General features: G+C 42.7%; 1 protein-coding gene across 16 annotated transcripts; it reads right to left on the bottom strand.

Moving 5' to 3' along the window:
• Window positions 1–19,847: 19,847 nt before the first annotated feature.
• On the bottom strand, window positions 19,848–104,932 carry CD44 (CD44 molecule (IN blood group)). 16 transcript variants are annotated; one of them, XM_019738545.3, is made up of 17 exons: window positions 104,473–104,716; window positions 69,334–69,499; window positions 65,598–65,731; window positions 59,738–59,809; window positions 57,303–57,539; window positions 49,512–49,631; window positions 46,840–46,953; window positions 46,260–46,376; window positions 43,091–43,219; window positions 41,433–41,561; window positions 38,425–38,526; window positions 36,612–36,701; window positions 35,580–35,774; window positions 32,350–32,415; window positions 28,579–28,647; window positions 26,414–26,492; window positions 19,848–20,758 (listed from the first exon to the last, which is right to left on the bottom strand). In XM_019738545.3, exons 1-17 carry the CDS (start codon window positions 104,537–104,539, stop codon window positions 20,554–20,556), a joined length of 2,091 nt encoding a protein of 696 aa, XP_019594104.3. In that variant the 5' UTR covers window positions 104,540–104,716; the 3' UTR covers window positions 19,848–20,553. The 16 variants fall into 16 exon arrangements, with proteins under 16 accessions (XP_019594104.3, XP_019594105.3, XP_019594106.3 ...); XM_019738546.3 differs by having other exon boundaries at window positions 49,512–49,607; XM_019738547.3 differs by having other exon boundaries at window positions 49,512–49,604.
• Window positions 104,933–127,898: the final 22,966 nt, after the last annotated feature.

Here is a 127,898-nt window from a genome sequence, read left to right as displayed (position 1 = left end):
ATTTGACTGTAAGCGTAGTTTGAGGACTCAACATAGGAAAGATGGCGCCAGCCGGCTGACTGCTCGAGAAAAGGACACCTCACAGGGCAAACGCCGACTGTCCTCCAGCTCTAGTGAAGCCATACAACTCAGTCTACCCTCACGTGTCTCCAACAACCCCAACTTACTGTCCCTCTGCTGGAGCCCAAGTTGAATGCCTGGAAGTGAGAGGGTCTGCATGAGGGCCCTTTAAGAGGTCACCTGGGTTTCTCACCACCTTCTGTCCTACCTGGATGGTCAGAATCCCCACTGGTTTTCACAGGCGGATGCTGTAGGGGTTCCTCTTCCTGGCACCAGTACTGAGGGCTGGGGAGGCCATGTGGGGGCTGGGGTCCCTTGCTCCTCTGGGGGGAACCTACATGGCCAAGATAAACCTCCTGATTCTCATCCACCACATGGAGGTTTGGGGTTAGCCAGTTCTGTATCTCTGCCCCTCTTACCAGTCTGGACATAGCTTCTTCTTTATGTCTTCAGTTATAAAACTTCTGTTCAACCACTTTTCAGATGGTTCTCCAGGTTGGTTGTTCTATAACTTAGTTGTCATTTTAATGTGTTCATGGAAGGAAGCAGGCACAGTGTTTATCTATTCCGCCATCTTGGATCTCCCTCCAGATAGTTTATTTTTTTTAAACTTATTATTGTAACATAATTCTCAAACATCCAATAGGATATATGTAATGTATATCTAAGTTATAATAGCAGATGATATAGAAGCACACAAGCCCATTACCCAAGGCGAGAACTAGAGCATCACTAATAAGTTCCCTTGACCCTTGTTCTCCTCTCTTATCCCATTTATCTGCTTTACTCCCCAGAGGAAGCTGCTACTAGGAATGTTGTGTTTATCATTCCCCTGCTTTCAAAAAATAGTTTTATCTCATACGTATGCATGCCGAAACAAGTTCTGCTTATTTTTTAACTTTATAAAAAGGGTATCAGGATGCGTGTAGCCTTCTTGAACATGTCTCTTCTATTTAGCATTATGTTTCTCAGTTCATCCATGTTGTTACAAGTAGCTGTGGTTCATTCCTTTTCACTGCTGTATAATAATATAGTATGTAAAATATGCCACATTTTGGTTATTAATTTTCCTGCCAATGGACATTTGCCTCATTTCCAGTTGTTTTTCTATGTCAAATGGTGCTGCTATGAATGTCCTTGTATATGTCTCCTGGTATATAACCTAGGGAGGCTTTGATACATGTACTCCTAGATACAGTATTTTTTTTTTTAAAGTGTGTGTTTGCACATTAGTGTAACCAGAAAATTTCTATTCAAATTTTTTATTTATTTGTCCATTGCTCCCTCAGTGGGCCCACTTGTGGACCACCATTGGAACCCCTGGGAATCCACACACTGCTGGCTGTTTAATGGAGTCCATCTCTCTAATGGGGATACTGAGGCAGGCAAAAGCCGAGCATTTTTAGGAAGGAAATTTAAGTTTAAAGCTGAAGACTTATTTCCTTAGGCTCACATGGTAAGGCCATTGAGCACAGCTCTGATGGCAGCTAGACAGGGTATATGAAGTCTTTAATCTCTTCTTGAACAATAATGTGTTAGGCCTGGCAAGCTCCACCCAACTTCAGTGGGTTGCTTGACAGAGGACGTTACAGGAAGTCACCAGAAATCTCTCCATCTACCCCAAGAATCATGGAGTATCCCCTTCAATTGTACCCCTTTGCCCCACAATGGAAAATTGGAGAATCGTAAAGAGCAGTATCTCTGAAAATGATGATCTGTGTGGCTGCCACCAAAGGCACTGAACCTTCTGGGCACCTTCCAGGTACAGCGACATAAACAGGAAGCCAGGATTCTGTACTTCAAAGAACCACAGGTGAAAAAAGTTCAGGGACGCTTTCATGAGGTTCTCTCCACTTGTCACTTCTCAGCCCAGACAGGAAGGCATGGGTGGAGATGCCCACACATTTGACACGAACCATGCAAGACTAGAACACTGGAGTCCCTGGCAAAAATGCAAATGTTTTTAGAATAACACTTTACTGCCTGGTAGTTTTTTAAGTTCAGGTAATTCCTCCACCCACTGAGAGGCCATATTTAATTTCCGTGTATTTTTTTAAGAATAGCTGAGCCACAGAGTCGGGCTTCAATTCAGGAGTTTTGGTTGGGTCCATGCTGCTTGTCCCAAAAGAGTATAAAGACGATAAAGCCATCCAATGTAAATACTGTTCTTACTCTCAAACATTTAAAAGCAACGACTTTAGACTCTTACAAATTCCATAAAGCAGACAAATGAAATGTTATTGTGTTCCCCCCCTGCCCCTCCACACTCTTTGCTGGGTCAGAATGAATATATAAAACCCCAAGATCTATTTTTGTCCATGGTTTGGGGCAATCAGATTTTAGCCTTCCAAATATTGTCTGGAAAATATCTAACGTCCTCCAGTTAAGGGAAAAAGGCAACTATAGAACGGCAGTCTTTAGTGGTACACTCCTTTTATTGCATGACTTGTCTCTCCTGGAATTCTCCAACGGCTTCTGTCATTTCTCAGATGTTTTCCAGGCTTGAATAACATACTGCTCACAGAGGGAGGGGCCAGAGAATTTCCAAATTGCCTTCATCTGAATGAAAAGTTTAGTTGGAACAGAGTCTCCCTTCTCAGTTTCTTACCCTCCTGATCCCAAACTTTCCTCCCATCTTGGTGAAGAGTACAGAGATCACTCAGAGATCTGTGAGTCCAAAAGAACCTCAAAGGGTGAATACTGTGTTTCCCCGAAAATAAAACCCAGCTGGACAATCAGCTCTGAGTCTTTTGGCACAAAAATTAATATAAGACCCTATGGGAACAGAGTCCCAGAGAGCAGTTTCCAGGCTCTCGGCCTCACGTGGAAAGGTGCTGACTCAGGTAGTAGACGGCCATCAGCTGTGACTGGTTGGTCATCAGCTGTTACCAGTTAGCCATTAGCCACGAATATAACTGCTGTGGCTACGCTAGCAAGAGCAGATTGCAGTTAGCAAGTGAGGTTCGTTGGCAGAGAAGCAGACGGCAGATTATGGATCGTGTGGCTCCTGCTTCCTGTGTCTCCAATGCAGCCACCAGTGAGAATATAGTGGTATGACTCCCCTATTTATGGCTCCATTGGTGTTCCTTTTGGCCTCACCATATCCTGTGTTCTTGTGTGCAGAGCAGGACCAGAGACCCTGCATGACAGATCCAGTCTTATTTTAATATAAGACCAGGTCATAATATAATATAGTATAATATGATAGGATAGGATATAATATAATGTTATAATATAATATGATACCAGGTCTTATATAATATAATGTAATGTAATATAAGGTGGGTCTCATATTACTTTTTGCTCCAAAAGACGCATTAGAGCTGATGGTCTGGCTAGGTCTTATTTTCAGGGCAACACAGTATTTGAAGTTTAGCCATGCCTTTTTGCAGATGAGGACATAGATACCTGAATTTAAAATGAATTAGAGATGATGTAATGTCAAACCAAGGTTAAATCCTGGTTCTCTCCGTTTCCTAGTAACGGGCCATTGGATTGTACCCGTAGGTTCACTTTCCTCATCTGTGGAAGGAGGCTAGTCATGACTGTGATATAGAGGACTTGATGAGAGAACATCCAACAAGTACTGAGCACAGTACTTGGCACATAATAAGGGCCCAATCGAAGAGAGTTACTATCTTCATTGGTGCCATCATCATCATCATCAACATCGCTGTTATCAGCCTTAGCATTATCAATCAACTTCTTCATGACGAAGCTAGAAAAAGCCATGCTTCCTCTTTCTCACTTCAGCCTATTTCCCAACCATATCACATGGACACCAGCATGTAACCCAGAGCTCAGCTGACCTCACAAAAATCTAACCCATGACCTCTCCTGACCCAGCCTGGGATGGCCCTGCCTTTACTCTAGAGAAGCTTCCTGGACATAATGAGCCTGTACTATCTGATGTTCCAGATGCCCGTCTACACTTTCTTCTGTTATTTGCCAAGGCTCTGATTCTTGGCATCGAAGGAAAACACTGGATTTCTTCAAGAAAAGGAAGTGAATCTCTGTCTTGCCTAAGTGGACTCTCACCAGGATGGGAGCCTGTGCTGGCTCTTCCAATGAGAAACAGGACATCCAGAAATGAAGCAATTCTTTTCTTCACTGGAGAAGTCCCTCAGGGAGTCCCCAGCTCACAGCCTTGCCTGTACTAAGAGATAAATGTCATGAGAAAGGCTATTTCTGTGGAATGTGCCCAACCCAGCAGGACCCAGCAGAACTCCCTTGGCTGGGTCTATTTCCAGCAGCTTCCCTTTCTCCTCTGGCCTGTCTTCTTTCACAGATGATACTTGTTTTCTCCCTCAACAGTTTCAAGAACAGAAGTTGGAAGAAAATTTTTGGAGTGTTTTTTTGGGGAGAGCTCATCCATTGCTATGCTAGTGGTGCCCCTCTAGAGTTTTCAGCAGCTTCAGGGCATGACCACAATCTCTAATGTTTATGATTAATAGTAGCTATTGCCTTACATGTGATTCCTAGAAGCAGAACCTGAGACAGGATTCAAGTTCACATGATTTCTTTGAGGGAGTACTTTTCAGGAAACCCCATACGGACATGAGGGAAGCCGGATAGGGAAGGGAAAGAGCTGAACAAGAAGAGAGTCTCAAGGAAAGTCTAACTTTGTGTTGTCCTTGCTTAAGGAAAGACTTGTCTTTGAGCACCCATACCAGTCAGTCATTAGATGTGGGCTACTTATGGGTGGGGGCCATAACTTCCAGGGTAAGGCAGGTCCCATCTGCAGAGAGCAATTCTCTAGAGAAAAGAGGGAGCTGAGTTGTTAGTTGTCAATACATCACTTAGGGGATGGGTGCACCAACCTGAGAAGGGGATCTGGGCAGAGTACCAACCGCATCTACTAAAACTTTCATTCCACACATGCCTACCATGTGGCAAGCTCTTGTGTATATTAGATCATTTAGTTTTCACAATTCTGTGAAGTAGGTGTTATCACCCTCACTATTTTACAGACAATGAAATTGAGATTCAAAAAATATACTCACCTAAGAAGAAGCTGGCCTGGAGGTCTTTCTAGTTTCAATGACTCCTACTATATTGGCTCTGTTTTTCCAAATAACCCAGCAGAATATATTGCCATGTTATCAATTTTTTTGTGGTGTTTGAACCTCTATGCTGAGTGCAACACTCTTTGATGTCTAATCTTGAAACCCAATTATGCATGAGACTTTAGGGCATTCAAAGAGATTTGGTCATACTTGTCATCCCATAAGGTCCTGCATCACTAGCAGCCCTTGGAGTCATGAAACTCGTGTTTGGTAAAGAGGAGACCTCAAAGAATATCTGGAGTCCCAAAGTGCATACCTGGCACAGCCACTCATAACAGATTATTCTCTTCCCTAAAACATTTGCTAAGTCAACAGGCCAATGAGTGTCATCTTGAATGTCAACTTTGATCACCCGTGAGGGAGATTCTCAGGCACTATCTGGGCTCACTAGGAAAGAATCACAGCTGATTACCAATGACTGCAAAGGAAAGGGGAAGAGGGAATGATTCATGTTGGTCTTATATCTGCCATCTTTCATTGTATCAGTCAGGATGAGTTATAGTGGACTGACAAATAACACCCTAGTCTCGGTGGCCTCAGCAAGATAAGTTTATTATTGGCTCACACCATATGAGTAGTTCTGTCTCAGGTGTGCAGAGGTTATTCTGCTCATTGTAGTTACTCAGGGACCCTAGATGATAAACCAGCTACTATCTTAAACAGATGTGTTGCCATGCCAGAGGGGAAAGAGCTCTAGGAAGGTCCTTGTGGGAGGAGTTAAATGTCACCTCAGCTCACAACTCATTGACCGTAACTGGCCACATGGTCCCACCCAGCTTCAAGGGAGAATGGAATGCAATCGTACCATATTCTCAGAATGGAGAAGACCCAGAAACATTTGTTGAACAGGGCTAATAAATTACCCAATCCACTTCTCTGGTCACCTAATATTCAGTGCACTCCATTTTCCACACGCAAAATGTACTCAGCTCCTTCCCAAGGGAGAGCACATCAAGGTGTCATCCAATCATGGCATCAAGCTCGAAGTCCAGGATCTCAAGGTGATGCATGGAAGTTCCTACATATCGTACAGATGTGGCTCCCGTTGGCCCAGAAATCAATGGACTGGAAATACAAGTTTTCTGCAGCCTCTCCCTTCTCCTCCACCATCCACACACATGCTCCAAAGGTGAAATAGGACAATTTAGTCACCATAAATACTCCCATCTGGAAAGGAGACAAATGGAAGACTTAAAAGCCACTGAGCCACAGCATTTCAGACATCCTGGTGGGCAGATATTAGAGGGCCCCTTACCCACAGCTAAGGGAAATCTCTCTCTGTCTCTCTCTCTCTTTATTTTTATTAGTTTCAGGTGTACAAAACAACATAATAGTTAGACATTTCACCCCTCACAAAGTGATACCCCCCTTCCCCAAATCTATTGCCTCTCTGACATCGTATATATCGATTAAAATTCCATTGACTCTATTCCTTATGCTGTACTCCATATCCCATGACTATGTATATTAAATTATAGTTGATATACAACATTATTCAGCTTCAGCTTCAGGTGTACAGTGCAGTAGTCAGGCATCTATACCATCCACGAAGTGGTCTCCCTAATAAGACATGTGCCCATCGGACACCCTACAAGATGTTTACAGCATTAGTGATTATATTCCCCACACTGTCTTTCATATCCCCATGGCAGCATTGTAGTTACCAATGTGTGCTTTCTAATCCCCTCCCCTTCTCCCTCATCCCCACCCCCGCCCATCTAGCACCCCAGGAAGGCTTCCTCCGTCCATCCTGCCATGGTCCTTTATTCCACCTCCGAGAAGGTCATTCCTTTCCCGTTATACTCCATTGCTGCGTAGCTGAAGAGCGCATTCAGGCATAAGCTCTCCTACAGCAACATCTTCTGCTTTAGAAAGTTAGGCTTCAGGACTCCCTTTGAGTCTTAATCAGTCACAGAGTTTTCTGTTTCCATGGTTTCTTTGTCATCACAGCTCTTAAATCGCTGCTAGCTTTTATCTGTTTGACTCTAATCATCCTCATATGCCAATAACCACACCCACAGCCCTTCAAGAAACACATTCCTTTCTCTTAATTGCGGGAACCTTGAGCCCATCAGGCGGAAGGCAGAGAGCCATGTCCTTAGGTATTTTTCCCCCTCAACCATTTTTTAAAAAAATGAAAGAATATGATGGATGCCACATTAGTTCCTGCAGAGGTTTTAACAACACATATCATGACCAAGTACTTGAATTGATTTTGTTTCTGAGGCTGAGCTGGCTTTTAGTGCATAAAGCATCTATTTTATGTTTTAGTGTTGGGGTTGAGAAGTACTTGCCTCTTCCACCTCTACAAGTGTTCCCATTTCTAGAATCTCTCTTTTCTTCTGGCAGATAATGAAAACATTTGCGATGGCAACTATACCATTCATTAGTCAGGAGCTCTGCACGGCTATGATGACAGAGTCTGCCTGAGATCCTGTGACGGGCATGTAGCATGAATGAGCAATAAACCGTTGTTATTTTGGGTCCTGGAGAATTTGTAGCTTGTCCTGCAAACAACCCCTTGATATATTAGGCAAATTTATCTCCTGCTCTGGGTGTTTTAGCTTAAACGTTCCCTCTCTGTTGTAGCCTCATTTGGAAACAAAATTAAACACTGATGAGCCAGTAACTATCCGATGACGCTGATGGAAATGATACATGTTTAACTGTCCTGGAAGAAAGGGGAAACTCAATCACCAAAGACCTCCAAAGGCCGGGTGAAGGCAAAGACAGCAGAGATCAAGGCAGTGGCGGCTGACAGAATGTAAGAGTTGTTTTTCTAAGATTGAGGCTAGAGAGTTTCAGAATCACAAAATAATGGTTTTTCTTCTGCACCAATTTCAAATTAGAAGTGAAAAATTTTACAATAGCTGTGTTGTTGGAAGCTGAAATGAATTGGTTGATTTAAAAAAAAAATCCCTAACTAATATTACACCTTTCTTTCTTCCCACACGGAATGGGTCTCTAGCTGTTGTCTGAAGAGAAGGAAGTCAGGAGGATGGCCTTTTTTCTTTCTCCAGCAGGATTCTTTCTGTGGGGAAACGCTCATGCTGCTTAATGGGGTACATAGAGAGGGCTAGTGTTTAACATTCCCTGAGCATTTATTAGGTGCCAGACATTAATCTATGTATATCTTTATCCATATCCTCACTCTATGGCATAGGTGCATTTTATTAACCCCATTCCTTGGGTGAAGAAGTTGAAGCCCAAATACAAGGAAGATGTCGCTGGGCATAATGTCCATTCAGTAAGTAATAACCAGAGTGGAAAACATACCCCTCCTTTATTTTTCTCTTGGCTATTGGAGGCTGGGAGGCAGATTAATTTTGCAAGGATGCTGCCATCACAGCTTCCATACACAAGCTCTGTCACTGGACACAGCTACTCTGTCCCTATAGCCGTGAAACTCTCTTCCCTTGTGGCTTGTCTGTGTGTCATTTGCTCCAGATTCATAACCCTGGGCAGGAGGGTCCTTTTGGCCAATTTTGTCCAGCTCCAGCTCAAGCCATGCTTTTATATTCCTCACTGCCAGTCTCTGTCCAGTTCTTGCCTCTGTCATAGGAATCCCCAGGGTTCTGCTGGACCTCTTCTCAGAGACTCATTCTGTACACACTTTGGATTCTATCTTCCTACACCAGCTAAAACAGGAAAACTCTACCATTTACTTCCTGTCTTCCAAAATTTGTTGAAATCTCTTTGTCTGCTAAAGTGCCTTCTTCCATTCCTTTTTGTATTTTGGGTCTACACTCATTCAGTATGTTTACTATCGTTTGAGTAAGTCCTAGGAAGGAATACATATAAATATGCAAACTGTTGACTTTAACGGAAAGTCTAAGAGGGAATTCCCATTCTCAAATGGAGCAATGGTGAGTGTTGTACCCTTTTCCAACTGGCAGTGCCCAGCCAATATTTAGCTGCCCCCACACAGCCTTTGCTTATGTGCACCACAGTAAAAGAAGTTCTTATATACACCATTGCTCCGCTAGCTGGCTAGGTCCACTTTGACATCTTGGTGACATTCTCCTGTTTAGCGTCTAGCCTGGGGAATATGTTCCTAGCTTTATTCTAGGTTATGACTTGGATGAGAAGTAACCAGACATCATACCGGTATTCAAATACCCTGGAAAAACCTCCAAATTACAACCAGTGAATTAGGTTTCTCCTTTTCTGCCACATAAGGCGTGTTGCTTGCTATGCATTTGTGCATTTCACCTATGCATTTGTGCATTTATCTGTGCATTTATTCAATATATGTGATTGATCACCTTTTGTGTGCCAGGTATTCTTCTAGGTGCAGAAGACACTGCAGGGAACATGAAACTTATTAGGTATGTTGTATGGCCAGCTACCGATTCTTTGAAAGCCTTACACAATTCTAAGAATGGAGTGGGGAGAGGGACACCAGACTTAGTAGACCTGATCTAACTTCCTTATACCCAAACCATACAAGCTGGTGTGTGGGTGTGTGGTGTTTCCTCCTGGAGTGGACAATGTGAGATGTACCTTTGCAAGATTTGCTTTTCATTTCCTTTTAATTCCCATCCCTCATCTCTTCTCCATTAACCGCATCTGCCTCTGGTGTCCCCACACCTTTCCTTTTAGTATCTATAAACCCTTCCCACAGAAATAATCAAATCTCTGCCTATTTGTGCTCTTTCTGCTTCCCTCAGCTTTTCCAGTCTTCCATGTTGGATGTCAATTGCTTTTCTCCTCTTTCAAGTTATAATTGCTCCACAGAGAATAGTGGCTCTGTCTCTGTGTCCTCTGGAGTCCCAGGGATAAGACCTTGTCTCTGGGAATTGGAGATGTGGGGGGAAAAACTTGGGGAGAGATTGCCACGTTGGTGGTGGCTGGGTTTCCCCTGGATTACCTAAAATCAAACATATCTCATCACCTCCAGGATTAATTTCTTTCAGAAACCTCCTGTCCTGACCTCAAAAACAAATACCATTTTCTTCCACTCACCTTGACGCTTGTCCTCGCAGAATTAATACCATAGACTTAATATGGCAAAGGAGCACTCACACCCATCTTTCTCCTGGGGTAATTTATCAGATACCTTACTCTCATTGGATAATAAAGAACATCACATCCACGTCACATTTCCCTAAACCCTGGAAACAGCAGGAATTCTTGGTTCATCCAGTCACACTGATATTATTTGAAATTTAACTCATTTGTGTAACTTGCTCATAAACTGAAAGGGTACTTTTTGGAACAGAAAACATGTCCAGCATAAAACTGGGACTAAAATGACAGTAATAATAAGGCACTTTCTCTCGCACAGTTGTTCGGAGTCTGATTTCTGTTTTCTTATTTTAGCACACACTCGCGTAGTGGGCTGTGCCACGCGTCTTCCAAGACCTTCACGATATTCATGTGTTGGGTTCTGATAACTCGATAGGGTCTATGATCTATTTAACCAGAGGTTAAGTAAGTTAATTGAGTTAATACATTTTAAGCAGTGTCAGGTAGATGGCAAACACCCAGTACCTCCCTCTGTCACGACAGGTACTTGCTGCACTCCTCTGGGTCCCTCGGACAAGGACGTGTAGCCTAGCACACAGCACAGTGCCCGCTACATAGGAGGTCTTCAACATTATGATTAAGTGGCAACTAATTAATACTTCCTTCTCCTCAAGATTTTTTAATCCGTTTTAAAACACAAGATACCGATTTAAAAAAAATGTGCACCATCAGTTGTCCCCTGACCCTTTATCCCACCATACAGGCAACCCAGTTCCACACCCACTCCACACTAAGCTTTTGGTACAAGGTCACCCACCTTTATCCTCTTCTTTCCGTTTTCACTGTGAGGATTCAAGGACTGAAGTCAGGGGGCCAGACTCCATTTCCATAGGGACCAGGGGAAATTTTGAAGTGGCCACTAGGGGGCGCATTATCGACAGGCCAGAGAAGGCCGACAGGATGGTTGAAATAAGCAGGGAAAGGAATGATTTCTGAAAGAATATGAATTTAGATGAGGAAATTCCCCATTGATCTCATCCTCCGCGAGCCAGATGAGCACAGGAGACTTTTCTCAGTTAGCTTTTACACAAAGCTCTAGATTTTGCTGAAGGGGAAATGGATCTAAAACAGTCAAGGAGTCTTTGCCTGTTGAGAGAGGTCCCCGCCTGGTGCTGCCCTAAGACACGGAGAGCCCAGCGTCACCAATGACTGTAGTTCAGGCCACAGCTTGTGCTTCTGAAGGTGCTGTGCTCCAGGGCCCAGTGAAAGTGGCTTCAGAGGGTGGGAGAGAAGAGAGGCCAAGTGTGGCCAGCCCTGCCTTGGAAGAGCAGCCAGCATCACTGAGAATTAGAGGAGAGATGCAGTCCTTTTTGAGACTCTTTTGGGGATTACTTTACACATATTGTGATTTATATACCTGCTATATGCAGAAGGTCCTTAATGAATAAGTACTAACTTAATTTCTTTCAGAACAGCTGTTCAAGTCTTGCTCTTCTTTGCGTTCCTCTGATTCTAGTTTTATCTGTCTGACAGCTTTTCCTGACCTTTTTTTTCTTCATTTCTTAATGAGATTTAAAGAATCCTGGGAGGAGGAGCAAATAGAAAGTCAAGTTCTTCCTGAACTCCAGTAACCTCGCCTGGAGTTTGAATTACCCTTAGGCCTTTGGTGCTGAAAACCTGTCTCGCCACTTCTACATGAAGGAGTTCCCAAGGTGTGGGTCCAGGATCTCTGGAGCTACACTGCTGGAATTCCCACCCCATCTCCTCTCTCTCCCCACCTGGGAGCCACCCTGAAGCTTGGCTCTGGCTGGACCTTTGTGTAGTAAGACGTTGGCAATAATAAGCCAGCATATTCCACCTTTGCCCAGAAAAGAGAGGTGAAACTCTTTTCCTTTCTGATGGCTATTTGAACCTCTCAGGGTAGGAAAGGGGGTAGATTTTTGGGACCCCGATTCTTAGAAGGGGCTAATTCTTTGGGAGGGGCTCAGAAATTCTTGGAATAGCCCTGACTTCCTCTACATCATGGCTCATAGTCTATCTAGGTCCCTACTATGTATTCACACAAGAAAAATATTGAAGATTGGCAGGAAGGAGGAGAGAAACATGTGTACATCTACCATAATCCATGCATTTTACATACACGGTCTTATTTAATCCACCAGCAGTCTTTCTGGTAGTAATTACTATTCCCATTTCATAGATGAGGCAACTGAGGCACAGAATCATTTAATCACTTCTTTAAGGTCATATAGGGAGTAAGCGGCAGGGATTGAATGTGAACTCAGAGTCTTATTTTAAAGGCCACCATTGTCTCACTGAACTTTAGCTGCCTTTCTTGAGGTTCCTGCCATTCCTCTTTAGGGAGTGAGGAAGAAGGAAGGGGTTTGGATAGACTACTGGAAAACAGTAGTCATCACATGATGAACAAGCAGTCTGGAAGCCTAAGGGGGTGGGAGTGAGGAGGCGAGTTATGGGGAGCCCTGGCAGGCCAACTGCTAGTGTTGAAGGCCAGATGTTGACAGAGGCAAGGAATAGGGCTGGAGTTTGGGGTGCTGGTAATTGGGAAAGAAGTATGGTTGAGCCAGACTTTCTGCTCCCCTGAACCTTTGCCTGAAGCATCATAGCAAAGATCATATTTACACATGGCCTGTGTCTTCTCTTTCCAATAAGCACAGCATCTATGAGGTTGTTTACAGTTTCCTAAATTAATTATATGACCAATATGGCTTTCATGGTAAGTGTATCTTTGCTTACTCATCCCCAAACCCTTCCTGTGGTTTCTGGAAGCCTCCTTTGGCCCCAACGGGCACAGAGAACCAGGACATGCTGACCTGGTTTGCAGCATTTAGAGACAGCGCTTAACTTCAACCACTTCCATTTATCAAACTTCTGACAACAGGCAATAAAGCACTGTGGGGATGGAGTCCCAGCGAGCAGTTTCCAGGCTCTTGACCTCACGTGGAAAGGTGCTGGCTCAGGTAGTAGTGGGCCATCAGCTGTGACTAGTTGGCCATCAGCTGTAACCAGTTAGCCCTTAGCCACTAATATAACTGCTGTGGCTAAGCTAGTAAGCACGGATTGTAGCTAGCTAGTGGGGTTGGTTGGTTGGTTGGTGGACGGCAGATTGCGGGTCGTGTGGCTCCTGTTTCCTGTGTCTCCAACCCAGCCACCAGCAAGAATATACGGGAATGACTCCCCTATCTATGGCTCCGTTGGTGTTCCTTTTTGGCCTCACCATGTCCTGTGGTCTTGTGCGGGAAGCGGGAGCTGACACCCCGCATGACAAGCACATTAAGTCAGAGACTTTGGACAGAGCTGAGCACCATCCCAGGTTCCATCACTTTCTACTGTGTAGCTTGGGGACCATAATTAACTTCTTTGTGCCCCCAGGCGCCTCACCTGTTTAAAATGGGATAAGAATTCTCCTTCCCTCCAAAGAAAAAAGGCTCAAAGGTATGTAAATGCAGGCATCCACCGAATTCAGTAGATGGCCGTCAGCCAATAACTTTTGAAGCTATTATTGATGTTGAATTGTGTGTTGGAGATACAGAACCAAATCTTGCCCTCAAGAGGCTCACTTATGTCCTGGAAGAGACAGGCTCGTGGGCAAATTAATGAAATGGCAGAGTAAGACTGGCTTCACTAACACCTGGACAAGGCAAAGAGGGGGCACTGAGAGGGAAATGGGCTCAGCATGGGTTGGGATGGAGCGGGACAATGGCCTTGAGGTTATGGTCAAAGAAAGCATGGGTGGAGCCGCAACTGTGGGTAAACTGCAGCTGCAGCTTATACAGCCAAGATTTCATCAAGGGACGCCAGCCAATCTGCTTCCTGGGCTCCTTGCTCTTTCCTCTTGCTTTGAAAGCAAAACACATTTCTGTTAAAATCAAAGGGCTTCCTCACAAGGAGCCTTGGATTCTGAAATATCCTGGTTCCAGGCACCTTACATCAATAGCAACACACACTGAAAAGCTGGTTGGAGTTCAGGAAATTGGAAGGGATGGTGAAGGGAGAAGTTTGGTACCTATTGTGTGTATGGGGGAGATAAATTCACATTCAGGTAGGAATTAATCTTTTTGAGGACCTGATATATGCCAGACACTGCCGTATACTTATTACCTCATTTAGTCCTCATAGCGAGCCTATGAAGGTTTCATTGTCCCTGTTTTACAGACGAGAGAACTAGGGTTCCAGGTATTTCAGATGCGTGAGCAGGGTTGCTCAGTTCAGTGGTAGCATCAGTATTAAAAGCCAGGTTTGTCTGTTTCCAAAACCCGTGCTCTTTCCACTATACCAGATAATCTCCAAAACATATATTTACACAAGGTGCCAATCCTTCCTTTTCCAATAAACATGGCACTTACGAAGTTATTTATGGTTTTCTAAACTAATGCTATTGCTGATGTGGCCAAGTGGTGTGTTTATCTTAAGCATAAACATGAGCAGTGTCCTGGAGCACAAGAATCTTTCAACACGTCTGATGTAGATTGAATAATGGCCCTGATCGTTGGACTCCTTGCAGTCATACTTTTTGCAATGTGACTTTGCAGCATCTCCCATTAAGGGGTAGAATATATTTCCCATCCTTTAAATCTGGGCTGCTCTTCAGACTTTGACCAACAGTAAATGGTGGAATGACAGAGGGCTTAATTCTGGGCCTATGCCTCAAGAAGCCTTGTGGGCTTTGCTGTCGCTTGGATTCCTGCCAGGCCTGGACTGGGCAGCCTGAGGCATGTGAGGGACACACAGAAAGAGACTCCAGTCATCCCAGTGATCCCAGAGGAAGCCATCGTAGATGCTAGTTAAACTGTTTGTTAACCGCAGACACTTGAGTGAGTCTAGTCATGCTCAATCGAGCTCTGCTCAGATCAGCAGAAGCCCCCAGCCAATGGGTAGACTCATGAGAAAGAATAAATGTATTTTGGTTTTTTGTTGTTTTTATTTTTTTATTTTTATTGGGGAATATTGGGAACAGTGTGTTTCTCCAGGGCCCCTCAGCTCCAAGTTGTTGTCCTTCAATCTAGTTGTGGAGGGCACAGCTCAGCTCCAAGTCCAGTACCATCTTCAATCTTAGTTGCAGGGGGAACAGCCCACCATTCCATGAGGGAATTGAACCAACAACCTTGTTGTTGCGAGCTCGCGCTCTAACCAACTGAGCCATTTGGCCGCCCCGAATGTGTTTTGTTTTAAGCTATTATATTTTGGTGTGTGTTTTTTTTTTAAACACATCAACAGTTAATTGATATAACCAAAATGTAATTTTCTTTTTAATTAGAGGTCTATGAAGCCAAGACGTTCATTGTTTCATTTATTAGTCAGTACCTCAATTTGGACTGATCGTTTCCTCTATCTGCCGTACAACTGTCATCTTGGGATCTCCCTTTATCATCGTTTTAGGAATTCCCTTTGCTTTGCTTTCTGAATCTCATGTCTTCCCCTTTCTTGGTAACTCCCTTGTTTTGATGGAGGACATCCTTTGGGAGTTGCCTGAGAATAGATGAATGGGTTTGGAGAAAATGCATGTTTGAAATGCCTTCATTTTACTCTTTCACCTAATTTGTAGTTTAGCCAAATTAGAGCTCTAGCTTGGAATATTTCCCTTAGAATTTTGAAGGCACTGTTTCCGGATCTTCTATGTGGCTGTTGAAAAGTCTGATTCTATTCTGATTCTTGATCTTCTACATTATCAATTTTGTTCTCTCTAGAAGTTTATAGAATAATTTCTTTGACCCAATTGTTACTAATTTTTAAAATGATGTACTTTAGTGTGGATCTGTTTTCATCCATGGTGCTAAGCACTCACTTGGTTCTTTTAGTCTGGATATTCATGTTCTTCAATTCTGGGAAATTGTTTTGGATTTATTTCTTGGGTGATTTCTTCCTCTTCATTTTCTCTGTTTTCTTTTTCTGTAACTCCTGTTATTTGCACGTTGGATTTCCAAGAATGATTCTCTACTTTTCTTTTCTCCTCTGTTTCTGTTGCTTTGACTTTGCTCCTCTATTTTCTGGATATTTCTTCAACTTTATTTTCCAAACCTTCTATGGAGTTTATTTTTAACTATGTGTTTTCACATTTAAATTTTAAAGAGCTCCCCTTTTTAAGGTGTTTTCTGAATGTTCCTTTTTTACTCTAGCATTATGTTCTTGTTTCATAGATACATTATTTCCTCTAAACTTACTGAGGTTATTAATGGTATTATTATTATTATCATCATCATCATTATTATTAAAAGTGTTCTTCTTTGTGAATCGTCTCTGCTTCTCATGTGTAGGAGTGAGCCATAGAAAGCTAAGAGCCTTGGGTGGTTCTGGCAATGCTTGTGATGTGACCTTCACTGTAGTTTGCTTTGCTAGGCCATTTCCTTGGGGAACTATCATATTAGTATCTTTAGGGTTTTCTCTCAGGCTTATCAGGTTCCCCAGAAAGACTGAACTTCTGCCTGGAAGATGCATACATGCTTGGCTGTCGACGTTCTGGAAGCCAACATAGGGGAGAAGGCTAGGCAGTCTCAACATTTCTTATGCATGGTTTCACTTTTCAGTATGATATTTCTAACGTCAACTGTGTGTGCCTTGTTGCCCTTCAATCAAAGACTTTATTTTGCCCTCTTCAGAGAATAAACTTCCGGTCATTTGCAGGAGTTTGGAAAGAATAGTGTGACTCAGCTACTTTGAATGGAGAAGGAAATCTGGGGTTCTAGCAGCATCTTCAATAGGCTTTAAACCCATTTTCTGAATTTTAGCCCTACCTTGTCTACCATATCCAGAGGTACCGTGTTTCCCCAAAATAAGACCGGGTCTTATATTAATTCTTGCTCCAAAAGATGCATTAGGGTTTATGTTCAGAGGACGTCATCCCGAAAAATCATGCTGGGGCTTATTTTCCAGTTAGGTCTTATTTTCAGGAAAACATGGTAGTGAACACCGCCAATTCCTGAGGTTTTTGGGAGTTCTACACAAATCTGGTTGCTACTCAACTTTCCCCACTGCTGGTTTACCATTTAACTTTTCCAAATTTACTCAGTTACCAATGAACCGTCATTTCCCAGTTTCATATTTTTGTTACTATTGTCTCTTCTTTCATTCTCTTTGACCCCACTGGTTTTGCCTTTTGAAATATTTATTTATTGTTCTTTTAGAGGCTTATGGGACGGAATGGAAGTGAGTATGTTTACTCTCTTTATCTGGAAGACCAAGAGTAGTTCTTGGCTTTTAAAAAACTAATACTTCACGATACCTCATTTAGTTTGAGATATATGGAACATACACCTCCTATGAAAACATCAACTTTCTCCAAAAGAAGATTCTCAGGTGATAGAAATCCAGATGGTTTTTCCTTTTAGAAAAAATATGAGTGTGAATCTTCAGCCACCTCAGAAACTTTTAACATTGTGCTTCTAAAGTACCCAGATAGCCAAATCACATAGCTCTGTCTCCCCCTTAAAGCAGAGACTCACGTCCATTTCCTTTAGCCTTTTAATAGTAGCCTTTTGATATTTTCCAATAAGTGCTTTCAACTGGGCGATATACATATCATGGTTTCCTCATTATTACTGGTCCATCAATAAATATACAAAAATCAGAGGAAGGGTGTGCTGTGAAAAATCAAAGTAACAATGCACGAAACACTCAAAGTGATTTGCAAAAGGCATACCTATGCCATAAATGTGTAGGACCATGTTATTCTTATTTTTAAGTACATTTTACTCTTCTAGAGAAGTCGGAGGTTACCTTTCTCCTACGCCTATTGTACCAGAATTGAATACACATTGGCCATGAAATTGGTTCTTCACATCATGGTCTCAATGTAAAACTTTTTGAATAGTACTGCAGGCTAGAATCTGCAAACAAAATGGATACGAAGGGGTTCATTTTATTTTTCACCTCGTGCTCATTTAACTGAAGCCCTTAGGAGACACAAAGATTTATGACTGTAGAAAAAATTACATCTTAAGCTTGCAGCTTTGCAAAGCTCTTAGCTTTGCTCTCTTAAGCTTTCAAAATAATGAAATGCTGGCCCCTTACTTTTACAAACAAGGCCCAGTTTAATGACTTAGCCCAGATCACCTGGCAAGTTAGTGGTAGGAATGATGTATAGTCAAGTTGTGCTTCCTGAGTTGTGCCATTATGTCAAATGGGAGAGAACATAATCTACCCCATGTACTTCAGGCAATATTGCAGGGGTAGTGCATCTCGGGGTGAGGGGGGAGCTCTAGGCCTCCCCTATTCCTATGTTGAGAACACAGAAACATATCCAAGTGAGGGACTGCAACAGTGATTAAAAAAAGATTGTATTTAATTCCAAAATAAAATAGAAAGCAATCTCCTATCTCAGCCTATTTCTTGGGAATATCTAGAAGGGGTGGAAAACCATCCCTACCTATGAGACTCGTGTGACTATCCATGGCCCCAAGGAGAATCTGGGGGACAGGTAGACGCTGGACTAGCCCCCCCGAACCTGATCCCAGGGTGACTTGTTGCATTCATGTGAAATAGCCAGGAAAGCTCCTGGAAGCAGGGAACACTCAAACACTGGTGGCGATACAGAGTGGCCAGATGTCCATTTTCTTTTCTTTCAACTTGAAAATAGAAAGAAAACCACACAGCTGATATAACAGTTGCCAATAATGTTCACAGAAGAAGAGAAGGAGGTTTACAAAGACCATGGCAGGGAGGGCGTTGTGAGGGTGGATAGGGGAGAGCAGAATTTGGGAATGAGTGCAGAAAACGGGCTTCTCTCCTTCACGTATCTCCTTCAGCATTTGTATAAGCCCAGTCCTGATTTTCGTGGGAGCTTTTTCTTCTTTTTTTCCTCCTCCTCCTCCTCTGTTGCCTACCCCCTCCCATCCCCATCTTTCTTTTTCTTCTTTTTGTGTGAGAAACATTGCCAGCAAAGCATATCAGTTTAGGCAACAGATGACTTTTTATGGGGACCTAAGGAAGGAGGTCTCATTTTATAGGAGCCCTTACTTTATAGATTCAATCTCTCCTATTACAAGTAGCCTTTGGAAGTTCCAGGATGAATGGGGCCTTCTGAGCGTAGGAATAAAGACGACAAAGGACTTGCCAAGACAAGGATAAAGCCATTAATCTCTTATTTGACCATAACTCTGGTATCTGGTGATGAGATTCCAATGGTGGGAAGTCCTGTAACCTTTTGAGGGCTTCCCCAGGTACTTAATGTATCCTGAGTAACAACTGCATTGGAGACAGACAACTGGCTTGTTAAAGTATAAACAAGTACAGCCATAAAATTACTCAGGATCTACACTGCTCCCTCTCCCCTTTCCCCAGCCTGTGCCAATCAGTTGGCTACTCTCTATGCTCTCTTTCATTTCCATTGTTTTTCCTTTGATTACAAGAGGTCAAAAGGCACTTCCATATTATTTTTGGAAATCAGCAATGGGGTCAGTGTTCACGAAATGGGACGCCACAATGGTGAGTCCTGCAGATGTAATGTGACTTTTCACAGCCTGTCAGAGGAGAGAACAGGTGGCCATTAAAACATAAAGCAGCTGAAACTCCTGCTCTCACAATTCTGGGTCTAGGACAGGACAGAAAGCCTTTGGAGCCTCAGAAATAACCTAGTGCTATCTTCCTTGATCTTCCGTGAGATTTGGATGAGTGGGCCTGAGTGGGGCCTTAGCGCCTCTGAGATGAAGGCTTTCGGGGTGGACCTTCTCACATCTTCCTGATGAATTGTTGGGAGTCAGACCTTGCTGGTTAAGAAACTGAAGGATCACAGCACAAAAGTTAAAGTGAAAGAAGTACAGATGTTTATTATGAATCAGCATAAACCCCTTTATGCTTCTGACGAAGTAACAAAACAAAACAAAAATCATATTGATCAAAGGACCTCCAGGGTTTAATATTTCAAAAACACAGATAAATAGCTTACTACAGATAAATAGCTTCATCCTTTGGGCATTTCCAGAAGCATCTGAAAATTTTCCAGGGGGTCTGTAGAAGGGGATGTATAACCAGTACACCCAATCTCCTACCCCACTGGAAAGCGATGCCCAGGGATTGGATTGCTGGAGGGGCAATATGGACCCATTCAAGTTTCCTCCCAGGAACCAATCCCTCTTAGCCCTGGGGATGTCTTTAGCATGTGGCTGTCACCTGGGAGGTGGGGTGGAAAGAAGTTTGGGATTGGGAGGAGGGATTTGTGGTTTTTGTTAGAAGCTGTCCATAGCACACCCCAGGGAGTAAGTGGCTTCTAGGTGGGAACTGGAACCGTCAAATTCTTGTTGATTGGGCCATCATTTCAGAAAGCAATGCTGTTTTTATAAATTGGATGGACTTTAAAAAACAAAACACAAAAAACAAAAAGGAGTAGAAAATTTTATGCTAAAAAAAGAACCGAAATGAAATAATCAGTAGCACATTGCATCTGAGGAGTGTCCCAGCTCCCTGTAATGGTGACGTGTCATTTTTTTCCAAGGTCATGGTGTAGGGGTTACACCCCAATCTTCATGTCTACATTCTGCAGGTTCCGGGTCTCATCGGCTGTCATACACTGGTCAGGGGTCTCTGAGGGCTCCTTGTTCACCAAATGCACCATCTCCTGAGACTTGCTGGCCTCCCCGTTGAGTCCACTTGGCTTTCTGTCCTCCACAGCTCCATTTCCATTGTTGATCACCAGCTTTTTCTTCTGCCCACACCTAATCATTTAAAGATCATGAGAAAAGGGTGCAAGGACCAATCATCATCATCATTGTAGTAAACCACCATCATTATCACTACGGTTTATAATGTCTTAATACAGTTTCATCTTAATTGACTCTTAACAATTGGCACTTCTTAAAGTGAGTTCCCCGAGCCAGCAGCAAAAGCATCAGTTGTGAAAGCCAGACTTGTTGAATCAGAAAATTCTAGGAGTGGGGCCCAGGATCTGTGGTTTAACGAGTCCTCAATGGGTTTCTGATGCACACTCAAGTTGGAGAACTGGTGGTCACAACTCAGGAAGCCGGTGCTATTATTGTCTCCTAGTGCGGGTGAAGAAACCTTGGGACTCAGAAAATTCAGTAACTTGCCCCAGGTTACTCAGCAATTAATAAAAGAATCAGAATTCAAACCCTGGTGGGTCTGATTCCCAAGTTCTAATCCTCCTTCCTACGTGCTGTGCAATGGAAATGTTTGCCTCTGATAAGCACTGTAGCAATTTCTGCAGACTTAGATTAATCATCAACGTGATGATTTTAAATCATTTTGATTTGTGTATTCAAGAAAGTCCCATTACTTCCTCTCCCACTCAACACTTTGTTGGCCTCATCAGGGTTATTACTGCATTTACTAAGAAGAATGAAACATTTCTCTGGACGCATAAGGCTGTATTGATTTTTTTCCCTAACATTGGTTAACTTCCACATAACCCTGGATATAGGAGGTTGAACTACACAAGGCAAATATTTCGTTGTCACTTTAAGGTTTCTTTACATGTAATTTCATGTAATCCTCACAATAGTCTTGCAAAGCAGCTGTTATTTCTATTATACAGCAGTGGAAACTGAGGCCTAGGGAGGTTTAATAGCTAGCTTAGGTCCCATAGCTATTAAGACAGAGAGTCAATATTCAAATCTAGGCATTTATGACCAAAAGCCTGGACTCTGCCCAGCTCTGTTCATGCTGCCAACCATCTGGAGATTTGGAAACTGTATGAAGTCGGAATTGTTCATTTTGCCGCTGGATATTTGGGGTAATATAAACAAAGCCTCTATTATTCATGATCATGGGCCATTCCCACTAGGACTGCCAAGGCCATAAAGTTTAATCTCTTGTTTGGGGAAATAGAAATAATACCTCCTCGACAGGAGGTAGATCCTATCTCCTCTGGCAGGCTGCTTGGTGAGGGGCAGAGGGAAGGATGCTTGAGTCCTGCCACAGATCCATGGGCTGGGAGTATGGATGCCATTCACACGGACAAGAGCAGGGGCTTGGAAAGCCTGGTTTTGAGATCGTAACTGCTGTGTGACCTCAGGCAACTCACTTGACCTATCTGAGCCTCAGCTTTCTTATGTGTAATATCAGACTATAAAGAGTACCAGTTTCACAAGATTGTGGAAAGGCCTTGAGAAGAGAGCCTGGCACTGCATACATGAGTCTATCGTTGTTGCTCTTAATGAACATTGTGGGGTGAGGAAACTAAGGCGGTGGATAAGCTCTTAGAACAGTATCTGGAGCACAGTAAATGTTCAAGAGTCACTGGCTGTAATTGTTCATACAAGAGCCCATAAGAAATGGGCTTTGCTTGTGTCTCCTGGCTGCCTCCACCCACCTTGTCCTATTGCCTATGAAGGTGACTTAAAAGGCCAAAGGGGGAATGCTGCTGGTGGTATTTCGGATTCTCGGGTTAAAGTAATTCCCATTTGCCTACCAAATAGGTACTGGAGAAGTTGAATGAAATATTGGGGGAAAGTATTTTTACAAGCATAAAACAATGTTTGTGCATGGGGGTGAAGTAGGGATGGATGTTAGTAATACAGACAAAGCTCATTTTGAAAGTGGATAACATTCGATCTGTAGGGCTTTGGAATATGGCGCTTGCGTTGTTCTGCCTGCACTTCCCTTTGGATTTGTGTGTCTCTGTTACTGCCTGAGTTCTTTGAGGAGGGTAAGATGATTCTCATAAACAACTCAGTCTATTAACTTAGTACTCCAGGCATTTAAGTAAGTACTTTTAAAAGACAAGTTCTAACTTTCTCATTCTTCTTAGAGGAATTTTAAAAGAAGCATTAGAGATGAAGGGACCTCAGAGGTCATCTAACCCAAACTTTTCTTTATGTAAATTGGAGACTGAGTCCAAAATGTCAAGGATATTGCCCAAGGCTGCAAGTGCTAGCTACGGCAGGACCTACATCATATCTACAACTTAGATTTTCTGAGTCCAAAAGTCAGAGATCTCCACCAAACTGCACCCTGCCTTTATTTCCTTTCCTTTTAAATCTTAGGCATTAGCTGAGCATACAGTGACCATACAATGTGGATGAAGGTAGACTCCAGCCTTGACACAAGAGGGTGCGGTTTAGAAACCAGGTAACGTACATTTAAGGCACGGAGGCATCGCTCTTGAAAGACTTAAGGGGGGTAACTTAAAAACTGATTTTACGTCTCTTCCACCTGACAATCCTTAAAGATATTTAGAGAGTTATTTTGCTTCATGTTAGAGCTGTGACATTCAATATGGTAGCAACTAGCCACACGTGGCTATTTAAATTTAAGCTAATGAAAATAAAATTAAATTAAAAATTCCCTTCTTCAGTCCAACTAGCCAAATTTTGAGTGCTCAGTAGCCACGGATGGTTAATGGTTGTGTACTGGACAGTGCAGGTATAGAAAGAACCTTTCCATCATCACAAAAAAGGTCTAATAGACAGCTCTCTTCTACAGGGCAGAATGAGGTTGGGTGAGCTCCATTATGATGAGCTAGACCACAGTTTAAGGGAGACGTTTCTAAATCATGGGGCTTTATAGAGGGGACCTACCAAGCAGCAGGTGTATGACTGCCCGCTGGGGTTTACAGAAAAGAACATTATTCCCATGAGAGTGAAAGCTGGTGAAGGCCTTTTTTGCACAATCAGCATAGAAACATTCTTTAATCATTCTGGTGTTGTGACGCCTTCTCTGGTCAGGCTGTCACATTTTTTTGTTCCTCTTCATAGAAATCAGGTAAATTCTTTAAGGGAAAAAGGCACCTAACTTCTTCTCTTGGGCCTCATCCAATAGCTACAAAGCCAATTGACACCTAACACCTTTGTTTGCTCGTAAGGAGAGTGAATAAACTACGATTTCCCCTGAAAAGCTGCAATTCAAGGACTCTGTTTACATGAAGAAGAGCAAGGTAAGGTGATGTGGGCTATGAGAGGGATGGGAAAAGCTGAATAAAGAATAGGACCCCTAAATCAGAACCTTTAAGATGACCCAGCTCACAGATCACATTGCTGGACGCCTGTGATCAACCCTTGAACATCAAAAGTGTTCAGCGACTAACACTTTTCTACTTTTGTCTTGTAACCATAATTCATCTAAAAGTGCCTGGCGCAGAGTGTGTGCTCAGTAAATATTAGCTGACTCAAACCCAACAGGCCAATATTGCCACACAACCTCAAGATTCTTTTAGGGAAGGCATGGTACCCTTTTCGCTTTTCATCTTCTCTTTCGCCTCACCTGTGCTGATGGTCACAACCTCCCCTCAACAGATGTTTGCTGAATAAATGAATGCCTGTTGGAGATCTCTAGGAGTACCGCCAAACAAACTTTCTTTGGTGAAAATAGGATTCTGTATCTCTCTAAAAGGCCCCCTCAAAGCACAAAGGCCCCTGCCTTTAAGAGGATTAGAAAATGGCTGGCGGCTTTAGAAGCACAGTGCACATTACAGGGCATGTGAAGCCATTAACTACCCTTTAGCTGCGTAGCAAATCTGTTTTCGATTATCAGATCAGGACATAGTAATTTACGGCGTCCAGGCAGCTACTTTCCCAGTGAGATAGTTGCTGTGCTGGATCCCGCAGGTCCCTGTTTGCCGGTTGCTAGGGTGACTGCTGGTCTTGGGGAGCGGGGGAGCGCGCAGCAGTGGGGCCCCTTTTTACTGCTGACATGATGGGGAGCAGCGGACATGTGAGCTAACCAGCCACACTGCACAGACTCCAGCTGCTCTCCAGGACAGCTGAGATGCGTCTCGGGGGTCTCCCCCGCGTCACAGCATCAGGGGCCAACGTTTCTATGGTGACGTGCACAGCTCATGACTGTATGTGTGCATTCTATGGCCTGAAACAAAAGGAGTGATTTCCAACAATAGGAAATCTGTATTTAACTGAGCAAAAGTAATCTAAGAGAAAACAAGGAAGCTGGGGGGAAAGTATAAAGACTCTTTGTAAGGGCTCCCTCAAGTCACATTATTTAAATTCAACTGAAAAAAAAAATCTCTTTCCATTTAGTCATAGAAGACTTCTAGGAGGTCTTTCAGATTTTCTTTCCTAGTTTTTGTTCCTTATACAATATCAGCTATGATGACTAATTTTTTTTTATTATGCCCTCAAAGGTACAGGTAGCAACACAGCTATTTGACTTTAACATAGCATTTTTATTAACTTGTACCAGTGTAAGATGGCATTATTTGATTTCCTCATATAATTAGAGATACTGCACAGGCTGTACACAACAACAGAATTAGGTATTTGTTGCTTTCCGAAAGCCAACAAATAAGATTCTTTAATTTTCTCCAGGTCTTTTCCTAAACTGAGGGGGCATTTTCTTACCTGTTAAATGATCTAGTAATACAATAAAGGTGGCCCCACTTGGAAATAAGATTCTTCTACCTTATAAGAAGAAATCTCAGGAGACACTTACAAAAGGTTTAATGTTCTTGTGCATATGCTCAGAAAAAAAAAATGCATTTTTAAAGCACCTTAAGCAGGCAATTTAGACTTACACTTATGGAATAACCCTGTCCAAGTTCATTTTCTCTGTCACTAAAATTACTATTTTCCTTCACTTCACTTTAGGTGGCGTTATTTCTGGAGCCTTGTCACCGCTCAACCAGGGACGTGTTATTTACATAACTTCTGCAACAATAAGCCTTGGTTGAGGTAGGGAAAGAGAGAGACCTTTGAGGATACAAAAGCAGCTCCCATGCCAGTTCTAGGGAGTTCACTGTCTTTCCTCAGCTTTGTGCAAGGGAAGGTATTCATTGTTTCATAGCCCTCACTGTCAGGGAGCTCTCCTTAGCCGTAATTTGAATCCTTTCAACTGCAGCTTTCAGAAAACAGAAAATAGTGTCCTTACAACACACCAAACAAACACACGAACTCAATGCCTGTTTTAAGTAAGGGTTCTAGAAAGTTCCATGGGCCTCCGACAGAGGACCAGTCCCTGAATCTTTATGTGGTGCATTGTGAATGCACTTAATAAATATTTATTTAACGCATCAATTAATGAGTACATACTTTTATGCCTTCCTGGTGAGATATTTCATAACTTTCATAAAAAAAGAGTCTCTGTGGGTTTAACCTCAAAATAATTAAGAACCCCAAGAGAGTCAACCACTATTTAAAAGTGTCGGTCCATATAATCCCGGCGTTTCCTTTCTCTAAAGAACGTGCCAGAACAGGGCTTGCGAAACTGTACCATGCACATGAATCTCTAAGATCTTGTCAAAACAGACCAGGATACAGGCAGTCTGGGGTGAGAATCAGCATTTCTAACAAGCCCCCAGGGTGCCGAAGCTATGGGTTCCAGGAGCTACACTCTGAGCAGCAGGGACATACAGCCTAAGTTTAAATGAAGCCCCTTCAAAGTGGAAGGCGCTGAGGAGCCCTTACCTTCTTCTACTGTTGACAGCGATGCAGACGGCGAGAATCAAAGCCAGGGCCAGAAGGGATGCCAAGATGATCAGCCATTCTGGTGTGAGTGAACCAAAAGACACTGTGAACTTGGGAAATACACGTTGTGAAAACAAAAATGCACTTTATGAACCTGACATGGTCCAAACACGAACCACCGTCAGTATTACGGATGAGTCCAGCCAAATAACCCAGCCAGGATGCAGAGAATACTGGAAGAACGATTTTGTTCTAGGTATTTGTCCAACAGGCCTCTTGTTTAAATCTCTCATCATCAGTCAGGATTTCCAAGTCCCTCCAGGAGAAACATGTCTCCAAAAACGTGGAGAATAACCTGTTGAAACTTGTAGATGCCTTTGGTGCAATAGTATTAAGTAGACTAAAGGAAACTTGTGGCTCCCATGAAGGAAACATTCCTTTCCTATATAAGAACATCCGCCCTATATTTCATTAAGGAACAAAGACTGAGACTACATACAAGTAAATGGGCAAAGGACACTCCTGTTGAGGGCTGGAACTGTGCATATTCAAGGGGGGGGCGGGAAGAGGGAGGTCATTTGGCAAAATTTGTCAAAAGCCTTCAAAATGCACAGGCTTCTGATCTAGCAGACCTAGAATTTATAGGACCTCAGAATTCACTACGAAGATGTTCATTACTGTGCTATTTATAATTGTAAAAGTTGGAGACTTTATATCCAACAGTGAGGATGCAATTGAATAAATTAGGGTACACCCATTGTGTCATTGGCAAGCTGTGGCCAACCAGTTAAGAAGAATAGTTCACTAAAGAGCATGTATGGTATAATTATATTTTTGTTTATAAATTACATTGAAAAATGACAGGAAAGACATATATGAAAATAGTAACCATGGTATTTCTGGATGGTGAGGTAGATACTAAGTCATTTACATTTCTGTGCTTTTGTTTAGCTGTATTTTCTAAAATGTTTCCAATCATTAATGTGTCATGTAGACTAATAAAATGTTATACACGTTTTTAAATCAAGCTTTAATAGGACTAAAACATGACTTGACAACTTGAATAAATTCAGTTGCCAAGTGGGTTGTATATCTGTGCAATGAAGTAGAGCTTAAGAAATAAGAAAGAGGGGCAGTCTTTCATTGTCTCTCCTCTTTGAGAGTCTTGGTTCTCCTCTGATTTCCTGCTCAGTACTGCCTTTGCCTGACCTCTACCTGGTTAGGGGAGTTTGGGGAGTGAGGTCAAGTCAGGAGGAAGGGAGGCCAAAGGAGGGAAGCATTTCTGTTCTTTCTCGGGTCTCTAGCTCTGAGGTGCCCCCCATTCACGCTCACTAGGGCTGAGAAGCATCCTGCTGTCTAATTATAGAAAATTACATCCCTCCCACCCCCTTCCTTCCTGGCAGCCCACTCCCTCTCCACATGCTCTGCCTCCAGCTATGCCCAAGCTGGGGGGCACACGCCACATTCTTCTTTTGCCCCATGGGAGACTCAGTTTAAAGGCCTCTGAAAAGGGGAGCATTGAAAGGATAATTTACAACCCTAGGAAAACCTTTCCTTTTTTGTACTCCCCCTCTACAAATACTCAATTGTGAGCCCTAGTCAAATGAAGAATTTGCTTCAAATGTCTTAAATCTTGACGTTCAGGGAAGCCACATGTCCCAGGCTCCTCACCACACATGTAACACTGTCTGAAATGTCCTTCTATATAAATTATGAAGACTGTCCCTTGAGAAAAAGTAGGTTGAGGACCAGAAGAATGTTTTCACTCCACCAAACATACTGTCTGCAATGTGAGAGAAAAATTATACATTTCACCCCAAACCCCAGAAATAAAGGGGAAACTGGTCTAGGATAGGCAGGATCTGGGGATGACATGGAGTCCCCTGGGACGGAAGCTTTAGTAACTCTCATGGCACTTCTTTGGGACAGACCAGGGACAAGTCTGAATGTAAACTCAGCCAATCTATGGAACTCAGGAAAAAAAGAATGTTCCATCTTTTCTTATCAAGAGACTGTAATGTTTTCATTTATCTTTGGCTTATAAAAAGCAACAATTAGGTTCAGTGTGGACATTTAGGAGAATGTGGTTGGTTCTTCCTTTCTGGAACATTCGGTGAGACCTGCTTTTAGCATCTTTCTTTTTTTCCCCACAGCTTGAAACTCACCTGGAATTTGAGGTTTCCTCATAGGACTAGAGGTCGTGTTGGCCCCACCTTGACTCCCACTTGAGTGTCCTAAGGGGAAAAACAACACCTCTCAACCAAAGTTAGGAACGCGTAACCTGGCTTACAGAGCAGCACACAGGGCCAGCCTCTGTGTCCTGCAGCATTGCAAAGCTATTTATAGATTCCAGCCCAGACATATATAAAGTGTTCCAAGTAAGTTATCTCCCTTGAAAAGTTCAGTTTGATTCAGGCTAAGATTTGCACATGAGAATTTTCAGCAGTAGCCACGTGCAGGGCTGTAGAGCAACACAGGCCTGGGTTTCCGTCCCACCTCCGCCTCTTGCTCACAACATCTGTTGGGTCCAGTTGCCCTCTCCACATCTCGGTTTTCTCACTCGTAAGTAGGGTAATAAAAATCTACTTTATCATGATTTCACAGAGGTTTAAAGAAGTACACAAGAATGGTAATTGCGTGTAGTTATTTTCCTTTTTTAATTTACGACCTTTCTTCTCAAAGTGGGGTCCCTGGACCAGCAGCGTAAGCGTCACACGGGAGGTTGCTGGGAACAGAGTCTCAGGCCTCACCTCAAAGCTGCCAAATCGGAATCTTCATTGTAACAAGATCCCTAGGGGATTCACATGCCAGAAAGTCCGAAGTAAATATAAAAAACACATCCAATGTCATAGTAAAAGGAAACATAAATATAATAAGGGCTTGGTGGGGCCATGGACCTTTCTGCCTATGAAAAATCACCCTGTTAGAGTCCCCGCTAATATACGGAGGATGCCGAACAAAATGTGTACACATGACTTGCATTCATCTTTTGTTTTTGGTATATATTATTACAATTTTAATACAGTTTTTTCCTTTCTTAAAACGTGTATACATTTTTTTCGGCACCCTCTGTATTACTGAAACATGCTTTATTTGTGAAGAATGTATATTTTCTAGTGCTGCAAAACAAAATAAGGAACAACAACAAAAAAATCTCAAGCTGGAAGGAAGCATCGCAAGACAAAGAATCCCCAAAGCAGAGCAGGCATCTTATCAAAATGAGGGAGGAACTGTGTTTTAAAAGAAACTACTTAGACATTTTATGAAGAGATTCACCCAAATGAAAGCTGTTTTTCTCTTTGTGTGTGTGTTTTTTAAACTTCCTTTACTGCTTTAAAACAAAACTTGAAAATATCCCACTAAAAGGAACGCGTTTATCTCTACCAAATGGGAACCCACTGCAGAATGCTAAAGCCCTCCAACGGAACAAAAAAACAGGACAGTCTGCTTGGATAACCAATGGAGGAAGATGGCTGGGCCTTAAATGAAAACCTTTCCTAAGAGAGTCAGACTTTAGACCATGTAAGGTAGACATTGAAATCTTGATTACGGTGGTTATTTTGGACAGGATGGCTCCTGTTTATGCAATTTAGCATTTTTGTTAAACTCGAAATGGAGCAAAACAGTCTTACATACGATGTCTGGCCATTTCAACATACCTCGTGCCATTTTGACAGTGGCCTCTCACTTTACAAACCTCAGGAGGAGTCCAAGGCACTTGCTCTGCTTACCAGAGCCCTTGGTCATTGGCAGGCCTTCACCTGCACAGGTCATGGGATATTGGCCATCGTAACTGGAGATCTCTGGCCATGGAAACCCCCTCAGACGTACAGTCACTCTCGCTGGTCTTTCCCTGATTCACAGCAGCCTTTGATATTTGAAAGAGAGGCCATTCCTGGATCATAAAATCCTTATTTTGGTTTTCCAAAAAAGTGCTCCTAGCAAGGAAAGATCTGGGTGTGTGTACAACTAGATGAAACCTCCCATTTGAACAATAGACACCTGCACAGGAGTCAAACAAAAGAGACCGCTCCCGCCCACCTGATTCTCACTTCAAGCAAAAGCCAAGAAGATGGATGAGATACAGCAGGTCTCGCCTCGCCTAAAGGTCTGCAAATCCAGCCAGGGTAGGGCTGGCTGGAAAAGCAAGTTCTGCAAAGCGGGACACTTGACGCAGCAGTTGGGAGATGGGATCCCATCGGAGACATGTGCATAGAAATAATTCAGCTGGTTTCAACTGTGAAAAAAAACAGCCCGGGACAGTGCTTCTCAAACTTGAATGTATATACAAGCCACTTGGAGTGGGAAGGCCTAGTCAAAGTGCATGTCTTGATTCAGTAGGTCTGAAATGGATGGGGAGTCTGCATTTCCAACCAGCCCTGAGGTGAAATTCGTGCCGCTGATCCAAGGACCACACTTGGCCCAGCTGGGGTCTCTTGATTTTAGAGAGCATCATCTTTTGGTAAGAACTCCCTATCATTTCCAAAATACGTTAGTATTCCCAATAGCTCATATTCTTCACAAGAACTCTAGGAGGTAACTGAGGCTGGTGTTCGGATCTCCTTTTTTCTAATAAGGAGATTGAGGCTGAGACAGGCTAAATGCCCTACCCAAGGTCCCCAGAGAGCCTGGGGCTTCTGTCTTGATTTTAGAAGGATTTATAATGAAACCCCCACATCTTTGTTCTCTTTATTTAAAAGGTTATTACTGAAACCACCATGTAAATATCCATCTTCATTTTGCTTGGAGTGTATGTCCCTTTAAGCCTAGAAAGAACCCAACTTCCGACGTAGGCATGAAGGAGAGGACAGTAGTTCATGTGGATGACCAGGCTTGCATGGGGTCATCTGAACTGGTGATCTCAGGGAGATCACGGTAAGACAACACCAATATAGCCTTTCTGTAGCCCCAGCGTCTGCGGTCACATGTAAACTCGCCTCATGTCAGAAGTTTGCCGCCTAGAGTAATGTTTCCATGGGTGTGACCTGAGTCACAGCAAACAGGAACCATTTAATAATGCACGCCTGGCAGTAGTTATGACCATTACAGAATGCTTTCTCCAGACTGTGCTCATGACAGGCGATACGAGACCCCTGGGCTTTAAACCTGACCCCACCCTCAACTCACCAGTCACATCAACTCAGCCAAATTACTTAGTCTCTCTGAACCTTAGTTTCCTCATCTGTAACACTGGGATAATAATAGTACTCACATAGGTTGCCGGGTTTGTAGGCTGAGTAAATGAGTTAAAAATTGGTGAAACATGAAATCACTCATATTTATTGACCTAGAGAAATGGCAGTTTCATATGGTCCAGGCTAAGACCTATAAAGTGTTTATTTAGAACAATGCCACTGGCACACAGTAAATTCTGAATAATGCTACCTATTATGCCATGTGCTGGGAGTTATGCTAAATGCTTTTCTTGTATTCTATCAGTTAGTCTTTAAAACGATGTTCTGCGACAATTAATTATTATCCCAATTTTATTGGTTAGGACATTGAATCTTGGATCCGCTAAGCACTTTCCCCAGCTCGTATGTGGAGGAGCTGGGATCAAACCCAGGCCATGTTTACTCCCAAACCCGTGGTCTTCGTCACTCGGTGTAATGCAATGTTCCATTGAGACCCTGCTTGAATTCTTCCTGATCTTTTCAGATGGAGGAATTTCTCCAAATCAGTAGTTGTCAAAGTGCAGTGCTTGTCCCAAGCAGTGTCAGGGGACTTATTAGAAATACAAATGCTCAGGCTCTACCCCAGCTCTACAGAATCAGGAACTTGAAGGATGGAGTCCGTTGATGTGACTTAATAATCCCTCCCCATGATGGGGATGCATGCGAAGAAAGTTTGAGAACCACTTTTCCGGTGACACTGACTCATACGTCATTAACAATCAGCAGTGATGACAGCAAATGACTAAAGCAGCTGAAACTTACCAGCTGCTTCAGATCCCTGAGTGGTGTGGCCCTTCCCGCTGGGGTCAGAGGATGAGTCGTGGTCTTCTGTAAGGGACAAATAAAGGAGGTTCAGGACTGTGTATTCCAGTTACACTGCCATCTGCATTTCCTCACGTTTGCCTTTCCATGGAAGCCATCACAAAGTGTAGTCTTTTAAAAGTAACCAAAATGACAGCAAAGGAGCCTTGAATGGGCCCACAATATTAATTACTATTCATTGCTTAATCCACTGATGAGTGGGCTAGAACTTGAATCAAAATTAAGGAAACGGGGACAGCACAGTTAGTCAAGAATAACCATAGGAAGTATGGCTTTGGTAGAAACCCAATAACTGCAACACTCTAACAAAAACATTATGATGTCTTCATAGGTCTGAGGTTGGGATTTGATATTGTATCTTTGAAATAAGGACTGTATGCTTTAGATTATGACACATGTGATCATTGAGAATGAGTATCTCTGTGGCTTAGGGCATGAGACATTTAAAAGGATTTCTGTTAGGCAGGAAATAGAAAAAGATTTTGGTGTGCAATAAGGGATTTGGGGGTTGAATTATATAAAGATTCGAAGAGAAAAGTCAACTGCTTATTTTGAGAAAGAGAGTCTGAAAATAAGTGAAAAAGAAATAGGGAGATGATAGCTAACATGGGACCAATGTATACCTTGTTATTAGAATACATTTCCAATAGTAATATTTTGGAAAAAATGAAATCTGCATTTTCCACATCAAGAGTTAATATAATCCATCTTCTCAACCATCCACCACCAAAAGGCTTTATATTGAGACAAGTTCATAAATTGCTAAAGTCTGGATCTACAGGTCAGATCTTGGATTAGCATATGGAAATTCTCGGTCTTCTCCCTCCTCCCCACACATTTCCAAAACTATACTGGAATCTTAAAACAAAACAGGACAATGGTTTTGTAAAATGGGTATAGTCACCCATTATGAAGGTACATATAAGAAATATTCAATAATCTGATCATCACTATTTCCCATAAAGTGGAGGTAAGTGACATGTAATCTCTCATGTAATTGTATAGAAGAGACAGGTTGCTTTGTTCCTCAGCTGATGGTTAGAATAACAGAAAACAGCATTTGCTGAATTACTGACACCAATACCCCCAGTATCATTATCACCATCACCACCAGCACCACCACCAGCACCACCACCAGCACCATCATCACCACCACTGCAATTCTAAATGTTTTAGTTTTTAACATTAGCACAAAGACTGAGAAAAATGTTTGGGGAGAAATGAGCACTTATCTGAATGTTTTGGAAGAAAACCAAGGACGAGAGTCAGATCACTTACTAATCATTTAATCCATGGAGAACCATAGAAAATCTGTCTGTACCACCACTGTATATGTAAGGAATCAGCTTATATGAATATCAATTTTGTAGAAAGCATTTTATTTATTAACAAATAGGCTATTGTAACTATTAATATTTCCATTTAAAATTTAAATTCATTAGGTTGCATAACAGGGCTTATTTTGCCGAGGGAAATTAGTCAGTATTCTAAGATTTATTTCTCCAGAAGAATACTGACAATGCTACTTGGAATTTTTGATAACTGAGGGCAGAACCATGTGAATAAAGAACCAAAAGGTGTAAGGGGCTCTGTTGTGCCGATATTGCCAAGGTTAGTATTTTTTAAAACTGTTTTCCTTGATGCCCTAGGGTGGGCAGCCAAGAGAAAAGAGGCCACACGTGTGGCATTCTGGGTTTTCTGTCACCACATCAGTCAGAGCATCGCAGCTGTCATCTCTTTTATATATTGGGTTCTCACAAAACTTTTTTTGGGGGGGAGGGAAGGGAAAGAATGTATGCTACAAAAAACAAGTACATATAGTTATCCCTCTTTATCCACAGGGGATATGTTCCATGACCCCCAGTGGATGCCTGAAAACAGTACTGAACCCTATATATACTGTTTTATTCCTATTCACACATGCCTATGATAAAGTTTAATTTATAAATTAGGCACAACAAGAAATTAACAGCAATAACTAATAATAAAATAGGACAATTATAACAATATACTATAATAAAAGTTATGGGACTGTGGCATTAAGTAAAATACGGGTAACTTGAACACAAGCACTGAAATACCACGACAGTCAATCTAATAATCAAAATGACTGCTAAGTGACTAAGGGGTGGGTAGCATGTACAGGTGGACACACTGGATAAAGGGATGATTCCTATCCCTGGCAGGATGGAGCCGAATGGCATGAGATTTCATCAAGCTACTACAAATGGCGCACCATTTAAAATGTATAAATTGTTTATTTCTGGAATTTTCCATTTATTATTTTCAGACCACAGTTGACCACGGGTAACTGAAACCATGGAGAGCAAAGCCACAGATAAAGGGGGGACTACTCTATCTTTAAAATCATTAGTCTTTAATATGCCTCAGTAGGTGAGTGGTAAGAAGTATTTGAAGAACTGGCACCAGGAAAGAATCTGATTTTACTTTCTTAGCCAGAGTAGGTATTTTCCAGTTTCCTCTTCTTCAACGTTATTTTCTTAATGCGAACGGAAAAACAAAGAAAAGTAGAAATATTTGAGAAGGAAAGTCTCACTCTCATTCTAGGTGCATGTCCAACTTAATCGAATAAGTCATCTTCAGTCACCTCTTTGCCGTTATAAGAGCAATAGTGCCTAGTCATTAGTAGCAGATTACATCATAAAGCTTTAAGTGTGCATCATAACTAGAGAGGTTCATCCATAAGCCCTTCACCGAAAGTAAAATTCACCAATCCATCACCAATAAAAGATAATAATTTCAGAGCAAAGATATTAGTATATGGAAACTATTCACATGTTGGGTAAAACCTTACTAACCAGGCAACATATATTAGATGAAGCAAATGAAATTGCTAATATTTAACTTCTTTGACCTACAAAAATATCAATTTCATATGGTTTAACACAATATATCACAAAATAAGGCAAAGAAATTCTACCATAACAATCAAATCACAAAAATAAATGAAAATTACACCAGCAAATGAAAGCATTCTTTGTCTAAAATAAATATGTTTCCTTGCACTAGAATAATGACAAGATAAAACCCATTCTCATGTCACAAATCAGTCTAACCACAGCCTACACAGAAACTGTCCCCTGTAACATGAAAGTATGTGTTGTTTCTCTACATAGAGAAAGCAAACCAGATACAAATGGGCAAATTACCTGATAAGGAACTATCAACGTTAGAGATGGACTCTCCAACAACAGTAACTTCAGAAACGCCAGGGGACCCAGTGTTAGCAGGAGTCACTGGGATGAGGGTCCTATACTCGTTTGTGTCTGGAGAATGAGGACTATAGCCTTCCTCTGAAGCAGTTGAGTCTTCGGGAAGATTTTCACCTCCTTCATCATTCCTATCTGTGTGGAAGTGGAATCAGTGATAAACCCACATTTGTAAGACAACCATCCATCCTGTGCTTGTCTTTAGAACCTGCAATTGCTGCAAAAGCTTTCCACTTGTTATTCATGAACACAGAGTAAAAGACTGTGTGATTTGTTACACTGTTGCACAGAATTAGTATTTTGCAATTGACACCACCTGGACACCACTCAACAGAAGAGGTTTTGATGATCCTAATACCCAGAAGAAGCATTTGCTGTAACACCTGCCTGGGTTATTAAAATAAGGTTTATGCCACTACAACTCTGACCTTGACGTCAACTCATGTACTAGATCATCTTGAGCTTTTACTCGGTTAGACCCACCTTTGGTGAAGTTGAGGAAACATATCATTGAATTGAAAAGTAAAATTATGCTGCCTGTAATTGAAATAGCCAATGCAAATTTCAAAGACCTGAAGCTTTATTCTTTCCTTTGCCAGAAGGACACTGCTTCTTACTCACCAGCACCGTAGATTTATGGTCCAGAGTATAAATGGCAAAATAATATTATTAATGCAAGAAAAACACAGTAACACAATTCAGACCTTTATACCAATTATAAATCATATATAAGCAATCTAACTCTAGAGTTTAAGAAACCTGACCTTTAAGATATAGTTTACACTTAATGTAAAATGGCTTCTAAGAGGTCTACAAAGCAGAAAAATCAGAGAACCATCACCAGCACACCTTCTGATCAGAAGTAACAGCATAACAGCAGCCAACTGATGTACCTCCACCAAAGACACCGCAAAAACACCCATAATTTATTGTTTTCAATAGCTGAAGCCACCTGGGCTTTACAATCCTTACTGCTGGATGTTGGAGTAGGAGTCATTGGATGGTCTGTGTCTTCTTCCAAGCCTTCATGTGATGTAGCCAACCTTTGAGTTTGGCTCTGTTCTGTTTAAAGGAGGGATGAATCCAGCATTAATTTGGAGCCATGAAACAAATCCTGTTATCGGCGGACAGGGAGGATCTAACTATACAAGTAGGAGTGTCAGACAGGTAGATGCATAAGAATACCAAGGTTTGTGCATGCCATTGTCTTCTGGTTGATAAAAATGTACAACAGAATTCTCTTTTGTCCCTACTTGGCTTCTAAACTACTTTTTTCCCCCAGTAAAATCAACAAAGGTAACGTGCCAATGAGAAGCCTGAGTGAAAAATTCGTCTACCCTAGATCATCCTGACCCAATTGTAGCATGGCTTCCAGTTGCTCAGGAAACCAGAGAACATGAGACAGAAAAAGTCATGTTTGTCTCCCAGCGTTCCTATCAAGAGCACTTAGCTGTGTGTCTAGAAGTGTGACTACTCGACACGAAAAGCACGTGATAGCGCGAAGTATACCTGGAATCACAAAAGAGGAGGAAGTTCATCTAGAATAACTTGCTCAAGTAACTCAGATCAAGTTTATAAGAGGAAATACTTCAGTCTCTCCTGAAGAACATTAAATTAAAGTTACCATTTTACTTTATTATTAGGTTTTTGATCTTATCTGTGGATGGGATTCTCATCACTGCACCGAAATGCCAGGAAACGCTTGCCTGGGCAAACACAGGGCCCTCACTGACATACATGCAATTTGAGGTTGAACCATTGCCCGTATCTGAAATCATGTTGACAGTTTCGAATTAATTTCTTTTGTGTTCTTCTAAGAAAAGTACTGACCTCTGAGTTACAGGGGCAAGCACTCCATCAGCCACGTCCACCACCAAGTGATAAACATTACAACCAGGAGAGAGACATTCACCGAATCCCAAACCCAACATCGGAACGAAAGTCAACAGGGATGTAAAGTGGAAATACAAGACCTTCCACTGGCAGGGACCATTCTTCGGCTTCTCTGCATCTCCTTTGATGCTTAACACTGTGCTATTTACTGATTTTTTTCCCTTTGCTTAAAGGGCTCACGTGAAGGACTCTGTGAAGTGAGGCCCTCTTATAATAATTCTGGATTTCTTTCATATTCTGTCAAAAAACTATGAATGGCTTTAGGCTGATGTCTAGCATAGCTCTGTACATATGAGTATAATAGACATTAAAACTACTAGAAGTTTAGCATTGCTTCTACCAGATGTTTAGTGACATAAAGAGATGTCCCTGGGCCCTGCCACCTTTGTCAATTGTCAACAACATGCCTTGCCCTCTCCCCTGTGGGCTGATGTGATTTCCCTATTGTCTGTGATTATCTAAACCCCAAATGTCTTCCCACTAAACTAGTCTTACCCCTCTTCTGCCTTGATAAAGAAAACATAAGACTCAAAAGGGGGTGGTCAGTTAAAACGGAGACATCATTGTCCTAGCCATCATCTTGGGTGTCACTGATATATTACTTAAGGAAGGAAAATCAAGTTGAATGGAGGCCCACAACCTATTTTGTTGGTTTTTTTAAAATATAAAAGTCACTGAATCTGGAAAGCACCAAGAATGAAGGCAAACTCAGATGTAAAGAATCCCACCAAGAAAAGATAGAAATGAAGACAGCTTTGATACTCTGGGCTGAGCTGAGCCACGAAGCACTACATGCACCACACCACCACCAAGCTCTCAATCTGGGCCAATGTGAGCAAGAGCTGAAGCAGGAATGTGAGTCAATAAAGGGGCTGAGCGTCATTATCCTTACGAGTTGTTATTGAAAGAGGTCCTATCCTGTCCAAGTCTTCCACCAAACCTGTGTTTGGATCTGCAGACGGCTGAAGTGTGGTACTATGGCTGGAGTCCATATCTGAAGGAATTAAAGCAGTGTTATTGTTTGATTTCCTGAACCGCTATTTGAGGGTGGTTTATGATCTACAGCCAAAGTATTCTTATATTCAAACCGGGAGAAGATCAAAGAAAGCACATATTGAGGAGTGTCTATAGAATTGGAATAAATTATGGTTTCTTCAAAAGAACATCACAAGACGTAACTGGCTTTCATTTAAGGGCTGAGTTGTATGAAAGCTACAGTTTTTGTTTATTTCTGCTGAGTCTGGAAGGGCATATGATGGGCCTCCCAAAACTTGAAGAGAGAAACATAACTTACGTGTAATTTGCCCCATTTCATACACATTGCCTTTCTTATAGATATATGGGCTCTAACACACAGAGAAAAGAGAGAGTATAGTGGTCCGGGCACCATTTTGTCACACACACCCTTAACTGGCCAAAGAAGTTTTTTACAGCCCTTTTCCTTCATTTGGTCTTCTTCCACTTCATAAAGTAAATGTACAAATAAAACATAAACTCATCATCCAGTACTAACTAGGTGGAGGCCACAGGAAGTACTCAGGGGCAAGAAATAAGACGTAGTGGATGTCAATGAATCAGCCTTTCTATAAACACAAGTACGATGTATCTTTGTATTTTAACACACACGATATTGAGTGGTAAAGAAATTTCACTGAAATATTTATAAATGCTTTTTAAAAAAATTATCACCAATCAATTCTGTTGAAATAACACTGTGAAATAAGGTCAAATCATCCATAAGCACCACCACTACTGCTGGCTCTCCAATTCCAAGTCCGCCCACACTGCTGCCTCTGGAGAGATTTAATCAGTTCCAGATGACTCCAGAGGGAAAAACTGAAATTTGGGCACCCACTTCTACACTGCAGCCTTTACATACAAAAAGAAAAGAAAACCAAGATCTTTCTAGGACAAAACGTGGCTGACTGTATTATCCCAGATTTAAAAAAAAGACAAAAGGCTAGCTAACCCAAATCAAAACCCCAAATGGATACTCCCTCCGAAAAAGTCCTGCCTGTTCTCGGTCTCGAGACGCTCCTGTTCATCTTCCCTTTTATAAGTATAATGGAATCCTTCGCAAGGTATCACCCATTCTACGGTGCGAGCCAATTGTATCACCCTTGACATATTCATCAATTTAATGGAATCCCATTTGTTCATCAGTATGGATACTTAATACTGCTTCTGACGTTATTTTACTGGCTTGGTTTTCCACATATCATCAGAGCTCCAGCAGTCATGTGCCTAAACATATATGCTGGGTGTGCATGTGGCACGTCAGCCTCGCAATGTGATGGCCACAACCTAGCCATTCAAACGCGCCTTACTTTATGACGAATGGATCCATTCACTTTGACAAATTCATTCACTGGCTTTCCTTCCTTTATGCCTGTCCTTACATGAGTTTTCTTCCCACAAAAACTTTCCCTGACTTCCTTTCTCTGACTCTCTAGTTTTTGTTTCTTTTCCCATTTTTCAAAAACCAAATCCAATCCGCCTTTCTCTGAATTTCTTTGGTGTTTACTATTGTGGACATTCATTTGGTATCTATTACTTGCTATCCCATATTGTTAGATATATTTTGATGTTAAATGTTTTCTTGTTGTAATTAAATTTTAAGTTCCTTAGAAGCATGGACCATGAATTGTACATTGTTGTGTCTCCATAATGGCTTGCATATTTGGGAGATATTTAATACCAGTATAGATTCTAATCATCAATATCTGGTGATATCTAATCACTAATATTTCGGTATGAGTTAGTTAGGGTGTTCTAAAGAAATGAAACCATAGAAACTGTTGGATTCATTTTGGAGATAACTTTTCAATTCACTACCAAGAGCCATCGTCACTGGGCTCTTAGTACTCGTCTCAGTAAGGTTCATGTTATGCCGCTCCTTGGCAGTTTGGATCCAGATTATATATTCAACGCCATGAATAAAAATTCACATCCTCATATGGGTTCTTTTGGTTTGTCTCCCTTTTTGGAATGTTAAATTTCTATGACCAAGTCGTCTTGTTAAATAACAAAACAAAACAAAACTTGAGTAACTATTCATGGGTATAGTAAGGAACATGGATTCTTCGATTTGTCAAGACTGAGGAAAGAACGGCACTACCTGACACCAACTCTTCCATATTCTCTAAGGGAAGTTGTCGTTTGTTCTGATAAAGGAAGAATGCTTTGAAAAATAAAAATTGGTCAAGTAAAATCACAATCTTCCATTCTTGCAGCACTACAACTAATATATTTTTTTAACCCTCTCTCTCTCTCTCTCTCTCATTTAATTCTGTTTTTGAATGCTATAGGTAAATAAGAATGACGTTTAAGAAAACAGAGATTGCCGCCTGTATAAAAGTTGTCCATTTATTAAATTCACGAACACTTACTGAGGGCCGAATGGTCTAAATCTTAAGCCACTGGGTATCATATTTTTCTCTAAATGTGGCAAGAATAAAAAAAATTTTCTGAGCTTTTTCATTACTTGTTCAGAATGAGTAACTCACCAATTTTTGACCTGCAAGATCTCTCTACCACAGAGAAGTTATATCTTTGGGTCTACAATGGAAATAGTCATTGAATCCATCACTTCACTCTTTTAAAAACCCTGCACTTAGAAGTAATTGGAAAAAAAGTCTTTGCTCCTTTTTCAGAGGAAATGACTTCCACCCCCATAATCTTAGGACTAATTCTTCTTTAATCCTCCTGACAAATTCTTCACTCTCAGCCCAAGACTTCAGATGAATGTACAAATCACTCCTTCTAAGAAAACTAATTTTTGAAGAAAAATCAGGGTCCTTAGGAAAGTAGTCTGGTCTAAAACCAAGGTCATATTTCTAGGAAAATAGCCATTTGGTGGCTTTCAAAAACATAATATAAAAAAAGCTCAGAGGCTATTACCCATTGTTTTTTCTGTTTGATGACCTGGTCCCATTGGATGTGAGATTGGGTTGAAGAAATAAGTCCAGGAACTGTCCTCTTGACTCTGCGTTGTCATTCTATGATCTGGATGGTTGTCATGGGGTGAGGCTGTTGTGACCATGCAGTTCAAGCAATTGTCAAAGTATTAGTTGACATTTGACCAGAGATAACCCGATTTTTAAAAAAGACTTTTTTTTCTAGACGAGACAATGAAAACATCTCCCTGGCATCAGGGCCAGGAAGTTGCATAAATGCAGAATGTTTTAGCAGATATGGGTTCATTCATGCTCATTCACTTAGCAATCAGAATGTGAACTAGAGGACCAAAAGCATTAATGACTTCTCCAGTGAATAAAAGATGAGCTAGACAGATCAAATGAAGAGAAAGGAGAAGTAGTTCTTGACCCACACCTTGTTGCCACCGTCCACAAAAGGAGGAAGTGTCAGAGTCCAAGCACATGATGTCATTCCAAGACCACATCCCAGGGAAATGCACATTAGGCTGCGAGTGATTTAGAGAAGGAATCAGGTAACAGCTTCCATGAGAAAACATGCAAGTAAATGGCATTCATCTCAAAAGCATGAATGTAACTCATTAGAAGCATTACTCGCTAACAAAGAGATTTATGGTATAAATGACATAAGAATGCAGCACATGCTTTTGCTTCACTCTGTGCCAGTGAAGAAGTACAGGTAGTGAAGATCACAGTAGTAGCCGCTTAGCAACAACCAACCGCACCACATAGCCAGTCACTGACTGCATTGCTCTGCCAGGAATGCATTCAGAAGTTGCCACACACTGCAAGGACGTCATGCATTATATTCTATACTGCAAATGGAAACATCGGGATAATTTTCACTGATACCAAGTGAAAAGATGGAATTCACATTTATTTACAAGGCAGGATGCATTGCAATGTTTCTGTCATGCAGACAGAGGAATCATGCATAGGAACTTGCAGAGTCAAGTTCTTAGAGATGACAAGACTTGAGTCCAATTTCCACAACCCCACAACTCAAGAGTAGAGAAGGTGTTGTTTTTTTTTGTGTGTTTTTGTTTGTTTGTTTGTTTGTTTGTTTGTTTTTTTGTAAATCTAAGAAAAAACCTTGCACATTCAAGGAGAAATATCAAAACAGACATGACAAAAGGGCCAAATGACATCAAACAGGTATTTTTCTCAAAATGTCTGGCTCCATTTGTTCAAACACTGGGGTTCTGACCAAACACTTTCTAACAAGCCAAGTATATTATAGAACCATGCTGTAAATCCTAGACCCACATCAAAAAGTAAATTCCTTTATAAAACTAAAGGGAGTATTTTATAAGATCAGGGTCTCTGCTACAAAATAATCCCCTCACCAGGGGATGCCCAAAATTAAGTCTGAAAGTGACATACCCAATATTATTGCATATATATTGTCTGCATCTCTTTTATGTGCTAATATCCATTTCTGTTCAGGTAATTTGTTATGTGCTATGAAGGCTTGGCTCTGTGTTGACCACAGTGTAATTTATTAAGGAAGCTTAACACCTTGCAAAAATTCCTTCGATGTCTTTTTTGTTCAGTATCCTCCATGTTCAGTATTTAACCCAAAAGGAAGTTTCCACCCAAGTTTGCTGTGAAACCATCCATTACCAGCTGTCCCTGCAGTTGAATGAGAGTCTTCTTTGGGCGTTTGGGGATATTCCCCATGCCATCCATTCACAAACCATTGCTCTTTCTGGGTAGCTGTTTCTTCTGTTGCACTACTAGGGGTTGCCAGGGCTGTGAGAAGAATGCCAATTATGAGCCATTCTGGTTCAATTTCCTCACCAACACACACCTTTCTATTTTAAGAGCATACACACGTGGGAGAGAAGGTAGAAAAGAAAAACAGCAAGGAGAGAGAGAGAGAGGGGCCACTGATATTCTAAAAGGGATATTAAAAATCAAATGGCCCAATCCTTTAATTATCAGATGGGAAAAATGGGGCCCAAAGAAGTTTTGACTAGTTCAAAATTATATAGCCAGATTGGCAGAGTCAGAACTAGACCACAGTCTGTGAATTCCCAGTATTGTTCTTATTTTACTTGAGTTTATGGCCTTGTATGTTCTGAGAGAACTGCTCCAAGAATTAACCTCCTTACTTCAGCGGTTTTGAGGGGAGTAACATATTACACAACCATCGATGACAAGATAGCCTAGCAGGAGATCTTCTGAAATGGTGGTCACGTGACCCATAGTCACATGCACTGAAAATGCACCAGCAGCGGACTTGCCCAGCAGGGAAGATGTTGGAAGGCCCAGGACCCTCCTCCACCGACACGTTATGATGTTATGCCTCTCAAATGGTCAAAATTACTTTTTAACAAAATTAATTCAGTGGAAAAAAACGATTCTAGCCAGTGTTTGGCATTATATAGACAATATGTATGTGTGACAGGCTTAAAATGTCAACCACAGGGCTGTAATTGTCCAGTTTTTGAAAGGAAAAAATGAATGGAATAAAATTGTATGAGGGTCCCAATAGGAAAAACCAGTAAGCCACTGACATTTTCATCTAAAGCAACTGAGAGCAAATTTTCAGTTCTCAAAACAAAGAGCGGCTACCCATTTGCCAAGCTGAAGTCTATTTTGCAACTTGTAAAATTGATGTATTTCATTATTTTAGAAAATATGTGTTATTTTATAGTAGCAAAGACATTTTAAAAAATAAAACTTATTGTTATTTTCCCGTAACATTGGCCAAAACATTCTGGGGTTAACTTGTTATCAAATGGGAGGGGGAAAAAAGCCAAAATCTTAAGCTTTACTTCCCAGTAACTAAATAACTGCCTAACAAGTAAAGAAGTTAGAAAACCACCGAGTGTAATTACAAAAAAAAAAAAAAGAAAAAGAAAAAAAAGGCAAGGTAACCCTAATATAGACTGCCTTTTCAAAGTTTAAAAAAAACAGAAAAGTAAAAGAAAAAAATAATGCACTCACACATGTGTGTGTACAGACACACACTTCTCTATACTCCTTCTATCACTATCTTTATAAACACAATGATCCTTTAAATACCCAGAAACACCCTGTTATTTTCAATACATGGGTTAGCAGAGTATAGGATTTCCATTGTAAAATACGAAGGTTGACCTAGAAAGTTATTATTTTTTTAAATAAGCCTTTTTACATTTATTTAACTATATGTAAATTCTTAGAACAAGAATAAATTACGTGTTTGGGTTTTTTGCATAATTTTTCTAATGAAACTATGACATCCTTACTTCATATTTGAGTTTTGTACTATAATCAAAAAGAGAGTCACTTCTCTATAATATTCAAGGACATTATTAATTTTCCCTAGAACCCTTCCTTAGTCCTGTGAGACAGTCACATAATTCTTTGAAGTGTCTGTTATGTTGTAATGTTCTTTTGATAAAGCCCAGAGGTCACCAACCAGAATCTCTTTATGTTTTGGAAGTGCTGATAGGAGAATTGTTGACGCTGGTGCTGCTTTCCTTCTCTTAGGTTCTGTTTATGTCTGGTTTATCAACTACCCATCACTAATGATACCCCCTACCACCACCTTTAGACAAGAGACTCATTAATTCCAAGCCTCTTAAGTATCTTTCTGCTTTTTAAGTACAAACTGTCTTAAATAATTTCCGAATTATAGTGTTGGGTCCAAAGAGGATTGGTACAGAATGCCAAGATGCTCAGAAGAAAGAGGGCATTCTGAGGAGACTTATGCTTTGTATTTCTTTCCTGTGTCAGAAGACTATTGTTACCTCAGCCCATAATCCTCATGCGCATAGCAAATCTACTGGGGAAAGTAGTGACACATAGGCCTGTTGGAAGTATTCCGTACAATGCCTAGGACTTATTAACCTATGCCTCAGCTGATAGCGCAAATGTTTCTTTTGTTGTCTGAAGACATCCCTCAAACCATGGATTCCCAAATTCCTTTGGGGTCTCCCTTTGGCTTCCATGTGGCTGTTTCTTACATTTTTGCTTTAGGAGTATACGAGACTATGAGAATAATGGTTGAGCCCTAGTTTTAAAAATGCTACACGTTGTTATCCTAACTTAAAGCTTCTTTTATTCCAAACACGATAGGCATCTCTCTGAGAAATAGATCAAAGGAGAGTATATATTTCTTACTTTTTTTGTCCTATCCTCATAGTCCAGCAGTGAGAATTGAGACTATTTTGGAAAACCTGAGATGTTTGCACATAAATAGAAAAAGCAGCATCAAAGCCTCCCCCAAGCTGTCCTTGGCTTAAAAACAGAAAAAGAACAGTCATAGAATTTGCATATAGACCAGCTGAGCTATTGACTTTCCTCTAAAGAGTATAAGAGATGCCTTTCTGCAATGCAGTGAGAAACAGAATATGAAGAAGAAACTGGATTCATCAAAGATCTTCATAGAAAATGAGGTTTCCAAAGGTCATTGCACTAGTCAAGCCTTCTTTCCAGACACAACTACCCAGCACCCAAAGAACACATTCTTCATTCTACATTTCCACGAACACTCAAGTGGAACCTCTATGAATCTTTAACACAAAAACTGTATCTCAGATCTTTTTACAATTTCACTTTCTAAACATTGTTAAACATTTTGGCTTTGGGGGGCAACCTGACAAGTTAGCATTTTTTTTTTTTTTTCGATTTCTAAAAATTGTGTGCCGATTTGGCAGCTTTTCATGTTCTGGGGATTAAAAAAAATTTGCTGTGTGAAAATAGAAGATGTGGCCAATGTCTAAAAAAGAGTCTTCCCTATTCTTTGGAAGGACTTCACTAACTCATCTAACCCAGAGCTGCTGACCACCATCCTTCTTACTTGTGCTTGCAGAATGCGGAGTTTCCTCTTCCTCGGGATGCTCGTGGTGAATGAGAGGAGAGTGTGGTTCCTGGGTCCAGCCTGCTGCATAATCGCTGGTGCTACTTCTGTCCACATCTGTTGTGACGATGGGTATATATACGCTGTGACTTTTAATCAACCAACCTTTGATGGTTCTGTTCTTCCATTAAAGTGTATGCTATTTAGTGGTTCTATGCCTAAATAGTATCTCTGATCATTTGCTCTCAACACTTTTGAGGAACTTCAATAATTCCTCCCAAGAGAAAACCAACAGGCATGGAATTTCTTAGTGACGACCTGTTTGTTATTCCACTTTCTCAAGGGCAACACCATAAACCATTTTAACATATTCATTTGTGTAATGATGCAGCATAAAATTCTTGTGCGAAGATGGGATGACTTATGAAGGACCACTAAGTTCAACTGAGTATCCTCATGAAAAGTTTACTAAGAATCTGTGATGAGATATTACCTAAATTTCCCACTGTATCTTGACAATTTGCAGCATCATGGACTTTGAGGGGAAAAAATCTTTAATTAAGAATGCATATCCCATTACCCGTCATCCTTGCAGTTGTCTGAAGTAATATTTCTGGATTTAAACCGTCTGGGCTCCATTGCTGCAAATCCTCATTCGGGCTGGGGTAGCCAAAAACCCGTCGTGTGGTTGAAACTGTGACAATGATGATTGGAGTCATTAAGAAAATGTTATTTCTTGAGCCTTCATCACCTGTTTTGCACATTTTCCCCTTCTTTAGGCTATACTATAGTAAGTCATCTATACTAGGTTGTATAGATGGCTGAGTGGAAGTGGAGGGAAAGCAGAGAGTGCCTTTAGCTGGATTCAGTCATATCAGTAAGCATGTCAGTGTCCTTTGCATTCTGTCATAGAATACGCTGGAGTCAGAACATGAGATCTTCTGGAGAAAGCAGTAAAAGAAGCTGCAGTAGGAAGAGGAACAGCTTTGAAAACACCAGCCCTCCACCGAGGTTAACCAAAGACGGCAGAGCTTGGCCCATCCATGCAGTCTGGAACAGCCTTGGAACTTGAAAGCGCAAGGAGTTCACATCGCTGGCAAGTGTGCTACGCGTTGATCCACTGGACGAAGAGGCAGATACCTGAAAGTTATACCTTGATGATCACTTTATTTCATTACCAGTTTTGATGGGGGAAAGGAGCAGCCCGAGCAGCCAGAGCTTTCTTACAGGTGATTCTAAGAAAGGACATCTACCTACAACAGCCGTAGGATTTAGCTATACACTTCTGGATGTTATTCAAATACCTAAGGTATGCTCATCAAATACAAAGCATTTCACATGCAAGCCATTTGTAGCCAGTGAAAGGAAAACCAGATGCGTACATTCAGTAGGAAAACACCATAGGTAACCAACCACCATCACAGCAGCCACCAGGGGAAAAAGAAGAGGCATACATCTACCAGTGCCCTGATACTGTCACCGAAAATGATAGAGCTAGAATAGGCGACACACCTGACAGAAGGATCATGACAAAATCAGAATCAATGTTTTTTTCTGAAAAGGTAATTTGCAAATCCATCCTAATTCTTTAAAACTTTGTTTTGATACCCCCCAAAAACGCAAAATGCTTTTTCAGAACTACAATACTATCATCTCTATTTCACAAGAAAACCGGGTTTAAAATCATTGACCACATTTGCAATAAGCGTGAAAAAGTGGCAGTTTTCACACCCTTCAGAAGACAGAGGGCATCCTGCTAAATTAGGTGCATAGCTGCCAACCAGAAAAGTGAACTGAAATTGGAAAAGATGCCATAGAGATGAAAAATACCAAGGGAAGTTTTCCCCTGGAGTGTGATCGTACAATTTGTTTTCAAGTTGCTCTGTTTAGGTTGCCACCCGAGAGAGTTTAGTTTCTCAACTATCAAGACACCATCCTCACTGATAGCCCCACGTGGAAGAGGGGATCACATCCTGAACCCAAGAGCCAGTGTAATAATAAAGCTCCAATGTTTTCAGTTATTCGCTTTTCTTTCAGAAGTTACTAGAAAGAGTTTCCATTTCTATAGATTAAGCTCCGCAGAGGTGTCCAAGCTAAGAAATATACCATTTAGATGTAAAGCATCTAGTTCATTTCAAGTATTTGTCCGATCAATGCCATATACTTAGATGCCTTCAAGGCCTAAGCTTTTTTTTTTTTCCATTTCTCCCTCCCTGGGTTCTGTCCATTTGGAGACAATACTTTGAGGTTTCAACTGGACGGACAGAACACCAGTGACCCAGGAAAGCTCATGTAATACTCCAAATATACTTTGAGGAAAATATACTTAGAGGAGAAGCAGAGCTGTGATGGCATCGGGTTCAGGATTTTTATCTCTGTTCAGCAATATCTTTGATCATTACAGGTATGAATAGGAAACTCAGTCATTTGGTAGACTATTAGACCAATCTCTGCATGTTTTCTTTTTGAGAACATTTTTTTCAGCTCAATTTCCATCTCTGTTCTCAAAAAGTTTTATAATTGTCACAAGTGTTGAGACTATTATGCAGTGGTTTCACTATTTGTTTTTAATAATTGGTACTATTTTGTTATATCTCGGCTAACATTTGCCCTTTGCTTCAATGTCTTTGTGTTATATTGGTGCCTGATTTGTTTGTTAAAACTCTAGGTTTGTTCCTTGACCTCAACCAGGTTTTGATTAAGACAATTCTTGAGAAGTTCTAGTTCCCATATTTTAAGCCTTTCTAGGGCATTCTAATCTTCCATTTAGGATCATCTGCTTTTAATTAATATCCTCCAAATCACATCCTCAAGTCCGTTGCTTCCATAGGCCGTGAGTCCCTTGAAGGCAAGAGCTCTGGCTTTTTTCATCTTTGTGTTCCCAGCACCTAACGCAATAGGCACACAATGAATATTTGTTGTAATGTCTTACTATGGCGTCCTCTGACAAAGCTCAGCAGATCAAAGAGAATCTGTAGCAGCAGACCACACAAACGGACAAAATAGGAAGAGTATGAGGCATTAAGAATTTTATAAAAGATACTTTTCCCATTTCTTCTTCAAATGTTTTGGCTTCCATTAAAACAAAACCTATGTCTTCCTTCATAATCTCATCAAGGTATATAACTAAGGTATTATCATAGGCTTGTGCTCATTTTTCATATTATTTCCCAGGATAAATACTGTTGGGCGTCACTCTGATAAATTGGTAAGCCTTGCATAAATGGTTCTACTGTAATCGATTATTCTTACTGGTGCTGGAGATAAAATCTTCATCATCATCAATGCCTGATCCAGAATGAATGGGGTGTTTGTCTCTTTCATCTTCTTCAGTTGGCTCCCAGCCTGCTGAGATGAGATTTGAATCCATACCTGTTGTGGTGACTTGCGTTAGTAGCTGAGCTGGATGCCAAGCAACCCATTTGACATAGGAAGAAAACCAGGAACAGAATGTGTAATGAAATTCCCAAGATTACAAGAAGAAAGTGAAACATTTGATGTGTACGCCCCCAATTCTTATATCTTGGTGTCTGAAGCTAATTTGTAGATCTAAAAACAATTGGCTGTGATCTTTGCAGCTGAACAATTCTCTTTAAGGAAGTTAAAAGAATAAATATAGACATAATCCAAGTAGAAAAGTAAAAGAAAAAAAGATCAGTAAACACTCCTCCATACTTTTAGATACACTTATTCACTTATTAAACATTAAAGCTAGGACATCTAGAATAGAATGGAAAGTTTTCACATGTGACTATTTGTTTTGTCAAGCTACCCTCAGAAAAATCTTGGAATCTAAATACATGTCAGTCATTTTTACAATTTCATAGTTGTATTCACAATTTGCTAATTCATTTTTTGATCTTCTCTAGTATCAGATTGCTATCTATTGTGTGAATGTAAATGAAAGCTACACTGCAATTCTCAACAATATTAATACTTTAGCATATACCAAAATAAAAAATTAATCAATAAACAGAGAAGTCATGCCTGGCATTTATTAGTCAACTCTTTTGGTTAACTAAAGTGGGCTGTAGCCAAGATTAGGAGAAAGTCTCACTTCTTCCATTTTCGATGCAATCACAAGAAAGGAGGAAACTCTCCAGCTCTTCTCAATGGTTACCATGGAAGACATCTCTTTACTGAAAAGGCATTTCCTACGTTTTGAATGAGATTCATGCTACCTTCTGGAATGACCATCTGTCTTTTCACACTGTTAGTATCTACCCCAAGAATAGTTCCACTGAGAGATTTTCTAAATTTTGTTAGCTCCCGCTATGCTATTTTATTTTCTCATGAAAAGTTAAAAATTTCCTATGACTTTGGTCATCTTAGAATACTTTTCAGAGTCAAAATTTTGTTCTGTCATCAAGAAAGACCTGGCCCCTTTTCCAATCCCCTTATTAGCCTCCTCCCAGGCTATAGTCATTCTATAGGGTAGGAAGAGGAAATATGTTTAATGGTGCTATCAAATGAAACACATAGATCCCAGACTTCATGATCTTTCAGAAGTCATCACACATATTTGTGAAACTAGAATGGCCTTTAGACTTTGACAGTATCCCCAAGGTCAATGAGAATTATTGAAGACTGTCAAGAAAACATACGACATGAGATAATAATAACTCATTACCAGCCATTATTGTTGTTATGTGAAGAGGGTTCTTGACCTCTGGTGATTGAATCAACCATGAAAACCAACCCTGAGATTCTCTCCTCTTGATTGCTGTTTTGGGACTTGTACCACTAGTGCTCATCAAGCCATTGTAACCATTATTGAATTGATTGTTGATAGATTAATAATCAGTTCTGAAGAAATAATGCTGTATATGCTTTTACAGTTTTACTACTCAAGAGAGTCATCTATACTGGATATAGATGGCATAAAGAAAGGGGAAAAGTGCAGAAGTTCCATTTCTTTCGGAGGCCAAACTGGAGTTCATAGAATGTCAGAGATGGAAAGACCTTAAATATTATCTGGTTCATGCTGCTTACCTTAAACATAAAAACATTGTGCTGGAACTTGCCCGGTCTGAAGTCAGAAGGCTAAACAACAGAGAGGTCGCAAGGGGAGTATGAAAGCTGTCTTTGAACTTTGAAAGACTATAATGTAAAAGAGGAATTAGATTTGTGTGCTCCCAAAAGGCCAAATTGGGGCCTGTAGTAAGAATTTCAGCAAGATGACTTATTTTTCCAAATGTTGGATTTAAAAAGGTAATAACCCAAACTATCCAACAACAAGCTTCTTCATAAAGTATTATATTCTCCATCAGAAAGATCATGTAGGAGGAAAGACGTGTAAGAGATTAAATGATTAAGAGTGTGAAATGTACTAGACCATTTAAGATCCTCTCCAAATTGAGAGTCCATGATAATAAAACCCAGTTCTTCAGAATCCTAGCTCTTCATCTTCTACACACTCTATCTTGGCCAACCAATATCATCCTCCAAGAATTTAGGATATGATATTTCTGCAAGCAGTCCCAGACACATAATCCCAGCAATCCCAAACACATGAAGAACGACATATGACATGAAACATGGAAACAAATGCCTTTCCACTTTTTTCCATTTAGAGTCCAAATCATCCACCAGCCTTTCCCACGATCACTTTTTAGATCAACACTGTATTTTACAAAGCAGAATAGGACATTTTGAGTGCCAGCTTTTGAAAATAGAATAAGCAATTAGGAAAGACAGGCCAAGGTAAAGTGACCCAATGATCTCACTAATAAGACCAAAAACAAGAGTCCTGATTTGAAAACTTCTAAAGATGGCCATTTCTGTAACCAAGATGTGCATCAGAAGAATATCGGATAATAGACGAAAAACTGAAAAAAGTTCAAGCAGAGAGACCAATATCCTCATTAAATCCCAAAATACAAAAGTATGGTGAATTATATTCATTTTTTTTCAGCTATCAAGAAAGCCCAGAAATGACCCAAGATGCGACACTGACAAGATTGTTTCTTTCACAATGTTTGTCCTATGAAGATAAACATTGCAAACATTTAAAAACAGCATATTCTTTATTCTGCAGTATCTCTTTCCCTCCCTTCCTCCTTCCATCCTTTCATCCCTCCTTCCCTCCCTATCTTCCTTCCTCTCTCTCTGTCTCTCTGCAGAATTATCTTAATCGCTATGATATGGACTCATAACATCAGCACTGTTTTCCTTACTTGAGTATTTGTTGAAATAAAGAATATAGTTTATTCAATGTCTTACAAGTGAAGCAAATGTAATGGACCATTTTATTACTCTTCTGTCAAAAACATGCCTAATTGTTTTGAAAAATGACCATATCCTCCATCTACAAAAGTTAATAAATGAAGATACTTGTATGCTTGTAATCCGCCATTGTTATAGACTCTGAATCTTTTCCCACAAAAGCTCTCAAGTCAAAAGACTTTGCAGGAACTCAGGGTTAATAGTCAAAGATCCAGGGAGCTTGTCAGAGGCCTAGACTCTGATGTAAAGCAACAGCTTTCTTCCTACACTTTGTAGTTCAGGTTTCAGACGTCCAAACAAGTGTCCAGGGCCTACATTTTCCATCTGTAAATCAATATTTCCCTCCATTATTATTGACTGTAATAATTAGCAGGAAGAGTAGGAGCATGCTTTTTTCCAATAGACTTCTTTCCAGAGGACTTGTTCTGAATGAATCTCCTAACGGAAGCCCCTAAAGGAAAAAAAATATTTCTGATTCTAGCACATTTCTAAAAGGAAAACAAGTAGGACATTTAGGAGTATCCAGTTGTATCCCCAGATCCATAGGCCTCTCTGATAAATGAAATGGTACCAGAGCCTGTTCTCATTAACAGTGCTGACAGAGCATCAGTAGAAAATGATAATGGATGTCCTTTTCCCAAACACTAAAAGACTTGGCATAGGACAACAAATAAGCAGAAGACATAACAGTTTACCTGTGGTTGCTATTGTGTAATCCTGAGTTCTAAGCTGTGAATTATCAAACCAGGACCATATCCAATTAATTTGTTCCTGAGCTGCTGCATGGCTGTTTGAGTGCACAGTTGAAGTAATTGAATCAATTATGAAAATATTGTTTAGTGAGCTCTTTCTACAAAACCTTTACACTCAGTACTGTCTATATAGAATGTCCGTATCTATTATAGAATGAAGATTAGAAAAGAAGGATTGAGGCCTGGTTTTATCTTTCCACTCTCCTAAAGTCTCCTAGAATCTTAGGATAACATCAGAAGTGCGAATTCTGTATGGGTATCAATTCAGTGCTACTCATTCTTCAAACGGGGTCCCCTGAACACAAGGCTCAGAGCAAAATCAAGTAGCAACTTAATGACCTATGATGGAAAGAGATTTTATATTCACTTGCCTGGGTGACTGAGCTGTGAACTGAAGGTCTTTAGCACAGCATTTCATAAAGTTGCTTTCACGCATCTATTTTGAGGTCACTTTAGAGGTGCTTGCCTATATCTTCTGGGTCTCTCATTTTATCCAGGTAGCTTGTGACAACAACTGGCATTTCAAATCTCCACTCACACTTATTACTCTCAAGTCAAGATTTATACTTAAACAGGAACTTTGCAAAGGGTGTGTGTTCAACATGTTGAAATCAGGTAAATCTTTCTCAAGTACCGATCTATCACTTTCTGTCACTTTTAATTCTAATTCAGAATGTGTTTCGGGAAAAGAAACAAAACTACTCAAGTTAGAGAAGTTCTGGACTCTGTTCAAATTAGAGAAAGGATAATCAGTAATATTTTACAATTTGAAATCTCTCATTTGACTCTCGAGTCGGACTGAGTCCAGAATGTTTCCCTGTAGAAGAAGAACGGCAAAGATCATCAGGGGAAACATCAAAAGCACTTGTGAGTTTTAAAACCCGTTTTGAGTCACACATCCCTTTGAAAATCTGATAAAAGTGATGGCGTCTCCTCAAAAACGTGATGCTTCACATACACATTCTCAAAATTTTGCGTGTTATTTCAGGTGGTCTTGTATACCTTATGGCCTGTCATTGAACCTCCGGGAAGTCCACAAAGTCCAGCTTAACAACTTGGACTCTATACACACCAGACGTCAACCACCGGCACAATATGTTTTATGCTACAAAGGACGCATTTGCTCAGAATTAGAGAGTAGAGAGATAGGAGCCAATTTCACCAGTGATGCCCTGAGATAAACCTGAGCATCCACTGGAAAATTCGCAGACACCCCATTCTAACCTCAGAAACTTATTAAAGATGCATAGCTCCTGCCACCCTCCCCTATAACACACCAGAAAGAGACCAACAAGAAATAAACATATAAGAACAAGATAGAAATTGGCAGTATTTCTGTCTTCCCTAAAGGAGTTGCATGAGATTTTGGGAAAATGGAAAAAGCTACAGCCTAGCCAGCAGAGTTTCCAATTTTCCCCACCCAAGTAGACCATGCCAGACAAAAAAACACACACACCATAAAAACAAAAACCGGTTTCTTTGACACCCAGAACACAAGGAAATAGAGTATTCCCAGGCAGGAGCTGCTTCCTGAATTAGTTTAGGTTTCTGGATTCCAGAACATTTTAGATCGGAAAGAGTCTGAGACACGCCTCCAGGAGGGATCTTCCAAAAATAACACTTAAAATAAAAAGCCTGTCGGAACTCAAGACTTCCGCAGATGGTTCTTATTGGCTCTCCCCATTGCCACCCACTACGGACCCTTAAGGAAGGAACAAGCCACGGAAGCCAAAGAGCAATTTTTGGTACTCGGCCAGTTTTCCTCTTGACCTCTGCCCTCCCACATACGTTAGGATTTTCAAACACTCCCTCTCACCAAGTCCCAACTCTCAGCCCAACAGCCACGAGGTTTTGAGAATCTCCTCACTGGGTTAGAAAATATGGTCTGTTCAAAAACTTACCAGTGCTAACTTTTTCTAGTACACCACATGCTACTTTCAAGTTTCCACCTGATTGCTTCCTTTGACGCCCTTCTTTGCCTGCATTGATTCATCTGGAGTTGCAGTTGGCCTAATTGGATCCTATAGCACTTCAATATCTCTCGGGTTAGCCCTGGACTCACTCTAGTGGACAAACGAGTCCCTCTCTTCCTTAACTACTAGAAGAAATTTAGCTAAGTCCTCTGGAAAGAGGAAAGCACAGTTCTTTTCTCAACCCAAATCCTGAACTGTGTTTCAATGAAACCTCATAACTCTCCTCTTCCTTGATTTCTGTACGATGTCTAGACTCCGGGAAGGTAGGTCCAACTCTGAGTCCTCAGTATCTAAAGCAACATCTGCCACAGAGAAGACCTCAAATATCAGTTGGATGAATGACTAGCTTCCTAATCCTTACGTCTCTTCAATATCACTTTTTAATGGTGCTTCCCACTGGGTCCTAAGCATTAGAATAGGCCTGGTGTGTGGTAGATCTCAACATATGTTTGCTGACTAACTAATAGGCGGCAAGGTGCAGTCCTTAAAAGAGGTGCTATAAATGCACATAAGACGTGCTTTTTGTCCTTCCTAAAGCATACGTGACACATTGTTTTATACAAGCTATTAGCAGCTTCTGTGTTAACATCACGATTTTCCTCTTTGGTGGGAAATAGTCCTTTAGGGTAGATCTGATCTGCTTCCCACTGAGACAACTATTATTGTCTGCTAACGTCTGACAAAATTGCATGCCCTGACGATAAGCATCTTCAACATACTACTTTTAAAAGGCAGGGTACTCAAGAAGCAACACGTAGCCAACAACACTGCCAGCCTGGTTTGCAGAAGCGTCTCTCAGCAAGGATTGTCCGTGGGATTACAAACAATAAAGTTACAAGTAGTTGGCTCTAGAGAGCCAATGATTGGGAGAGCGTGGGCACTGTGATAGTATCTGCTTTTTGAAATGCTTCAAAGAACCTGTGGAGAATGACCACAACTCCAAGCCTATCTGTACCATCCCCTTGGCAAGCTGCTAATAAAAAAATTAAATCACTGATTATCAAGTAACCTTACATGAAATCATCAAGCTCAGGAGGTTTCCTTCGCTTCTGGGTGACGAGGAATATAAAAGGTTCCTATCTTGAGCTTTCACAAACCGGTCAATTTCTGCCACACTCTTCGGAGAGCACAGTCACCCCCCCCCCCCCCCCCAGAGCCATAGCCAGCAAAAGTGCAAGCCCACACCACACCAGGAAAGCCGCACAAGCGGCAGATGCCCTCTTTGAGTTTGAATAATCCTCCACAGAAGGAACACAGACAACCTGGAAACATGTTTTAAAACAAACCTTGGGGAAAAGGCAAAGAGGGAAACAAAGGAGACAAGACAGAGATGTAATCATTTTCCAATGAAAGCGAAGCCAAAACCCAAAGAAATCGAAGGTAATGTTTACATATTTCCACTCTTGCTGTCCCAAGGTAATGAATGACCCACACAAACCAAGCGAGTATTAAGAGCCTTCCCCTACAGGCTAAAATATAAAATTCTCAAGCAGATTTAATTTGGTCAGATAATTCCTTCAGGTATGTTTCCTTGGACCAAAAACAAAGGAATTGTTCAATACATCATGGGTAATGAATATGACTGAATATTATACAATCAATAACATGAGGATAAATCAGGTTAAAGTATAAAAATATAAAACTAAGTGATAAAAAGGAGCAGATAGAATGGTCTTCATCTGCTGTGATCCCAACTTATGAAAACAACCCTATCCAGAGGTAGAGAAGAGCCAGAAGGAAACATGCAAAAATAAAAATAGCTTCAGTATCAGGCTTGAATGGTCACCACGTCCCTGAGACAAGAGAACAAGGTAAGTTCAAAAAATCTTTCGATATGGCACTTCTTATCCCCAGGTAAGAAAGACAGGGTGGCAGATGGAAAAACAAACAAAACAAAAAAACCCCAAAAAACCATTGACTCTCACTCTATGCACACAGGGCACTGACAACCACACAGCCCACCTCCCGAAATGATGTCACCAACTTCCAGAGACAGGAGACCACCAACATATGCGTGCGTAGCACTCAAGAAGATCAGAGATGTTTTTGCAAAAGAATCGCGATTGGAAAGCACAGTGATTCATTCTGCTTACTGGTAGTGGGGGTTTTCTCTGGGATGCCGGACACCCAGGGACGGTCTTTTCCTTGGGTCGGGTGTGCAGTTGTAAGGTCGGTGTGGAAGATGTAATCTATTGAAGGGCTTTTTTCACTGGAGTAGCCACTAAGTTCATCCTCAGTAGAGTTGGTGTAGTTGCTCGCGTTGATATCTGCTGGGTTAGTTCTGTATTCTCCTTTCTGGACATATCTGCTGCCATCACGGTTAACAATACCTGGGAGAAAGAAGGAAGGCACTTTCAGAACTTGACAGCTGATGTTTTCTGAGTATACAAAAGAGTGGGGATTATCACAGAAGACAGTGATTTCAAAGCTATTTTTCTTTTCTTCTTTAAGAAAAGTAACACCTAACTATCTAGCTAGTGGGGGGATAAGTGGCTGAAGGACTGAGAAAAGTACCCTTAGCTGCCCACACACACACTTTGGAAATGGGGAGGGGAAAAGAAGGAGTGTTTGGGGAGTCTCTGTGTTTGAATTCCAGTTCTGTGTGGCTCTAGACAAGGTAAGTGATTCTCTGAGCTTCAGTTTTGTCGTTTGTAAAATGAAGATAATACTACCTTCTGTTATGAGCACTATATGATATTGCAGGTAAAGCGTGAGCAGAGTATTCCAAGGATAGACAGTGCTCAATACATGATAAATCTCCCTCCTGGACCCTACTCTTCCTTCTCAAGAACGTGTAAACTTTGTTGCTATTAATTCTGCTTATTTCCAGATAGGATTTGAAGTAGGAAACAAAATGCTGTTAGATACGTATATTTGTAAATCCATGAAGAATTGGATTTTCTTCCTAAGAGCCAAATTTTGTCAGTTTAAGTGAACCTTTACTCCTGGCTAAGAAATTAGCATACCTAAATATTGACAGAGCCTCTGGCAGCCTCTCTGAAATTCAACCTTGAAATTAAGAAGCACAGATGTATATAAAGATTGAAACCTTTGGTTTAAACAAGCAAATGACTAGAATGGACAGGAGAAAAAGCAAGGATGAATTCATTCATTGTTCTTCCCTAAAAGTATTTGCGTCCTTCAAGTCTGGGCCCCCCACCGAACAAGTGTTTTTTTAAGCTGAAATGATTTTATGCATTGCATTTGTAGGACTAACGAGTCCTTTTGTCTACCTATCTAGCTTGCCCAAGTAGAACTATTAATAAAATATGAATTTAAAATCATTCTGAAGTCTCTATCACCTCCTGATAGTCTCTGCAGATAAGGATCTAGTAAGGAAATATGACCAAACTTGCACAGGTCTGGACTTTAGAAGAGATCTGTGGGGACCAAGAAAGTGGGACATTTACTGACCATCTACTATATGGGCCAGGCATGAATTACACATTATCTTTCTTAGTTATCGTGAAAAATCTCATATGTTTTTCCATTAGCCAAACGAGAAAACTGAGGCTCAGAAAGAGTAAGTCATTCCTAAGTTCATCCAGGTGCTAAGGAACTAGGATTTCAAACCAGGCCTGACTGAGACCGCGTATCTTACATTGTAGGCCTCCACTTCCTTTTGCAAAGCACAGTCCAGGGCCAATGCCCTACCTACTGGTGGGGGGCGGGATTTGTATGGTCCAGGAAGAGTCTCACCCCCTGGCCACCAAACCGCTGTCCCTATGCACACTGAGGGATCTGGCTCTTAGGAGACAGAAATCAGGCCTCCTCAATACTGCGATACTTCTCAAAGAAATGAGGTTCAGAGGTAATAATATCAGAGTTAATAGGTTGACCTATTTGAAAGATTTGGTTGAGAGATTCTGTTTGCTCCAGTGCTGATGCCTACTTTTGGGGATAATCAAAATGATTTTAGGTGGACATGGTATAAATAATGTTGACTCACATATCGGGAAGTTCATAAACTTTGTAATTCTCTTTCAATACTCCAGTTAAATTAAACACAACATCTGGGGGACTGGAATACCCCTTCCCTTACCACTTATTCATCCGCCTCTATAAGAGAGAACACAGCTCAGAGCCTTCAGCAGGTACCATTTAAGAACATTATTTCATTTTCCCTGCCTTTAAATTTATTTTTAAGGTTCCCTTCTAATTGTGACCAGGGATGCTGGCTTTGTCATTTGAAGTTTTTAAAAAGAACAAATGTATTTTAAATAGAAAAGAAGGGGTTAATTAAATTAAAAATATCAATAATAGTGCTGTGTACACAGAAATGTCAACCAAAAAGTGAAAGTAGTTTTCAAATGACTGAAGTTTGAGGAATAGTGTATTGGGGTAAACCAGATAGCCGTCTCAAGCCATTGCAGGAAAAGAAGAAGGGACACAGAATCATGGCCAAAGTGCCTTAGGGACATTTGTGGTAGGGATGACTGCTATTCTATTCAAGTATAAAACATAGAAGTGCACCTGATCCTTTCCCCAAGAGTGGGGAAGCTCAATCAAGATTAGAAGAGATACGTACTTATGGTAATTGGTCCATCAAAGGCATTGGGCAGGTCTGTGATTGATGTACAGTCTTCTATTTTGTCCGATGCTATGGGGTAGAAAAGAAAAAAGACATGAGAACTCTAACAAATAGGAGCAAAATTGATTCCCATCTCTATTGGTTAATTAGCATGGAGTTTTATTGTAACTTATCCCAATTAATTTTCTTTTTCTAAAACTCAGTTAGGTCTCCTGGGAACTTCTCTGACCTTTGTGATGCATTTTTCATTTTTATTTAGCTTCCTACATGTTTGGAAGCTTACTTCTTCCTCTTTCCACCCCAACAAATTCAGCCATTAACAAATACAGATGTTCTATATCAGGTGTTGTGGAAGGCCAGGCGTACAATGGTGAGTAAGATACACAGGGTCCTCCTCTAATGAAACACACATTAGAAATTTATTTTTTAACTTATTATAAAAGTAATGTAGGAACGTTGCAAAAAAATTTTAAAGAAATGTATAACTATAACGAGAAAATCATGTGTAATACCCATAATCTACATAATGATGAAAAAACAGGCAAATACAATAAAATGTTTGTCAATATGAACAGCATGAGAATCTGAAGATTAAAATAATCAACAAAGAATTAACTTGACAGGATAATTTTAAAACAAACTCATAGTTAGTCTTTTTGTTAATGTATTAATGTTTTATTAATTTGACTGATCTCCGTAAGCAACTGCTCCATATAGAATGCTTCTTGGCATGTAGTTCCTGGGGTTGTCTACCTTTGATCTAGGTGCCCAGAATAGTTCCTCAGGCTACTGGTTTGGCATATCTCACTGTGGGTATCTCTGGCTTCTTTTTCTCTTGTCCTCCATTTATCATCTACTTCTCCATCCCATTCTTCAGGAATAAATATTTCTGACTGTACCTCGGGCCTGTCCGACCACCCACATATGTTACTAGCAGCCCCATGAGAAGTACTGTGTAAAGCCCTGTGAAAACAGGCCCTGAAAGTTCCATGTTCATGCCATCCCTTGAGTCCTAAAAGACGACTGCAGAATGTCTCAACCAACTGTTCCATTCATGTCCAAATTCTCTATTTGGTAACTAGACCTGTGTTGAGCTCTAAAAACTCAGAGAGCTTAAAATTGAATTTGCTATTATAGGAAATTTGGATCCATTTGTGCATTACAGCTTTTGTACTGTGTGTGTGTGTGTGTGTGTGTGTGTGTGTGTGTGTGCGCCACTTTAATGTAAAATGGCAACTTATTTGTTATGTTGGTTTCTCCCAAAGTTGTTCTTTGGCAAAAAAGAAGGAAGAAAGGGATGGATGGATGGATGGATGGATGGATGGATGGATGCAGACAGATTGTTATCACAAGGAAGTCTATTTATCACAAGTATTTTAAGTGTCTTGCCATAAACCACTGAGTAGTCATAACATTGGATAAAAATACAAGTTGAACAAAATAGGGTTTGGCTGCTCCCCAGTTCTTAAGAGCATCTTTTCCCACAGATAAAGGGGATGCCCTTTACCTGTCAATTTCTTTGGCCTCGTAGTGAAACTAAATGGCAGCTTTATATATTCAGCTGGAGAAGAGCAGGTTTTAGGAAAAGCCATTCTTACAAAGTCTTAGTAAAAGATTTCTTAGAAAAGAAATCCTTCAAAGAGACCATCGCCTCCTTGGTAAGGCCATTCCTCAGCTTCCAATCTAAACCAGCCTCTCATCACTCCCCTACACCCATCAGCATCATATATTATCTGCTCTCATTTCTTCCTCAGGCTTACCACTCTCTAAAATGATCTTCATTTTACCTGATGGCTGTTCATGACACATCTCCCAAACCCTACTCTCTGATTCCCACCCACCTCCATAGAAGTACGTAAGTTCCACAAGAGGAGTAGGAACTTTATCTGTCTTAGCCAGGACATTTATGTGTGATGGGGACAGAGAGGCACTGAATAAATATTTGCTGAATGAATGAAAAAAGGAGAAAAATGTTCCATTCTTCTAGAAAAAGAAAACACCCTAAGATGTTAACCCCCAAAATGGTCTACAAATATCAACAGGTCAAACAACATTTAGATAAACCCTAAATGGCAATGCCATAAGAAATTATTAAAGGAAGTTTCAGACATAGCATTTTAAGGATTTACTCAATACATACGACAGATCACATAATGCAAAAGGAGCAAAAATTGGACATGTTGCTGTCCCTGCTTTTGAGGAATTCATAACGCCATGGGGGACAACAATAATTAATATTTCTTTAGATTTTTTACAGCTTCCCCAAAATTTTCCCAATGGATCCCTCATTTGAAAATCAAGGCAAATAGCCAACATGGGCAATCTTAAAGATCATCTACTTTGTCTGTTTTGGGGACACCACCAGAACCTGGCCTGCTTGGTGACATGCTTCTGATATTGTCCTGTTGCATATACCCAGAAACAGGCTTTGGAGGATGACTTCCCAATGGCAGCGATGGAAGAATCTCCCCCAAATTCAAACACAACTGCAGGGAACAGTAGTGCACTGGGAATTTCTAGAAGTTAAGTTGCAATAGAAGGGGGTATGATGTCAAAAACATTAAGACACTGTTGTAAATGATTGGAGCATTTGTTGAAATGGGCCCCCTTCATGCTCTAATTCACCTTCACTTTTATAAAGAACATCAAATCTGGCATGCATACTAAGATGGATGATGACCCAAATGTGCAATGAATACATTCATGCTCCCATGTCAGAGAACAGGGCCTCATTAGACAGCCTTTCATTCTGTTTAATGAGAATTGCTCTACTGGGAGAATCAGGCCTGGTACGGTTTTCCTGAACCCCAAGATTTGTTAGAAAGACTCAGACGTAAGCTTTCTGACAGGCTGCCTCTCACCCCTTGCATCCACTGTACCAAAATTGCCAAGAAAAATGTTAATGATGCAGTCTAGCTAGGGAGAGGGGGTTATCACTTTGTGAAGGGTGTAAATGTCTAACTATTATGTTGGTTTGTGCACCTGAACCTAATAATAATAATAATAATAATAATAATAGTAAAAACAGAGACTGAGACCTGTTATTCAAAGCAGTCTTAAAAAATAAACTAATTCGAGTCAGTTCTTTGTGTTAACACAGAAGACACCAGGCTCAGGCTGGGCCTTCCCGTTGAGAGATGAGGCAATAAAAAGCACAAAGCCTTTCCAGGGTCTGCCTTATTTTTGTTGGTAAGCCACAGGCTGTGTTTGAAAAAAGCATTGCTGAAATTGTAAGCATACAGAAGCTGTCTGCTAAGATTGAGCTGGCTTTGGTCCCTGTAACCAGTTTGTGGGGGGACCATATCCCTGGGTCCTGCTGGTAGTTCTCTGACTACATTCAATTCATGGATCTTTCCAATGAGATCTTTTGCATGGAGTACAAGATTATCAAGATCTGTTGCTCACCTAACACCCTTATCATCTGACTCTAAACCAAGATATTTAGAATTGATTTATCCCTAAACATTCTTCTCAAGCTCCTTCACTTTTTGTCTTGATACTTCAACAAGATTAACTCCCCAAATAAGAAATATGGCCCTCGGTTCTTTCTCACCCTACTCTGCCCAGCACAGTACTGAGCACATATATCTGATAAATAAATATGCTTCTTAAAACTTAAAAAAATTGATAAAAGCAGCCTATCCATATTGAGTAAATCTGGAAAAGAGAAAGAAAAAAAATGTCACTTCAAACTTCACTATTTTAATATAGCTATTTTGGTATACAGTACAATCCCAAGACTTCTCAAGCTTTTCAACTGAACTATCCCTCCCAAAGAAGAGGAAAGCTAATCAGTACTGTTAACTCCCTTCTCTGAAGATAGGCCCAAACTCATGGGCAAAAATAAGGGCAGGGAGGAAAGTCTCAGTACTTGCTTGCCTAGATGGCTTCATTTCCAGGTAGCAAAAGTGTGAGCTTCTACCTTTTTGAGTAAAGATTCTTCCCAACCAGTGATTCCAACAGGTAAAACAGGTGAGACAATGGGAATAGACAACAACATAATTTATTGCACACATTCACTCGACAAGATTCAGTGGGAGACCCAACAAGCAGTACTCAGAGACATTGAAAGATAGGCAGTCTGTTGGTAGCTCTTCTCCACATGACCAACACCTTCATCTAAAGCACCAAGTCTTCCCAAATTTTCCATGAGTTCTGGCACTAAGACAAGCTAGCTAGACCACATGTAGCTCTGTGCCTATTTCCTGTTTATTTGCCTGTGGTTTTTCTTATTATCGTGTCATTAGAATGGACATTTTGGGTACGGCTGTGGGAACTGGATAAGGGTGTAGGCTGAATTGGACTCTCCTCCTTTTGGTCAAACTCCATTTGTGTTCTTTGTTCATATGACAGGGAGCAGTAAACATCCTACAGTTTTCTCCTTATTCTCCTTATTTTAAGTGTCCCTTCATGGATTTAGTGACCTGCATACATTTGACATACTTTACTGGCTTCACACACACTCCATTTTTAACTAACGAGCCCTGATACTTTCTCTTTTTCCTAAACCCTCTGAATTCCCACTCTGAAAACTATTGCTGAGTAGCGTAGCCTAAAACTACTGATGTAATCTCACAATTTCTTTGATATCCCTACCTTAAAGTACCTTAAAAAAATCCATGCAGAGTTTATATTCTACTATCACATATAATATCTATGTTTGCCTTATACAGAAAATAACTTAAGTCACTTTCCAGCTGATTTAACATCCCCTTCCTGTCTTTAAGGAAAACTGACATGCCAGGAAGACATGTCAAGTTTACCACATGGCTTCATCTTTCCCTTCATAGAATCTCAAACCTTTAAGGGGAACAGAAGACCCAGTTTGAGAAGTGAGACATTTGATTGTTGGCATTCAAAAACTTGCCATTTATGGGTTTGACCCCTCTCAAAAGACCCTGAAGATTTAATGATGCATAGAATTCTTCAGTTTTGCTGGGGCCTGAATTAGACTTATAAGCATGTGTTTCTGGGCTAATAGTTGGAAGTAACTCCCTTAGACAGGGAGGGGGCCTGGCCAACAGCCCAGCACGTAAATCTTAACTTGGCTTCCTTATTCTCTAGCTGTCAAGCTCTCGGTTATTGGGTAAGGACACTCAACAAGGTCAAAGACCTACCATATATCCTCCCAGCCTTCTCTCTAGCCCTAACATATAATAAATACCTCTGAGCTAAGCCATTTGGCTTGTTCTCCAAAGCTAACATTAGATTAATGTCATTTCCCTATTCAAAATCCTGCAATGACTTCCCATCACACAGAGAACAAAATCCAAACTCTTAACTGTGGCCTTGGAGGCCTTATGTGATCTGGCGCCTGCTTACCTCTCTAACTTCATTCCTTGGCATTCTCCTCTCTGATCACTGGGCTTTATCCACACCGGCCTCCCTGCTATTCCTGGAACAGGCCACGATGCTCCCACGGGTCTAGCTCGGCACTGGCTGTTTACTCTGCCCGTGGCTTTCCTCTCTCACTTCACTCAGGGCTCTTGTAGACACGCCTCCTCAGAGACTCTTTCCCTGACCACCTTCTCTGAAAAAAAAGCATCCCTAACACTCTGAAGCCCTTTGCTCTGCTTTCTTTTTTGTAGCTCTTTGCACTCTCTGACTTCATATAAGGCGTTTAATATTCATTTGTTTACTATTGGCTTTCTCAACTTAGCAAGTAAGCACCCTGGAGACAGGGATCTCGTCTCTGCTGCAGAGATATTCTGTGAGCATCTAGAAGCTACGTGCATCCCCTCTTGGCAGGGCTTGAACTGCTATTGGCCACAAAGCAATCCAAAACAATCCAAAAAGCAATCCAAAACGCAACCCAAAATGCAATCCAAAATGCAAAGACAATCCCCTTGGAACCAACCTGAAGCATTGAAGCAATATGTGTCATATTGGGAGGTGTTGGAGGTGAGAATGTACACCCCTGTGTTGTTTGCAGCACAGATGGCGTTGGGGTGGATCCGAGGAATCACCACATGCCCTTCTATAAACCCGTACCTGCAAGAGAAGCACCAGCAGTTACCCACCTGCAAGGTTACCCACCTGCAAGGCTGTGATGGGTATTTTATCATATACCATCGAATGCCATGCCATGCAGTGCAATGCTTCATTCAGCTCACCCCGAGGGCGGTAGAGGTTTCAACAACTGAGTTACATGAAATCCAAAAATAACAGCAGAGGGAGAGGGAAAGGGATCAACATGACTGATGGCAACCAAGTGATTTTTATTTGGGGTTCTATCAGAGCTTTAAAAAAAAAAAGTCTCACGAAAGAAAATGTTAGCTTCAAATCAATTTGTGGTCAGCAGTGTCAAGTCAGTGTGAACAAGCAGAGGAAGTCCGAGTCACAAAAGACGAAAGAAGGACCATTTTATGATGTGAGATTCACTCTGGCTCTCCACTACCCTCATATTTTTCAGAAAATACATAAAATGACTAGCTCCCAGAAGATAGGATTAGGCGACTCTTCATTTCAGTCCCTAAATGTCAAACCTGCCTTATTTCCCGTCCCCTACTCGTCTCTCCCTGCCTCACCTTTTCCTGTGATTCCCTCATTCCACACTCCAATGCCCTAAACATGACGCCTGTTCATGTCATATACAAGAGCGTTTTGCCTCATGAGTATCCCGGGCATAATTTCACTGCCAGTGGAAGTAAATGGACCATCCTTAAGATGGGAGTAATAGTGACTAAGTAGATATCAGTGCCTCATTTAGCTCAGGAATTTTCTAGAAGCAGCATGGCCAGAGAAGTGCTTAAACCCCTCTGCCACCACCAAGGTGCTTCTGGGAACATGTTGGACTGGAGCCCCTTTCAGTGATAACACACAGCACTCAGCCTCTTCTAGCAGCATCATGGTGGCTAAATACTCACTGTACAATTTCTCCTGAATATAAAATGCCACAAAAAAATGAGATATGGGCTTAGAAAACTACCATTTGCAACGGAAGAGGTGATTGCAGGGGAATGGCAGAGAGGGAGAAGCTAAATCCAGCAGGTTTTTGAAAATGCAAGGCTGGCTAAAATGCATAGCCTAGATCGTTTTAAACTTTCCTGCCAGGTGCATTGCCCTGCAAGACCCATGGAAATGGCTGAGTTTGAAGTTTCCAAGCACATAGAACTCATTCTGTCTACGTATGTTGCAATTGCAGCTCTCATGACTAATTCCTCATCTAAACTGACAGACTGGTTTCTCCAAAGACTCCTTAGCTTGGTGGGGGGAGGAGTTGCAATTAAATGTTAATAAGTTTCCACATATCTGAGAATTGCTACTAATCAGGGTGGGGCAGACAGGAGAGTAGCTGCTCAAATTTTATCATAGCCTGAGACTCTGCCATCTGTCCTATAGCTGATTCATAGCTACCTGAGTGAAATTAGGGAAATGAGTTTTGCAACACTTATACCAGCTGTGTGTGGAACAACAGCCTTCTTTGGCATAGTTTTTCTTTTCTTGTTTTAAATTATGATACTCCTTGGTGAGCCTACCCTCATCCCACCGCATCATATTCGTATGTACCACGTCTGTGTAACACCAACTTTCTAGAATCTGCATTCCCTTTGCCAAGTTATGCCTGAGTTTTTGCCACATTATGGCAACTGCCAGTTTTATGGGTCGCACATGCGTTGGGGATATTAAAATTTATATGTGTGTATATTGCATGAGTAGGTTGCCGTTCACAGGCAGGAAAGGAATACTCAGCAAATCCACGCAGCAAACTTCCATCTCCCTTTTGCTCTCAGTCCTCCCGGAGGGCTTGGTCATTAAAACCTTGCCCTGGGCTCAGATGAAGCAGGACCTAAATCTGGAGTCCTCGCCATGCAAGTGATGTGGCCCTGAGTGAGCTGGGGGATTTCTCTCAGCTTCAGTTGCTTCATCCATCAGTGGGGTAATACCATCAACCACAGTACAGTCTGAGGATTAACTGTGAGGCTGTGGGAAGTAAATAGTAGGGCACAGCATCTAAATGCTCGATCATTGGCCAGTGGGAGCAGTAAGAACTTCCCTCTTTTTTGGCAAATGAGAGCATTTCTGTATTTTGTAAGTATACCTTGTTTGCATTACACAATCAAAATTCAGCTTACTAAATTCACTTTACTAGGCTACTGACCTAGACAGGGCCATATTGAAACAAATCGCATTGTGAATAGAACAAATGCGTCTGCTAATTGGCCTTTCTTCATTGCAGCCTGCAGCTCAGGGTGAGCAGCTACCAGCTGCTCTCAGCTCCCTTTTATGTTCTCCCAGACCCAGCTCTGAACACATACAGATACCTGTACAAAGCTGCTCTTCGATTTAGAGAAATGCTACTCAGCAGAACTTTCTGTGATATTGGAAATGTTCTATAATCTGTGTTGTCCATACAGTAGCCACTAGCCATTTGTGGCTAGCTGAGCACTTGAACTATAGCTAGCGCTGCTCTAGAATGAAGATTTCGATTTTATTTAATTTTAATTAGGTGTAAACTGCCACACGTGGTGACCATATTAGACGGTGCAATTTTAAAGTAAAGATTTCCCTTTTCCTTTTCAGCAAGTGTCTCAGCTACTGCTCATAAAGTGGGTGCATTGCTCTGTAACCAAGGACAGAGGAAAGATGTCTTTAACTTACGTTTAACGGCTTTTATAAAGAGTTACTCTGGACTTTTAAAAAGCAGTCTGTATTTGTACATGAGTGCACTGAAGAAAAAGAGGAACCACGTTACCTAATGATATTACATTGCAAAAGCACAGAGCCGGTAAAGACAGGCTGGGGTGGAAACTTTGGAGCGGTTGTGCAGACAACCCACAGTTTAGTGAAAACAAACCAAACTAAAACACTTCACTGTGGTCGTCACCACTGCTTGCTCTTTAAGTGCACCACTCACCACAGGGTCAGCAGAAACTCAAAAAAAAAACAAAACACACACACACAAAAAAAATTAGAAATTTTTTTTAAAAAAGTCCATTGCCTGCTGTGATTGTCCTGGAGCAGAAAGGAAGGAAGGAGGGCTTGAGAAAGGCTCCATGGAGCCCTTGGTAACCATAGAAACCTCTCAGGTCTTCATAGGTCCCTCTGATCGCTTCCTAGTCACTTGTAACATATCTTAATAATTTTCATGCTTTTTTTTAACCCTCTCATACTAGAGCAACATAGAAAAGAATGAGAGAGAGAGAGAGAGAGAGAGAGAGAGAGAGAGAGAGAGAGAGAGAAATCTGCTTTGAGCCAACTCTGCAGGGCCAAGATTCCACCAGGCACATATTTATTTTAAACACTGTTATTTGGTTTACGTTTTCTTGTGGTACCGACAATGATATTGCACACTTCTTCAAAGCCAGTGGAGCGCTGTGGAAGCACTTCAGGCAAGAGGATTACAGTGGATGACCCTTAATGGCCTCCTCTGGGCAACGCGGCTATGATTCACAAAGGAGTCTTTAGAGGGCTTTAAATTTCAGTTGTCATGCAGGTTCCAGTTTGACTTGGCCCAAATTAATAGGTGGGCAGACCCTTCAGGCAGTCATCCAATCAGCTGTCAGGGAGGAGCCTTCCCAGTTCTAAGCCCCGCCCTTTGGACCCCGGGCTGTCAGCTTTCCGCAGCCGGCAGGTACTGACTGGTCTCTTACCTGCAGGTCTCAAACCCTGCTTCCCGGGCTTTCTCCATCTGGGCCATGGTGGGCAGGGTGCAATTGAAAGCCTTGCAGAGGTCAGCAGCCTCCGTCCGTGAGATGCTGTAGCGACCATTTTTCTCCACGTGGAATACACCTGCATATCGGCAGGTTACATTCAACTCTAAAGAATGAAACAGAAATGTTAGATTCTTTTACATAAGTAACTTGGAAAATGTAAAAGTTCGTTTTTGAACAAAAAAGCCAAATAAACTTCTTTACTGGCCAGAGCCTTCAATATTCACTCCATCCAAAACACCATACATTAAACTCAAATCCGAGATAAGACACAGTAAAGCAGCATCACTTACTTTCTCTCCATCAATTACTCCACAGCAAAGTTTTAAACAAGTGTATGATTGGGAGCCTGCCTAACTGCTTTGGGTTTGGCACTGCCTGATTGGAATCGGTTTTTGCTCACATAAACTTAAAAATTTTAATATGCCTCAGTTTATCTTTTAATGCTGGTGACATTGCAAAATGGTACAGCCACTTTGGAAGGCCATTCGATGGTTTCTTACAAAACTAAACATTCACTTATTGTAAAATCCAGCTATCACACTCCTGGTATTTACCCAAAGGAGTTGAGAACTTACATCCACTCAAAAACCTACACATGGGTGTTTATAGTAGCTTTATTCATAATTGCCAAAACTTAGAAGCATCCAAGATATCCCTCAGTAGGTGAATAGATAAATAAGAAAAAAATAATATAAGAAGCACATAATTTATTTCTGATTATTAAAGTAAGACAAACTTGTAGAAAACTTAAAAAATTCAGGAAATTAATGAAGGAAAAACAAGTCCACCACTACTGTGTTTCCCCGAAAATAAGACCTAGCCAGACAATCAGCTCTAATACGTCTTTTGGAGCAAAAATTAATATAAGACCCAGTCTTATTTTACTATAATATGAGACCAGGTCTTATATATATATAAGACTAGGTATAATATAATATAATATAATATAATATAATATAATATAATATAATATACTATAATATAATATAATACCAGGTCTTATATTAATTTTTGCTCCAAAAGATGCCTTAGAGCTGATTGTCTGGCTAGGTCTTATTTTTGAGGAAACAGGGTAAGAAAACTACAGCTTAACATTTTCACATTTTAAACATTTTGCTATATTTTCTTTCAGTTTGTTTTCTGAATATGTATATATGTTTCCAGTTAAAATTATACTAAATATACAGTTTTAGATGTGGGAGCCTTTTTTTCCACTTATTGTTTATATTATGAGCACTTTCCCACAATCATGTAGTGTCATTTCCTTTGCTTATCATCTCCAATGTGTTCTGGTTGCACCCAGAATAAATTTCCTTATCTTGGCTGATAAGATCTACATGGCCTGGCTCCTAGCTCCTTCTGTAACCTGTAAGTAGCTCACTCTGCTCCAGGTACAAAGCTTTCCTTCAGTTCCTTTGGGCATCCTGAGCTCTTTTCCACCTTACAACATTTACATCTACCTTTCCCTCTGCCTAGAATCTTCTGTTCTCAGATGATCACATTGTTGTTTTTCAACTTCACGTCACCTCATCTTTGAGCGCTTCCCTGAACACTCTTAACCAACTTGCAGAATCTCCCTCACCTCTCTTTGCCTTTGTGTCTTCACAGCAACTTGTTTATTTGTATGTGCATTTAGTTATTATCCATCTGCCCTTTTTGTAATGGAAGTTCCAAAACAGCAAGGGCCTTTTACTGGTTTACAGCTGTTTTTCTAATGCTCACAGCAGTATCTGACAGAGGGGAGATGCTCATTAAATGTTGAATGAGTGAATGACTCATTGAAATTTCCTCAAAAACACCATTGAACATCCTGACAGATAGACCCAAGACCTGTAGTTTGCTCCCAAGTGTTAATAGCATTTCACCTGAGACCTAACTGCTATCCACTGGTTAAAGAGTGATTCAATCCAAGGACTTCTGTGAGTTTTGCAGACATTAATCTGAATAAGGAACTGAAAAATCCTCTGGTTCTACAGGATCCTCTGTAAGGATCTCAAAAGACTTCAAAGACCTTCATTGAAAACTGATTATTTTGGGGGGACTGGCATTAGTTTCCGAGAACCCTAAGAGGTGAGTTTAGTGTATGTATGTACACATTATTTATAAGTGGAAAAAACTGAAGCTCAGAAAAAGTAAATGAGGTCCCAAGGTTGTCCAGCTATTAAGTGGCAGAACTAGAATTCTACCTCAGGTCTGTTTAATGCCAAACCCATGTTCCAAACCGCTTTGCTGTTTGCCCTAGGATCCTTTCGTATCATTAGAGCAAGCCCTCGCTCTAAAGGAGAGAGGTACACCTAAATAATTGTTACCCAAGAACAAAGAGAGAGTCAGTATTGAGTTTTAAAAGCTACAACTGCTTTCTCCTTTCTGAGCAGGAAGCAGGTTCCAACCACTAGAAAACAGTGTCTGACAAATGCAAACGGTGATAACTGTTAAACTTCTGTCTGATCTTTCTTGACTCTGAAAATAGTGAAAGAAGAAACGAGAAATGGAGCTTTGAAAAGACATAAGCCAATATCAATTGGTTTTCTTTTGTTTGTATCATTAGCATGAGGTGCTTTAAAAAAACACATCAGAACTAGGTGAAATGGAGAAAATGTATTTTTGTGTGATTAATTCTTTTTTGAGTGTAATGGTGTCTGTCCTTCTGAAGGCAGTCACAAGGCCCTTGGCTGATGAAGCAAGGGGAGCCCAGAGAAGGGAAATGCACAAGGCCCTTTTGAAGTACTGTTTGTTTTTAACTGACATTTTCAGCTTTGCCCTTGGTCTGCCAATCGTAGCAAAGGGAATTTGTCATGCTGGGTGACAGCTCTTCCTGGGGCTCTTCTGTCTAGCCTACAAAAGAAAAACAAAGCCTTCTAATCATCTTCTCGGAGGTGAGGCTGATAGCAGAGACTTCAGCAGATGGCAAGAAAGGCCAACTGCTTGTCAGTACTCAGCCAGGTGGCTGCTGTCACTCCCAGGTTACAAAGTCTGAGGCGTGGATGGCAGTTTGGCGCTCAATGGCAGTTTCTGTCTTATTGAAATTAATTCTAGTTTTGCCACCTGGCACACTGATATGCAAATGCAATAGCAACCATTTCAGGCTGAGACTTTTGAATAAAATCCTTCGTGCCACAGCCAATATAACTTTATAGACGATACACGCATGCATTGTGTGAATATGTCTGTGTGTGTGTATGAAAATAAGAAGTGTGTAGCTGTGTAGGCTCTGGTTAGCCAAGACAAGAAGAAACAGATAAACTCCAATTTCGGCCGTCCTAGACTGAGGCTTAAACATTCCCGACATATAGTGGTATCAGCCAAGGACTGCCAAATGAGTAAAGAAATCCTATGCAATGCGAGAATTCCACAATATACATTTATCTTAATCCCATGAAAAAAGGGCCAACTCCTAACCCTGATGGCATTTAGCCATCTAGGAATTGCAATGATGGTGCCCAAAACTTCATTTCAGGTCAACTATCCCATGAGTGTTCACAGTTCCTCCCCTCTGGGTCCCTCATACCTTAAACGGGACCAAGGCTTCAGGGCTGTGGATCCTTCAAGTCCTGACAATTTATGATGAGTTTCCAACAGGCTTCCTTAACACTTAAGTAAACCGAAATTATTACCCCAAAGCGTATTAATAATACCAACAGCAATAATAGCAGCTAATATACCGGGGGTGCCAAAAAAGTGTATATACATCTTTGGTTATCGGTACATGTTGACTATTACAATTTTACTACAGCTTTTTTACTTTCTTAAGATGTGGATACATTTTTTGGCACCCTCTGCATATTGTGCACCTATTATGCGTATGCCAGGCACTCTTCTAAACACTTTACAATTACTAACTCATTTTATCCTTAAAACAATCCTATGAAATGGGTAATATTATACCCACTTCCCAGATACAGAAACTGAGGCACAGAGGAGGGAAGAAACATGTCAAGGTTCACAGAGCTAGTAAGGTTCAAATCCAGCCAGTCTGGTAGCAAGTGTCCACAGGCTTAATTAACCTAGGAGCAGGCTTCTAGGCTATTACTCCTAACTCTGATTTAAGTAACGTTTCATGACCTCAACTTCCCAAAGTATAGCTATGAATATTCCCAAGGTTTAAGTGAAGTTAGGGTAAGGCTGAGGCGTGAGTAGCTATAGACTACAGATTACAGGATAGTCACCAGTGTCCGTGGCAATGGCACTGGCCACGCTGCAAAGCCCTGCAGAGAGGCAGGACTCCCAAGATATCTGTCTGTCCATCTCTTCTGAGAAACAGAGACCTCTGTGGTTCAGGATCTTCTGTTGACTCAAGAGGCTAATATTAAATGGCTGGTAACAACTCTCAAACAAGCCTTTCCAACTGGAAATAAATCAAAAATGTTTTCCGTTGAGCCCTCTGGTCTCCAATAAATCTCCTGTGTCATGTAATAAATGAACTATCCCAAGTTCCTCCCTCTGAAATACCCAAAGGGCAACACTAACTGTTTGAGGCCACTTTTAAATTTGAAGTAGAGCCTCCCTGGAGGGAGAAATGCTTCCCGGACTGTCAGGGGCTCGTTACTATAGGGTCACCAGGAGGGTGGAAGGGTCACAGGGCTTCGCATCGGGGGATTTCATCACCTACATGGGAAGAGGTCTCCCAGGGTGACTTATTAGGAAGAGTTTTAAAAAGGAGCTCTCCAGGAGAGTGTCCTTATTGTTTAACTTACTCTCTGTCACTAACTTCTGTATGATGCTGCCAGTTATGGAGGGTTCTGGGAAAATTCATTCTTATTTGAATAAATAGCTGACCCATAACACCATTAATTTTAACGACATTTTCCACTAAGCCTCAAATCAAGGAAAATAGATCTCTCTAGTAAAATCACCCCAGCACATTTCAAAATTTTGCCAAGTTTGCAGGGCCTGAAATGAATAGTTTCTTGGTTTGCCCCAGTCATTTCCTGAGTGGTAGAAAATCACAAGATCTGCTGAGGGTAGAGCACTGTGTAATTTTCGTCCAACTTGCCATTATCTACATCTTCATGAACTTTCCTGAGAGGTGGGTGGGAGTGGGGGTGGAGTGTCACATAGCTCGCTAGTGGTGGAGCTGGGTGACAAGAGATTTTCAACATGGAATCCATGAGTGGGTCTTCAGGGGACCTATAAACCTGTAAAATTGTGTACAATTTTGTGTGTACATAGATACGTGTGTGTGTGTGTGTGTGTGTGTGTGTGTGTGTGTGTGTAGGTGTTTAGGTGAGAACAGCATCCTTGGGTTTCATTTGTTTCTCAAAGAAATCGGTGACACAAACATGTAAAGAAATGATTATCTCCACGTTCTCTTTAGTAACCAAATTCCAGGATCCTGGAATTTTGCAACATCCCTGTGGGCTTCATGATAGCAGAGGCCATGTCTCTCCCTCATCATTGTGTCCCCAATACCCAGCACAGTACTGCACAGAGTAGGCACACATTGAACAAATGAATGAATGAGTGAATGAGTGAATGAACATTCTCTTTCTCCCCTCACCCTAACAGGACAAGCAGACTTATGAGGTACGAAAACAGCACCTCTCAGGTCCATTTCCCACATCACATTTGTAACTGGCTTTGTCCATCTGACAGCGATGGGCATGGCCTTTTTGCAGCCTGTCACTGGGCCGTGTCTGACGCCAGATCTCCTGAGAGAGGACACCAGACATAGTGAAGACCACCATAAGACGACCTACAATCATACTGCGCCCCGAGACTCGCTTCTCCAACCAGACTTCTCCAGAGTCCAAAATGAATTAATTTATTTTTCTAACACGAGACACTGGGATGTAGACGAATTAGATTTTTTTCCCTACTGATTTGGTCCCAGCGTAGACTATCTGTCTGAGGAAGTTGGTTTTTCTTGAAGATGTGAAAAAAAGCCAGTTCCTGCAACTCAATGACTTGTGCAATTCCCCCAGCCATGATAACAATGGGAGTACTCACCCAGCACTTACTCTGGGCCATACGAGTTTTCCAACACTGTACACCTAAGAATTCATTTAATTTTCACAACAACTCTATGTGGTAGGCTCTTTTATTATGCCCATTTCATGCAGGAAGTAACTGATTCATTGAGAAGACATGAGTAACCTCAGCTAGTAAGCAGTGGACCAGGGTTTCAGGCTGGGCAGTCCAGCGGATCACATCGCAGTGTTAAATTGTGCATGGGACAGGTGCTAAAACTACAGGACACCCACTTATTCTCCACGTGGTTTTCTAAATGTGCAGAGGTGAGCATTAAAAGAGAGCTCTGGAGAGAGAAATTTGAGCTTATTCAATATCGCTTTAAGATTAGAGCTCTCTTGATTCCAGACCGTAAGTCTTAAAAGGACAGGGCCCTTTGCCCAAGAACTTGGTAAGTCTTCAGTAGGAAAATCCTCATGAATGGAACTTCCACCCTGTCTCCCAGGAGAAGATTCTGAGGTCTCCATGTTCACTGGCTTTCCCCAACAGTGGACTGGTTCTCTCTCTCTCTGATTCTACTTGTGCGCTGCCATGATCCCTTGGGAATTGAGAATCCAGCCTGAGCTGCAGCCTCAGCCTTCCTCTGTCCTTTACGGCAGAGTCAAGTCAGGCAGGGTGAATGGAGGACCCTAAGACTCAGGATTTGTCAGGGTGGGGGTGCCAGTCCACATGCTGTCCTTGTGATATTTTGAGATGTCTGCGGCCCAACCCCAAATCTCAACAGACCAAGCTAAGGTGCCAGGCCGATTGAGCTGGAGCACGGTCTTCTAAGCGGATTGCATCCGACTCCATCGAACTCCTGGGAGTCTGTCCCACATAAACCTCTTGAGCAGTGGCAGCCAAAAGCACTGGTGAGCTCCCCACATTTCTTATGCTTATAGTGTTTATCATGAAACAGCCAGGATTCGGTTTCTGTCTTCTGATTTGCTGAGCTCATGTCTGAAAAACATTATACGACTCACAAACCTAACCGAACTGATTCTCATCAGAAGTAGGAAAAGGCAAGAGCAATTTTTAAAAATAAAAGCATTATTGCTAATTAGATCATCTGTGTTTAAAGCCAGGAGGGACACAAGACATCTTCTAATCAAATTCTCCTGTGACATAAGAGAAAATACAATCCAGAATGACTGAGCATGGCTCCCCCAGCCAGGTATGAGCAAAGCAGGACCTCAGAGGTCCATCACTGCTAGATTCCTGACTCTTAGGCTACTGCTCTGACTACTGAAGTGCTTATAAAAATAAAAGTTCTGAGCAAGCTATTCCCAGTAAAGTCATAATCCACTTCTTAATGAGACATAAAAAAGACACCCTGTTCTTCATTTCTCTGATTGTTGATGCCTGAAGCCCAGAAGTTTCCATCTGGGAGTCCTCCTAGCTATCATAGCCCCTGCTGCCACCCAGGTCTGCCAGTCCAGAAGGCTGGCAGCCTTCCTGCTGCCCCACATCACTCACCCCCATCCCCTGATGCCCATGTGATGGGCGTCCGGTGAAAGGGTCTATTGTTCAGCATCCACTTCCGAATGAGGCCAAAATCACACTCAGTGGCTGGATTGCCTTTGGCTGCCCAGTGCAGACCATGAGTCTTGAGTGACTCAGTCTCTCCCGGAATTGCCCCGGAGGCGGGTGAGGGTTTAATGAGCAGAGAAAGGAGTCATACACCATCATACCCAGAGAATGTCCTCCAAAATGTATCCGGGGTGGTTTTCAACTGTACTATTCATCTCTTGGCACTTAGAAAGGAAATGCACCCCAACGTCTTGGCGCCTGGCTGTGTCCCTGACCTCTCAGCCTTTTATCCAAGGAGCATGGAGCCTGTCACAGCGGCCAACACTAAACCAACAAGTGCCCATCACATTTACTCTGTCACAGGCAAGTCCAAAGGGACTCTCAGCACTCCTCTGGCCCTTCAGTCAACGCCTCCAAACTACTAAACCCATGAAGTTCTTGGGTTGTTTACACAGTCTGGAGAATTCCCACTCCTGCCTCCTAGTGGGATGATGGGAACTGGGGGAGAGGAGAGGGGAGGTGGAGCCTCAACAGGGTCCAACCGTGTGTCCCAGAACTGTTACCTCCATGTGCGATTCTAAAAGGCCAAGTGGTCTTTGGTGAGCGAGGCCCCAGGAAAATGGCTGAGGGAGAGCAACCCCAGGGTATACCCCTGCGTGCTGCCATCACAATCAGGAAACGCTGGGCTCTATCTAGCCTTGCAATCTTTGTTTTCTTCTCTTTTGGATCATATCATTTAGCAGATTGACTAGTGGCAAACACAGGATGTGGTAAATTAAATTAAAAAGCATCTCAGGGGCCCATGTGGGGTTTTCCTATTGCAAGTAGGAAACAGAAGGAGGGTCCCACTTTGCTTCGTAACTAGATTTTTTTCCCTGGGGTAGTTACAATTATGGCCACATCACCTAATGCATGTACAGCTTTTGCTCAGGTCTGTAACCAGCATTTTGAGGAACTAGTTAACTTTTACAGATGAAGAAACTAAGGAACAAGAAATTCAGAGACTCCGTCTTACAGAATTTGAGTAAAATCCAGACTTGAACTCAGATTTCCTAGGTAGAATTTTCTCCATTTTCTATAGAGCTGCCCTTTCCATCCTGGGTTGCCAACAGCCAAAGGGGGAAATGGCCGCATTCAGAGAGAACCGTGATGGTGCTCAGACTTTTCTCACCACCACAACCCTTCCCCTTCCTCCCCCCCCCCCCACACACCGCCCATGACGTCTCAGGCAGAATCACAATACTTAGGATGGGTAAAAGCAGAGCTGCCCCAGTGGAAGCTGGAGTGAGAGACAGACCCCAGACCCTCCATCCACCTGTTGCTCAGTCTTACCGAGCCCCCACCCCACCAATGGTCCTGACACTTGCCACAATGATCTAGAAGGTTCAGTGGAACACTGTAGAAACCACTACAGTAGGAGCCAATCAGAGCACCACTTAGCAAGACCTGCGTAGCGCTGTAGTGCTGGGGCTCCAAAGCATTAGTCACCCCATGGGAGAGCTGTGGAAAAAGAGGGTCAGAGCATTCAGTAATTAGCACAGGGCTCTGCAGCTCAAAGGCTGCAGCCGAGATGAAATGCACTGTGTAAAAATGCTTTACCAGTGATTCAGGCTTGCTATTATTATTTTTGTGTTTTTTGCCCTTGGTCTCAAGAATAAAAGCACCTTGGAATTTAAAGTTCTCCATAAAGGTTTTCCCTAGTTCATACCGTAAGAAGGAGACAACAAAGTCTGAATTTCTAGTCCTGTTCTACTGGGGATGGGTAAGCGTGGGCTTGACAGGATTTATTGAACTGGAAATGGAGGCGAAGCTGCTGTCCTTCAAGAGAGAGCCATGCAGATAGAGGGGTGCAAAGGGCCACCACCAATTCCCACAGAGCCCAACTTCACCACACAGCCTTTGGGTAGCTCCAACATTAATTGTATTTCCTCTTGCCTATGTCTTTTAGCATCTTTTCAAGTGAGAAAGAAGACTATGGGATTTCTGAGGCTCTATCCTGTGTGGGACAGTAGCCTAGATGCTGTACCAGATGTTACACGATACGATCTCCACGGCAGCTTTGAGAGGTCAAATTATCACCCCCATTTTGCAGATGAAATAAGTGAGGTTCAGAACACAACTGGCCCAGCATCCCACTGTGAAAGTGGCAGAGCTGGGAGTCAAACCCTAGGATGATACCTGGTCTCTGACATACGTTAGCCAAGACTCAATTTACCACAGCCACACCTCTCGCTTACGTCAGGCAGGCTCTCCAACTGGGGGCTTGAAACGCAAGAGCACTGTGGGGTAAAGGATGTGGTTGGGACACCCAAGCTCCTACAGATCCTAAGATGAGTCCCTGGCTGGGCTCCCCAGTGATATCAACACTAATATAGCAGCACTTACTGTGTGCAGAAGTCTGAGCTAGGTACTTCACACTAATTATCTCACTTAATCCCCACAATAATCAGATAAGTGCTTTTCTTATCATCAAACCTGCTTATAGATAAGAAAACTGAGGTTTAGAGAGGTGAAGATACCTGTCTAAGACTATACAGTTGGGAGTCAGGCAGCCGGGCCCCTTCTCTCTTAGCTACCACACACAAACACTTCTCTCATTGCTTAACTTCGGGAGATTCCAGGTCAGTTGCAGAATCACACCTCTTGCCAGATAATTTGAGTACCACTGGGTTAATATTTGCTAGTGGATGTCAGCTGGTTACTATTCTCTCCTCCCGGGGGTAACTAACAGACCAAATGAGATGGGGAGAATGTCACAGAAAACTCAGTCCTGCAGTGGGACTTAAGAAGCCGGTGCCCTAGGCAGGGCTGACCATCTCGGGACCCTGTAAGAGGAAAAGCTTGCTGAATGGACAGGATTCCTGCCGAGCTGTGATGGTAGGCAGGTCACTACCTCTGCTCTTCCCATGGTGTGCGGTATCTGGTCAGACATCCCCTTAGATTAATAACATTTAACATCCTCCCACAGCGTCACTTCAAGCCACAGGAGGGAAAATGCCTCTCTGATAGGTACCAGGAACCTTGAAATCCTCAGTGGCCTCTTGCCCTGTCACTCAAAAGAAATCTTCTCTGAATGCAAGTGAGTGAGCATGCAAGCTTTTTTAGGACTAGGCATGAGTATGACAAGTTTATAAGAAAGGAAAGTCATTTTTAAGGCTTGGTACTTGGTTGCCAGTAACCCTGTACTTAAAATTCATCTACCACCAATCCTGACCCACAGGTGGGTTGAGACAGAACGATGCCTTTAGGTTACCTTTCCTCTTCAAATACATCAGCAGAGAAGTGATCTACTACAAAGTATTTATTTGCAACAGTAAATATTGCAAGTGACTGAGGAGAATTCTAGATTTTCACTGGTTCTGAATTTGTTAGGCTCAAAAATCATCAGGTCACATTTTAGTAACTCAAGATCTATCTTTTTCTTATTCTCTCTCCCTCTCAATCAGGTGCTAACGTGTAGAAGTGTGAGTGTGAGTGAGTATGTGAGTGTGTGTGTGTGTGTGTGTGTGTGTGTGTGTGTACATATGCAAAAGGCAGGCTCTCCTTCCCAGCCCCAACACCTACCATTATTCATGCTTTAGATGTTTTTAAGAGCAACGCAAACGTCTCAAAGCAGAAGCCCGACAGAGGAAGAGGCTGGTTGTGGAGAAATTTTTAACAATCTGGGCCAAAAGATTTCCAGGATCAGTACACTTCCAATTGCCCTGTGAGCTAATAGCTTGTAATTCACACTTTTTTCTGAGCTTTCAATCTGTGAAATCTCATCTGTAACCACAGATGCCAGGCTCAAATGCCAGGCTCCAGAGAACTCATTTCTGACAAGCTTTTAAATCCGACTCAAGCCACAGGGTTTGGACCAAAATCTTTACCATTTCATTTGCATCTGGAGTGGGCCAAGCATAACTTCCTGCTTTTAAGGAACATGGCCCACACATGCAAAGGTACAGGAGGTTTAAAAGTGGAGGAAGTGGTTACCATTACAAATGACCCTGTTGTGAAGTTGTCAAAAACAATAAGGTCTTGATTTTCCTTCAGATCAGTGGCCATCAAACATGGCAAGAGACCACACCTGGTGAAGGTCCAAACTCTTTTCACCACGACATTTGAGAGGTGCTCTGGAAACATCAGAGTGAGGACAACTGTGTCTCTTCCTGTGAAATCTGTGTCTCCCAAATTGCCAGTAGTCCCCCTAGGACATGGGACAGACATCAATTCAAAGCACCTTCTAGAAGATACAGATGTTATGTGTCAGGCATGATTCTGGCTGCTGGGGAGACATACAAGGTTCTTGTCCCCAAAGAGCTTACATTCTAGTGTGGGGAGACAGACAATACACAGGTAAATGATTAAATATAAATAAGGCGATTTCAGGTAGTGAAAGTGCCACGCAGAAAATAAAAGGGGACGCTCTAACAGAGAACTAGCGGGGGCTGCCTTGTCAGGCAGAGTGTGTGGTCTGACGCTCACTCTTCTATGAACTCATGGGCATATTTTAGTTATTATGCAGCTCTTTTTGAGATCAGATCAGACACCCTGTGGAAGGACCCCCCCCACCTGTCCCCCCACACACATCCACACATATAGATTAAATCAGATTTGGAATTCATTTTTGCTTTCCAGTGTCCATAAAGGGATGTCTCCAGAACTTGGACTTAGTAAGAGAAACAAGAGAGACTTGAAAGGCAAAGCCTACGGCAACTGAATGACCTGGTTTCTAGGATGAGTTCCATTTGAGTCGTAAGCTGGGTACAGAGTTGATGGAAGTGGGGTGTGTCTGCCCCTTCCGGGTCTCAGATGAAGTGACAGAGAAGCCCCTCAGAGCGCTACTGTGATGCACTCACAAGCCCTCTGAAGGCTCACAAGAATCTCCTGGCCACCTGGCATCGTTAGCATCCTTTATCTTACAGTTACTGGAGCGATTTGCCCCCATGCTATTGTAAGACGGTGTAGTGGTCACGCTTATAGTCCCAGTTTGGGCTCTTGTAGAATGTTAGGCACGCCATGTTTTCTTAACATTTAAGCCTCCGTTTCTTTATTAATAAAGTGAAGGTAAGGCCTACCTCATGAGGTGCTTATAAGGATTAAATGAGGAAATGCACCTGAAACACTTAGCAAAGTGGCTTGTATTGATCAATATTAGTCAGGCACCTCAAAGATGAAAGTGCATATAAGGCAGCTTAAATATCAAGTGCCTCATACTGTGACTTAATTCTTAAGTAACCGGTCAGCCACTTGCTATATCATTGCTAACAGCCACTCAAGACCTCCAGTTAGGAGCCAGGAGACTAATTATCCAGATACATGAGCTCTTACTCTATATAATATGTGTTCTTACCAGATAGATAGATAGATAGATAGATAGATAGATAGATAGATAGATAGATAGATAGATGATAGACAGACAGACTATCTAGAAAACATCCTTCTAGGAAGAAACCTGCCTCAAGAGCTATTAATCTGTATAATCAAAGTGGGTTCCATTGGGACCATGCCTTATTCATCTTCGCATCCCCAGTGTCTGATACATAGTAGGGTGCCCAATGGATGTTCCTTTGATTTAGTGTGAAAAGCGTTAGGCTGAGTCCAGTGACCTGGGGTTTAGCGCTGGGCTTCTATGGATAAGCTGTTAGTGCTTGGAGAAGGCACTAACTTCTTCATCAGACCAGGAAGAAGTTGGATTTGATGATCCTTAGATCCCAGCCAACCCAGCCCTCTCCCTCTAGAAGGAGAAATCTGCATTTCTTTGTGACTTGCTCTCTAAACACTCCAGAAACCTGAGTGACTCTTGCCTGCAGGGTTGTGGCATTTCACTCTGCAATCAAGGCAGTGGTGGTGTGAATGTATTAAGCAGGATGGACTGGCCAGCAAAAAGAAACAATAGACAAAACACGAGTGTTACCAGCACCCTGCTCTCAGATTACACCAAATAAAGGCCTCCAGCACGCAGAGACTAGAACCTGCCCAGGGAAGCTGGAGGGAAAGAATGGTTTCAATTAAGAGGGGAAAAAAATGGCAGAATCGCTGATTTCCTTAGAGAGACTTCTCCTAAATTACTACAAGCAGCCCCAGTTGCTCCCTGCAGTGAATTTCCCCATCACGGCCAATTCAAACCATTCTTTAGTTGTGAGACAATTCTCAAGTGAGAAGCTGCTGAGCAGCCCCCACCTGCACAACTGGGAGTCCAGACGCCCACCCCCAACTGTCTCCCTTGATCTTTGGTGGTCTTGGAGGCCTCACTACCCCTGTGAAGAGGAGACAGGGACGTTCCCACCTCCTCCCTTCCTGAAGATAACTCCCAGCCGTTCTAAATTGTTTCAAGGCCCTTCATTTTCAAGGAGCCAGAAAAATCTATTTTCTTAGGTAAAGGAGATGCCTTGAATTTTCAAGGCCTCCAGCTCTGGGGATGGAAGAATAAGGTTAACCCCATAAAGCTGAATGGGAACTCGCAATGTTCAAAGGAGAGGGGAAATCAGAATTGAATTGCAACCCCACCACATAGGAGCTGAGCCATTCTTAGGCAAGGTACTTCATCTTTATGAGACTTAGTGTCTCAGCCTGTAAAATAGCTCTGAGGAAATTCAGTCATTCATTTATTCAATGGGTATTTGGGGAGTACCTCAAAGAGAAGTTTATGGGAGTTAGATAATAAATATACGTAAAGCACCAACCTTGAGTTGGGTTCAAAACAGGTGGTTTTAAAATGTCAATCCTTTTCCTTCTCCCACGGGAAGATAAAACCTTGATGAGTGGCCACCGCTCCCTAATACCGATGGTAATGCTAGTTTCTAATTACAATGTCGTTACACCAGGAAAAATCATTTGTGCTTTGATAATCGTCCATTTCAGCCTGAACAACACAGTCCACCACAGACACACTCTCATGAAATTAAAAGCAAAATGAGAACCTGACACAAAGTCATACACTCCTGTTCAAAGGTGTAAAAGTGTTAGTCACTACTGAGGTGTGGCTGGGAGTGCCCAGAGCTTCCTTTCTTTGAGGAGAGCAGAACTAAGCAGTTTAAGGCAATTAAAGGTATTTGGGGAGATGAAAGAATTGAACACCCCAACGATGGATGGGTGGGCACTTTATGGCCTCAGAAGCTGGTCCCCCATTCATCACCAGGAAATTCCAAGCTGGGGCTTCTGGGGAGGAAGTGTACTCTGGGAAACTCCCAAGTTTCCAGAATGAGAAGGACGCTACTGTATTAAACTGCCCCTAAGGGCCCTTCTAGACTCTGAGGCCAAGGAAAAGCACTGTAAAGGAACACGTCACCATAAAGGGAGGAAAATACCATCTCCTCCTCTGGCCCCACCACCAACTGCCAGGACTGAAGGCAGGAAGACGCTGATCCTGCTGAGACAAGCAGCCTGGGAGATTGACTGTCATTGTGCAAGTAAAGACAGGACCTGGAATGCATTTCCCCATTCGCTTTCACCAGCTACTGCAATAGCCAAGGTTTCCGGAACAACTCATGCTGTTTTATCTGCTCAGCAACAGTTGTTCCAGTAAGCACACGTGGGTGTCAGCACGCTGGTGCACCCTCCCTGTCAAATCAAATGAGATTTTATTGGCTAATATTTTGCCCAGAAATGGAATGAACATATTCCAAAGGCAGCTGGAAGCATTTCTCAAGTGCAGCAGGAACAAAGTTAGGGCTGGCGGGTGAAGCGAGAGGTCCCAGGTCTAATAATGACACTGATCACAATGGAACGGATGAATGCTTGCTCCATGCCAGTCATTCTGTCATGTACGTGACCACATCAGTCCTTACACAACCCTTTACGTAGATATTAGGTATTACTCGATTTTGAAGATGAGAAAATTGAGGCTCGGGGAAGTTAATTGCTTCAAGGCACGTAATTGACGAGGGGACTCAAACCCAGGACACACTCTAGGACACACACTGCTTTCTGAGTGCCAGAGACACTAAACTCAACCCCCCTTTGTGCACCCCTGGCAGCCTGGCTTGGTCCAGAGACTCAACTGTGTGGGCTTGAGTGAACATTCTCAAATCTAGCCTTTAGAAGATGAAAGGCAACCTGACTTTGGGAGACATGATTCCCTCCTGGCCTGTTTGAAGGGAGGCCTGTTTCTAAATGTGTTTCAGGGGATGTGGAAAGCTCATTTGGAGAAGCAACCAAATGAGTTTCCCAAAGGTTTTAACAATGCAAACAATGCAGAATACAAGAGCGGCTGTTGACTTTAGCCTCCCAAACAGTATAAAGAACAGGAAACTCAAACAGATAATAGGGTACTTTTCCTATATTCTGAGAATCAGTCCTTAACCCTTTTGCTGCCACGGTTGGATATATCCGAATGAATATATCCTAAATTTTTATGCATCAAAGTAATGTCATTTATATACAAAGCAGCTCAAATAGTTATTATTAAATGCATAAAATAGTCTAAACATCAATTTTTTGGTTTTTGTGAGTTTCTGACACACTTTGAAAAAAAACTTGAAATGAATTAATGCAGGAAAGAGATAAGGAAGAATTATATGATAATGCTTCTTTGAAAGAAGAGAGAGCTGCCTCAGGAATGTCCCAGAAGGGAGCCACAGGGAGCCCCTCCCTCTGCCCCCAGCAAGAAGAGTCTCAAGTAGGCAAGGCTTGCCCCTCCAAACCTTGTCCCATCTTTCCTATCCCCAAATGGAAAGGTTTCCTCCTTGTTTTTCACATCCATTCGGAGTGGTGAGACATTGTACATATTCAGCTTCCCTTGGTGCCCTTGCAAGAAACCACAGAAGAGACTGTTTCTTATGTGATGCCAGCCAAGGAAAAGGGTGGGAATTGGGGTGGAGCACAGCCATAGAGGAAGGAGAGAATCTCCTTGCTGACCCTCAGTTGCTTTTTTAGCACTTATCCCTTATTCCAGTAGATAGATAGATAGATAGATAGATAGATAGATAGATAGATAGATAGACGATAGTATTTTTTTAAGTTGGATTTGGAGATCACATTCTGAATTCACCATGGAAGTCATAATCTCACAAAACCCCTCCAACATTCAAATGGATACAGGACTTCAGAAAAGATAATCCCAGTCACAAACTCATTCACTCAATAAGGTTTCATTCAGGGCCACCCCGTGTTGGGTACTGTTCTGGGCGCGGGGACCAGGCAAGGTCATTATCCCAATGAAGGTTATGCCCGGGGCAGAAGACAGACATTCAGCAAGTCCACTGCACAGCAGCATAAACGTGGTGGAGCCCAAGGTGCTGAGCAGCTCGTTTGAGGGGAAGCCTTTTTCCCCAGGGCTTTTGCTGTCCCCAAGAGATGGCTCCCCGGAGGCAATGCCATTTCAGCTGAGACCTGAAGGGATGGATTGGGGACTAGCAGGTCAGTCCACTGCTCAGCAAGCCTCACGGTCAGGAAATTCACCCTCAAAATAAATCATTTTGGTTTAATAGAATCCATTTCCTCTAGCTTTCATCATTCGATTCTGAAAAGAAGCAGCCCCCTTCCTGTGTAAGAAACAATCATATCCTTGAGGTCCACATTAAACATCCCTTGGGCTTCTCTTCCCTGACTGCAGTCATGATAAATCTTTTAATGGCATTCCTAAATGCCATTAAAAAAAAAAAAAGGAATGGAAAACAAACAAAAGAATCCTAATGTTGCCCCCCCAATGCTGTTAGATTGCTTAGCTGACCATGCAGAGACAGGGGACTGGCCCAGGAAACCCTCCTATTCATCTTGGGGTTTATTAAAGTGTTGGACACGAGTTTCAGACTCAAAGAAACTATTAGGAAGAAGTTTTCCTGCTTATAAAAGAAAATTGTTCCTATAAAATCCAATAGTTCATTCTAGACCCCTTGTAAGCAAGTCCGGTCCACTGGAAACCAACGTAGTGTGGAGACAGGCACATCGTCTCTGAGGGTAGAAAGCTAGGGTTCAAATCTTGAACTTGCACTAATTAGCTGTATGGCCTTGCGAAAGTCATTACCTTTCTCTCTTGCACAGGAGGATAATAACGCTAATCCCAAAGTTAATGTGAGGCTGGATTAGATAATGGAGCTGCAAACACTACACACACGTTAAAACACGTTCGGAGTAGTTAGAGAAAAAAGAAGCTGGCTATCTCCCTTGGAGGTCATCATCTCGTGATTTACAGGAAGAGATGCTTGTCCAAGGTCATCATTTCTCAAATGGATCACTGCTGATTAGTGTTTCTTATGCCTGGTACGTCTCCAGCAGGGCTGAGATGGTTGCAACAAGGAGTTTCTAATAAGAAAGTGTTCAATTGCGCACAAGGTTGTCTATTTCCTATAAATTATACCAGATTTAAGGTTATCCCCTGATATGCTTTTGTTGGGAAGAGAAAAGGATGGCGTTATAGCTATTATGATGGCGTATAAGCCACAGACCATCTGATCCTCGTCTAAGCAGCCTGTCCCCCAGGTGAACTCGATCCATGAGGTGTGTCTTCTCAGAAGGTTGAGGGTGTGGCTTAGGAACACAAAAACTTAGCTTTGCCTTTTTTTTTTTTCTTCTTTAGACTGTATAGCATCTCAAATCACAGCTCTGCCAGGTGGGTGGACACCCTTTGGAGCCTTAGTCATTGTAGCAGACATTGTTACCAACGCAACAAACATCTAATTGAACCCTGATTTTGTTTAAAATCCCGAACTTGTGTTTCATGGGAGCTGAGGCCCCAAATCCCAGCACCTGTGTGTGGATCGTGACTGGTCTAAGTCAAGCACCTTGCTCAGAGTCCTTGCCAATGATTGGTTCAGTCTGGGCATTTCATGGAATGTGACCCCTTTCTTCCAATGAGGAATAAAGGGAAGTCAATTCAGGACTTTGGGAAAAGCTAGTCCTCCCTTTTTTAGAAGAGATGTTTATGAATAAGCATTCCTCTTTCTGGTGCTGGAAACTGATTTTTTGTTTGTTTGTTTGTTTCTCATAGGATGCCTGGAACTGTGAGAATCAGTTTCAGACCATGAAGGGGACTATACTGTAGGAAGACACTGGAAGTGGCAGAAAACTGGGTCTTTAATGATATCATTGAGTTCCTGAAATTGTTCTACCTCCATACTTCTTGTTGTAGGAGATATTATTTTATGAGGGTTGATTACTCTGTTACTTGCAGAGATATTCAGCTGGCATGCATTGATATGGGTATACCAAAACACACGTGACAGACAACAATTCCATAGGGGACACATCACGGCTTGATGCATAGATGGGTTGTAACTTAAGTTCAACCATGATAGCTATAACTCCATCCCTCTCTCCTACCCAAGAAAGCACATCTGAATAGAAGTGAAAGGATGTTATATCAGCATCAGGGGGACAACCTTGAATCTGTTCTCATTTATAAGACACAGTTGTTTATAACTGACCATTTGGATTAGCTGGTGCTTCTACCAACTGATAGATACTGTTACTATTATTTATGCTTTCATTTGAAAGCATGTTAAGTGATGGTTTTTGTTTTCTCATCACATCTGTCCCACTCTCCTGATAGAGTCTACTCTGGTCGTCTCCAATTACCACAACAAAGAAGACAAAGGAGTGAGGTCCTTGTAGCCAAGTGGTTGCACATCCATAGCCCAGGATTCTCGCCTGTAGCTGCTGACTAGACCCAATAGATGTGCCTGCATGACTTTTGGAAGCCATCCTGAAAACCACCCGCTACACACAGACTCTAATCAAAGCTCCAGCCACCAAAGTGCCCCAAACAAGATCAAGAACTTTCCAATAAAATGGATGAGATATGACCCTAAACCAAGGCTTTCCTGCTAACGATGCCTAAGTAAATGATGGATTTCCCTGCATGGCTTAAAATCATTCCATCATATGACAATTATAATTCCCCAGAGTTTGGGTTCCTTTGTGGCTGCAGCATGTGTTTCTAAAAGTCTGAGTGAGCTTGGAGGTGCTAAGGGTTCCTTTCCCACCACTATCATAAGACAGACATGATAAACCAGTTGCCTTCAGAATTCTGAGGAGTAACTTTCTTTGCTTGCTCTCTTACTCAGATGACCTGAGTGTGAGGCAGCCAGAAGAGTGGCTGCCTTGGCTCCATTTGCATGAAGAGCTTTGAACTCAATCCACCGGACTGTCCCCTGATCCTGAGAGCTGGTAGGGTCGAGACACCCAACAAGCAGGCCCTCCAATGAACTGTGGGGATCCTGCAAACATAGTTACTGCTTTTAATCCTATATGTCTAGAGAAGCCTTCTCTGATGCTCTCGATCAGGTGAGGTCTCCTGGTTATATGCTCTCACAAGACCTCGTGCTTCTCCTTCCCAGCATTTACTTCAAGTATAATTAAATAAGGGCATAATTAGTTGTTTACTGCCTGTCTTCCCAGACAGACTGTAAGTTCCATGAGAGCAGAAACTGTGCCTCTCTTGTTTAAAGCTGTATTCCCAATGCCTAGCAGAACACCTGGCACATGTATTCAATAAATATGTGTTGAGTGAACACGTGAATTCTTTGAAAACCATTGGTTGCTGACTTGACTTACAGAATTGTTCAGAGAGGCTGGGGAAAAGCCAGGCCAGGTTATGCTGGGCCTTCTCATTTCAAAATGCTCATTAAGTCAAAAAGGATCAAAACAAAGACCATATATGGATGTACAAGATACTACACAGGAAACCAGATCCAAGTACCATGGAGACTCCAGTGTAGTGTACACAATGGAGGTTCCACCTACACTATTTCCCATTGTGCTACAAAAAAAAAAATAGTACCCTTTTATCTTCCTTGCTTTGTCATTCCAAGTCTTCTTGCCTTGGTCAGCCCATTGTCCTCTTTGGTTTAATGCCCTGTCCTCCATCATCTCAAAGGGTGAAATGGAAAGGGCATTGGACTGAGTCAAAAGACTCTACGGTAACTAGTTGCATCCTCTTGGGCAAGTCACTTGCAGGCTTTGAGACAACCTGCTCTTATCTGTCCCACAAGGAGGCTATATAACTTATAGTACCCTGTCATGCAGGGTCTCAGCTCCCGCTCCCCGCACAAGAACACAGGATATGGTGAGGCCAAAAAGGAACATCAAGGGAGCCATAGATAGGGGAGTCATACCACTATAGTCTCGCTGGCGGCTGGGTTGGAGACACAGGAAGCAGGAGCCACACAATCCGCAATCTGCCATCTGGTTCTCTGCCAACCAACCAACCAACCTGCCGGCCTAGCCACGGCAGTTATTTTAGTGGCTAATGGCTAACTGGTTACAGCTGATGGCCATCTACAACCTGAGCCAGCACCTTTCCACGTGAGGTCAAGAGCCTGGAAACTGCTCTCTGGGACTCTGTCCCCACATACCCTTTCCTGTTCTGATATGCCATCATCTCTGGCTTTTTGTCACCAGCCCATGATAACTTCTCGCTTAGGGTCACTTTTCTCTTTCTCCTCTTCTGCCTGTTTGGATCCATACTTTGGTGCTGCTGTAGGAAGCCAGCTCAGCCCGCACCTTCTAAGCCCTAGCAAAGCATTTAAAAACCCTCCCTCGCATCCTTGCCTCTAGCACTTTTATTGAATTACCCCAGCAAGGGCATTGCCACTCAACTTGGCAGGGCACCCAGGTCCCCTGCCAGCCCGACAGCATCTGTATGCCTCAGGAAATGGCAGAACCAAGAAGCCGGAGCACATACCAAGTGCCCCTAGATAAGCACTGCCCAGGAGGGGATGGCAGCTGGAAGGAGATTGGTGAGCATTCCAAAGAATACAGTTTCAATGATTGGGGTCAACCAGCAACAGGAGACAGAGATAAAGGCAAAAGCTAACTCAGGTAATAATAGGACCTTGTAGTTCCACATCACGTGCTTCTGCCGACCAGCACAAAACACTTTCACAGGAGCAGGCAAAGGTGGAGAGGTCTAGGGAAGGCAGAGGGATTATTTCCCAGGTGTTTCACAATGTATTGAAGCATTAGACAGATAAAGCCAGTAGCCCAAGGTCACACAATTAGGCTTTGACAGGGTGGGAATTAGAGCAGAGTGTCCTAATCTCACCTGGGGGCTATTTCTAGTCAACTCTTGATGGAGCCTTTTGTTTATACCTGGGTTCTACCTTATCTTACCTGCCCAGGTAGTGGACTTACTTTTTCCCTTGGGGATGAGTAGTGGGAAACTTGAGCAGTCCACAGTGGGCTAGCCAGTCTGAGTGGCAGAATCCAGCCTTCTTGATTTGGATGCTACCAGCAGGCCCCAGAGGGGCCAGTCTGTGGAATGCCGCTGCTGTCTGCTTTTGGGAGGCACAGAAGAGCCCTGGAGTGGCAGCTGAGAATGCAGAGGCTCCAGGGCTGATAAAAGTTGTAATTAACGTGCACATACAACCCTTTCATCTTCAAAGGCTTTACTCACATTAGCTAGTAATTCCTCCTATCACCCCTATGGGTGAGGCATCATTTTTGTCTTCTCAGTTTGCAGATGGAGAAGCTGATGTGGAGAAGGGGCCCTTTGCCAAGAAGTCTGGCCCTTGTTCACACAGAGGAGATTCCTGGCTCCCAACATCTAACTTCAACTGGGGTGATGGGAAAACACAGTGGTAGTGAATTATAAGACAAGACTCAAGCAACTAAACTCCTCTGTGTAAGAAACTGCATTTATACTGTTTTGGAAGGAGGTGGAGTCTATGGTATGGCTAGCTGACTAGATTCAAGTGGCTAACATCCCAGAATTGCACATAACTATCAGAAACATAAACTAGAAAAATCTGCTGCTCTACTGTGGTGATCTTCATGTAATACATGGGGGTTAAATCCTCCGTTTTGTGCCCATTGCAGACATCACTAATAGATCACAGAACTCTCTATAGCTAAGTCAAAGTTTGGCTTCTTAGCACAGCCCTCCAGGCAGCTTCTAGTATTGTGTTTCCCCAAAAATAAGACTTAGTCAGACAATCAGCTCTAATGCAGCTTTTGGAGCAACAATTAATATAAGACTGGTCTTATTTTACTATAATATAAGACCGGGTAATATAATATAATATAAATATAATATATCAGGTCTTATATTAATTTTTGCTCCAAAAGATGCATTAGAGCTGATTGTCCGGCTATATCTTATTTTTGAGGAAACATGGTAATCAATGGGAAATGTTATATGGGCTGAAATCTATTTGTTGTTGCTGCTATAGGTCTTGTTTGGGATTCTCTTAAATTGCCGCTCTCCAACTCAGGCAAAGTTGCCCAAGTTCTATCTCAACCAATGTTGGAGCTAGTCTGCTTCTGATGTCGGTCTAGCATTGTCTGAAGAGGATGTAATGAGAACGTCTCTGGGGCAAGAGAATTGGACCTTGTAAGATGGAACCAGTGTTACTTGATCACCTGGATTCTGTCCAACAACATCCTTCACTGTCTTTCAACATGGAGGCTCTTATTCAGATAGGCTGAGACCTCTCCTGACCTCAATCAAGTCATACATATTTTCTCCACTTTAAACTTTTCAGCTCTTGCTTTATTTATACTTCTGTGGGTTGCTCTCCTCTCTCCTGTTTCTGCCTGTCTTCTTTCCCACTCATCTCATCCTCAAATTCCATCCTTCCATGAAGCTCTCATACATTTACCACTCATGGAGATACCATGTTTCCCCAAAAATAAGACCTATCCCAAAAATAAGCCCCAGTTAAGGTCTCAGCCAGACGGACGCATTTAGTACGTCATGACGATGTTCCAGAAGAAGATGACATGACTGTATTTGAATAAATGTAGATTGTTGTACATGAAAAAATAAGACATCCCCTGAAAATATGCCCTAGTGGAGCAAAAATTAATATAAGATCCGGTCTTATTTTTGGAGAAACATGGTCCCTGCTTTCCCTAATCTTGGCACCTGATGATACATAATCTTGCATAGTTCTTTCATCTATTTAGTTTTTCTCCCACCAAACTGTAAGCTCTCTAAGGACAGAACCTAGATTTTCTACTTCCCTCATTTCTTTCCACAGAGCCAGGCACACAGCACTTTTTAATGAATTGAACTCGTAAGTTCATTACCATTTTGTAACTGGGGAAACAGAGGCAATCACTAAGGGAAGAATCTTGCCCACAATCATGCTGTGACTGAGACAGAGAAATGCAAAATAAACCTCTGTGGGTTCTCGCTTCTCCTGGAAGGCTATGTCTGCGGGACTGGCTGGAGATACAGGTGACTGAACCATATCTAGCAACAGTTGAGAGCATTGCATACGACATGAGAACTGAACCCATCTGATATTTTCTTTCAACTTCTGGTCAGTGGTTTCAGATGGATATGAAATGGGCACACCCAAGATGGACTATCATCTGACTAAGGACTTTTGGTGACTGATAGAAGGTCAGAACCCCAACAGGGGATTTAGTCCCTGACCAACTTTGGCAAACTCCTAAGTAATACGCAGTCTTTATGACTTCCTTTTTATTTATTTTTCCCCGAGCAAGAGCTTCTCTGGTTTCATGGAAAAGAAAGACATATCTCAGTGGGAGTCTGGAAGGTTCTGAGTAGAAGCAAGGGTTGCCTTGCTCAGTGCCCCAGTGTGTGTGTGTGTGTGTGTGTGTGTGTGTGTGTGTGTGTGTGTATTTGTTCTGCTTATTTTTAGATTCCCATGGCCCGCCTAGTTATTTTCCATAGGATAGTAGCACTCACCCTCTAAGCACTAGTTTGGCTGAATATTGTGGTTCATTTTGCACTAAAATGTTGTAGAGTTCCCAAGGTGCTTATGGAGTTTTGAAAGTGAAGGATACCATCTTTTCTCTTCTTCAGGGGCTGATTTTTCTGGCCATGTCATGCAATGTTTTGTAAAGCAGTTTAAAGTAAAATATATTGCTAAGGTTTCTAGGTGGGACTACCCGCCCGTTCTCAGAAATTTTTTTCACTTTCCCGTTCCCAAATCCTGAGATATAAACTGTTTTCTGTTCTCCATGATGAATCGTTTCCACAAAGTAACGGCCTATATTACCAACCACGTGGGTTCAAGGAGCCGATTTTCCCGATTTCCCAACCAACTTTTCTCAGAATGCGGGAATGGGACAGCGAAAAAATTTCCTGAGAACAGGCAGGAATTCCTGCCTGGAAACCCTACATATTGCCTTCTGATCCTTCAGGTAACCCCCGAACTGGCTTCCTGCAGTTTTAGCTGTGTGACTGAGAGATTTGCTAACTTCTCTAGCCCAAGCTTCTTTATCTGCCCACTTCCAAATGGTTGAGAGGATTTGGTGGAGTCTCCTGAACGAAGTACCTTGGCCCTACGAGTCACTCTTGGCCACTGGAGTTTAAGAGGTAACTGGGTCCACACGCTTGTTTCTGACTTGGATTAATAATTCACTTCTGACATTTAATACAAGCCAGGCGTCATTTTTTTTGGCACTGCATTATAGTCATGTTATTGTTTCCATTAAGTCTTATGAGGCTTAGGTGATGGTGGGCCCACAGATTGGTGGATTTATAGAACATGAGGCCTGGAAAGGACTTTACAGATCAACTAGAATCCAATTCTCTCGTTTTACACGTGGAAAATTGGAGGCAAATAGGGGGGGAAAAGGATTGCTGAGTATCATACAGTGAATCAGTAATAGAGAGGAACTAATAATAGCCATTTCTATTCTCAAGACACCGTCTGTGTGCTAGACACTTAGCTCTATGTGCTAAACATTGTTCTAGAACCTAATGTGTGCACCTGTCTGAGCTCATGCAGCTCTTAAGCAAAAGAGAGGGTACTCGGCTTGAGGTCTGTCTTGTTTCACTGCCCTTTCTCCTTCTACACAACCCTCTTCCGAAGCCAAACCTCCTCACGCCCATCCCACCACACTACACACCCGGTTTGGCACAGGTGGTCTTTGGTATGGAAGGTTTTAAACCATTGAAACAACTTCCCTCTTTTTTTTTCTTTTAACGTAATGACCAAAAAGCCGACATCTTTTCTCTGAGTGTCATGATTTGAGGGGTGGAGTTCTTTATACATGAGGCCAGATTTGACAGTAAGTGCTGGCACATAGAGGCAGACAGACCCATAGGAAATCAAGAGCCCTGTTCTACCGGACAAAACCTAATGAGCTCTAAACTTTCCCTGCCTTGCATGACATGTCAAACCTCAAGAAAGATACATGATACACTCATATTGGAGAGAGTGCAGAGAAAAGAAATTTCTAGGACGTTTGAGGATCACTACAAGAGGTACTCAAAAAAATTTAAATTATAAGGTTTTTATAGGCCAGGAAAGTTTTTAAAAGGATGAAAAGGAATTAGTCAGAACTTTTAAATCACAAAAGGAAAAATGGTACAGATAGGTTTGCTAGCCAAATCTAGAAATTTCATTCGTTGTCAGCCATCCAAATATTTATTGAGCATCTACTATAAGTGGGGAAGTGTTGACAGCTGGGGGCTAGGGTGATACAGAAATGTACACACAGCATGGGCTTTTCTCTAGGGAGCTTTTGTGTTCATGGACAAAAGAGAACAGATTGCTATACACAGCTCAGAGGAATCCCTTGAACTTCTTTTTAGATGGAGATATGCTTGTGGGGTGTTTATGAATTGTCAGGGAGAAATAACTAGGAAACAACAGGGAAAGTGAAAGTCACTCAGGGAAGACGACAGGGATGTACCTGATCTCGAAGGCTGACCTTGGGAAGACAACTAGTCCCACTGCAGAGAATCCACTGCAAAGACAAACTTAAGGGCAGGAGATTCGGTGGCAGCATCACTTCCCTCTCTAAACGCTCGTCTGCATCTGTGTGACTAGCACTCTTTAGGGTACTTGCGCCTTTGTCCACCAGGCGGGGAAGTGGTGCCTGTGGGGCTAACGCTGTGACGTCAATTGGTTTCTGCAGGCTGCAAGATGGTGCTCAGCTCTGCTGGATTGTGCTTCTCAGACTAGACACACTCAGTAATGGCAACAGTTGTGACTGGCAGAGTAGATGCTTATTTAATATTTTTGGAGTGTACAAAGACTGGGGCCAGGGGCCTGAGCAGAAACGACCATTTAGGTCGTTGGCAGAAGACCAGATAGTGACTGCATGGAATTGCTGGTTTCTACCTGGCATCTCAATCTGCATGATGGTGAACATGTGTGAAGGAACTTTACCATCATCATTCTAATATCTTAGCAGGTTCTCTTTGACAGAGGAAATAGAAAAAATGCTGCCTAGATCCATGACTAGTATATGGGTTCTTCTAGTAGGCACTGCAGACCTGCTCAAGTGCAAAGAGATGCACTGAAATTGAAATAGATGGGGAATCTGTGATGACTCTCTGTCTGCAGGCCAAAGGCCTGGGACCCTTTCTGCAGACTAACTCAAATGTCCCCCGGGAGCTTTGCCTCCTCCTTTCCTGGGTGGTTTGTTTCTCAGCCAGGGACACCCAGAGGAAACATGCCCCCTGCCCTTTTCCTACCTCCCCAGGCAATGGTGACTTGGGCCATACAAAAGCCAGGCCATCTGGTTTGGGCTAGGGCTGGGAAAAGAGGCTATAGCACACTTCCAGCTTTAGGTCAATTCTTTGTGCCTGGTGAGTGTAGCTTGATTCCTGACAGCCTTCTCCCTGTTCCCCTCCCTCCCTCATCAATGCGAGCTGGTGGAGAGAAGAGTCTGGTACCAAGAACCGTTAAGCTGAAGGCAAACATTTTACTCCTATTTGATTGGTTCATTTCTCAGCTTTGTCCAATCAAGAGCCAAAGTCCAAGACTATGGACAAATATCAATCAACAACCTTCTCCTTTCATCCAGGTGACAAGTAATGATGTGATAATCAACAAATAACTCAATTCACCATCCCTTTCAGTCCTAGCCCCTCCCCAACGTCCCATCACATAGAAGAGAGCAGACCATCTATCCAGGGATTGGAAGGAATGAGCCACTCATAATATGAATGGGAAGAAGTTTCCATTACAACTTCTTTTTTATTTTTGCAGCCCCAGGCCCCTCCTTGAACATCACATGTGAAAAAGCAGGGCAAAACCAGCTCTGTAGACCTTAGGACTCTACCCACACCTGATTTCCAAATGGGGTTTATGAAAACGACCAGAGTACTACCAGGAATCATCATTCGAGTTTCTGGGGCTGCCCTGACATCTTGATATAGTAAGGAAGAACACCGATGTAGTAACTAAGAGCATGATCCCAGTAGCCAGACCACCAGTTTGAATCGCAGCTCCATCACTGTCCAGCTTTGTGGTCTTGGGCAAGTAAGTTCCTTAAATTCGCTATGCCTCAATTTTCTCATACATAAGCAGGGATGATAATACACTCCTTCATAAGATTGGTATACAGATTAAACAAGTTAGTATGTAGGAATGTATTAGTATATAGGAATATAAGTTAGTATATAAGAATATATTAAATGAGTTAGTATATAGGAAACACTTAGAGTGGTGCTGGAGCATGGTTAGCGCTCTATAAATGTTTGCTATTATTACTAATAGTGGTGATGGTGTCACAAAAACATACCCTGTTTCCCCCAAAATAAGACCTAGCCAGACAACCAGCTCTAATGCGTCTTGGAGCAAAAAATAACATAAGACCGGGTCTTATATTATAGTAAAATAAGACCGGGTCTTATATTAATTTTTGCTCTAAAAGATGCATTAGAGCTGATTGTCTGACTAGGTCTTATTTTCACGGAAACACGGTACAACTAGCTGAAAGATGCAAGTGCAAAAGGTGCAAGAGTTCTAAGTCTCGAGAAAGGTTGTGGGGAAGAAAGATGAATTTTCAGGCACTGCCAAAGGAACCTGGCAATGATATCCCAGGATATGCTCACAGTTACTCATCTGTGTGAATGATCTCTCTCCCCACTGGAGTTTTCCAATTAACCTATACTCTCAACAGCTGAAGACTCAAGGAAGATTTTTGGGGCTTGAGTTTTGCACATCACCTCCTTGATGACTCAGCCCCTCTCCACCCACCTGGGACCTGTCTGCCCACACTTGTACTTAGGAGGACACACCCAGGCAGCCAGTGCACCCCAGACTCGGGGATATCTGGTGGCAGGAGGTTGTTCCTCCACAACACCCATGCCCTCTTTTTGTGCTTGACTCCCTGTCTCCGAGTTTCACTGAGCAGACGATCCATGGGTATGCAAGACCTGCCCCCATGCTAGGCAACTTCAGATTTGGCAAGCTCTGTGGAAAGGAGACATGTTTTGTCATTGCCAATGTGGCTCCCCATCAGATGCCAGGCTTCCCTGGAGACGTCCCCCTTTAGTAGCTGCAAGAGATGCACAGAGAAGGCAAGAATCCTCTGTGAAGCTTTTCTGCTTCTCTCCCAGCTGCCACCACCTTCCAGAAGCAGGCATGGATGGGTTCCAGGTTGGATGGGTATGAGCCTCTCACCCAGGGAGTCCAAACTCAGATCAACATCTTGAAAATAACCAGACCCCTAAGCAGGCAGCTGCTGGGGAGTGTTTTATTTTGAGGTTTAAATTTCAGGGTTGGTGTCATCATCCTGCCTGGCTCCCACTCCCTTCTCAGCTCAGGAATCTAGTAACCCTGTCCTTAGACAGACATCCCAGCCACAGCAAGCAGCCACCAAAGCCACAAACAGATGGGTGATCTCCATCTTTGGGCAGACCAAACACGAGTCCTGTGATGGGCAGCTGGCCAGCCAAGTGCCCTCCTCAGATCTGCCCTGAGCAAGACAGCCATCACCACTGTTATATACACCTAAACGTATTTGCATCTTAGGTGTGATATTCCATATGTGTGGATAGAGTTATTTCTGTATTCCAGACATTCGTTTCAGTTCAACAGTTACTGATAACAGCCACGGGGCCAGCACTGGGATTTGGGACCACAAAAATGAGTGAGATAACAACCCTTGATCTCATGGGGTTCCCCCAGCGCTGCAGGAAGACAGATAAAAGATACATCATGTTTAGAGTTTTCCCCCTTTGAGGAGTGTGAAAGTTATTAGCACCCCGTGGCTCCCAAAGATAAAAAGGCATTCCTGCATCATTTTACTCTGAAGCGGTAAGACTAATTAACTGGTGACTTATGGAAACCACACACCTCATTGTAAGAGATGGAGGTTACCAGGATGGCCGCCATCCTGTTACACCAGGGATTCCCAGGTGGGGGCCACTTTAACCATCCCACTGCCCACCAATCTGGCAATGTCTGGAGGCAGTTTTTGTTGTCACAATGGGGATGGGGGATGTACTACCAGAATCTGGCATGTGGAAGCCAGAACGCACAGTCAGCCATTATCCAGGAAAACTTATGCTGGACTGTGAGCTACTCAGGGGCAAGGACAGCGTCCTCCTGACAATGACCGCTCCGGTGCCTAACTACCTGGTGCACTGAGCAGGCAGTGCATAAACATTTGTGGACCATACTGTCTAGTTAATTCATTAACTTATTTGAGGGTGGGAAAATCAATAGCAGGATGACAGAAATATACACACCCCTTTCTCATTCCCTCTTGTTCATATATTCAAATCCTATCTTGTCCGCATTGGTCCCTCCTCTCCGTCGTTGATTCCTCCAGCCCTCCTTGCTGCACCTCAGCTTGGCAATGCCCTTAGTCTGATCATCTAAACCGGCCAGGCTGTCAGTCCCCTGTACTGTGTTTACACGCAGGTAGGGCCATCAACTTCTTGAACGCAAGGCCTACATCTCATACGTGTGATTCCCCATTGTACTCAACACAGTGAGGGACCCACAGCAAACACCTTATAAATGCTTAGCGACTGACTAGCAAGACCCACGTTATGTGTGGACACATGCGTTCAGGTGCATACAGACTTACAGCACACCCATGTAGGTACGTCTGCATCCAGCAAGCAAGGATCAAATAGGTGGCTTTTCCTGGCACTTCATATATTGTGGTGATTGAGAAATGGAGAACAGAGGAATACTAAATATTTCTCTCCAAAGTACACATTTTCTCAACCAAATATCATTTAATTGGACACTAGATTGATTGAGGAGTTGTAAAGATGTGAATTTATTTACGTAAAGAGTCAAATTTTTTATTTCTAATTACATGAAGACATGCATTTATTTGTAGAAAAATATATAAAGATTTAGTCAAAATATATACTATGTGTCAATTGGTAGAGTATTTGCATATTCAAAATCCTGATTCTCCTGGAAAGTCTGGACTGCACAATCACTGAAACCAGGCCAGAGCCACAACCACAAACTTTAGAAAGCATCCCTTCCTTACGCTGGCAAATTGGGCTGGCTTCTTACACCCTTGTGGGTACACTTTTTAAAGAAAGATTTCAATTTGCTGAGTGAAAAGTGGGGTTTAAATTTAAGGTGGGAGGCATTAGCCTACCCTGGTAATTCTAAAGAACACTTGTGTGCTTCCCGTTCAAGCAGAGACAACAAAGGAAATTGAGTCATCAGCTTCTTGCTGTGCAAACCCCCAGAATTTTTCTTTGAGGCAGAAAAGATCCCCTTTGAGAACTATGCATTGTCTGGCAGCATCTGCCACCTGCTTTGGTCATTCTTTTACAAGAGCCACTTCCCTTTCAGGCTCTGGGTGGAGTCAGTTAAAAGGGAGGTGCTGGGGAAACACAGCCCTGTCCCCTCCCCAGTCAGGCCCAGCTTCCCTCTTACTACCTCTACTCTGTCTGGGGACCTCAGCCTGGAACCATCTAACTTGGCAGGCTGATCTGAAATCTCACTGGGTGGCCACGTGTCACCTGCAGCTCCACATGGGCTTAGATCCTTGACTTTTGTAGAGAACTGTGTTAACGCACCGCCTGGGTCCTCAAGACTCCCTCCTGGAGGCACATAACACCATGCTAAATGCTGAGGGTTTCCAGTGAGCATGTGACAAGGGGGCTTTCTGGGTCAATGCATCTAATTGCTTGCAGGTTCAATGGGAGAGACAGTGAAGGGCCTCTATCTTAATTTTCAGGCAGAGGGCATTGCCTTAACTTGTCTGTTAGACAAGGAACAGCCTCTCCCTTTTTTCCAAGCCTGCAAATGAGAGCATGTCTAGAAGGGCAGCTGGACTCTGATAAGGAAGGGGACTTATTTTAGTAACAAATAACTAGGTTGGCATCTCTTGACAGCTGTGGCCAAACCTGGGGAGAAACAGGCCAGGGTAGGGTAGGGCAGGGCAGCCAAAAGTCCACAGCCTGCCAAGGAGAGAGAAGACACTCAAACTGGCTTCATGTTAGCTGGCCGTAAGGGAGGAGAGGGCAGGGGCGGGGGAGAAACACACACAGTTTCCAAAGTCTGCCAGAGGCAAAGAAATGAATCAAAGGAGCACAGACATTGGAGTTTAACGTGGGGGATGTGAGACAGTGGGAGACCCCAACTCCACTACCTATCAGCTGTGTGTCCTTAAAAGTCGTACCATACCATCTCCCTGCATCTCAGTTTCTTTGTCTAGCAAATGTAGTTAAGGGAGTGCTGAGTGTGTATCGGGCTGTTGTGAGGCTTCTGGAAGATAACCGATGCTAATCTCTCGCATAGAGTCCTGGCTCAGTAAACGATATTTTCTGGGGGACCTAGGATGCAGCTTTGAACAGAAGCATACGGCACAGCAGCAGAGTGTCAAGCTTTTAAAACTCGGTGCTTCTAACTCTAAGGGATCCAGTGTTGGTCCAGGAGGCCCTGGAAGCCGCAGGACAGTACAGAGATTCTTCTTTGAGCATCAACTTTGCTTTATGGTAAGAAATATGCATGTCGTTATTCTTATATTAAACTCCAACAGGATATATTGTGGAGTAAAATAAAAAAAATTGTCATGTGTGTTTAAGATAGTATTAAGGCATGAAATACCAGTAGACCACATCTTGCCCATCCAATGCAGAGGATAGAGGTGAATGGAACTCATTCCAGTTGTTGATGACATTGATATTTCAGAAATCCAATGTGTGGGAAGTGTCCTGCCTTAACGGTCTGTCAGAGAGAGGGGAAGCCATGCCTCCCTCTCTCTCAGGGTCTGTTTCCTTCTAGGGGAAAAAAAGGGTTGGTGTTTTTTTTTGAATGATCCTTGGAATCCCCGTCTCTAAGTTTATGACCATGAGTCAAGAAATATTTTTTGAATGAATGGAAGGGAGGTCTGTCATAAACTAAGAATTTCAGGCTACCCAATATCCCCTCCCATGTGGGGCAATTTGGAAGAAAATGGAAACTTTTCCTACTGGCTGCCAGCTTCAAACATGCCTACCTGGCACCCTGCCTTTGCAGGAAGTAGATGCCCCATGTGTATTTGGGGAATAACCGAATTAACTGACGCTACCTCAGCAGTGATGGACGTTTGCTTCCTTGCTCCTTCACATGGGAAAACACGGCCAAAGCTCTAATGCCCAGCAAGAGGGGTCTCTAATGCTCAGAGAGAACAGAAGGACACATGCCACCCCCAAACCCCAGAGCTCTCAGACACACCCCAGGGGCGTGATTCCCTAGCAATGACCTCTGGCCCACAGAGGAAAGGAGGAGATGTGTGCAAGAGAGCTCATCCTATCCTGCACCCAGGGCCACTTTCTTCCTCCCACATAAGATAACTAGTTCAAAATATCTGTTCTCCAACTCACGGTTTCTGGATCCAATGTTGTTTAACTACATTTGGCCATTTCTCTACTTTTTGCTTTCCAATATGAACATTGGATCTTTCTTCCTCCTCAAAGCCTTGCCCCTTTCCAAAGTTTCCTCACTGTCTTCCCACCATCCCCTGGAATGGAGCAAGGACAAGTGCCTTTCCTTCCCCCCTCGTCTTTCTCCTTCCCCTCTCTGTCTGCCCACTCTGAGACCACTGTTAAGTCATGTCTCCTTTCCAAGTCTTAGTTCCTTCCAAACAACTTTACAAGCACATGAAAGCCAGGGCCCAGGCAGTTATTGTTACTGGCATTTTCTGTGCTTCCTCCAAGTGACACTGCCCAAAGTGACCATGGAGACGTGGGGTAGGGGTGAGCCTGCCAGTCTCCGGGAGAACCTCAAGGGTCAGGCGAGTGCCAAATATCAGGAGACGGGGTCCTTCAGAAGAATCAGGCAGACAAATTGGGAGAAGTTGGGTGTCAGAATCCTCAGAAAGCAGAAGCTGTCACTGGAAGGTAACATACAGATCAACTTCCCCAGAGGCCTCTCTTCTCTGAGGCCAGGTCCAGGGCTCTCCCTACACTTAATTGTCCCTCTTCTCTCCCATTCCAAGTATTTCTGCCTTTTAAGAGCCATTGGATCTCCAGCCCCCATCTCCTCTAAGGCCTCTGGTCCACTACAACCCCTCCTTCCCCGAAATCCTTTTCGATTTTGTCCATGCCAGTCTAACATATTCTGACTAAGCATAGGCGAATGGGTCTGGGTTCACATGAGAACCAATCCTCTGGCTGTGTGAACACTGGCAAGTCACTTAACGTCTCTGAGCTTCAGTTTGTTTCCCTGCTGTAAAACAGGGCTAATAATAGGACACGTCTCACTGGACCACCATGAGGGTAAAACGATATAACACATGTAAAGAATTTTACAGTGTCTGGCATAGGAAACGTGTGCAATACATGGTGGCTAGTGCTGTCATTCCAATTATTATTATTATTATTATTATTATTATTATTATTATTATTTGTGTTTCAGGAATTTAAATCCTGGTTCCCCACTTATTCTCAGTTTCACGTACCCAGGTAGGACTTTTACGTTCTTGGTATCCCCAGAGCTAGGTTTAATAAATACTTGCTGGGTAGAATTAACCATAGGCTGAGCGGTTTTAATGACCCAGCTGGCACTTCTTAAAAGAAAAATTAATTTTGCTAGCGATAAGCAAATCAGCCATGTAATTATCTGTACATATATAGACAAAGAAAAGGAACGCTTGGAGTTCAGCCTCGCCAGAATACCTCACACACAGCCACCCCCTCCACAACCACTGAAAGTTACAGACCCTGTCTGGATGAGCTTTGGCCAGCCCCAGCTCCAGGGTCCCAGATGCGACCTTGGTGCCCAGCCTTCTGTCCCTGTGCCAACCAAGACTGCCAGGCGGGAATATGAGCCACATTACTGTCTGGATTTCCCCTAACTGATTGGCAGAAGCAGAAGTTTACAAGGAATGAGCACCTTGTCCAGTCATTGCCTTTTCGACTCACACTCCCTGCCCCAGGCTGGCAACTCATGGAGACCCAGAACCTCACCACCGAGCTGGTGCAAGTTCCCACTAGCGCTGAGTAAGATAGTCAGTGACTGGAGCCAACTGGAAGAGCTTTGGAACCCAGGCGTAGTGGAGAGCTGTAGGAAGCCAGGACCCCTTCCTGGAAAGCTCATGGCCACCAGCTCTCACACATGAAACGGTGCCTACCACTGTGGCCACGTCGCTACCATCCCGTGCACGGCCCCTGCCCCTGCCCTGCCCAGCCCTGCCCTGCCAAGCCACAGCCCAGTCCGGCTTGGGCACCCTTGGGCACAAGAGCCTGTTAGTCCAGAATCCGGCTGTGCGCATCCAGGAGTACAGTTACTTTCTGAGGATCTGAACTGCGCCCAAAACTGCGCGCCGGCAGCTTGCCCGGCAAACTTTCTTCTCTTTCTCTTTTCCTTTTAACAAAACGGCACTTCACACCAACAAACTCTCCAACAGCTTAGCGCAAACCCTAGCCCCCCTTAACCAAATCCGAGTCGCTCGCCGCCCCCTTCACTCCGGCCCCCAGAGCCAACTCAGCCTGCGCGGCTGTCGGGTCTGTCCTGGCCACTCCTGTCACTGCCTCCCGCTGCCCCGGCGGGCACTCACCGATCTGCGCCAGGTTCAGCTGCACGAGACAGAGTCCCCAGACTGCGCGCCACCAAAACTTGCCCATGGTGTCGGAGCGGACAGAGAGAGAGCAAGCGAGTGGAGCTGGAGGGTCCCGGCGCACTGGGCGGGGGACTGGCGGAGGACAGGGCGTGGAGGGCGGCCCGAACCTGTTAGAGGCTGGGGTACCGATGGGCAATGAGGGCGCCTCGGAAGTTGGCTGCGGCTTTTATAAGTAATGACCTAAGAGGGAGGGAGGGAGGGAGCGAGCAAAGGACACACCCAAGCGAGGGGGGCTGTGACTAAGCAGCGGGCAGAGGTTTAAAGACGTACCAGCCCTCCTCTGCGTGGGCCCAGGCGCCCCCAACCCTTTCTCTATGGAAATAGTAATTCGGGACTGCCCGGGCGGGAGCCGGGAGAGCCGTGGGGGGCCGGTGAGCCCGGGGACGCACCGGCTTTCTTCTCCCACAGCGAGCCCGTCAGCTTGGAGTGCAGCCTCAGGAAGGAAGATGACTTGAGTCCTGAAACCTCACCCCGCTGCGTTCCGCCTCAGGCCCTCCGCTGTTTCTCTTTGAACCGGGCCGGGGCATAATTCTCTCTGGGTTGCACAGGCAGCTGGATGTTCTCGGAGAGGAGCTGGGAAAGTGGCGAGGAGGAATGGAGAGTGATTCTTCTTCCCTGAACGAGGCCACATGGCTCGGTGGATTTTTGCTTCGCATCAGAAGGGCTCCAGCAGGATGACGATGGGCAGCCATGGGGCTGGCGTTTGGCTCCACTAACCCATGTGTCACCCTCCAGTCTCAGGCTGGCACCTGGATTCATCCACCATTCATTCATCCACTCACCCACACTCTCATTCATCCTCCAAATATTCCATCCACCCATTCATCTATCTACCCACCTTTCCTTACATCCCTTCAGGGTTCATACATCTATCCGTCCTCCTGTCCATTCATCTATCCAACCACCCTTCCGTACAACTTCTTATCCATTTTTCCATAGATTTTTGTTCACATTTCTTCACAAACCCATACCCATCTATACACTATCTTCTCCGTCCATCCACCCATGTGTTTGTTCATCTCTGCATCCATCCAGCTACATATCCACCCATCATTTTATCCATATTCTTATCTACACACACATCCGTCCATTCTTTCTTGGTCACATTTATACTCTGATCTGTGCAAATAGTGATCCACTTTTCCCCATCTATCTTACCCAATAAATCTCAAAAAAAGGGTTGGGGGAGATTGTCATATTTTCAGGGAGGCCTTTTGAGTTTGAAAAATCATTATTTGCATTATAATTACATATCTACCTCTAATATCCTGTGGTTTAACATTTGGAAATCAAAAGCAGTGTTTATTGTAAATGTGAACTACTGAAAGTAAATCTGAGTGGGCTTTCTTGTGTGGTGAGATACACAGGAAATGATAGTGGTTATCAGTGACTGTGGCCAAACCCTGAAGGAGCCTTGCCAAAATTTCTGAGGGAAAGTAATTCCCTTTTGATTTTGTTATTTATTGACAGAAATTGAGAGAAAGTGCACTCAGCCATCTTTAATTCATTAAATATGTCGTGAGTGCTCAAAAGTTCAGGAGAAATGAGACCTGCCCTGTCTTCAGGGGCCTCACACTTTGGTAGGGAATCAGACTCAGGAGCAGGCTATTACTGCACTGTGTGTGTGTGTGTGTGTGTGTGTGTGTGTGTGTGTGTGTGTGTGCAGAGTGCTGTTGATCCTACAAAAAAGAGCTGCATCCTTTCCTGGGGAATGCCGCAGAAGTGGGGGGTGGGGGTGGCGAGGGCTTCACAGTGGAGGTGATATTTGAACCAGGAATTCTTCAGAAGAAACTGCGAGGACAAAGCATCCACAGGCAGTCCTCTGTAGTGATCAATAGCAGGGATTCAGGAGCCAGAGTGCCTGGCTTTACACTTTGCCTTGGCTGCTTACTAGTTGTGTGAACTTGAATAAGCCAATTAGGCTCAATTTCCTCAAGTTTAACAGTATCTACTTCACAGAATTTGTGAGGATTAAATGAATCAAAAGTCCTGCATGTATTAAGCACTAGATATGTGTGTGTGTATATGCATATAATAAGCACTATACATAAATGTTTCCTATTATTACTAAAAACAAAATTGTGAGTGAAGATGGAAAAGTGAAAGAATGTGGCTTGTTTAGGCAATGGAGAGCAGTTGGGAATGACCTGAACATTTGATCCGATGAAGAGTTTAAGGGGGAAAGCAAGACATGGCCTAGAGAGGTAAGCAGGGGTCAGGTCGTAAACTGTACCAGGAAGTTTGAACTTGATCCCTAGGAAATAGGGAGCCAATGCAAGTTTTATTATTGGTGCTATTGCTATTATTACTGTTGTGCTAAAATACATATAACCTAAAATTTACCATTTTAACCATTCAGTAGCATTTAGTATATTCACAAAATTGTGCAGCCATCACCACTATCTTAATCAGTTCAGGCTGTTATAACAGAATGCCATAGACTGGGTGGCTTAAACAACAGAAATGTATTTCGCACAACTCAGGAGACTGGGAAGTTTGAGATTAGGGTGCCCACATAGCAGGGTTCCTGGTTTGCAGATAGCTGTCATCTCCTATCCTCACATAAGGATGGGAGTGAGGAAGAGAGAGAGAGTCTTTTGTGTGTCTTTTTTTATAAAGGCACTAATCCCATACATGAGGGCCCCACCCTCATGACCTAATCACATCCCAAAGGCCCCACCTCCTAATACCATCACATTGGGGTTTAGGATTTCAACATATTAATTTCTTTTTTTAAAGATTTTATTGGGGAAGGGGAACGGGACTTTATTGGGGAACAGTGTGTACTTCCAGGACTTTTTTCCAAGTCAAGTTGTTGTCCTTTCAGTCTTAGTTGTGGAGGGTGCAGCTCAGCTCCAGGTCCAGTTACCATTGCTAGTTGCAGGGGGCACAGCCCACCATCCCTTGCGGGAGTCGAACCAGCAACCTTGTGGTTGAGAGGACGTGCTCCAACCAACTGAGCCATCCGGGAGGCAGCTCAGCTCAAGGTGCCGTATTCAATCTTAGTTGCAGGGGGCACTGCCCACCATCCCTTGCGGGACTCGAGGAATTGAACTGGCAACCTTGTGGTTGAGAGCCCACTGGCTCATGTGGGAATAGAACTGGCAGCCTTCGGAGTTAGGAGCACGGAGCTCTAACCGCCTGAGCCACCGGGCCGGCCCTCAACATATTAATTTTGGAGGGAAACACACAGTCACCCAATAACAATCACTATCTAGTTTAATGTACAGTTTGAGTTGGGGAGAGCCTGCATGCTGATACACTGCTCCTCTTGCATTTTCAGAGAGAGTGTATCAGGCTGAAACATCACTGGGCCTACTCTCCAATCACTCTGTGGCTGGCAGCCCATAACTCAGGGGTGGCCTCTCTGAAATGACGACAGTGTCTCTGAGCCCCACGTGAAGAGCAGGCACTTTGCAAAGTGCTGCCAGTAGCAGCAGAGTTGACCCTCCTGCTCTCTGCGACCAAGAGGACACTTTCCTGAAACACCGGGGGGCAAACGGGCTCCAAATTAAATCTTCAGAAATTATCCCTCTGAAAAACCTGCCCTGGTGAATTCCATGCAACGTATACTAGACAAAGAGCGGCCTTGGACATCTCAAGTTACTTCCAGGGCATTCAGCTTTCTTTTCTTTTCTTTCTTTCTTCTTCTTCTTCTTTTTTTTCTTTCTTTCTTTCTTTTTTTTTTCCATTTTTTATTTTGGAGGAGGGGAGTGAAGCAGGATGTGTATTTACTAGAAACACGTTTGTCCTACTGTGTTTTATGGCACTTGGAGGCTGCTTGGAGACCCCTCAGAAATAGACACAGAGGTCAAAGCAAAGGCTTCAGCATAGGCTGTGCCTTCCCCATCCCAACCACAGAACTTCCACTCACGTCAATTTTATACACTAGACTACCATTTGAGATTTCATTTTGACAAAGGGTTTTACTTTTTAAAAAATATGTTAAAATCACTAGACAAGGTGATCTTGGACCCTGGTCCCTTCTGCATTTGTACAGTGAACAGTCAGCAAATGAAGAAATGGACATGAAAGTACTTTGCAAACTGTAGAGGGGCATGCAAATGCTAGGGATTGTAATTAGGATTCTTCTCTCAGGGGAGAGTATTTGGCCTGCCTGCTTCCCCAAGGTTTAGGGAGGGCCTGAGGTTGTTTGCCCCATGCCACCACTGACTCATTTCCAACTGACCTTATGACTTCCTGAGTCAGGGGAAACCTTTGGGAATTCCTGGATCACCTCTCCAAGCTCCTCTCTCACCCTTGTTCCACCCACACCGTTGGTCTCACAAAGACTTTCCCAGGCTATTCTCTGAGCTTCCATAAAGATTAAATCCTTAAAGCACTAATTTCAGATGCTCAATATCTGTTGTATGTTGCACCAGACACCTTTCTAAGCCAAAGCATGGGATGTGGGAAACTGAAAAAAGAGAGCTTGAATTGATCTGGGTTGACATGAGATCACATATTTGGAAAGAATCCAGGATGTCATCAGCAGCCTCGGATTAAGAACGCCCACATCTGAGCACCGGCTCTCCCTCTTATCAGCTGGTGACTTTACTCAGGTCACTTCACCTCTGGGAGTTTCGCTTATCCCATCTACAAAATGAAGTTAATAAGACCTTTCTCACAGTTTGTTATGAGTAGTGAGTAAAAGAAGGCATCAAGACCCTTTCCTGGAGTGCCTGCCTCATGGTGGGACTCAGTGACCCGCCCACCTACCTAAGGACAGGACATGTCTGTCTTAGTCACCAGGAGACACTCAGCTCTCAGTGCCAGACAATCCTGCATCTCTGGCATATGTACTGTGCTCAGTAAATACATATTACTTAAATGCATGAGTGATTCTTGTGCTTTTTCTTCCCAGCACTTCACAGGGTGGCTTCAGAAACCACATGAGCCAATAGGTAGAAGCATTTAGACTACTTGACATTTTCTAGACAAATGCAAGCAGCAGTGTCCTATCTGGGTGACCTCTTTCAGAAGACCCAGTAAAGCCAGAGCATGGTTCACTCTGGCAGACTAGGGTTTGTGTATTTATTTTTTTCTAAAATATCGGGGCCTGCCGGCTTCTGACTAGTAATAAATCTTGTCTTTTTTAAGCAAATAAAAGTCAAATATAAACCAAATGTGAGCAAGACCGTGTGGAGCAAGGATGGGAAATGTGAGGCTGAATCATGGATTTGAGGTTTATAAACACAGCATACCACCAGACTCTTTTAAAGGGACAACATTCAATTCTGCATCCCAGGGAAGGAGCAATCTAGCAAGAGTAAAAAAAACCAAAAACTCCATTCTTAATTCACCCTCTCAGTGTGAATTCTACACATGCAAATGAGTAGTGGTTAAAAAGCTCTTGTGAAATACTTATTAGTGAAGTCTAAATAAACTGGTAATTTGGGAAGCAATTTTCATGATAAATAAATGATGTTGAGTGACTAATTAGTCTCGAGCTAACCGAGGGCGACTATGGAGCTGAAACTTTAGGATTACTAGTAGGTCTTTCAAAATACAGCAAATAAAGTAGTCGGCATGGGTGCTGCACCCTGGACATTCAAAGGGGACAAGTGCCTCTAGGGTCTAAATATGTCCATGTCAGTTGCAAAATGGGTTTTACACAGATCTGTGGATGTTAAAATAGTATGCCAATAGGACCAAATCCCATAATTAGATGGTAACCAATTTTTCATGTTGCCACATAAATGTGAATTTTTGAAGACAAAATTTGAATGAATGATGTGTGACTTTATGTAGCGAGCTAATTGGGAGGAAGACAAATGAAAGAGTATATCGTATGCCCTTTGAAGCACATGTAATAACTAAAATTCTTATTTAGTCATCTTCTCCCCACTCCAACTGATTTGTTAGTTAAACATCTTTTCAAAGGCTTTAAGAGATCTGCATTAATGAACTTGTAAGCATAATTTGTTTTGGTCACATCTGTGGCTAACACGTAAATGGTGACTAACATCCTTGGGGTTGTCTGAAAATTGTTTTTTCTATTCACTATGTGATTACTATGTGCTGAGAAAATTTTAAACATTCTTGATTCTGTCGTAATTAATCATCATGATCTTCCACGACTGCTGCTATCACCAACACCACCACCATCACCATTATTGTCATCAATATTGCAGCTAATTACCAGTACTCAGTACATGTCAAATCTAAGGACATTTCATTGTCACAACAATTCTATGAAAAGCTCATTCCTATTTTACAGATAAGGAAATCAAGGCTTAGAGAGGTTAGGTGACTTATCCAAAGTCACATCTTTATTTTACTTAAAGGTAATCTTTTTGCTATTGAGAGATGTAGAAATAGAAAATTTTGACCCCTTCCTGATTATTGATCTAGTACAAATGCCAAGTCAATGGAGTCTTAATTAATTAGTTTTCACTGAATTTTATTCCAGTCAGTTTCTTTTAAGAATAAAGATCTCTCTCGGAAGCTCTTGTTCAAGTTGAGGAGGTGAAGAGGAAGTTGCTAAGGTCAAGGGTAGAGAAAGCTTATTCTCATTGAAAAATCAGACTCCTACAATAAGGTGACTTTAAATGCATAGACTCAGCCCTTCATTACTTGCTCAGAAATTTGAGATTTGCTAAAGACTGTGCCTTTTACCTTATGGCATCATTGTGAGATAGCTGTATGTCCTGCCTAGAATTCAATGCTGTGTTCTGTTTATAGTACCTGAGAGTTTATTCAGAGACTATGCTCCTCACAAGACACATTCTGGATTGTTGGTCCAGCCCACATCTTGTAGATCCTTCTCTGAATATTGCATCCAGATGCTTAATGTAGCCTCCTGGCAGCCATAATTTTAATATGCGACCTCTACTGCCCATGTCTATGACTGATTGGACAGCTAATGCAAGTCAGGCCAATCAGAGTCTTTGCTCTAGAAATTTTGAACCGGACTGTGGCTGAACCTGTAAGACACACGCTTGGGACCTATGGAGTACCTATATACCTCCCTGTGAACGGAGAAACAGGAAAAAGAAGAATACGGCAGAAGCTCAGAGAAAAGCAGAAAAACTTGAGCTCTGATACTTTTCAGGTTCCTTGTTCTAGTCCATTCTTGACACCTGACTCATTTTGTGCCCCTCACTTCTGTGAAGCACCCCACTGTCCTTCAATAAACCCTTTGTATTTTCCTTGTGGTAGCTTAAACTGATTTCTGTTGCAGCCAAAAAGATTGGATGAATATAGGAAGGCATCACTCTGTTTTACAATGAAGTAGAGAGAGGCTCAAATGAATGGAGGATGTGCCTACATTTGGGTCTTGAATTCAGACTTCTGACTCTAAAGCTCAGGTCTTTTGAATTTAAGTCCCTTTGCTGTTTTCACTACGTGGCCTTTCCTACAACCCCTCCCCTGCATCATCCAATTATACTCAAAGAATGCAATCATTTCTCCTTCACTGTTATACAAACTAAACATCTCTGATGATGGTTTGCCCACAGTTGCATGGCAATCCAAATGAGTGGCAGGTCTTCTGAATTCTGTCTTTCCAGGGCTTCTCCAGAAAGCCCCTTTCTGTCTGAACATGCCTTATAGTCTATTTCAAAGGCAAAACTTTTAAGCTGGCGGATGGTAACAGCTGCTTCTCTTCCAAACATCCAAAGAGTAAAACTTCTGGGTTCCAATGTACAGGTATGAGGCTCTCAGCAAGTCCTGAGGGGGCTTAGCATCAACTCCTGCAGAAAAGGGAATAGGTGCTAAACTTGGATGTGAGGCCAAGTCGGAACCCATTTTATTGCTGGATACTGTTCCTCAGCCACAGTAGACTGCTGCTTTAGAAGGCATTGTGTGGGTGAGAAAGAGACATGAACTGAACTTAATTAGGAGAGGATGTGCCAAGGGAGGGGGAAGGAGAGAGAAAAGAAGACACATCTTGAGAGAGCATATGAAAGGTGGAAGAAAGACAAAAGGAACAGACACGAAACCATTATGACATGAAGGAAAATAAAAGTCTTCTAACCATCAATCAGGAATTTAATGAACATCTATTGTATACACAACATGGACTAAGCACTCAGGAAAAAACAAAGATGAACTGGACCTGCCCTCTCTCTTCAAAATATTATGGTCTAGATCAGGGTTGGCAGCTCAGTGGCCTTCATTATTTCCAGAAATATTTAGTAAGCACCTCTCTGCACCAGGCACTCATCTAAGTACCAGGAATACAACAGCAAAAGAAAAGACAGAACCATATTTTATTATCAATGAGGAGATGAGTGGAGGTAATGGGATGGATAGAAAAGTCTGTCTGAAGGGGTGACATTTGAGCCAAACTTGCAAAAATATGAGAAAAGCTTTCAAAAAAGAAAGCACAGCAAATGTAATGGCTTGAGATGGGAATATTGTTGGTTGGGGGGAAAGAAAAGGCCAGCGTGGCTGGAGCAGAGTGAAAGAGAAAGTGAATGGTAGGAAATAAAATGATGGAGGATGATAAGGTCCAGCTCTTGTGTGGCCTTTCAGGCCATGGTAAGAAGGTTGCATTTTATGCTGTTGGCAGTGAGGTGATTTTGGTGGGTTTCTCTTTATTTTCCAGCTCCAGTTATTAGTCATGGTTGCTTAGGTCATTGTGATGAGAAAGATTCTGAGGCCTTACAGCTCAATTGGTAAGAATTCAGTGATGGATTAACAGTATATATCACATCTTCAGGATGGTGCAATGATAACATGAATAATCGAGACTTGCCATCTCTGATCAGGATGAAATATTAAGTTGTATTAGTCAGGACAGTCCAGCAACAACATCACTAAAATCTCAGAGGCCTAACACAATCACTCAAGTGACTTCTTGCTATGCTAAGTCTGCTGTGAGTGCAGGCAATTCTTTAAGGCAGCTGTCTTCCATGCAGTAACTCAGTGATTCCGGGTATTTTGATTTTATGGCACTTCCGTTTTAACACACTTGTTGAAATCAGGGAAAGAGAACAGTAGAAGACCTCATACCAGTGATTAAACGCTTTGGCTCAGAAATAATATATACTGTTACAGCTCACAACCCATTGGCTAGACCTAGTCATATGACCCCATCTAATTGCAAGGAGGCTGGGGAAGGGTAATTCTCCATTACCTACATGTGCCTAAAGATAGAGAAGAGCTTAATGCAATCAAGTAATAAAAATCTAGCATGTAAGTCAACTTTGAAGAAAGTCCAGTGACCCACCAAGGCAGTTTGTAATGAGCTGGATGAGGAGAAGTAAGTAATGGAGTTTAAAGAGTAGTGAGGGAGACTGGTGTAGTTCAGAAAGGCTCTAGGAAGGAGTACCTCAGAGAGATCTTGATGGATCGTTTTGTTAGATGGTCACCTCAAGCCCCTGAAACTCTTCTCATTCCATGATCCACCACCATCCATCATCCTAAAATGGCTCTCTGCACTTATCTGGTTCTTGAGACTTATCATTTTGAATGCAATGTCATATGATGCTGAAGAGCATTATTTATTTTCTGTGTAACCTTGGGCAATTTATTCAACTCCTTAGAGCTTAAGCTTAAGTTCCTCATTTAATGCTTTACATAATTAGTTTTGAAAATTAAAGTATATAATCTAACCGTATATCTATTTAGCTTAACAGAATTTGGAATATAGTGGGGTCCAAAAAATTACAATTATTATTTTTTTAAAGAAAGACTTCATTGTTTTATCAATGAAATATATAGAGAAAGGTCATTCCACGGTTGGTTACGTAGCTCAATCAGAGTGTCAGGCACAAAATCTGTTCATTCTTCTGCATCACTCTTAGCTTGTCAGTTTTCACTCTCGTGCTGTTTGCCTCATGTCACAAAATAGTTGCCACAGATCCAGGCATAAAATCCTTACACAGCAATATCCAAAGCTGAAGAAAGGAGGTAGGCAGGAAGAAAAGGGTCTTTCATCATATGGTTCTCTCCTTTAATCAAAAGAGAAAAATTATTCTCAGAAGCTTACCATCCCCCAGCCGACATGTTCACATCTCAAGTTCTAGTTGTTCATATCCAGATGTAGTTCCTCTTATTGTTGATCCATTCTTCCTCTAAATTCTATATTCGCTTGGCTTTATGGACACTGCACTAGCCCATCTTTTATCCTACCTTAGTGTATTTTGTGCTCTAATTTGAGCTATTAATACATTAACTCAACAATATACAATGGCTCAAGCACATAGAAATTTACTTTTAGGTCATCTAACACTCATAAGGGTTTCTGGGTAAATAGGAGGGTGAGGAGGAATGGAGGCTCAGGCTGATGGAGGCTCTGAAATTCTCAACACATAACTTCCAGATTCGCTGGCGTCATTTCCATTCAGTTGGAAGGAAAAAGAACATGGAGGAGCACTGTTGGTGAGGTTTTGTATGAGTCAAGCCTGCTACGGGACCCCCACTCCCACTCACATTCCATTGGCTTCTACCAGCCACACCTGACTACAAGGAAGCTGGGAAATGGAGTCCAGCTGGGAGTCCAGGGACAAAAGGAAAACATGAAGTTTAATCAGCTGTGGTCTTTGCCACAATTCTCTCTCCATTCCTGGCTCCTCCTCTGAGTCCTTTCCACAATTTCTTCCCCTGATGTAGAGTTCTTCAAGTAGATGGTCTCTTCTGTATTTGTTTCTTTACTTTCCCCCTAGGCTTACTCTACCTACAACGATAAAAAAGGAGACACGAAGCTAATGTTCACTCACTGAGCATGCCTACATCTTCTAAGAGTTCCTATTACTTCCCTTCTCCATCCTCCACCTTAACTCTGGGTAAGTCCAACTGCAGACACTGAGAGAAGGGTTGGGGCAAAAAGAAAGAGAATGGGGTGTCAGCATGGGTTTGATTCTAAGATCAGCCATCTAGGACCTTCTACCCAGTTTACAGGTAAGGAAATGGTCCATGTAGTCCTAGTCTATAAACCTGCATCTTTCTCTGCCAACTTACTGTGACCTTGTGAGCCCAGTTTTAATACCATTTATTAAACGCTTTGAGACCATTTCCGAAAAATATTAATTTTAAGGGATGTTACTATAGGGTGCTCCTCAATAAAAGGCTTACACAGACAAACATATTTGGGAAATATAAGTGGGAAATATTGGATTAAATATAAGTTAACAGGTTTCCTGGCTGAAGATCCATCCTTTGTTTTTTTAGCCATCAACCACTTATTGAGTGTCTGCTAGTGGCAGGCCCTGTACTAGGCACTGCCGATCAGCGGTGAACGCGTCCTGTATTCCCTAGTCTTCAGTAGTGTCTAATCCACTGCTAACACAGATGGTAAATTTCCAAGAGGGTGCCATGGTATGCAGTTTTTTCCTGAATTGTTTAACTACAAACACCCCCTTCTTTTTTTCTTTTCTTTTTAGAAATTTCTCAAAAAAAATAGTGCAAAGCATAATTTTGAAATCCCTCCGAGTGTGCAAAATGTTAATGTTGATCAAATAAATAAGGTCTTATTTTCAACTCATCGTTATAAATCCCAATAGAGTACAATTTTTCTCTATGTATATCTATGTATAGAAAAAGAACTGGAAGAATATAGGGGGGGATTATCGGTGATTTTTTTTCCAAAGAAGTGAATGAAGGTTTAATGGGAGGATACATATGGTACAAAAGGAAGATGAAAATCTTTAAATTTCTTTTCAATTATGGAAATTTTTAATCATAAATATAGACATACAGGTAGTGAGAAAAGTATAAGAACTTCCCATGTATTCATCACCCAGCTTCAACAATTAGCAACTCATGGCTCATTGTATCTATCTGCACTTCCTACTTCCTTCCTCACCACTGGATTATTTTGAAACAAATCCCAGATGTCCCATCTTTTTATCTGTAAATATTTTTAAATGTTATCTCTGAAAGGGCTCTTTCATATAACCACAATACTATGATTACATTATTGGTGATTTTAAGCTTTTTCCACTAGAGGTTTGCACATGTATTATAATATATATATATATATATATATATATATATATATATATATATATACACACACACACACATATAAACTTTTGAATCAAACCACAGTCTTAGTTTTAAAAACATATTAAGACGCAGTGAATACAGCTGGTGTGTTCAGGTATGCATGTGCTCGCACACACTCTTGTTAAGTGGCTCTGACGTCATCTCAGGGAAAGGCCCTGGTCCTGAGGGCAGTCTTCCCCACAGGTGGATGACCTATTCTGCCTACAGCAGAAATGTGAAGGAAGTCCCACCCATCCTCATCACAGTTCTGTGAGAAATGGGGAGGGGGATCTGGCTGAGTCTTACAGGTGCTGTGAAGTGGCCCTGTCAGGTGGCCTCTGAAAAGTGATGCAGGGTAGGATGACAAACCTAGGAAGCAGGACGCAGGGCCACCATGTGATGTCCTTCAGAGGAGGTTCTATTAGCCCCTCTTCTGCCAGCCAGCTGATGCCCCAATGTCTACCATCTGAACTTTTAAAGCCTCATTGGTCACTTTAGCCTCTGGGTCAATGAGTTTAGAAGAGTATTTCTCACCAGCAAGATTGGCAAGGGCGTGAAAACTTTGAATACTCAGGAAAAACCAGAGGGGAAACCCAGAGAGAGAGGGGTTACCTAAGACATATTTGGCTTTTGTTCCAGTGGTACCTAATCTGGCCTTCTCAGAAGGAAGTACTGTCCCCCTTCCCAGTCCAGATGGGGCTATGACAATAATGATTGGCACTGTTGAAGTCACACAGCTCGCCCTTGCTCAAGGATGGGAAGCCTTCTTTATTCTGGCCCAGCCTTGTGGGGCAGGAGGACCCCCTGGACAGATCTCCACAGACAAATCAACCAATAATGGCATCTCCATCGCTTCATTTTGTGGAGAAACAGCCCCATGTCCAGTGACCGGTGCCAGCCGCCCTCACCCTTGTGTTCATCATGCACCTATGCTGGGCATGAGTGGACGAGAGGGATGATGGGGGTTCTATCAGCTTCTCAGATACTTTTCGTCTTTCTCACTCCCCATTCTTTCTATCTTCTTTTAACTTCTCTTTTCCTCCTGACTTGTTTCCCTTTTCTCTTTCCCCTGCCTTCCTCACATCCTCATTGCTCACCCTCTACCCAGTTCCCTTCATTCCTATCTCTTGACTGGCTTCCCCTCCCGCCAGCCACATACATGCCCTTTAAAACCTCACACTCTTTTCCCCCACCTTGGTCTGCCTTTCTGCCACCTCCTCAGCCTGGGTTTGTCCCTTTGTCTTTCCCCACCCACAGAGCGTTAGCCCCTGGCGGCCTGATTCAGGCCTCTCTATGTTTCCATTCTTATCACACGACATCTGGAAACTCATCCTCTGAGCAGTAGGATGGCTCTGGGGCGCAGTCTGAGTCACACCTTTCCCTTCCCTCAGGAAGCAGTGACAGGCTTCTCTGATGTCTTGCTGGAAGGATAGACTGACAGGGAGTTATCCCGTGGGGTGGGTATGGAGGGCACAAGAAACGCTTTGCTGTCTTGGTGGTTACAGAGATTCCCATCCACGTGGAGAACGAAAAGGACAACAAAAGCACCATTTATGTTATTGGACGGCGCTGGTAGAAAGGCTTTCTCAGGATCAGGACAGCCATTGAATTGCATGTCGTCTCATTATTGCCACTTCTACAGATAAAGCATCTGAGGATCAGAGAGGCTTACCCACAGTCACACAGCCAGGAAGCAGTGGAGCCAGGGATGGAACCTGGTCTCACGCCAAAGCTCTGATTCATTCCACTGCACTGAGAGTAGCCAAGACTGAGAAAACGGGCTACATGGACTGCCTTTTTCTGTCTTAACCATCCAAGAAAGTCTCTTACCACCAACACCTCAGCCTTTGTTTCTTTTCTGCCCTTTACTCATTTGCATGTTGTTTCCTCTAGAAGAATTGATGGTGTGTAGGTCTTCACCTCCTCCAAGTCCTGCCCCATGTGCTTCTCCTCCTCCGTCTCAGTGATGTCACCAGCCCCTGGGGCAAGTCCTGGAAAACCTCCCAGCTGTCTGGAGTCAGGGCCCAAGTCTCCCTCCTCAAGGATGCTTATAGGAGCCTGCCCTCAGGACTTCATTGTCTGCCTCAAGTTACAGGAGACCTGGGATCAGGAAAGGAGGAGAATGTGACCTGATTGTCATCTTCTCGAGGTCCGGCTAAAGGCTGCTGGCCGGGTGGAGGATGAGCTGCAGAAGCTTCCCCCTATTATGCCCAGAGGCACCTCTCCCCACCAAGGAGCTAGCTGGTGCACAAACGGGATCCTGCCTACAGCCCAGTAACGCCCCACACAGATCTCTTCTGCTTTTGTTGACAAGGTAGTGTCACTGTAATGTTGAAAACAATTTGGAAAAAAAAATCACTTAAATCCTACTTGTTAGTAAAAGTTATTTTTGCTTTTGCGTATGTGCTTTCAGTTTTTTATCACATTGGGCAGATTCTTCCTTTTTACACATTTGCCATCACAGAGTACACACCATTTTCTTTTCTGCTTTGTTCCCTTAGCATTGTAGTCTAGAGTGTTCATTTTCAATGCAAGTTCCAGAGTTACTATTTTTAAAATTATGTCTAGTATTCCATTGATTAGATGTAGCAGAATGTGTTAAAATATTTCCCTGCTGATATACCTTTACGTTGCTTCCTCTGGTCACAATTCTAGAAGACATTCTCATGGAAATTTTTAATACATGTGAGTTTTTACTTCTATTGAATTATTTCCTCAGAAAACTTATCAGGAATGGGAGAACAGAGTGAGTACAATATGGAGTTAGTATTAAGAGTGGAGTCCCAATGACCTGGTTAAAAACCCGGCTTTGGCACTTGCTAGCTGTGGGACCGGGGACAAACTACTGAATCTCTCTAAGTCTCAATTTTCTCAAATGGAAAACAAAGCTCATGTATAATACGTAATCCATAAGGTTGTAGTGAGGAATGAATAAAATAATTGAATTAAATGAAATGATTTATATTCCGTATATCTTAGCTATTACTAGTACTGCTATGACTACTGTTAACACTACCAAGATTTTTCTGTTCCTTTAGACTAAGCTGACTCAACACCATGTGGTTGAAACTCAAAATGTTTTCTAGATGCAAACACAGGCTGGTGTGCAATCACCCAACAGGTTCAATTTTTTTTAGAACCTCTCACTCCACTCATAACTCTCAACTGTGTCACCTGCTCCTTTTGCAAATCTACTGTCCATCCTGAATATGAGTTTAGCCAAATCTCAGTCCTTACCTGAGCTCTTCAAAGGTTCTTTAAAGGCCTTGGTGGGACCCTGGCCCTCTTAATTTTGGAAACCATACTTCAGATCACATTGGACATATGAAACCACCCCCACCCCCACCTGCAGGAGATATAATTATATAAGTGGGAGCAGTGGAAGAGTAGATGTAATGTGATGTTTTGTGTTAAAGAAAATACTTACTAGTTTTGATTTTGTTGTTTGGGTTAAGGTTTAGGGGTTCAATGAATAATGCCTTTCACCTTCCTTTCTGAGTTCAAAACCAAATAAGAAATATAATCAGAAGTCAGATAGATGTAGATTAAGACATCAGCCTAATTACTAGGAAAAGCTGAAGAAAAGAACATGGCCCAATTATGCAGCCACAGGGAACTTTCTAACACTGCCCCCCTGAAATGAACCTGAAGCACATCCCCCCATAAAACCCTTCAGGCTTCCCCCACTTGCCACAGAGTAGATGGCAGCCCAGAATGGACCCTCGCTGCAGGCCGGCATATCTGAAACAGAGGGAGTGGGAATTGCCATGGGGAGGATGTTCAGTTTTTCTCCAAACTTACTGTCAGAAAAGAGAGGGTCAAGGGTGATGTAATGCAGCGTCTCAGCTCCCTTCCCCGTGCAAGAACGCAGGATATGGCGAGGCCAAAAAGGAACAACAACGGGGCCATGAATGGGGGGTTCATGCCACGATAGTCTTGCTGGCTGCTGGGTTGGAGACACAGGAAGCAGGACCCACAGGATCCACAATCTGCCGTCTGCTTCCCTGCCAACCAACCCCACTTCCTAGCTGCAATCTACCCTGCTAGTCCAGCCATGGCAGTTATATTAGTGGCTAATGACTAGCTGATTACAGCTGATGGCCAATTAGTCACAGCTGATGGCCATCTACTACCCGAGCCAGCACCTTTCCACATGAAGTTGAGAGCCTGGAAACTACTTTCCTGGCTCTGTCCCCACAGATGATCAGATAGGCCAGGAATGTTTTTTTAGATGCAATTTCTCCACAAGAAAATATCAGGCCAGGGAATGAGAGGTTTCTTTCTGGACCCAGTCTGTTCTCGTGCTGACCTGCTGGACATGACAACAGCAGATTGAGTCTCACCATTAGGACCTTGTTATCTCACAGCCACGGCTATACCCACTCTCTCCTTCCCTATAACCCTCAGTCAGTTCCTGTCCCTGGGACTGTGTTGGCCTACAGCTGTCACTCCCAAGACAGGGATGCAGGGCTCTTGAATCATGTTTTCACACTGCTTTCCTGTCAATTTATAATTCTACCCATCATACAAAAGCATTATGATGGTAGAAAACAAAAACAAACAAACAAAAAAACCACCAAACAAAAATCCAAATTCAAATGGTCCCAAGCAATAAGGAAATGTATTATTTCACATCTCAAGAAGGGAAGATCCTAGCGTGGTATTATCAGAGTCAGTGATATTGAATCCAGGTTCTTTCTATCTTTCTGCTCTGTCAACTGCCCCTTGGCTTTCTCCTAAGACTGCTCCCACTTGTGGTCTTAAAATAGATGTCACAGTTCCAGGCATCCCATCCAGGAACCATCTCCTGCAGAAAAAGAAAAGGGGTGATGATGTTTTTGTTCTATTTTTTAAAAAAGAAGAAATCTTCACTAAAACTCCCCTGATACTGTATTGGCCCCTACTCAATCACTCTCTGTAAGCAAGAGGATGGACTGCTATTGTCTTAGAACTATTCATGGAGTTATGACTAGATAAGGTGAAAACCCTCACAAAACCAGGGCTCTGACAGAAAGAAAAGGGGAGAATGGATGTTGGCAGCCAGCCACATCTATTAGGCATTTTTTCAGTGGTTCTGATTTTAAAGAACCAATTCCCTTCAATTTCTGTGTTCTCATCTCTGAACCTCAATTTCCTCATCCTCCTTCTGCACCTTGCAAAGTTGTTATGGTGATCAAGTGAGATAATATGTAAACTGCGAAGTCCTGTTTAAACATTGCATCTGAGGAGCATGAGGATCGGAACAGGAGCTTTTCCTACCAACGCCGCAGTGAAACGCATTCCTGACTTGAGCAGTTGTTTGCAGTCCTTGTGAGACTGGAAAGTGGAAGCATCTCATCATTGGGATAGCGTTCCTCTTTCATCTCTAAATATAATGAAAAATGTAAATAAAAAAATTAAAGCGGATTAAACCAACAGACATGAAAAGATGCCCAATGTCACTAATCGTTAGGGAAATGCAAATCAAAACCATAGTGAGCTATCACTTCACACCCATGAGGATGGTTTCTGTAACATATCTTGGCAAGAATGTGGAGACATTGCAAGCTTTGTGCACTGTTGGTAGGAAGGTAACATGGTGCAGCCATTATGGAAAGTAGTATGGTGGTTCCTAAAAAATTCTAAATAGAATCACTATAGGATCTATCAATTCCACTTCTGGGTGTATAGACAAAAGAATTGAAAGCAGGATCTTGAAGAGATATTTGCACAGCCATGTTCATAGCAGGATTGTTCACAATAGCTAAAAGGGAGCAACCCGGTGTCCATTGGTGGATGAATGGCTAAGCAAAATGTGGTCTATACATACAAGACTGACAATTAAGATTGTGAACTCATCCTAGAAAAAGTGCTACATACCTCATTGCTGAATATCACTATGGTCACCTTCGATGTACTCCCCTTGGGAAGTTATGCTTCGACGCCTGTGCCTAGTTCACCCTTCAAAGCAATTTGGGAACTCTTTTTCTGGAATGGCCATCAGAGCTGTCATCATACTACCCTTGATGACCTGAATGTCATCAAAATGTCTTCCTTTCAATGTTTCCTTTATCTTTGGGTAAAGAAAGAAGTCACTGGGGGCCAGATCGGGTGAGTAGGGAGGGTGTTCCAATACAGTTATTTGTTTACTGGCTAAAAACTCCCTCACAGACAATGCCGTGTGAGCTGGTGCTCTGTCGTGATGCAAGAGCCTTGAATTGCTGGGAAAAAGCTCAGGTCATCTAACTTTTTCATGCAGACTTTTCAGCACTTCCAAATAGTAAACTTGGTTAGCTGTTTGTCCAGTTGGTACAAATTCATAATGAATAATCCTTCTGATATCAAAAAAGGTTAGCAACATTGTTGCATCAAGTTCGCGAACTTAATTGTCAGTCCTCATATGATACCAGGGGGAATGGACAGGAGAGTTTTGATGGAAGACACATTCCAGACAGGACTTACAGGATGATTGTAGAAGGGGAAAGAAAATTAAAAATGATTCCGACGTTGTGGATGACTTACACGAATAGTGCCATGAATAGGGATATGGTCATCTAGGAGAATCAGTGAGGTGACGTTGAATCCCTAGTAATGACTAATAGTAATGACAATAATAATAAAATGATGCTAATAACACAGTAATAATAATGAATAATAAAAATTAGTGTATATTGAGCAGTTAATGTGTCTTTACCAAGATACTTATTGTTATTCTGACACATATGTATGCATTCAGTTACTCCTTACAGCAATTCTATTATTATCCCTATTTTGCAAATGAGGAAACTGAGGCACAAAATGGTAAAAGTAAACAATCCAAGGTCATGTAACTGGCACGTAGATAAGGTAGAATCAAACCGAGGCTGTCTGACTCAGGACCCTATTCTTTCAGTCATTATAACAATAGCTAATATTTATTAAGTACCTACCATGTGACAGTACTTTATATCCATTCTCTTTAATGCTTAAGAGTCAACCTATACAATGGATAGTATTACCCCTGTTTTATAGGTAAGAACCCTGAGGCCAGGAAGCGTATGAGACTTGCCCAGAGCCACGCGGCTTTTAAGTGGGAGAGGTGCGATTTACCTTGCAGTAGGCACAGCTCTATAACATTCACTGTTTCCATGACGCTGTGAGAAAGATAAATGCATCCTAGGAACACAGGACCTAGCTCCCGTGTCTCATCAATGGAATTTGAAACTTCTAGCGTGAGGATCAACTCTTACACATTTGGGGCACGCGCTTGGTGGGGACAAGACCTTGCTTGGAGACGCCTAGAACCAACAGAGTTGTGAATTCTCTGGGAATCTCTGCATGGAGGAAAACACGGAAACTACGGTGGGGGGGACCCTGACCAACTGAGGCATGAAAACCGAGAGGATAGGAGTGCGAGAACAAGCTGGGGGGTCAGGCAGTCCTGAGTCCAGTGGCAGTTCTGCAGTTCCTCAGCTGGGGACCTTGTTCAATTGCTTAACCTCTGAGTTTCAATGTCCTCACCTGTAAAATGGGGATAGTAATAGGTGGACCTCACTCCAGGGAGCTGTCTAACTAGGACTGAATACGACGGAACAAGTGAAACACTTGGCTCATTGCCTAGCATATAGCAAATACGTCTCACATGGTAGTGATATTGCTATCGTGGTTGTTGTTATTATTATTTCTACAAGAGAATGTGGAAGGCAAACAGCCCAAGCCTCTAGGAGAGGGATTCTGCTGGTTGTATTTTATAATGTTTCTGCCCCTGTGAAGCCTCTGAACGGCAGCTGCCTTGGCTTCCAAGTTTCCAGGCAGGATCTCTTCAAACCAGATAGTCGGGGGCCAGCAGCTGCTCCAGAAGCAAAGGAGGAAGAGGAGAAGGGGTGGGGCAGGGCGGTGACAGGAGGAGTGAGGTGGAGAAAGTCTGCTCACCCAAGGAGGCTTCTCCTTGGCCCTTCCCAGATCCCACGAGTTCTGCAGTGTGGCCCCAGCCCTGGCCCAGGCCGTGCTTTCTGCCCATTCACGTGGTTTGCAACTCAGACTGTAACCAGCAGCTGTTGGCAGCTGGTTCCGGCTATTAATACCATGACTGAGAAGCGGAGGAGCTGTGAGGTCAGCTTGGCATTGGAACAGCTGCTTCCCTCTCCACATGGGTGGGGAATAGGAAGGCAGAGAGAACCCAGAGGCCGGGGGAACCCTGAGACCATAGCACAGGGCACTGGCTACTCCAGAGGGGGATTTCTGATCTTTCATACATCCCCACACCCCTGGCTTGGCTAGCTTAGAGCAAGGGGAGAAGTAACTTCCCATCAGCAGCAAACGTTTCCCAGATGCTTCCGGAAACCCATGAGTTACAAGTGCTTAGTCATGGAACATTAGAGTTGACAAAGCCCTTAATCCAATCATCCCATTTTATAGGTGAAGAAACTGAGACCCAGAGGGGGTGAAGTGACTAAGATGGCGCCATGAGTCAGAGTGGGGCTGGGGCAAGAACTCTTGCTGCAAACAGCGAGCCTGGGGCTTTTCCACTAGGCAGAACCGCAGTGCCTGCCCCAGCACACTTATCTACAAAGACCTGGGTCCTGTGATCCTGGTGGGACCTGCAATCCCAATCCAAGGGCGCACATGTTAGAAAGAGGACTTGCCAAGGAAAGATGATGGGCAAAACTGTCCAAAAAAAATGTATTTTGACACGGGAATGTGCTCAACCTTCAGGTGGAATGAAGAAACAGTTTGTTTGAATGATCCTGTGGTCCCATTTGAATAAGGAGCGCTCATACATGCACACACAGAAAAAAGACTGGAAGGAAAAGTAAAACAAACTTACTTTGGGGAGACAGGATTTGGGGTGGTTTTTCTCTTCCTTTGTGTTATCCATACTTTCTAAATTTTCTACTTTGAGAGTGTTTATTTCTGTAGCAGCTATGTTAAAAGGATATAAAATAAATAGACAAACGTCAGGGTCCCTAGTTCCCCTCCCTCGGTCAGGTTTGGCCTGCCCAAGCTCCCAGGATAGACTGCACCCAGAGCACAAGGCAGGGGCGTTTTCCTTTCCGGTGAAGCTGAAACAAGCTCAGACCTGAGGGCAGGCAGCCACAACTGTGCTTTTTCTGCCATCTGGGAGCAGCTGCCCACGCTCAGGCCCTCCTGGGTCTCCAATACACACCGGGACAAAAGGCCCCACGCCAGACCCCAGCCTCATAGCTGGCTCAGCTGAGCTTGTGCCTGGGGCCTCAGGCAGAGGCCAGCCTGAGATCTGGCGTGTGGAGAGCGGGGAAGACCAAGATCATGGCCAGATGGTGCTACTGGGAACCCTCCCAACCCCAGGCCACACCTTCCAGGAAACCTCATGGCTCAGTTTTATTTCAGACACGCACATCTCACTCACATTTTGTTGCCACTTGCCCACTTTGATGCCAACGTCCCTGAGACGTCATCACCTTTCTGAGTTATCCCCTGAGGGCTGTCTGCCATGTGGACCTCCTAACCTTCTTGCTGAGCACAGCTTGGGAATGGTGGGTTTCATAACCCGTGCCATGGGGCTCAGAGAGGGTTTGTTTAGATGGAATCATTGTCCTATGCCACATACCAAGTCAGGACGATGGTACCTGCCCAGTGTCCTGCCTGAGACCTGCTGCTTCTTGGAGCAACCTGTCTAAACATCGGGTGATTGACACTGATTCCCCAAAGGGGAAGGAGAAGAAATACCATTCACACACTGAAGGGACACCTCCATGAGGACAGCTTCTCCTGACCCAAAAGGGTGGGGCTTACAATGTCTTCACACAGTGGTGACAAATGCAGAGGGAACCAAGCAGCCAGGTCCGAGGGCACCATGAAGCAGATGGGCAGAAAGAGGAACTGAATCCCAGCTCGGCTCTCTACTACCCTGTCTCCAGAGGGAGTTATGGAACCCCTGCTAGCTTCAGTTTCTTGGGGAGTGTCAGCGGTGCTGGCAGGATTAAATAACTCAAAACCTCTACATCTGAGCTCTGCAAATTACCACCCTGGGGTCCCTGGCATGCAGCTTGGTTTTGTATGGCCCTCAAGCCAAGGAAGATTTTTACATTTTTAAATGGCTGACCAAAAAAAAAAGTATATTTCACAACACATAAAAATTATACGAAATGCAAATGTCAGTGTCCATAAATAAAAAGTTTTATGAAGCAGCTATGTCTTTTATTTGCATATTCCCGATGGCTGCCTTTGTGCTAAGCACCAGAGTGGAATGGTTGCAACAGAGACCAGATGGCCCATGAAGACTGAAATATTTACTATCTGGCCCTTTACAGAGAAAAGTCTGCCGAGCCTTGATCTGAATGGCCTGCCACATGGCAGAATGTCAACAAGCATGACTCTCCCTTCTCTTCATCTTTTTAATCCTCTCCGCCAGGTGCCTTTTTGTCCTGTCTAAAAGACAAGGAGCACTGCTGTTTGGGGAGGACGGTGAATGGGGGGCTCCCTCCTCACTGTGGATCATGAGGCATGGAGTTGGAAGGTCAATTTACACGACTGGATCTTCATTCTGCCACCAATTGGTTGTGTGACCTGGGGAAGGTTACTTCACTTCTCTGAACCTCAGTTTCCTCCCCCTATAAAATGGGAGAACAGTAACAGCTAAAGCTCACGTGCCAGACATTGTCCTAATCACACCAGTCACTTATTTAATCATAACAGCTCTATGAGGTACGTCACCATCACCCCATTTATGGACAAAGAAAGCTGAGGCAATGGGAGGGTAAATGAGTTACCCAGGGTATCATAGTTTGTCAGAAGTGACCCAAACAGTCTCATCACATGGGCACTTGAACAACTGCGTTATAGGACCCAGATGTACTGGGAGAGTCAACTGAGATAAGGAACCTGAATACTTTTAGCTGACCTATCAAGTTCTGTGACTATGTAAACTCTTTATATCTTGAAAAAAAGAGGAAGAGATAACAAGATTTCCAAATCTCTCACTAATGGTGGCATTTCAGAGAGTGTGGCGGCATCTGAACGGAGAGGAGATATTTGTGGTTGACAGCAGGCCCTCCCTGCCTGGTTGGTTTCTATTTCCTAGCTCTCTCAGAGAAGGAGAGAAACAACCCGCCCTGGTCCAAATGCCAGAACAGTGTCTTATTAAGACCTGTTCTCATCCAACTCTTGATTGATAAACAGGAGTCACTGTTCTCCTCAGGTGGTTGGGAAGCTGGTGGCAGCGCTCCCACCTTGGCTCCTGGTCCTATCTTAGCAGGATCACTGAGGAACAGCCCACGTTTCTCGCCCAGGAGTGCTGGACTTGCTCTTCTGTGCCCTCCCAGGCTGATGAGGACACACCTTTTCCACCGAAGTCTTTCCCAGCTCTCCCTCCTGTCTCGGCCTCCTTCCCCACCTCTCACCCCACATTGGCATTTGGACAAGGAGTGAGTGTTAAGGGTTGGGGCAGGCAGTGTCTTGCCTTTTTGTCTAATTAATCTCCATGGCGATGT

The sequence above is a fragment of the Rhinolophus sinicus genome, chromosome 14, assembly GCF_057876585.1.
Source record: "Rhinolophus sinicus isolate RSI-liver-muscle chromosome 14, RSI-T2T, whole genome shotgun sequence".
NCBI lineage: Eukaryota > Metazoa > Chordata > Mammalia > Chiroptera > Rhinolophidae > Rhinolophus > Rhinolophus sinicus.
Note: the sequence above shows the minus strand (reverse complement) of the source record. Positions and strands in the feature narration are given on the sequence as shown.

Bases quoted from the DNA above. Each gene is read 5' to 3' on its own strand.
- CD44 (XM_019738545.3), bottom strand. From the start codon at position 104,539: ATGGGCAAGTTTTGGTGGCGCGCAGTCTGGGGACTCTGTCTCGTGCAG. The intron at 38,527-41,432 runs GTAATAGCCTCT...TAATTCCTTCAG, and splicing joins TCAAACAGAAAAAACAATGG to ATATGGACTCCAGCCATAGT. The intron at 20,759-26,413 runs GTAAGGGCTCCT...TTAAATGATTAG, and splicing joins GCTGTCAACAGTAGAAGAAG to GTGTGGGCAGAAGAAAAAGC.